Source organism: Panthera tigris, chromosome A2, assembly GCF_018350195.1.
Source record: "Panthera tigris isolate Pti1 chromosome A2, P.tigris_Pti1_mat1.1, whole genome shotgun sequence".
NCBI lineage: Eukaryota > Metazoa > Chordata > Mammalia > Carnivora > Felidae > Panthera > Panthera tigris.
The window spans coordinates 104,839,739-104,983,917 of NC_056661.1; the positions used below are offsets into that span (position 1 = coordinate 104,839,739).

The 144,179-nt window shown below is 37.1% G+C and overlaps 1 pseudogene; it reads right to left on the reverse strand.

Annotated features, from left to right (window-relative positions):
• Window positions 1-37,708: 37,708 nt before the first annotated feature.
• LOC102954764 lies at window positions 37,709-38,651 on the reverse strand (annotated as a pseudogene).
• Between the last annotated feature and the right edge of the window lie 105,528 nt (window positions 38,652-144,179).

Here is a 144,179-nt window from a genome sequence, read left to right on the forward strand (position 1 = left end):
AGCAGAATCCTTTCCATTGACAAGGAGACTTAATCATTTCCCACCGATGCTTGCTGAGCTATGGTGCTTGTACCCCAGTCTTGGATGGGTACGTTTTAAAAATAATTTTATGTTTATGTTAATTTGTTTTACAATACAGCTAAATTTTAAACCCATGATTTCACATCTATTATTGCTTAAATGTAGTAAAGGAGGGGCGCCTGGTTGGCTCAGTCGGTTAAGCATCTGACTTCGGCTCAAGTCATGATCTCGCGGTCTGTGAGTTCGAGCCCTGTATTGGGCTGACAGCTCAGAGCCTGGAGCCTGTTTCAGATTCTGTGTCTCCCTCTCTCTCTGACCCTTCCCTGTTCATGTTCTGTCTCCTCTGTCTCAAAAATAAATAAACTTTAAAAAAAAATTAAAAAAAGGGAGTAAAGGAAAACGTGTATTTATTTAAAGAAAATATTGTGTGAAAAAAAATATATAATCTTATGTTATTATGTGAAGGTGCCGAAAATTTTGAAGTCTTTTTATTTTGAGTGAATACATTTTGTGAAGCGGTGTTTAAGGTGTGAACAGTGTTAGTATTAGAACACAAGAAGGGGGCAGAGAAAACAGGAAATGTACTAACTTTTATTATTACAGGCAGATGTTTACTAATTGTTATCCCACTTAAACTTCTTCAAAAGTTTAGGTAGGAATGGTTATCCATAATTTGCAGGTGACCGAACCTCAACTAAGTGGCAGATATGAATTCAAACACAGGTCTCCCTGCTTCTCCTGCCTTTCTCCCCAAGGTAAGAGAAAATAATGCATAAGGCCACATAGACATTTTGGCAGCTGCATTTGATTTCTGGGTCTGCCCCTGACTGAATGGGCTCCTAATAAATTATTGCCTGTTATTTTTCCATTTTTAAAGAACACGAAGATTGACCAGTTGGGGTTTGTTTTGCGAGTGCCACAGCTAATACCTTTAATTTGAGTAGAGCTTTTCAAGTGAGAGTTAAAGGCAGACTATGATCTTATTATTATTATTATTATTATCATTACTTTTAAAATTAATTTAACTCATTGGTTCAGCAGATCAAATTATCTACAAAAAAAATAAAATACATGTGTATGGGCAATGTCATCCTAACTTTATTTAAAGTATGTAGTTTTTTTTGAAAAACAATATTGTTCTTTGAACTTAATTATGAGACTTGTATTGGGGAAGGCTCAACTTAATGACAACTAATCGCAGGAACCTGGTAATGAGTAGAAACCTAGATGAGGAGGCAAAGAGATAGCAATTGAAAAGACAATTCTTTTAAGAAGGGCTAGTTCAAAGCTTTTCTTCATTACCTTCCTCAGAAACGAGTCTTAGGTTTCTAGTACGAATGAGAGTCTTGATTTTCAGGGTACTCATTCTAGGCAGTTGTGGCAGTGAATGTGGTCTGTTCTTTCTCCTCTCAGGCCTCCAACACCCACTTCACACACCCACACACTCCCACATGCACCACACACACATACGCACACAGAGTCATGCCTTATAAACCTGGAAATGAGGGAATAACATTGACTATTGAGATTTAAAATATTTAACCCATGCTTAACGGTTCAAAGTTGAGATATGCTGCCTTGCCTTAAAATCCTGTCTCCAAAATGCACCAGAGCATAATCTTCAAATGGGGCACTTACCAAAAATACAGTCTGAACAGAATTAGTGGGGAGTGGCCTGAAATCTCCGTGTTGAATCGGCCTCCCTTTTGAAAGGATGGTTCCCTCCGATTTGTCTAACTCGAGCGAGGCAGGGTTTGATTTACCGGCCGCTGGTGAGGCTTAAGGTTCAGGATCCACGTCCTTCAGGCCCTTCTGAAGGCCCCCAGTGTTCTCCTGCGAGGCACAAGGAGGCACTAGCCTCTGGCTCAAGGGGTGAGGGCGCCCTTCTAAGCTGGGCGAGTCGGGTCCTGAGGCCGAGGGCTGGGTCTATGCTGCCATCACTACTTTTGCTTCAGCAACTGGCCCGTGTAGATCAGGGAACATCCTAACACCGAGTGAGACCCAAGGAAAACATCTGGACCAGAAGCTGAATCGTCGCTTGGACGCCACTATGACCCAAGTTCATGGCCGTCTTGTCCACTTCCTCCTTGCAGGCTGAGGGGCAGGAGCGGGGAAAGGAAGAGGGACAGAGCAGCTGCCGCAGCAGGGCGCCCTGTGAGCCTGCTAGATCAAAGGGCTGGGGTTTCCAAAGGACCGCTCCCCCCATTCATTCCTTACTGTCTTGAGCAAGAAACCAGGCAGAAGATACAGATGTGGCATTACAATTACAACTTGAGAAACTACAATAAACTTCTAAACCTCTATAATAAAAAACAAATTTTGATATGCTAGACTAGAGGAAAGACAGAATATCTTTCTATTCTCTCTATACAAAATGATATTACAGAATTGTTGTCGTATGAAGAAGGGCTCAAAATGCAGGGAATATGTGGAATGGTGAATTAGGCAGTATATACAAATATACTTTTAGTAGATTTTGTGTTGCTTTGGATATTTGCCAGCTTCCTAAATTTGTGAGTGTTTGTGATTTCTTTTGTCATTCTAAATAAATCATCAGTTTCAAAGCTAAAATATCCCCCCCAACCCCCACCCAGGGAACACCAAATTATATAAACTCCAGCACCAACCAAACCTGGCTCTATCCATGAATTATAGAAAAAGAATAATCACACAATCTTTGCCAGATCCCATCAAAGAGCTCTCTATCCGGGAAAGATGAAGCCTTGCCCAGCTTATGTGAGTTTCCCTGTTCTTTCTCAGAAATACCAACTATGTAGAATGAAGTCTGGGTCTGTCCATCACAATGAGATTCTGCTCAATAACCAAATCATATTCCACATTCATCCAGCCGCTGCCTGGTGATTGGCTTTCCTGGTAGTTTTCTAAGAAGAGGGAATCTCCTGGTCAGTTCAGTGAAGAACCTAGTCTTATTGGTTGACACTTGCTGTTTATTAATTACCTGGTTTATTTATCAGTCCATTGTCACTTTGTTAGTGTGACTATGTGTTCTTGAGAGTAAGCCATCCTGGGATATAAAATCAAATTTCTAAGGTGGAAAGACTATTGAGGGGCAGATCTTGAACTGTAGTGTCTGCACCAGGGGAAACACTACCTTACAAAGGAGCTGCACCTAGAAGGAGGTGCAAATTTCCTGCCATTCCAGGAAAAACTGTTCCTACATACAGTTTCAACTTTCTTTGTAGTGTGCACTCATTTTTCTCTAAATTCTTATATTTCATGAAAGTAAAGAGCTCTTTTTGTCAAGAAAATTATTTCATAATTCAGTTTGTAACTTTAAAATGAAAGGCAGTTATTATTATTTTTTCTTGTGTTCTTTCCCAGAAGTTTGAAAGGTAGCATTCTTTACAGTTTTTTTGTATCATGTGCGAGAACTATCAAATTGAAATATGTTGCTTTAGCACATATCACAGCCAAATAATACTTTATCCCCCTTCAGATCAGGAAAATGTTTTAAGAAAATTTAAATGTAGGCTTAAAAATATGCACATTTCTTTTCAAATACAGTTCCCAAACTCCTACTGTGGTTTTTAGAAAATGGCCTGTACTTGTTCTTTTCTTAAAGTTCATTTGTTGAGTTCAGTTGTTCTGGGGCCCAGAAGATGAAAGACATCTCTGGATATTTTCTAATTGGAGCCACATACGTTAGGAGAGAATGAACTCATAGGACCTTGCAGTCTAACACAAGTGTTACTCCATTTCACATATGGGAAAAAAATTAGAAAATCAGTGTCCAGGATCTTGAGAATCTTGGTATTCTCTGTCAAATTCCACTGTTGTGCAAAAGATTCTTCCCCACCCTCACCTTTCATGCCATCCATCAAGAACCAAACCACACTCCAAAATCAGGAAATTGGGATAACAGGTTAAAATGAAAAGCTGCTGGGAAGCAAGGATTATTTTTTTTAGCGGTCTTCTCCTAAGGAAATTCAGAGAGACGTCCTAAGAACAGTTTGGAGTTCTGAATTCCAGAGATTTGGCTACGTGGGTTTTATCAAGGCACCAAAAGTGATTAGTTTCTCAGTAATTATTTTTTAAGGTAATGATTTATTGTCTCTCTGACTTTTATTTCATGTCAGTTTATGAGAGAGATTGATGATAGTTATTCTGGAGATGTTATAGTTTAACGTTTAAACCTTTCAGTATGTCAAAGTAAATATAATTACTCCTTCACTTGGTATAACATTGTGAAAATCCTATAGGCTTTGCCCAAATGTAATCACTGTAGTAGATGTTGTGGTTTGCTACCCAGATGCCTCCTTTATGGTCAAAGTACTCATTGTACCAACTGCTGAAGGCTTGCATCTAAGTACTTCACAAGATATTGCCCTCTGCTGAAAGGAAACACTTCACCTATGGTTACAAACTCTCGCTAGAGGTAGACCATGTCCAGTGACTGGTGGAGGCAGGGGAGTGGGATAGTGGAGGCTCAGGCATACTTTCTCATCCAGCACAACTCTGGCTGTTCCACTTTTGTAGCACCATGTGGGATCTGGTGAAGCTTCTGTTGTACTGAAGTTCAACTCCTGCCTAATCCTGCTTCTGTCACTCCCTTAAAAGGAATTTATCCCCAGGGCATTCCCCAGTAAGATTACTGCTCACAAATTTCTGTTCCTAGTCTTTTCCTTGGGGGCTCTTACCTAAAACAGTCATATCCCCTATCTTTTTTTTTTTTTTTACTTTGAAATATGAGTTGTCAATTTAATTAATAGATTCGAGCTTCTGATTTTCATTTTGTGTTTAGTAGCCATGCCAGCAAAATAATATGATCCATTCACAATCAATAGTAATAAAACTGCTAATCTGAAATCTATTTACATAATCTGTTAGACTCAAAATATATACTTGAAGGTACAAATGCATGCATGACTACTAGAATCAATGACTATTAAATGTGCTACAGGGGCACCTGGGTGGCTCAGAGTGTCCGAATTTGGATCAGGTCATGCTCTCATGGTTCGTGAGTTCGAGCCCTAAAGCCGGCTTTCTGCTGTCAGCACAGAGCCCACTTCAGATCTTCTGTACCACCCCCCTTTCTCTCCTCTCTCCCCCTCAAAATAAATAAACATAAAAAAATAAAAGCAGGATTCTCAACACTGACTTGACATTGGCTGTACCTAGTGTACTTCTAAAAAAACGATGATGTTTTAAAAAAAAAAATTAAAATGCTACAAGTGACCAACTTTCTTGATGGCCTGTTTAGTTTCTTTTATAGTCCATTTAGAAATTCTAGTTTCAGCCTCAGGATACTAGGAGAAATTTAGGTCAAGGGACATTATATTGTAGTGCTCCCATCCTCTAAAACAAAATAACAGTACCTTCTGTGAAAACACAGTGGTGACCTAGATGGTGATGATTTTGGGGGATGTCAGATGTCCAATATCTTTGTGAAGAGTTACATGATTAAAATACGATCTATGATTTCTCCCTATGTTTAAATGAAGGAAATCATGAGAGAAGTAGCATTTCTACGGTTGTATAGATAAATATCCAGGTTGCTTCTGCTTCATAGGCTGAGAAAACATGTGCGAACAGAACATTAAGCTGTCTCCATGTTTTCATGACATAGATCACTCAGTTACTAGCCAATTTCCTGTTACCTCTCTTAACATCAAAATAATATATGGCTCCCTGCCCCCCCGCCCCGCCAAACACCGTGTTGTTAATAAAAGTGAGAATAATGACATTTCCCTTTAGGCAAATCGTGTGTATTGTCAAGACCTGCTATTGCTTATTTTAATTTGTGGAAATCATAACTGGTCCTTCCTAATGTGACGGTAGAGAAATATGGTAAATCTGACCTTCTTTTCACTTATCAGACTATTTAGAGGCTCAAATAAAGGCTTATAAAACCCAATTCTGAGGGCAAAATTCCCCTCAACTGCTTTTTGAGAAAGGGCAGAAGCTCATGTTTATTTAAACTTAAGGGACAGTCACACATTTTGACTAAAACCAATTTTTTTCTCATTTCAAAAGTACATTTTTAAGGAAGCAGTAGTACATTTTTTTAGTTATGGCTTTGTTTTGTGAAAAACTGTAGTTATTTTATCATCAACAACATATTGATAGGATTTTTGTGGAATATTTAAATATACAAGAAAAAGTTCAAAGTATACAAAATATATTTAGATTAAATATAATGTATGTTGATGGGAGATGGAATTATAATTGGACAAAGAGCCTATAAGGTACTTTAAAAATTCAATTTTCTTTGTTTTTGTATGACATGAAGCCATGTCTTATTATCCAAAGAAATGTCATAAAATTATTAAGTACACAGTCATTTTTTTAAATCCAAAGCAGTAACATGCCAAAGTAATTGAAATCATATAGTGCTCCCCCACTCACCTGTTTTTCTCACACGCAAACAAGATTATATATCTTCCATGAGGTATGGTGCACTTTAAGAATAAAGTGATTGGGGCACCTGGGTGGCTCAGTTGGTTAACCATCGGACTCTTGGCTCAGGGGTCATGATCTCATGGTCATGGGATCAGCCGGCGTCATGGGTTCTGCGAGGAGTATGGAGTCTGCTTGGGGTTCTTTCTCCCTCTCTCTCTGCCCCTGTTCTGTTTGTGCTGTCTCTCTCTCTCTCTCTCTCTCAAAATAAATAAAGTTAAAAAAAAAAGGATAAAGTGATAAGGATAGGTTCATCAAAAGTATGGCAAGCCCTGAAAATTATATGACATGAGATGAGCCTTGTGTAGAAAATTTATTTTCTAACAGCCTTCACCTCTCTTTTGCTGTGATTCTAACACCACTCTGTGCCTAGTGTCTGTACCTTCAGTTGACTCATTGCAATGTGAGGATTGGCCCCCTGGGTTCTTTGGGATTTGGGGCCTTCTGATTGCAGCAGTTCTCCCTGTATGAGAGCATAAACATGCCTGCTTTGGGCTCTTCCCCAGGGAGTTAGCCTTTTCTTCCCTCTTCTGGCTCCACCCCCACACACCTGCACACACATAACTGTGTGCGGGCCACCAAAGCAACTTTAACTGAACCAGGTCCAGACCACTCCCATTTTTGTTCCAAACTGAGAGAAATGAACCAGAAAAATCACACCCCTTTCCCGATCCTGGCTGCACTTCCAGCATCCTGCTTTGTTTTTCTTGATCACTGATGGAATTGAGTTGTCTAAATGCAGACATGTTTCTAAGGAGACAGTGTGTGTGTGTGTGTGTGTGTGTGTGTGTGTGTGTGTGTGTTTTGAAGGACCAATTACATAATGCATCCATTTCAAAGACAGATGTCCTTCTGCCCATTACTACTTAATTCCTACCCAATTTTGAAAATCCATTTAGGTCCTTTCAAACTATTTACATATAAATAGTAAAGCATTGCCATAAGAAAACATTGTAGAAATTTATTTAAGCAGAGGAGTTTGCCCAACTTCGGAGGAATAGAATAAGGTTATCATGGTCCTACATGTATATTATGGGGCAACACTGATTTTTTTATGCTTGTTTAATACATCAGAAGAAATTATATTTACTTTGCAAATAAGCACACCTATATGTCGATGGAAATAAAAATCCAGAGTTAGAGATAGAATGTGATCAAACAGATACTATAGTCAAAGCTTTTCAACATTTTTAAAGTGGCCTTCAGCTAAAATTTTACACAAAAACAAAATGTGGATCTGTTCTGATGGTGGGTAAGGAAGGAAGTGGGGTTGGAAGGAGGCCCAACTGTCCCCTCCAACAATGGCACTGTCACCCCTTTAGGTGGTTGAATACTCTTCAGATCATGATTTGAAAACTGTATTAGTCCAACCTTTCACTTTACAGAGGGCTCCTAGACACGGAGCTGTAAGTGACATCACCAGAATATCCCAGGTGATTTTCGGCAGACACGTGTCTCAAATCATGGTATTTTGCACTTATAGATTAGGGCCTCTTTCATCAACACACATGTCTACCTCTGCATCATAATATAAATATCATATAGTCTGTGAATTTTATCCAGGGATGGTATTTTCACACTGTCCCTTAATTTCCAAACAATTCACCAACTCACAGTTTTTGAACCATTTGAGTAAAGAGGCCAAGCCCATCAGCTATTTGATCACAAACTATTCCATGAGTTAAATAGAGTCTCTTTTATTTAAATTAGTTCCGAACTACATTATTCCATGGATGGCCAAGAAAATATAAATAGCTCAAAAGCATTTCTGCATTTATCCAAAGACCAAGTTGGCTGCTAGCTGGCAATTTTAAGCTGATAAAGAATAAAGGCCACCCTATTTTAAGCTCTTTATCCAGTTAGCTGTCTAAAATGATTTCACAGCTCAGGCAGGAAGGGCTAGCTGGGTAAACAGAATATTCACAAATAAGTTCTGTAGAATCCAGTGTGGAAATTGAAGAAGCTAGGAGAATATTTGGCCTTAGGACAACTGAGGAATTTGAGTCAAAAATAAAAGTACTCCTGATGATTCCCTATTGACTCAGGGAGTGGCTGACCAGCCCTGGAAGTCATTTCTTTGCATTCTGCTTTTAGAGGTTTGAGCTCTATTCTAAAAAAGAAAACATTGAGTGCTTATAGCAGGGCATTGAGTTTTTTGTTGAAAAATTTTTTCAAAAGAGCATGACTCCATCATCTTTCTTTTTTTAATGTCTATTTATTTATTTTTAGGTAGAGAGAGTGAGCTAGGGAGTGGCAGAGAGAGAGGGAGAGAGAGTCCCAAGAGCCCAGCTTGGGGCTTGACCTCATGAACCAAACCGTGAGATCATTACCTGAGCTGAGATCAGGAGTCCAGTGCTTAACTGGCTGAACCACCCAGGCCACACCATCATCTTTCTTACTCTTCACTTCTGGTTGGCCATTTTTGACTCTGGGGTAAAGCACAGATACATGGATTTTCTTATTTGCGGTCGGAGTGCATGCTTGCAGCCTCCTTAAAGCAAAAGGACTCCATCTTGTTTGTTCTCTAAGCAAAGTAATCCCCAGAGTCTGACAGCACATTCCCTTCATGATTTCACATGAAATCATTATGTCTGTCTGGAGCCCCTGACTCATTTAGTGATATCAAGATGTAAACTCATTGGGAACGACATCCTCCTCCCTGAGTAGGCGTGCTCTTTGTTTTACTCGGACAGCACACGTGTCCAAAGGCAGGTGCGACTGAGGGAGTCATTGGCCCTCAGGGTAATTGCAGTGAGCTTATAATCAATTGATCATTGCACACTGCTGCCTTCCAGCAGGTAGGAGCAGGGGAAGATGGAATGCTGGTGAAATTATTATTAGGGGTGGGGCATTGCACCGTCGCAGACATAATAAAATGCTTCCTTTGTGGAAGGGTGTAGACCTCAGATGCAAAGTCCACAGGCCCTGAAAAGTGGCAGGGCTGGCTCAGCAAGATAGGGAAGTAGGAAGAACTCAAAGATTGTATTTAATCTTTCTAGTTCCCTGTCTCCCTAGATATCCAGCCTCTTCTAACTGCCCCACTCTCTTTAGTAACAGGACTCTCCCCCACTTTAATATTCTAACAGATAGACACAGACCCTGTACAATGAATGTCCTCCTTGCTATCTTTACATGACTCTTGCTCTCCCTACATTCTGCTAGGAAGATGTTAAACTATTTTGGGTTAAAGTATTCAAATGCAGTGGGTTAACAATCAGCAATGTGTTGAGGGATAAGTTGAATGGATTTTACACCTAAACAGGCCTGGGTTCAGTGATTCCCCTTATAGTTTTGGTGTGTCTTTGGACCGATTCTTTAAATTATTTGAGTCTCAACTTATCTGTAAAGATTGGATAATAATTTATAACTCATTGGGTCATTCTGGAAGACTAGGTGAGATATGATACATATAGGGTTGCTATTCAAAAATGTTGGTTTCCTTTTTTCCCATTTCTAGTTTGCTACCAAGGCCACCCAGCATTTATAGATTATCAGTGGTATTAAGTCTCTGAAGTATCTGACTGTAGATATTTTGAGCATGCAAGACATCAAAAGTGTAGGCTTCCAGGGAAATTTCTTTTCTGAGAAGTTTTCAAATTGTGTGTGTGAGTATATTTGTATGTTCAGGAGCATGTGTAGATGCAGAGATTTAATCATGTGTGTTGGGTTTCCATTTTTTTCCATCTCAATCTTTACCCAGGGAAGTTGACTCATTTATACTTTATCAACTGGCTCCTATGCCTTGTGGATTTTGGTTCAGTTTGGTTGTTGGGCAACCCCTGTAGAAAATCCAATTTTTCATTCTTTTTGATATCTTTTGGAGAGGCTGTGTAGAGTGGCATTGTTGATTGAGGCCATTAAAGCTCCTATTCCCTCAAAGCTTCCTGTTGGGTTGTACATCAGGGGAGGTAAAGAGAGTGACCTCTCTACCAGATGCTCTAGGGTTAGTTGTTCTCACCTTGAAAGGTCACTCAGCCTTTCAAGGTGGACATCTCTGTATAACTTTCTCTTCTGGTTCCAATGATTGCTCCTTTTGCCTCGACCTTATGGACCTAAGGGTGTTAATTCATTGTAACCAGTTCAGCATTCTTGCCCTGTTCTTTGTGATTCTGCTACACCCACACTTCTGTAAATAGTCCCTTTTTAAATAAACCCTCCTCAAATTATCCTAATTTGAGTACACCACCTGTTTCCTGTTGGAATCCTGATTTGTACACCAGTAAATACCATAGAATTGAGAAGAGGACTAATTCCTGTAATCTAAGTTAACAAGGTTTGTAGATCATAGGTCCAAAATTTATAGTGTGCTCTCTATGACATGTTTTAACTTGAAGTGTCTGTGAATAGTGATCATTACTGTTTAAACCTCCACTGTGATCTTTCTTAATGATTAATTGATGTTACTTGGGAAGCAGAATCCAAAACCAGAAGAGAGAAATAAAGAAGACCACTCATGTGTGGAGTATACTTTCATGCAGATATTCAAAGAAACTTATTGAAATAAATTTGAATTTTCCTATAGAATTGTGCTCTTAATTTTGATGAATTTCCCTTCAATCTCTTTGAACTCAGCACTCTATCTGGGGTACAGGGTTTCCTGAAATCCTTTGGAAGAGCCCCGCTTCAGACTATTATTGAAAACTAAACAAACACTATTAAGACATCATTTGCCAATTCTGTAAATCTTCTCTTCCTGTTGTATCTTGTGCCTTTAGGTTTAGTTTTGGAGAGATTTGGAAAGGCAGCATTAGCTAGAAGGAGAAATTGCCTGAGTGTTCAGGAGCCTGGGATGATGGCATTGATTCACGCCTGGCCCACACATGGGTTTGTTTGGTCAGTGATGGCCAGGGGTGGAGCGGAGTCTCTTATAAAACCTAAACTTAAAAACCCAGACTCCAGATAGAACTTATGTTTTATATGAAAATACAATCTAAGAAAGAAATGTGTATTGGGCCCAGAAGAATTCTTCTTTTTTAAACTCTCTGGGTACTTTTTCCTTTACCAAAAGACTGATGATTATGGCAAGGCAATCTTGAAAATAACAATTTATGATCTCAGGGCTTGGAAATTTTATTTTATATTTTTTTCTTTATATTATTCATTTTACAGCAATTGTTTCAAGGGATGGATTGCACTCCCTTGGCAATCTTTTCATCTATTAATGTAACAATAAACTTAAATCAGTGCATATTTCACAGAGAACTAGCAATATTTTAGATTTTTGCCTTTTCATCAGCATTGCGTCAAGCTAGAGTGTAAGAAGGCTGTTGATGGATGTACGAGTTTTTCCACTCACTACACCCTTTATTTGCAGAGCAAATAATTGTGTAGTTATAGCATGTGTGAACACAGAAGGGTAAGATTAGCAATCTTACTGTATGACAAGTAAGACAAAATCCAAAGAGAAGAGATTAGTTTCTATGTGGCTCTTCAGACATGTTCATTTTAAATTTTTTTAAGGTTTATTTATTTTTGAGAAAAAGAGAGAAAGAGAGAGAGTGCTAGCAGGGGAGGGTCAGAGAGAGAAGGAGACACCGGATCCGAAGCAGGCTCCAGGCCCTGAGATGTCAGACAGCCTGACGTGGGGCTCGAACTGGCAAACTGTGAGATGATGACCTGAGCCAAGGTTAGAGGTTTAACTGACTGAGCCACCCAGGCGCCCCCAGACATATTCATTTTATAAGACAGCATGATATTGTCAAAACAGGATGGTTTCAGTTACTGTTTCTTTTACTAAGTATTTCCTACAGCTATTTGCTTACCTTCTCACTAACAAACAAAAAACACTTTATTTTGCATTTGTGGGGAAGAGCTAATTATTTCCAGTATTAATTCCTTTGTAAAAAAAATCAATCTTCTTCTATGTAGATATATTTGTGGTTGAGATATACTCTATCAGAATGTTTAAAAATCCTTTAACAAGATCTTTAACAGGAACTTACATAATTTGACTGGAGATGAACATTTTATGATACACAGAGATTTGGTTTAAACAGATGGTCTTAATCTGAGTTTTACTGAGACCAAAGTGACCCATGGGAACACTTGATACACCCTATGAATGCCCTGATATACACAGAATTGTATGTAAATACATTTATATGTTCCCCCTATTCCCCAAGAGTGGGTTTAAAAAAATACTAATATCACCTCACTTACAAATTATAGCAAGTAAAAAATGAAGCTTTTTGTCTTTTTTTAATAATGACAATGGTAGAGGTAGTAAGTTTTTTGGATAGTAGTTCTTTTATTGATAAGTGCTGACTGTGGGATTCCTCAGGGATCAATATTAGCATGACTCAATCATTAATTTACTTGGATTTATTTATTAAATTAATTTATAAATCATTAATTTATAACATATCATGAAAACTTAGTATATGGGGGCAGTGAGGGATAGGACAATAAATCATATGTTGTGTGCTATGTGAGTAGGTATAAAACAAGATGGGCTAGAAGCATTTCTGACTTAACCCTCCTGGGAAATTGCCCCAGAGCTCACAACTAAATAATACAGGGATGGAATCATCAAGAAATGAAGAGGCATGTAAAAGAAACAAGCATAAAGATCAGTATGATACTATTTAAAAAAAAATGTTTATTTATTTTTGAGAGAGTAGACAGGGGCAGAGAGAGAGGAAGAGAGAGAGAATCCCAAGCAGGCTCCACTCTGTCAGTGCAAAGACTGATATGGGTCTCCATCCCATGAACCATGAGATCATGATCCGAACCGAAATCAAGAGTCCGTCACTTGACTGACTGAGCCACCCAGGCAGCCCCAGTATGGTACTTTTTGACATAATTTACCACAACAGTTAATTGTCCTAATGTTTGAAAAGCCCATTATTATTATTATTGTTTCTGAAAATTTTTATATATAAATATGTATGTCAAACCACTTAAAAAAAGTGGAAAGATATACCATGCAAATAAATGCTCCTGCTACCCAACTCTGGTGTTCCAGTTTACTTTCTGAAAGGTAAATATTGTGACTGTTTTGTTTTTCTTTTTATGATAAACATGATGTTTTAATCAGGATACCTTCCTCTGGGGCTTTCTTGGTGTTATACTCAGCAGGGGTCTAATATTAGGAGGCTTTCCAGCAGTCACCTGATAATTCTCAAAACTCTAATGAGGTAACGTCAGATACTTTGTGCCAGTGTCTAGAAGCCGGGCCTCTAATGGTTCCACTCTCATAACATGGCTCTGGGAAAATCACTAAAAATCTTTTTCTCCCTGGACAGAGACGTGGAGTTTGAATTTGGATTTGGGCCCAGGACTATCCCGTCACTAACGTTTGAACCTGAAGATTCCCCAGGCTTTACTTGCATAGTACCAAATGCAGCTTAACTCTCACAGCATAAGTGGTTGCAGAGAAGTACAGCAGAAAGACTTGACATTTTTGTGTGTCGTTATTTCCCAGCTAAACATGAGTGACAACAGCAAGTGCAAGTCTTGAATAGTTCCATATTAGTTATTTTGCAGAATGGGCTCTTCTTGGGCAATCACGTTTTAAAGTCGGATAGTTTGGTCTACGTCCTCCGTTTAGCTTACTGCTTGGCATGGGCAGTTGCATCACCTTTTAGTGCGACCTTTGAGGTGATAGAAACTGGCAGTAAAGATTAGATCTGTTTCCTGCTCATAAACACCCTTAAGTCACATTAGATGAAAGCAGGTCAATGGTCAGAAATTATAGCAGACGGCAGGTTTGGTAACTGTCTCTTTCTAAGTTACGATTATGGCAGTAAGGAAGCAATTAAGATAGGTTTGGGTCAAATATTTTACATAAATGATACATTTTCAAATAGTTATTTAGCTCGAAATAGTTATTTTAATTAAACACACACACACTTGATAAAAACATTCAAATTGTACACATTGTGTAGGATGAAATGAAAGGCAGGTCTCCAACAAATCCTATGCCACTACCTTCCAAAATGACCCCGCTGAAGAAGCAGACACCAATATTAGTGATTTCTTATGCATTTCCACAGAATTTTCCATACATGTAAATATATATGACATTCTTGTAAAAATATATAAAACTAACTTTACCTAAAAAAATCTATTATACACAATCTATATGTATATATAAAAATGAGTGTGTGTGTGTGTGTGTGTGTGTGTGTGTGTGTATAGCTATTTTTACTTAACATTTAATTTTGGAGATTTTTTCCCATATCATTCTTGGCTCCATTTCACCATATTTAACAGTGGTATGATATACAATTGTTTTCTTAATTTATTTTTTATCAATGGATATCCATATTTTACCTAATATTTGGCTCAATTTCTTAAATGAATACTCTGTACCTCCATTTTTTTGCCTATATACAGTTTTGCCTACATGTATGTGTTTCTCTGTAGAGTTGTTCAATGAAATGTTTGCCTTTACAATTAAAACATTTTTTTTTAAATATTTATTTATTTTTGAGAGAGAGTGTGTGAGTGGGGAGGGGCAGAAAAAGAAGAGGGGGAGGCACAGAATCTGAAGCAGGCTCCAGGCTCTGAGCTGTCAGCACAGACCCTGACGCGGGGCTCGAACTCCTGAACCATGAGATCATGACCTGAGCCAGAGTGGGATGCCTAACCGACTGAGCCACCCAGGTGCCCCTGCCTTTAGAGTTTTGATGAATAATGTAGATATTGCCAGATTACCCCTAAGGAGACTGGACCATTTTTACCGAAGCCAGAAATCATCATGGTTCCTATTGTTCTACACTTTGCCAACACTATGTGTTATCAATATTTTTCATTATTTCATATTAAAAGGTAAAAAAAATGTACTTCACTTCCATTTCACAGTCCAGTGTATATGATCTATCTTTTTTCTCTTTTTGAGTTAATGTTGCTGTTTGCCTATCTGTCTGGTGGTTTGACAATTGTATATTAAGGCAATTAAAACATATTTACATGTGTTGTAAATAAACTCTCCCAGTGTTTTATTCCTCTTTTGACTTTGCTAATTAAATTTCTTGCCATGTGGGGCTTGCAATGTTTATGACATCAAGTCTATTAATCATTTCTTTTATAGGGTTCTGGATTTTATTTTATTTTTTTAATGTTTTTGTTTATTTTTGCAGACAGAGACAGAGCATGAGTGGGGGAGGGAGAGAGAGAGAGGGAGACAGCATCTGAAGCAGGCTCCAGGCTCTGAGCTGTGAGCACAAAGCCAGATGCGGGGTTCGAACTCATGAACCACGAGGTCATAACCTGAACCAAAGTCGGACGCTTAACCAAGCGACTTAGCCACCCAGGTGCCCCTAGGGTTCTGGATTTTATGCCTTGTTAGAAAGGCTTTTTCCATTCTAAGTTTTGTTGTTGTTTCCCTAAGCGTTCATTGTTTTCACAGCATAGTTCTGGTTTCCTATTTTGAAATATTTCATATATTTGAAATGTATTTTTATATAAAGGATCTCAATTTCCCCCCACAAATGACTAGCTAATTTTCTCATTATCACTCTTGATTTAACTGGCCTTTACCAGCTAATTTGTAAAGCCACCTTTCTCATATACTCAGTTATCACATACATTTGACGCTATTTTGAGATTCTTCCCTCATGATGTGTTTGTTCCTGAAGCACTGTCATATTTTATATGTTTTAACTAAATAAAGGGCTAGTTCTCCAAGACCACTCTTTCGTGTCTACTCATAGCTATCCTAGCATTCTTATGCTTCCATACCTTTGTTTTCCCTTTTCCCTATAGAATTCTTATCAAATTCCAAAATAGACAATGTCATTCATACTTTTGTTGGTAATCACACTGAATTTATGAATTAATTCAGGGATTAATTAATTAATTGTGTCTTTATATCAAAGAGGAAGATATATTTCTATTTACCCACTCCTTATTAGAATATTCAAGTTTTCTTTGCCTACATCTTTTGCATTAAATTTGTATATTTGTTTAATATAGGAAAGTTAACAGTTTTTGTGAACTAAGTTTTTAAGTGGCCGTATTAGTAAATTCTCTTGTGGCTTTTAATAATTTTTCAGTTGATTGTTTTGTGTTTTTCAGGAATATAGAGTTGTCCCAATGAAGGTATACACACACATACGTAAACATACACACACGTATATAAATTACATATAATTATATATAATTATATGCACACATATAATTTATGTATATAAATTATACATATATTTATGTATATAAATTGTATATATAAATTATGTATATAAACATATGTGTTTATATATATTTATGTATGTATGTGTATATATATTCCCTATACCTATGTATATGGCACTTTTAAATTTTATTTTTGAACAGATAACATATCTATAGGGTTCAAAAAATTGTAAAGAAGAGAAGAGATACAAAAGAAAATACTGAAATCCTCCCTCCCGTACCTATCTCCGGACTCCAAAGTCTCCTCATGAGTTAACGTATGTTTTTAGTTCTTGTTAGTCCTTTCAGAATCATTCTGTGTATATACCGGTGAATACAAAACACATACATTTGCTTTGACACTAATGATGGTGTGCTGTACACATTGTTTTATACTTCATTTGGGGGTAGAAGTGCAAGAGTGAGGGAGTAAAGAAATAAGCCCAGATGTTTATGATTTCCTTCAATATCCATTTTCTTCAGTTCTTACTCATAGTCTACTCTGTGTCTTAGATGTCGGACATAAATCCCTGGGAAGTGGGACTGGAAGGCAAATGAAAGAGAGGCCACAGAGTCCTTTGCTACACCTTCCTGACCTACCATGGTTATTGGGCTAACCTGGTGTGCCTACTGCCCTATTCCATTTGGATTTCTTCCACAGAGCTCCTCATTTCCCTGTTAGGCCAGAGCAATGAGCTATCAACCATACCCAGACAAATCTGGATCCAGTTGTGGGCTCAGCCATGTCAGTATGCCAACCAGCGCAATGAGAGTATGAATTACTGCCTTGGAACATTCCAAGACTGTTCACATTCTCAGCCCCAAGTCTCTGCCAGATGCAACCGCAGAGATTCAAAAGACCCCCACACTACCCTAAGCCATAAGATCCCTGTCACATAGCATCATTGATCTTCTTTTACTCCCCCTACATCATTATTCTTGGCCAATAATTGGGGGAATATGTGGCTTTAATTTTTTTTCCATAACAAGCGAGTTAAGTTTTGCTTAGTAGCTGAATAGTAGAATGTTCCATATATAATGGAGTAAAAAGTTTTAGGAACACCAGATATATAATGGAATGGAATCCCATGCGTGCAACATTGTGTGATTAAGAATGCAGTATCAGAATAGAAGCTTAAGGAGCAAAGCATGATGGTGTAACTTTTTCGGCATAGTTTTTTTTTTTTTTTTTTTAATGCATGGTTTTAAAAAAAACAGCTTTATTGAGATATAATTTATATGCATGTACTTTACAATTTAAATGCATACAACCCAATGGTTTTTAGTATATTTACATAGTTGTGCAACCATTCACCAAATCAAATTTTAGAACATTTTTATCATCTTCCTAAAAAGACTTACACACTTTGGCAGTCATTTCCCACCAGCGTCCCCTCATTTCCCCTCTCCCCTTCTGCTGCCCAGCCCTAGACAACCACTAATCTACTTTCTTTAGAGGTATGCCTACGTCTGCCAGTTCTGGGCATTTCACACACATAGAATCCTACAATATATGGCCATTTGTGACTGGCTTCTTTTGTTTGCATAATCTTTTCAAAGTCAATCCATGTTTAACATACATTAATGCTTCATTGCTTTCTGTTGACACATATTTGATTGAATGGATAGGAATATATCATATTTTGTTTATTCATTTACCAGTTTTTGTACATTTGGATTGTTTCAAGTTTTTGGCTATTATGAATAATGCTATGATGAACATTCATGTACAAGTCTTTGTGTGAACATGTTTTCGATTTTCTTTAGTTTATTATGTAGGAGTTGAATTGTTGGGTTACTCTGTGTTTAACATTTGGAGGAACAATTGTACTATTTTCCAAAGTAGGCATACCATTCTAAGTTCTCACCAGCTATGTATGAGAATTCCAATTTCTCTATAGCCTCAGGAAAATGTTATTGTCTGTCTTTTTTATTATAACCATTTCCTAGTGGTTGTAAAATAGTATCTCATTGTGGTTTTGATTTACATTTCCCCAGTGACAAATGATTTTGAATCTTTTTTTCATGTTCTTAGCCATTTGTATATATTTTGGGGGAGAAATGTCTATTAAAATTAATCCCTATATTTAATTGGGATGTTGCCTTTTTTTTATTATTAAGTTGTCAGAGTTCTTTATATTTTGTGGATTCTAGACGTTTATCAGATTGATTTACAAATATTTCTCCTGGCGTATGTTTTCTTTCTTCATAATATCTTATGCAGCAAAAAAGTTTTTAAGTTTGATGAAGTCAAACTTATCTATTTTGCCTTTTGTCACATGTGTTTTGATGCCATTTATAGTTTTAGTTTTTAGAGTGAAACCTATGATTCAGTTTTAGTTAATTTCTGAATGTGTGTAGGGTGGTGTGAGGTAGGCGTTTAATTTCTTTCTTTGGCATGTGGGTGTCTGTTGTGATTTTAACATATGTAAATGGTGCTCAACGTGGAAGTGATCATCTTTTTTTTTTTTTTTTGAGAGAGAGAGAGAGAGACAGAGAGGGAGACAGAGAGACAGAGAGAGAAAGCGCATGAACATGCAGAGAGCAGGGGAGGGAGACAGAGAGAGAATACCAAGCAGGCTTCGCACTGTCAGCATGGAGCCTGACACAGGGCTTGAACCCATGAGACATAAGATAATGACATGAGCGGAAACCAATTGCTGGATGCTTAACTAAGAGAATCATCCAGGTGCTCTGTGATTGCCTTTTTTTGAGATCACCTGAGGTCTTTAATTCTCTCAATAGAACTCAATAGTCATACGATGACTTAAGGTGTACACACCATTGTATATTCTGTATCAAATTCATAATTGAAAAAAAAGTTTTTAGGACAGGTTGCGGCTTGCTTATTTTGTCACGTTATAGAAAATCTAATGCCACAGAAGGACTTGGAGCATAGCAGGAATAGAAACCTCTACTTTCTAAGTCACTTCTTTGTTTTAATGCTTAGAAAAACTCATTTGGCTATTCCTATATTGAGCCCAGAATTCAGAAATTTTTTCTGCTCAAATGGCAATAAGAAACTTTATAGCAATCAAGGATAAAAGTGAAAATAAGTGTCATTTGACCTGCTTTGGAAAGGTATGTTTATTTAGTAGTTCTTGTTTTTCTTCCACGTTTATGATGTAGACTCTTAATTTTTTAAAATTTTATTTAATTATATTTTTATTTTAGAAAGAGAGAGAACATGAGTGGCAGAGAGGGGCAGAGGGAGGGAGGGAGAGAGAGAGAGAGAGAGAGAAAGAGAATCTTAAGCAGGCTCCATGCTCAGTATGGACACAACATGGGGCTCCATCCCATGACCCTGGGATCATGACCTGAGCCAAAATCAAGAGTTGGAGGTTCAACTGACTGAACCACTCAGTCACTTGTTAAATTTTTGAATATTTATCTATTTATTTATTTATTTATTTATTTATTTATGCAGACTCTTAAATTCAAATCAAAGGAATTAAGCTTCCTTACATGAAGATTTAAAAAGGTCCGACTTTGTGCTCATAAAAAGGACAATGAATCTTTTTAAAGGAAATATATGTCTATCAAGTCAGTTTTAATATTTTTTCCTTTCTATTCAGAACAGCATCAATACTGGGGATTGAAGGTGCTAAATTTTCAGGAAAGAAGCTAATAACATTTGGATGATGCAAAATTAACTATTAAAAAAAGCACATTATTATTATTATTTTTGAAAAGCATATTAAATGAGGTTTCATATATAGAAGGTAAAGGTGATCAGTACAAATCATCAATGTCCAGGCCATTTAAAATGACTTCAACAGATAATATTTGGTGAAACAATTCCACACAAATGACTTAATGTTTGAATACATCAAATATTTTACCCCCAGAGTCAATAGAATTCATTGAGTGTTATATAAATCATTCAAGTCCAATGTCTGCATGGATTCCAAATGACTACCCAGGGAACACAAAGATACTGGACCAGAGGCAGCAATCCATCATGAATCAATTTAGCCTTCACTTGCCTAACGTTCAGTCTTAAATAGATATTCTTCCATCCTCTCTGTTATTGACAGTGATTAACCCAAGAAGTTTTAGTCTGGTATTTCAATAAGCTTGGATAAACATATACATCTCTCTCTTCTCTCTCTCTCTCATCTATCTAATTATCTATGTTTTTTTTTCTTTTTTTGTAGTTTTGTCATGAAGTTTCCATCCTGCTTTTATATCCATTGTAACCACTGAGAGTGATTTTGCTCTAATTTATTTCCCTCTGGCTGTCAGAGAGGCAGGGTGAGGTGGAACTGGTGATTATCCTTAAGATACTAGGGGATAACATGCAATTATGCCAGTTAGCATGGACTTCAGCCAGCTTGTGCCACTTTCTTTCAGCGGGGGTTTATTTTTAGGTAGTAAGCCTTTGCGCACAATGTTAACTTGTTCACTCGGGAGAAAAGAAATCAGAGAAGTCCTGGAGTGGAATTAAATTTGATGAATCAGCACCACTTATGAGAAGTAGTGAAGCAAAAAAACAAAAATAATTTAGCAAAATGGCTTTTGAAATGATTAAAATTAATTATAGCCTCTGGCCAAAGTTTCACCCTAAGCCAAGGCGCCTTACGTCTCCCCTCCTTCATCCAAATCAGCTTGCCAAGCATTTACTCTTGAACACTCCATTCTACCCTACCCAACCTTCCCTAGTAATGCCCATGTCCCCTAGGCTGGCTGCCTGTTGTTCCTGGAGGGACCCTTCACTTCCCGTACAGCACTCCCTGTGGTTCTATGACAGCTTAAGATTTATTTCAACTCTGCTCTAGGTGTTTCGTTTCCTATTGTTCACATTCTGATTTTCTCTATCATGAACTGAATCTGGAAAGGCAAATTGGATCAGAAAATAGTGGAGATGGTGCCATAACAAGTCCTTAGAAGAATTACTTTAGGACAGGTAAGTTCTTGTCCTCCATGAAGCCAAACCCCTCTTTGCCAATGAATAAGGCTGGCTATACTTAGAATTAAGTAACACACTCTTGTTCAAAAATCCTTTCTGAGAAATCCAGTAAAGGCCTTTTTAACAAAATTGCTGTGAAACTTTTGCTTTCATACACATAAATTTTATAAGAAATTGAATTGTTTGTGTAAATATAATACCCATGCTGCTTCTGGTTGAGTATTTATGACAAATAATGACTGTGCTATCTATCCCTTATGTCCATGTTACTTCCTAACTCCAGGTGACTTTGCAGTAATAGAGTTTTCTTTGACAACACACCTACATTTTGTTATTATGTTGGTGATTAATGTCTCAAAGGATACAGTTTTGGAGGGCAGACCCAGACATTATCGTTACTGATGTTGGCCCAAGACCTTTCAAGAGATAATGGTGTTTTGGGATGCATGCTGAGCAGTTAAAATATAGTCATCAAATTATAGAATTAGAAAGAAGCTGATAGATCTAGGTTCCTTATGTTCCACGTGAGAAAAATAAAGTTTAAGGCTTGACCAAGTAACAGAGCAAAGCAGGGATCAAAACCCAGGCCTCCTGGTTTGCAGCTCAAGCAGTGGTAGAGTTCTGGCTCTTCCGTGTTCGTCCATAGACCCCCAGTGCTAGCCATGCATCCACACTATATTTGAGAACCCTACTCCTTCCTTGGGGCCGGGGCCAAGGACAAGATGTGTGGTTATTGAGAGGTCTCTAAAAGTTCTATAACAAATGAGAATTGTGATTTTTCCACAGGAAGATTTGGGGAATCTATAGTAGCTACACAGGAGAGTAGGATTGGTTAGTACAAAAGACTCTAGAATTCATAGTTTCCGTTATATAGGATCAAAAAATACTGTTAAAGGAAAAACCTGGGACACAATAGATTTCCTGAGTCTTTTTTGTAGTTGTTGTGTGGTTTGTTCTGGTTTGTTTTAAGGCTAATTCTGGTCTCATCTACTATCTAGTACCTCTCTCAATAATTAACTTTCTGTCATAAGGTCGATTCTGGTCTCCTCACAAGTCTAGTATCTTTGTTAGAAATTTGGGATTACTCAGGCACCTGCGTGAATCAGTCAATTAAATGTCTGACTTTTAATTTCAGCTCAGGTCATGATTTCAAGGTCCGTGGGACCGAGCCCTGCATTGGGCTCTGCGCTGACAGTATGGAGCCTGCTTGGGATTTTCTCTCTCCCCCTCTTTCTCTGCCTCTCCCCTGCTTGTGCTCTCTGTCTTTCTGTCTCTCTCTCAAAATAAATAAATAAATATTTACAAAAATTAAGTAAGCAAATTTAGTGTTTTATTAATTTGGGAAAGTATCATTTATTGGCCTCTAATAATTAAAAATGTATTTATGTATAATTACGTATGTGCTATATCAATATAGGTTCATTCATTCATTGCAGATGAAGCTAAAGTCTATTGTTAACACATCCATATTCACTTCTCAGACATGGCAACTATTATCAGTTTGGTGAGGGTTCTTTCAGAATTTTTTGTATGCATATACAAATTCTTCTTTTAGAATTTACATTACAGCTTAGTGTACATTTTTTTTTTTTTGCTATTTCTTTTCCTTTTGTCCCCCAACCACATCTTAGATATTTCTCTATGTTAGTGATATAGGAGATACAGCATGGTTTATTTAACAATCCTCTACTTATGGACATTTAGGTGATTTCTGACTGTTTTTTGTTTGTTTGTTTTAAAATTGAAATATAATTGGCATAAAATATCCTAACAGTTTCAGGTGTATATCATAGTGATTTTATATTTTTGGACATAATGAAATGATTCCTCAGAAGTCTAGTTACCATCTGTTATCATATGAAGTTTTACAATATTATTGACTCTATTCCCTGTGACTTATTTATTTTATAACTGGAAGTTTGTACCTCTTAATCCCCTTCACCTATTTCACCTGTCCCCTCAACCTTTCCCCTCCTGCTCACCAACAATTTCTTGTATTTATGAGTCTGTTTCTATTTTTTTTTTTTAGATTCCACATATATAGTATTTGTCTTTCTCTGTCTGAGTTATTTCACCTAGCATAATACCTTCTAGGTTCATCCATGTTGTAGCAGATGGCTTCATTTTATGGCTGAGTAATATTCCATTGTGTGTGTGTGTGTGTGTGTGTGTGCGCATCACCGCTTCTTCATCCATTCATTTATCAATGGACACTTAGTTTACTATCGTATGTCAGCTATTGTAAATAATACAATATCAATGAGCTGACTGCTACTGTTTTCTTCTGGAAGTTTTATGGTTTCACATCTTACATTCAAGTCTTTATCCATATTAAATGTATTTCCATATATGGTGTAGGATAGTGGTCCAGTTTCATTGTTTTGCGTGTGGCTCTCGTGTTTCCCTAACAGCATTTACTGAAGAGGCTTTTTCCCATTGTATGTTCTTGCATTCTTTACTGTAAATTAATTGACTGCATATGCGTAGGTTTATTTCTGGGCTCTCTATTCTATTCTATTGATTTATGTGCCTTATGCTGTTTTGATTACTCTAGCTTTGCAGTATAGATTCTTTCTAATTCTTAGCAATTGTACACAGTGCTGTAGTTTACATCCCATATGGGCCTTTTTGTTCTTTTTTTTTATAATTGCATTTTTTAAATTTTAATTTCAGTTAACATAGAGCGTTATATTAGTTTCAGGTGTACAATATGGTGATTCAACAGTTCTATGTATTACTCAGTGCTCAACAAGATAAGCGTACTCTTAATGCCCTTCACCTATTTCCGGTCCTTTTTGTTCTTATGTGACTTTGTTGGTACGTGTACACGTACACATACAAAGAGTTGTTCATCATACAGTGAGCACAAGTTCTTATTTTAACAGACACTGCAGATGCCCCTCCAGGTGGCTGTGTTACAGAGAATGTATATGAGGGTGTTGGGTCCCCTTCACTTTTAGCTATTCTTAGTGTTTTAAAAATTTGTGAGTGGTGACAAATTTGTGTTGCTCTTGAGATTAAGCAAAATTTTTTGCTATCCCACTGTTGTCTATAGTATTTGCTAAACACTATAGTGTTTTTAATACAGTATGATATTCCTCTTTTCATTTTGTTGATTGTGTCCTTTGCAGTGCAGAAGCTTTTTATCTTGATGAAGTCCCAATAGTTCATTTTTGCTTTTAATTCCCTTGCCTTTGGAGATGTGTCGAGTAAGAAGTTGCTGCAGCTGAGGTCAGAGAGGTTTTTTCCTGCTTTCTCCTCTAGGGTTTTGATGGTTTCTTGTCTCCATTCAGGTCCTTCATCCACTTTGAGTTTATTTTTGTGAATGGTGTGAGAAAGGGGTCTAGTTTCATTCTTCTGCATGTTGCTGTTCAGTTCTCCCAGCACCCTTTGTTAAAGAGACGGTCTTTTTCCATTGGATAGTCTTTCCTGCTTTGTCAAAGATTAGTTGGCCATACGTTTGTGGGTCCAATTCTAGAGTCCCTATTCTATTCTATCCCAAGGGATACAGGAGTGCTGATACATAGGGGCAATTGTACCCCAATGTTTATAGCAGCACTTTCAACAATAGCCAAATTATGGAAAGAGCCTAAATGTCCATCAACTAATGAATGAATAATGAAATTGTGGTTTATATACACAATGGAATACTACTTGGCAATGAGAAAGAATGAAATATGGCCACTTGTAGCAACATGGATGGAACTGGAGAGTATTATGCTAAGTGAAATAAGTCAAGCAGGGAAAGGCAGATCCCATATGTTTTCACTCATATGTGGATCCTGAGAAACTTAACAGAAGACCAGTGGGGAGGGGAAGGGGAAAAAAAAGTTACAGAGAGGGAAGGAGGCAAACCATAAGAGACTCTTAAATACCGAGAACAAACTGAGGGTTGATGGGGGGTGGGGGAGAGGGGAAAGTGGGTGATGGGCATTGAGGAGGGCACCTGTTGGGATGAGCACTGGGTGTTGTAGGGAAACCAATCTGACAATAAATTATATATATATATATATATATAAAAGTATGTGTATATATATGTATGTGTATGTATATATGTATATATAAAAGTATATTTCTCTTTATTCCTGGTTTGCTAAGATATTTTCTTGTTTTGTATGAAGGGACATCGAAGTATATTGAATTCTTTTATTCTGCCCCAACTTCTATGATAAAAACAATTTATTCTCTAAATTTTAATGTAGATATTACAGTAACACATTTTCTCATACTAAATAAACCATTTTTTCTTTTTTTTTTTTTAGAATAGACTCTAAACAGTGATGATATAGTAATTTGTATGTTACTGTATTCAGTTTGCTAATATTTTATTCAGGATTTTTGAATCTGTTGTTCAAAACATTCTTCTCTTATGCAGTCCTTATGTGATTTTGGGTCCAGTGTAGGAAAGCCTCATAAATGAAGTTTTGGGTGACTTTTTCTGTTTTTCTATAATTTGGAAAATTGTATCAGGTAAGGATTAATTTTTCTCTTGTCAGTTTAATAAAACTAGTGACAATATCAGATTTTATTTTTGTTTATCCTTTCCACTGTTTTTCTTTTTAAGATTTAGTAACTATTTCAAAATTAAAAACTCTTATTTTTCGGTATTCTATTACTGATGTTTTATTAGACCAAATTTCCCCACTCTTAGTTTATTGCTTCTCTTTCTTTCATAGTATTGGCTTTCCCTGAATGATTGGAAATTCTTGGCTGGAGAGTTATCTTCTTCCTTGAGGTTTCCTATTGGACTATCTATTAGTTCTAACACTATTTTTGTAGAGCAGGTACAATGATCAAGTAGTGGTTGGGAGATTTAAAACCTTTAATATATGCATTTTAATTTTAATTTTTGCAATGCGGTGCATGATTCTGTTCACCTAGATTAAGTTAGGCAGGTGTGGCTTCATGTGTGGCTTTCCTGCTGTGAAATAAAAACTAAATTTACGAAACAGGCCACCAGTGGTGGTGATGAGAGATGAGACAGGCCAAGAGGGATGGCAGTTTGTGAAACTCCACAGATTAAGTTTTTCTTCTACTCTATCTATATCCTCAGGTTGATGTGGTTTATTGTGTAAGAGATTACCAAATGCCATTTAGAAGTAAGACTTTTGACTAAGGTGGATAGTCAATCAGGGCAGGAAAAAATAAAAGTTATTGTAAAGAATGATAATAACAGGTATTGGTTAAATTTTGGGAAAATAGCCTCAGAAAGTGCTGTATGTAATTTGATATATTTTTGTGTGCAATTTGGTGATATGTATCAAATCGTTAAATCTGGGAATAAGCCAGGCAATCCTATATCTAAACGCTTATTTGAAGGAAATAATCAGAAAAATGCTCAAAGATGAATTCTGAAAATGTTTACCAAAGCATTATTAAGAATGGTTAATAAACTTAAAACAGCCTAAAAGACCAAAGATAGGGGATGATTAAATCAGAATATTAATAAGATTTTATCAAATAAAAACTCCAGTGGCTTATTTTGTTTTGTAAATGCATAATAAGATGTTCCACATTTGAAAGTTCATGATTCGAATTAGCATACTGAACACTCTGAGAAGTCCTGCAATTAAAACTTTTACAACTGTTTCCACTTTGTTTGATCCACATGACTCTCTTCTCCCTTCTTGTAATTTAGAACATCTTGGAACACTTTCAGAAAGTAGTTTGGAAAAAAGTGTTAAAAAGTTTGTGTTAGATCCATTTAATAAAACATTACTCACTAATAAAGAATTTAATGAGGCATGTTTACTGACTTAGAAAGTTTAAAAAATAAATAAATAAATAAATAAGTTTTAGTAATATATATAACCATATTACTGACTGTATATATGTATGTATTGTATAGGATATATACATTACATATATGTTATATATCATATATAACATGTACTATATATTAAGGAAAATGAAGCATATATAGAATGATACTATTATGTCAAATATCTCCGTCTAACAAGTTCATAGGAGCGTTCTGGAAGAATATACATTATAAGGTTAATGTGGCAAAGAAATCATGAATAATTTTATTTTTATATTTCTTTTTAAAATTTCTTCAAAAAATTTTACACGAGGGATATATTATTTTGTGGCCAGAAGAAAACATTAAACATCCTATGGAAGTTTAGAGGTAATTTTCCTCAAGGGCTTAACATTTTATTGTAAGAGAGTTTAGAAAACATATTTGAATGATAATAGCATTACTAGAGTAGTAAGTACATGATATCTTTGAGTAGATATACAATGCAGTTAGGGTAGACTACCCTTATTTATATGTAAAATGTTGATTTTTAGAAATTCAAGTAAGTACTATAGTGATTTTTTTTTACTCCAAGCGTACTTGAATAATTAATTAATCTCCACATTCAGAATTAATGGTAAATAAAAACTTGCAGTATTCAATAATATATGTCAGTTTACTTTGGCTTTGGATAAAAAGAAAAAAAAATTCTTCAAGCTTAAGTAAGTTATATTATTCAATTATAACAATTAAAATGCCATCATTAGCATCACTCACTTCTTCACTAAGTTCACTACTCTGTGTGAACTTGGTTTTGTTCAAAGTGCACGGCCAATGGCTCCAACCATAGTAAAATGTTTTTCGGGCTCTTTCTCACAACTTTGTACTTTGATTTGATCCTTCTGTTCTTTGAGCCAAATCTTCTCTTTTCATATTCCTCAAAGTTTATCCCATATAGGAGTCCTTTGAAGTCAAAGGCAAACAAGATTTGGATAACCTTATTTTTCCACATCTGAGTTTTGTTTTTAAGACATGTTTTTTTTTGTTTTTTTTTTTTCTTCTGTCCAGATGAGGTTTGCTAAGGACCAGATGTATTCTCAAGGCTCAGGTAGGTATGCACCCAACCAAACAGCCCCCGGTGGTTCCCAGTGATTTTCTGGAATGAAAGAATAGGAGAGATGGACATATATATGTTTATATGTTTCCTGTAAGGTCAACAGAAGAAAAGTCATAAATGTGTTTCCTGAAGAAAACCTAGAGGTCAAGATAGGGAAAGACCTCTTCCCAGAGCTACACATTCTTTCCTAAGATTTCTTATCCTGGTAAAATTGGTGGAATAAAAATTTTAGCAGGTGACCAGGTTTATTAAACTATTTTCCCATTGTTGATCATTTATCATTTTGTCTTTATTCTCAGGTGATTCCATTTCCATCTATAGAAAGTTAATAAATACCTACTAACAACTATTTTATTAGTTGTGCATTTGTGGGGCTTACTTATTAGTAACTGAGAAATCCTTAGTTTCAGTATGAGGAACTGTTTGAAATTAACATGCATTGCAAACGAAGATAAATTGGATATAACTAAGTGAATTGGAATCCTGCCCATGTTGTTCTCATAATTCTTTCTTACTGTACATTCCCTTCTCTTCCCTCATTAGGATAAAAAATATTTTCTTTTGAATTTTTCATTCGTGTCACTGAAGAAATTTCCTAATGTCTGTGCCACTTGTTTTGCTCTCCAGAAATCTTTGGCCTATTTGGAGACTGTGTTTTGGAATTAATAATGACATTTGTTACCAGGTTTTTAAAATGGTGCTGCAGATGGCTGGAGTGGGCAAACATGTAACCACAAAACACACAAGATTTCCACAAATTGCATTAAAAACAGCCAAGGTGTTTTTCCAATCCCCAAACAATTGTTAATTGCTTTTCCCACCTTAGTAGAGTGTAGAATGAAAATTTTTATGTAAAACATTCAAAACTTGATATTTAAAATGATTTTTTAAAATTTTTCCAATTTAGGAGATTTTCTATGTGATAAATAGTAATATTCTGGTAACTTGTAAGTTTTCCTTTTGAGTAAGTTTAGACCATTTGTGATAGTTACATCATTACTATATGATTGCACACATAGCCTGTATCCATGCACAAAAAAGTCAAAAGCTTCTACCTGAGAAAGTTCTCAATTGATGCATTAATTTCATCATATTCATTACTTATTTCTTTTTATTTTTGTCCAAATTGAGATAATTCTACCCTTGGAGAAGACTTAAAAATTAATGCAAATTATAAGAATTTTGCAAAGATGCACAGGAAACTGTAAACAGTGCTTACCTCTGTGGGATAAAACTGCAGGGTTGTTTTGGGTAAAAGGGACTTTTTTTTTTTTTTTTTGCTTTTTACCCTCTGAACAGTTTGAGATTTTTACTGTGAGGATTTTACTATTATAATGAAATAAATTAAAAAGTTTTCCTGGTGTGCTATTGAATTATTTCAGAGAAGAGAAAACATAGTACGTGCTAACCCTTTATTGGACTTCAAGAAACCAAGCATAATTATATTTTAATTTAAGTAGTTGCCATTTGGGGCAGGTTTGCGGAAATCTACTTGTAAATAGGGGAAAGTTCTTTCATGAAGACATATGTGGGGGCGCCTGGGTGGCTCAGTCGGTTAAGCGGCTGACTTTGGCTCAGGTCATGATCTCACGGTCCGTGAGTTCGAGCCCCGCCTCGGGCTCTGTGCTGACAGCTCAGAGCCTGGAGCCTGCTTCAGATTCTGTGTCTCCCTGTCTCTCTGCCCCTCCCCTGTTCATGCTCTGTCTCTCTCTGTCTCAAAAATAAAATAAACATTAAAAAAAAAAAAAAAGACATATGTGGATTTCATATCAAAGGACTTCTCTCCCATTCCATTTCCACACAGTACCGGAAATGAAATTTGTAGAGGCTGTGTCATATAGAGCCTACACCTCAGTCAATATAAGTGATATTATTGCTTAATATTTATAACTTTTCTGGTATCCTGCTGTAGGGGAGAAAAAATAATTCCCCCCACCCCCCACCTTTCTGAGTTCTTAGCTGAGGTCCCTATGGTAAAAGCCAGACCAACAAGGGAAAAATAAATGTATTAACACATACAAGTCACATATACATGAGAGATGCCCAGGAAAAAGTGAGTAACTCATGGGATTCAGGCTTAAATACTATCTTAGTAAGGAAATGGGAGGAGTATAGGCCTTTTAAGGGAGAATAAATGATTTTTGGAAAGATGAATGTGCCCTCAGTAAAATACACGGGGGGTATGAGAGTTTGTGAAAATTTTCTGGGTGTCGAATGGACTTCCAGGCTTCTCTCTTGTGGTAAGAGTCAATTCTTTCTGTTTGATGAAATTTCTGGGTAGATTTGGGGACCACTGAGTACCTTTTGAGAATGTGTCTTTAGACAGATAAATGGAGTTCAGAGAAAGCCTCTCCTGCCTTTGCTGTTTTTCAAGTGCCTACAGCTCAAAATAATCAATATGGCAAAGTGGCATCTTTCAGGGTGGTACATTGAGCTGCCTTTCGCTGTCCCAGAGAATAATCGTGACTACTTCACAATTACATAATTTAATATCCTTTACTAGAGGCTACCTTCAAACATCAACAAAATGTTGAAGAGAGCTAACTGTGGCTCTCTAGTAAACAAAACCTTATATCCTAAGGATTTTTTTACCCCTATACCTAATGTTAGTTTTCTCCCAGATCCAGAGATCCAATTTTAACCAAAATATAACTTATGGAATATTTTTAGTGCTATTTGAAAGAGTTTGTAAGTGTCTTTAGATTAATTGATGTAATAAATATAAGAAGTAATAGATGCCAAAAATTTTTTTTTAAATAAACCTAGTTTAAAAATCCTTCTAATAGGAAAGGGCTAATTCCAAAAGAATTTGCTATTGAATTGGATTTCTTAAAATGCACATAAATTTTTAATTACCATTACAGAAGGATTCTGTATCCAGTCTCCAAATTTAGAAAGCCATCGGTGTTGGATCTAAGTTCACATTTATTAATAAAAGCTTCTGAGCAGAAGATGGATAGCTTTAACAGAGGACACTCTCACTACACAGTCAGTGCAGTTACTGGGTAGACTTCAGGACCCAAAGAATCATCTGCAGATGTCATATTAGTGTTTAGTCATCATCAAAGCCTGCATCACTGTATCACATGACTATACCAGTAGTGCAATGTGTTCTCCATTGAACTTTTTTTGTTTTTTGTTTTTTTTTTTCAGCTACATTTATGGTGAAGGAGAGTACTATGTCTTTGAGTTTGTCTTTCAGATATTGTTACAGTATTAAATGCAATGGCACCTCATTTCATGACACCATGCAATCTGTTAAAAAACCTTAAAGAAAGTGAGCATCTCTCAATCAAGGGATATAACCAATTCTATGAAAGTTTTATATTATGCTTTTTAAAAAACTGATGTTACATTTCAAATGTCTTTCAATTACTTCCTTAATTGTCTCTTTTCTCACTTGGAAAGTACATGAGAAATAGGTCACATTTTTAGATATGGAAGGAATGCAAAGCCTATATTTCACATTAGAATGAAAGTGCTAAAAATTGTCTACACTTATTTTGGTGCTGATATTAAAAATATAGTTATTCGTATGCATGATCATTATCTGTTCTCACATGGGCTTTGTATCTGAATGATTTCCAAAAATACTAGGGGCACAGCATAAATGAAGTTATGAGTTATCTAATTAATGAAGGCAAAAACCTTGTAGTCATTGAATTAATATAGGCCTTGAATTAATATAAATGAAATTTCTCCATTACAGGTGAAGTTTAACCAGCACATCTGAACTTACTCACTTTTCTGCCTGTTTCTTAAGCTAGGTATTTTCTTGAACTTGCTGTGTCTCCTTCCAGATCATTTTATTCTCTAGTCAGAGCTGTTATTTGGTCCCAAATTCCTTAGAAGAGGTTAGTTCGTAATAATTTTTTACTAAGGTTGTCACCTGTATCTGGATTTTACCTGGAAATTATTTTCTCTGAAACAAATAAAATCTTTTTTCAGGATGCTGGGCCTTTGCCATTAAAAAATATGTTCTTCAGAAGAAATAGAAGCTTTAAAGTTATAATTGCAATAATTTCCTTCTTCCTTAAACAAAACCAAAAGAATAATTACTTGCTGAATTATAGACTCAGTTTCTAGTGTAAGACTTACATAAATCTTTTTTTAAAAATAGATTTTATCTTCTCTTTTGACAAAAGATAATACATAGATTCTTTTTCTCACTGTTATTTTCTTATGTAATATTCAGTAATTATAATTTTCATAAGGTAATTCAGGAAAGAGGTTTCAAGATCATAGTTTTTCCAAGCACACACACACACACACACACACCCCTCTGATACCCAATAAAAAATGGCTAGGGAAAAATGATTTAAACCCTTTTGTTACAAACATTCCTCTCATTCTGTATCTTCTCTTTACCAGTATCCATATTTTTCATATTTCCCAGAAAAAGATTTCACTAGGTATCATCAATATGGTCAAGATACTAAGGAGAGATATGAAAGGGAGAAGCCAAATATCCACATACAGTATTTTGGAAAGCAGAATACAAACAAACATTTTTTAAAGAATATATATATATATATATATATATATATATATATATATACAGGCATATTTAAAAGGTATTGCTTTGCATGTAAATACTAATAAAATATGGCCTACCCCATAGAAAAGATGTTTTGACCCAGTAGTACATAGTCAGAATGGTGGCCAGTCGGATCATGTGCATAACCACCAAGGATAATCAACTCTGGTTGTTTAGCTCTAATGATAATATCTCGTCTTTAAGAAGTGCTTTTACAATTTACATAGTTAAATCTCTTATAACATAATAAAATAGTTTTAGTCTCATTTTTGCAAATGAGAAAACAGAGACCTGGGAGATTAAATGTGTTCTTTGGTGTCACTCACCAAGCAAATGGCAGGGCCACACCCAAACTCGAAGCTTGTCTTAAATCTAAAATGTTTGCTTTTTCTTCTATCCATGCTGTCTCAATCTTGCAATAAAAAGTGCAAAGTCCCTATTAATGATGTGGCAGGTAAATTATTGGCAAGGTCTCTGATTCCTGGGATGTGTATTTTGAGCCCTGTTACCTTTCTCTTCGCAGCCATGGTTAGTTACTGATTAGTTTTATCTGATCTTGCACTGCCCCGTCTGTAGCAGCAGGGAACTTAGTCCTGGCTTTACTTCCTGAGTGGAAGGTGGGACATGAGGTCCAGGTGTCAGTTCCTGGACTTATATGGAAGGGAAAGAAAATGATTAATGTGATTAGGGCTTTTCAAATCTGTACTGTATGGACTGTAGTGACTCAGAATTCTCACCTAGTCCCAACCCTTTTTTTATGGTTTAGGAGAATTCCACCACTCTTGCTTTTTATTATTACCTAAGAAAGAATAGAACTTGTTCTAGGAGTGGAAGGCTGAGGGTTGAAAGATGGAGATCCTTTAGATCGGAGGCAATGTAGTGTTAGGAGCTGATTCTGGAGTCTGGTTCTACTTCTGGCTCTGCTGCTTTCTAATCCTGTGACCTCGATGTTACCTAATGTCTCAGTTTCTCCACCCGTAAGATGGAGATAATAATCATAATCAAAATCTCATAAGGCCATCATCAAGAATAGATGCGCAGCATCTATGAAGTGTATATAAGGGTACTTGACACATAAGCGCTACATAAATATTGGGTATCATTTGGCATTGAAGAGCTTTTTCTGCAATTAAAAAAAAAAGTGGCACAGCATATCTTTATGATGCCTGAAGATAATGTTCAAAAGTATAGTGAGAGCACCTTTATGTTAAATGTGATCCAGATCACATTCCAGATCATGATCTGTGTTCCAGATCATTTCTGGAACAGGATAATCAGGTGTAAATCAGAACCAAGTACCTGTACCCAATCAGTGAATATACATAATGGATGTCATTTTGCAGTGGCTGAAATGGTGCGAAGGAAGTGTTTGGTTAATGATTTATAAGTAGTTCATTAAGAAAAAACCTCTCTACTTCAATAAATTTCTCAATCAGTAAGTATGTGTTGGTTTATGACTTTCAAAAGATTGTTAATTTATCGTGCTAAACTCACATGGCAGAGAAATAGAACAGAGGAACTATCTTTGGCGATTGGCAGAGAAATCCAATAGAGAAACTATCTTTGGTGAACTACAGACTCATGACAGTCTAAATGAAGGTGTGGTGTTGTAAAAACTTACATTTTTTTAAAGCTCTATATCTTTCTGTTGGCTTGCTCATCCGAGAACCACGTGAGAGGCAGCACGCTGTGGTCACCATGCTGCAGGGAAAGGACATGGGTTGGCTTCTGCCCTGTCTGAGTTTGAATTCAGCTCTGCCACATGCAAGATGTGTCAGTTTAGACATTCAAACTTCCCCATTCTCAGTTTCCTTATCTGCAGAAGAAGCAGGAGATAATAATACCTACTCCATAGGATTACTTTACTAATTGAATAATCTATGTGAAGCACCTAGATCTGTGGACCGTATAGGTTAGCTCTTTGAAATGAATTGCTTAATGTTCCTGTGAATGTGATTTCTGCGCTATTCCCAAGAGAGACACCTGGGGATCATCTTTGATTTATTTTTCACTCTTAAATCACCCCTACCCTACATTCATTTGTTTTGCTAGGGTCTTGTTAGTGATATCTCTCTAATCTATGTTATAACAAGTCTGTCATTTCTTATTTTTTGAAGTTTATCTATTTTGAGAGAGAGAGAGAGAGAGGGAGAGAGAGAGAGAGACAGAGAGCATGCATGTGTGGAGGAGGGGTAGAGGGAGAGGGAGAGAGAGAACCCTAAGCAGGCTTTACGTTCAGCACAGGGATTGACACAGGGCTCCATCTAATGACTGTGAGATCATGACCTCAGCCGTAATCAAGGGTCAGATGCTCAACTGACTGAGCCACCCAGGCTCCCCAAGCCTGTCATTTCTGTTCCAATTATATCTTGATGGGGTTTTTCAATAATCTCTTACTTGATCTCCCTTCTAACAAATGTATGTTGTACGTATTTTAACTCACTATGGGGACAAGGTTTGTGTTTACTTTTTTTTTTTATGTTTGTAATCTTAATGCCATCCTAGTGCCTAATACATAGTAGGTACGGAATGCACACACACACACACACACACACACACACTTTTTGAAAAATTAACAAAAGAATGAAATTCATATCACTGAAATTACTCTCCACTCTATAAAACTGATCACATTATTTCTGGTTGTAACCTTTCTGTGGTTTCCCATTTGTATTAGTTGAGGTTCCCTAGAGAAATAGTGACACATAAAATTCAGTATCAAATCATTGCTCAGAGGATAATATCAAACCCCTGGCAGGGAATCTATGGCCTTCCATGATTTGGTCTCCAACTCTTCAAACTCATCGCCTGCCATTCTGAATCACTCAGAGTGCCAATCATGAGCCATACATCCTTATCCTCCGAGCCAGGACACCTCATGTTTCCTCCACACCAAAAGTCCCCGTGCCATATATCTTTACTTTCTAAAACTCATTTTTAACATTTCCCTCTTTTCTGAAGGCTTTCACGATGGTTTTCATTCTGCTGTCTGTTGGAAGATTATGGCTTCTATGAGTTTGTGCGTCTACTGTTCACATGCCTACTCCTGATATGGAACTCAGCACCATGGTAGTACTTGCTGTATGGTTTCTTCTAGACTTCTCTGAGAGAAAGACTGCATTTTAGTCATCTTTTTATTTACATCTCTAGGAGACAAGTTCTTTTATTTATTTATTTTTTTGGAAGACATGTTCTTAAAAAGTGCTTGGTTCATACTGTTGAATGTATTCATGGCAAAATGAATTAGTGAGTTGATAATTTTTTAAAATGACACAGAAAATCTTTATTTTCATTTTTATGCTTTTTGGATTTTTTTTCTCTTTATAGAACCCAGAACACAATTTGAGTTGCAGCTATTATAAGGAACCATACATTCCAAACTTCATGGAGTTTGAAAATATCAGCAATAGAGTCTGTCCTTTAAGTATTCAGAGACTTCTATCATATGACAATGTCACCTCTGAGGATAAACCTACTGGTATAGACTGGTTCATTAAAGAGAATAAAACTTCACAGGAGTGAGGAGAGCCTTAGGAAAATGATAGGGGAGACTTATTATCATGAATAATGAGAAAATTGCCATTCTCACAAGTTTTCTTGGTCCATGTGCTGGCAGCTTGATTTTTAAAACTTTCCATATACACATAAATGAAAACATTAAGTTATGAAAGAACTACAGTCTCAAATACCCATGTTAAATGATAAATAACCTATGTAGAGCAGGCAAGCACAAGAGAAAATTTCCAAGTCTAGCAATATGGAAGTTATACAAATATGCCGTTGAGCATTTATATACCAAAATATATGTATGGGGAATTGAAGCCATCAAGCCAAACATATTTAGAACAAACCCAGGACATTGAATAAATTGGTTAATCATTTCATGCTTTATTCTTATCATTTCTGTGCTTTATCAATTCTTATATTTTTGTACTTTAGCTAATGTATAATTGGTGCTGGCTTTCTATTTTCTCCAAAAATTGTGCAAGTATAAAAATAATGTTTAAAGTCCCATTCCACTTTAGAGATTAAAAACTTATGTGAGTTGTCCAGAGTGAAGTCTTAGGTGAATGTTGGAAATATTTCTGTGAAGATTCCCTACATTCCGGGTACCATACAGTAGGCTGAAAAGGCATGATAACAAATAAGGTTTTTTGGCCACTGCAAGTATGAGCTTGAGTTATGTTGTGCGCTTCTGAGACACAAGTTCAGACATTTCTCAGATATTCACACTGCAGGTGGGCTGATGTTAAAAGGAAGAGATGACCCTTATTTCTCTTGCCAAGGGTAAGCTTCCTGAGGTATAAGGGAATTAAAGAGGATTTTCCTCTCTTCAAGTATCAACTCCTTCTAAAGGAGTATCTTCTCAGGTCATGTAGTTTCCTAGATGGTGCTTTGTTACTCTGAAAGCTTCTCATTCCTCATACTTTGGGGGGCAGCACTGACATGAGTGGGGCAGCATGTGTGTTCATTAATACGGGACTTGGAGTAAGATGACCACGTTCAAAATTCGGGGCAACTTATCTCACCTTTAAGTTTTCATTTCGTCACCTTGATTTAATATCCGATATCACCAGTCTCATTGCATTGTTGTGAACTTTAATGAAATTTCTATGTAAGCTGGCACTGAGTAAGTAGAAAACAAGCATGGCTTTTAATAGTTATGATTAATTTATTCCCTGTTTGGTTTTCTATTCTTTTATTTCTGTTAACAAGCACTTTGGGGGAAAAGTTAGAGCCTATTTTTTTTTTTTTTTTAATTTTGGTGATTTGGGCAGTTTTTTTGAAACTGTTTATTTTCTGTCAACCTCATTTCTATTTTGTTTGCCTTTGTAGAAGAGCAGCTTAAGATCATCCAGTGGTTGTTCCTGCCCATTCAGTGGCCGGGCAGAGGGAGCTGCACACCAGTCTTCAGTGGTAGGCTGAGCGCTCCAGTCTTCAGTAGGGAGCTGCTGAGTAGGCACAGAGGGTACCTGCATGCCTTCAGACCGGTCCTCGACTTCAGGTCAAGCCCGGTGAACTCAGGAGCTGAAGTCGTCCCTTTACCCTGAAATCCCTCCTTGGTCCCAACTTTTTCAGCAGCAGCCTGCTCTTCCTTTTCAATGTATTCAGGATCTCTGTAGAAGTAGAGATCAGGCATGCGCAGGCATGGTGACCTGCACGGGCATAACTTCCCGGGGCCAGCATCCACCACAACAGACCCACCACGTGAGCTCCACCGTTGTTGCAAGGGGTGACAGTGTCCACATAGTGCAGAGGAGAGTGTGTATTACACTGAGCGATGGTGGGCAGGTTAACATAAGACACCTCTCTGAGAGGCTGGTGGTCAACCCTGGGAGCAGTAACCACCAGAAGTCTCGGCTCCACGAAGGTGCCCGGATGTGGTTAGGGAAAGTTCCAGGAGTGAAGCAGCCAGCAATAGAAGTGGCTCCACGAGCAGCAGCAAACTTCAGCACTGCTCGCTCGCTGGATGATATGACACTGACATCAGCCGGATTTTCAACGGCAACGGTGGCTCTAGCTACCAGCACAAGCTTCTCCCAAGTTCTCTTCAGTGTTATGTAGATACCATCACTTTTTCTTTTGTAGACGTACTGTTCCATTTGAAAGTTGAGGTTGGTGCCACCAAGGTGGGTTCCTGCTGCAAAGAATTTGAGGACATCCTCCTCTTTCATTTGCAGGCCATCAGGGGCTCCCAACATCGTGAAAGTTTCTCTCTGAGTTAGGACGGGAATGCAAAACGCCCTATGGACCCCTCCCTGGGCAGCGCATAAAGCGATTTCAGCAGTTTGATGAGCTATGACTTTCATTCCAAAGGTAAAAATCCAGACAAAGTTTGTTGTATGTATCACTTACTTTTAGTTTACTTGTATAATGCCACTTGCCCATCCCCCTCCTCTCTTGTCTCCTGCCAACGGCGCGGCATTTGACATGTTTGGCTAGGAGAGATACAAAGGGAGAAGCCGGGAGTGATTCTTTGCAGGATTTCTCTCCTAATCCCCAAAGTCTATCTTTTCTATCAGTTCTGCTTTGCTCCAGATTCACGTATATACAGGAAATTGATGACAAGGCAGTGCTATCCCACGCCGTGCTTCAGAGTAGTGTGTTTATCAGCAGTCTGGCAGCCGGAGCTGGGGAAGCACATACTAGCTCTGCATGGCAGCAAACAGCCTCTGACTTGGGCAGTGGCATCCAGGAGCCGTCCCCCTGGGGCAGTGGCATCCAGGCATTCTACGAGGTGCTCAGGCTGCCAGCATGAAGTCCAAATGTACTGCTTCTCCTCTTTTTTGCTCCCCGTGGAAGTTACATATCTCATAGCCTTTGTTCTGGTCCTGATACCACTTTTACCAGTCATTCTATTTCATTGTGTTCTCCTTCCAGAAAGGGAGCCGGTCAATTAATGAATCCTTTGATTATCCTAAATAACTTACCAATCTATATAATTCAAATAAACCGGATTTGTGAAAGGATAAAGCCAAGAGAATTATTCAGAATTATTTATTTTCCAAAGTATACAACATGGAATACTTTGATTTTTTTTTTAGATGTTCTGAGGTATTAAAATATAATGCTGAGTTAGGGCAACATTACACGCAGAAATGATGATAAATTAATTTATAAAAACACTTGAAATGATCTAGATAAGGACAGCTGATCTTAAGTTCAGAGATAGTTTATAAGGGCAATAGAAAAATGGAAGTCCTGGGGCACCTGGGTGGCTCAGTCGGTTGGGCGTCCGACTTCGGCTCAGGTCACGATCTCACGGTATGTGAGTTCGAGCCCCGCGTCGGGCTCTGTGCTGACTGCTCAGAGCCTGGAGCCTGTTTCAGATTCTGTGTCTCCCTCTCTCTCTGACCCTCCCCCGTTCATGCTCTGTCTCTCTCTGTCTCAAAAATAAATAAACGTTTAAAAAAAAAAAATGGAAGTCCTATTAGAATATTAGCTAACAGTCAAATGTTTGCTTCTCTGTCCATATTCATATATGAACTGGTGATATGAGGTTAATGGCATCTGTTGGATTGAGGAACCTCAGAAATCTTTACGATGGGACACACAATCATATTATAATATATAAATGTATCAAATCAACATGTTGGATACCTGAAATTTTACACAGTTACATGTCTAATATATTTCAATATAAAAAAAAGATCAGACGCATAAATGTTATTTGTTAACTGAGGTAAGATGAATTTTTTTTCTGGTAATTAAGGCTTATAGATATATTTATTTATATACATATGTTTAATTTAGTAGTAATAAGGGGGTAAAGTATTCTTTGAATTTTCAGATATTTATTTACTTATCTTTCAACTTACAGATTACCTAAATTCTAACTTGTTCTCTGAGCTTTCATTGTGGCCAATTTGACTACTTCAGTCAGCACTTAGAAAGAAATTCCACTGAATTAAAACTGAGGAACAAAAGTAGACAGTGATATTTTTTTCCTGCTTGCTCCACTCTTTACCTTCTTTTGGAAAATGAAAAGCACATTGTGTGTATTTGTGTATTAATTTGTTCCTCCTGTAATCCATTCCCATGTGATTCTGCATGGAGTTTCCTTCTCAGCACCTTCCCGCTATGCCACAGGAGGGGGCATACAACCAAACAAAATAATCAAAGGCCTTCTTGTGAACTTTTTAGGCTACAGTTATAGGAAAAGATTCCTTTAATCTTGGGTTGTGAACTTAAGAGAGGAGACAGAGCCTGGACTCTGTTGGGGGCAATGAGTCTAGCTTTTATCCTTGCAAATATTTACATGGTGATTCGTATGTGAGCCATTTTTCTAAACACTGTGCATATTTCCAATATATACAATATGAACTCAAAATGAATTAAATGTAAATTTAATTTATAAAACTTCTAAGTAAAACCGTCTATAAAAAACCTTGTGAGGGGTGCCTGGGTGGCTCAGTTGGTTAAGCGTCTGACTTTGGCTCAGTTCATGATCTCGCGGTCTGTGGGTTTGAGCCCTGCGTTGGGCTCTGTGCTGACAGCTCAGAGCCTGGAGCCTGTTTCAGATTCTATGTCTCCCTCTTCCTCTGACCCTCCCCTGTTCATGCTTTCTCTCTCTCTGTGTCAAAAATAAATAAATGTTAAAAAACAAAACAAACAAACAAAAAACCTTGTGAATTTCAGTTAGGCAACGATATCTCAGATACATTGCCCAAAATACTCTCTCTATCTCTCTATCATCTATCTATCATCTATTTATCTACCTTATCTATCTAAACTAACAAATTGGATTGTCAAAATTAAAAATTTCTGCTGTAAGTATTCTAAATAAATAAAGATACTTAAGAAATTGAAAATTAAAGCCATAAGAATTGGCTGATAAGATGCTTGTATACAAATAACATCTAAACAACTATTAACTCATAAAAAAACAAATAATAACAAAAAAGTTTTTTTAATGGTAATAGATTAGCACAAACACTTCACCAAAGAAGACATATAGATGGCAGAGCAGCATGTGAAAAGATGCCCAACATCCTTATTCATCTGATAAACCACATGAATATATCTCTATATATTTACTAGAATTTTTTTTAAATAAAGTAACAACTCCAGGTAGTGGCAAGGATGCAGAATAACTGAAATTTTCATATATTAATGAAATAATCTCTAAATGACGCAGCTAGTTTGGAGAACCATTTGGCAATTTCTCTTAAAAGAAAATATTTACTTACCTTCTGACCCAGCAATCCAACTCGGCATTACTCGTAGGAAAACCTATGTCTACACAAAAGCCAGTAAGCACATGTGCATAATAGCTTTATTTGGAACTACTAGGACTGGAAAAAAATCCAATGTCCTTCCAGTGATAAAGACATAAGTAAAATGAGGTACACCCATAAAATGGAATATTGCTCAGCGATAAAAAGAGTGAAGAACTGATTCATGCAACAAGATAGATAAACCAAAATGCATTATATTATGTGGAAGAAGTCATGTTCAAAGTCTACATACTGTTGGATTCTATTTATATGACATTCTTGGAGTAGCCATCATATTGGAACAGGAAGAGAAGTGTGGAGTGGGGATTGAGTGACATTAAAGGGAAAGCGGTTACTTTGGGGAAGAGGTGACAGAACTGTTCTGTTTTGATTGTGGTGGTGAGTTTATGAAGGTGGACTTTTGTCAGTGTTCACAGAACTGAATACTTAAAGGGTAAATTGTACTGTATATAAATTATATGTTAAATTCTAAACTAAAGAAAAAAGAAGAGGACATTGGCCTCACTTGGGATTCATATCCATGCAATAAAATCTCATGCGGTCATGTGCCTTGGCCTTGCAAGGCATGGCAGGGAGGTGTGGCTTTTTGGAGGTGCTGTTCTTTTTGTTGGAGACAGTGTTGTGAGACAGGGAATCACTTTGTACTTATATGTCACTATATACTAATTGTTTATTTACTTTTGTATATGCATGTTACAATTGACATTAGAAGTGTATAAAAGAAAAAATCTGAAAAGCTTCCAAACCTGGAAGCAATCAAAATTGTCTCAAACTATGAAACATATACCCCAAACCTAGTGAAATATCGATGAAATCAAGGGAGGAGTGCAAGAGAAAACACATATGTCTATAGATTTTGAGTGGCACAGAGTATTCTGTAAAAACAGTAGCAAGTGATAGAAACTTGTTGTTTCTCACCTGAAAATACAGAATTGAGAGATGAATTCCAAATGACTTCACAAAATGACCGAAGGATATGTGTTTGTCACTACGGTTCATTGGGTCCCCATCCCATCTGCTGCAGAAAGTTTCTAGAGTCACAAATAAGGCTGGAAGAAGCATACTTATTAGAAAATCCAGCCCTACCTCGCTTCTCTTCGGATTCTTGTGGAGTCTGGGTGGGGTATATACATATGTTTAGGTTTGTGTATGGTTACAGATGGAGGCCCTGCCATTAGTTTCTGTCACCTGCAACCAAGAGAATCCTGATTGATACAAATCCTACTTTCATCGACCTTTTTTGCCAAGGCATTTTCTTCACTCTCCAAGTCCTTACTCTCCTTTAGGGCTTGTGATTTTCCAAATAAAAAGCAAAAATGTTCTGCATATTTTTGGTTTATCTTCCCATCATATTCCTTTCATAAGGAATTTTCTGTGCACACAATTGAAGGAAAAAAATGAGGAAGATACAGGATGAGGAAACCGAAGGTTAATATCTCAAAATATCATAAACTCATAATTATAAGAAGTTAAAGTGACTACAAACAAACCTAAAAATAAGTATGCAAAACATGGATGGCAAAACTGTAATGTATGAATAACAGCTGAAGTTAATGCGAAATTATGCTTTTTCTTGGGGTGGCTGGTGGCTCAGTAGGTTAAGTTCAACTTTAGCTCAGGTCATGATCTCAGAGTTAGTGATTTTGAGCTCCGTGTCAGGCTGTGCTGACCGCTCAGAGCCTGGAACCTCCTTCGGATTCTGTGTCTCCCTCACTCTCTGTCCTGCCCCCACTTGTGCTCTGTCTGTCTCTCTCTCTCCCTCAAAAATAAATAAACAGGGGCGCCTGGGTGGCTCAGTCGGTTAAGCAGCTGACTTCGGCTCAGGTCATGATCTCGCGGTTCGTGAGTTCAAGCCCCGCGTGGGGCTCTGTGCTGACGGCTCAGAGCCTGGAGCCTGTTTCAGATTCTGCGTCTCCCTCTCTCTGACCCTCCCCCGTTCATGCCCTGTCTCTCTATGTCTCAAAAATAAATAAACGTTAAAAAAAAATTAAAAAAAAAATAAACATTTAAACAAAACCTAAAGTATGCTTTATATTAAATATGAAGACATTAAGGAAAGGGCAATCCTCCTAAATTAATCTATAATTTTCTTTGTTCTTGGGCGCGGAGGAGAACTTGATGAGATGCTACTAGATTCACCTAAAAGATTAACTGTCTAGGAAAAAAAAAAAGTAAAGTTTCACTATCCCATTGGTTTTTAAAATCCTTACAATCACTGTTATAAAGCAGTGGAAATACAGCTGAATACATATGGGGATTTAGTAACTGATAAAAGTGACATTTTAAATAATTATGAGAAATTATCTTATAAATTATATTTGAAAACTGGCAGGTGATGTAGGGAAAATGATGCTGGATTTCTAATATTTACTTATGTAAGACTTTAAACTTCTAACTTTTAAATGTACAAATTTGAAACCATAAAAATACCAAAGAGAAAAATTATAGAAAATTATTAGGAGAGATTGTTTCCAAGTAAAAAACAACAAAAAACTACAGCTTTATAAGGAAACTTTGTTTTGACTGCATACAATTTAGTAATGTTTAAAGAATAGTGAGTATTATAAACCACATAACAGAGAAAAAAAAGAAATAAATACTTATCAATGTCAACTCCCCTAAAGTAACCTATGAATTTCGGGCTAAACAAATAAGAAAATCAATAAGTTAGCAAGGGATATTATAGTCATTTTCGTGTTTTTTTTGTGTGTGTTGTTTTGTTTTTTAAAACACTCAACATTTATTGAAATAAATGTGAGGTTACTTGTACAGATTTTTTGTCACATCTCATAGCATTTAAAAATGTTTTTCATGTTTCAATTGTCCCTACCAGCTCATGCCAAATTCTAATTACTTTTTAAGTAATAGTGAACTAATTAATTCAAATATAATACTCATAAGATCTAATTCTAGAGGATGCAATGAACTGGGAATGATATATTATTAAGAATTTTATTAAAGCCATTTATATTCTGGAAACACAATCCTAACATAATTATAGAAAAGTTCAATGAGAGCGAATGTAACCTCAATTAAATAACAAACTGAGCTAAAAGGACACAACTTGGAATGAATTTAAGGAGAAAACACATCCAATATCTCGTTGTGCCTGTGGATGTTGGGGGTGTGGTGCCTGTTGTAAACATGACTCAAGTCTGCACATCAGCCTCCACCTAGGGGTCCTCATAGCCCACCCCTCTGGCTCCCCTGGGGACCTGAAGATGGAGAGATGCCTTTACCCTGGTGGGTCTCTGCCTTGGGCCTCATGTGGATAGCAGGTGCTAGCTACATGGTCCCCTTGAAGACGCTAGATTTAGGAGCACCTGGGTGGCCCAGTCAGTTAAATGTCTGACTCTTGATTTTGGCTCAGGTCATGATCTCAGGGTCGTGAAACTGAACCCTGCGTTAGGCTCTGTGATGACACTGGCTCTGTGCTGACAGGGTGGGGCCTGCTTAAGATTTCTCTCTCCTTTCCCCTCTGCCCCTCCCCTGCCCTGCTCCTACTCTTTCTTTCTCTCTCAAAAGAAAAGGAAAAGAAGAAAAAAAAGAAAAGAAAAGAAAAGGAAAAGGCCAGATTTAAAATTCCAATCAGCCCTTTTTTTGCCCGTTGTGAAAATTTTCTTTCCCTGGATCCCTTGAGCTTTTCCTTGGTCAACAGAACTGCCAACCAACTTTCTTGAGCTATTTGCTCACAGAGCTAATCCACTTTACACAGAAAGAATGGTGCTTTCCATATTCTTTTTTTCTCCCGGTATTTGACCATCTTCCTGTAGGAGTCAAGGGTTTGATGCTTATGGCTGATGTTTTTATATACTTTGGAAAATTTCTCCTCTATTTCTAAGCATTAAATTCTCTCCCCCATTGATTTTCTGTGAAGTTGCATTTCACAGGTGTTCAGGATATAGTTCAGGGATCTCTGGGGTTTCAGCTGAAAACTTTGAACCTTGCTTTAACTGTGAATTTTCACACTGCTCTGGTTGGAGACTTTTGATTTGAACTATAGGTAATTTATGTATTTGATTTTCCTCCTGTACTTTAAGAATGTTCCTTGTTTTCCTCTTAACAGTTTTTTAAAGGTAACATTTAAGTTAATATCATCAGTGAATTTCTTCAGCTAGACACCTGACTGATAATCTTGGCCTCCATTTTCTGATTTACTCTTTCTTTCCAATTTCCTGTTGCCATCAACATGTAAACTTTTATAAAGAGAGCAGATAAGTGTATCACTTTCAGCACAGAATCATTCCTGGAATTTAATAGGCTCTCTTTACCATTCCCAATCTGTTACCCTATGTGTTGAAGTTTTCAAACATTTTTTTCTGTTCCTTCAACTCTGCCACTCTTTCTGACCATTTAGCATCTTCCTGGGCACAAAGCTTCAGGCTTTCCTGACACTGAACATCTTTAAAACCATTAGCTATTTCCCTCTGACATTCTATATTCTTTTGAGATGACTTTAAGGTATTTTTGCTCTTAATCACTTGGAATTGGAGGTATTTTGATGTCTCTTTGAGTGACACTCACTCTTTAAGGCTCTTTGAGTGATGTCTCTTTGATCCTCCAAGATCAGCCATCTTTACTCCATGAAGTGAGATTTTAGGGGACTTACTTTCTGTTCTTATTTGAGGAAGTCTCCACCAGGGAAAAGGGAGACCTGTTCACTTGTTTACTAAGTGCAGGCACACACAGTGTTTGTACTTCCAGAGGGCTGGGCTCTGTTACAGGTGACTCGAAGGCTCTAGAGGCTTCTGTAATGGGTTTAATTTTCTCACTGATTTTATGATACTTTTTAACTTGGGCAGAAAATCTTTGGCTGGCTTATTCTACCTCAAAGTACACTGGCATTTTACTGTACAAACAATCAAAACAGTACATATCAAATTTTTCAAGGAAAATTGAAATGCCGTGGAGCCTTGTGTCCATAATTCAGACAAGAGCAGCAGTTCACAATTGCCCCAGATCTAGCTGGAAGGGTGTTTCTGTGGCCTTCAGGAGGCCCTCCCTGGCCCCAGTGGGTACTTTGGCTCTGCTTCTGATCGTTAGCTTATGGGTTACAACTGCCTTCCCAGAACTCTGTGAGCTCTTCGTCAAACCATCAAGTCCTGACAATCAGGAGAGACCATTAGTGAGGCTGCAGGAGGGGTCCCTATTAAAAAGGTATTGCTCTCTAACTTTGTTCTGGGACTGCACAAGTGGGAAGCAGTTTTATTTGTACAGTACACTGGGGGAAAGGCCAGTTACAGGCAAAACAGACTAGCCCATAAGCCATGAGCGTTCAAGGCTCATCTGGCCCCACATGAATCCTGGAGGATCCAAGCACTGCACACCTTAACCAAACCCATAGCACTGACGGTGAATAAGCTCATCTTTCCAGTCCTGGTGTTGCCCCTTCAAGAGCTTCCTGACCTGCGGCTTCTAGCTTATAAACAATATTTGAGGAAAGCAATGCAGATTATAAATCATCTTCCAGGAGAGCATCTTTTTTAAGATGACTATCCTCTGAAACTGACCATCCTATGAGGTTGTTATGTATCTTTTGACCTATAACCTGAAGCCTACACAGGTTAAATGGCTTTTTCAAGGACAAAAATCTTTGCAGTTGCAGGGTTGGATTCTGAACCAAAATCATCTGATTCCATGTAAAGTTAAAATATTGTTTTTGTTTGTTTCCTTAATGTGAATGCCTCCCACTCCCTTCTCTTTATTTTTTTTTAATTTTTTTTTCCACGTTTTTTTATTTATTTTTGGGACAGAGAGAGACAGAGCATGAACGGGGGAGGGGCAGAGAGAGAGGGAGACACAGAATCGGAAGCAGGCTCCAGGCTCTGAGCCATCAGCCCAGAGCCTGACGCGGGGCTCAAACTCACGGACCGCGAGATCGTGACCTGGCTGAAGTCGGACGCTTAACCGACTGCGCCACCCAGGCGCCCCTCCCTTCTCTTTTTAAAACAAGGATTTATTAAATATTTTCTAAGGTCCAGTCCAGAAACAATTCTATAAATCCTTCATTATTCCTTTTTTCTCTTAATATAATAGCAAATTGACCATTTTTTGTAATACGTATTATTTACCCATTTACCTAGCTAGCTTAATGGAGTGTAGAAAATTGTTATGTCTATTACCCATTTCTTCATTACTCTTAGCTACTAGATCTCAGGAGGAGCATGGAGCAACATTTCATTAAATACTAACTAATAACCTGCTTCTCCTTCTTTTCAAAATTTAGGTCAGAGGATTATGTACAAGAGAATCTTTTTTAGAAAGAATTGGAATAATTGTTATAAATAATTTACTATCTTAAAATAAATTAGTTGTATTTTTCTTGAGTGTAAATTTCTATGTATTTTGGTTATAAATAATAAAATATTTTGAAGGAGAGATTTTTATTTTCATGTTTTTATTTCTCTCATTTGCATTTGTAAGTCTGATAGAAGTTATTAAGTCAAATAAATTATTACTGTTGAGCGTTTTGTTACTATGGTTTCAGACCTCCATTTTTTATTAATAGAACTCCAATGGGGGGATGAGCCTATCTTACTTTAATAATTTACTTCGTTTAAATTACCAGACACATCAAAAGCCAAAACATGTAAAGACTGTAACAGAAAGTAAAGTCTAAATTTTTAACCAAATAATCCTTGATCCCTTTTTTTCTCTTCATTGCTCTTAAAATCAGTGAAAATAACAAATCCCAAGGAATAAAATTTGGGGTTTGCTTTATTACTACGGAAATCCCTCATACAGAAAAAAAAATCTTTATTTCCAATGGAAAAACAAAGTTGAATTGTTCTAGATTTGATGCATTTAGGATATCCTTTCTCTCTTTTACTTCCTTAATTGTATTCATGTTTTTATCTGTTGGTTTCAAACATCCCCACAGCTCCCAGCTCCCATTTCCTCTGCAGGATTTTAAGCAATTTGAAGTCAGCCTTTCAGTGACTATGTCTTCTTTCCCTCTTGTAGTCTTTCTTCCCCCTGGACCTATCATAGTGCTTCGAAAATAGTAGAAGTTTATTCAATGTCTACTGAATAAACGGAAGGGTTGAACTACTCCCCTGAAACTAGAGCATTTTCCTTACATCTTAGAGAATATCTTCTACTTTTGCAAAATGAAAACAGGACTAACTGAAGCATAGCATGGGGATGTGGTGAGTAGGGGTTTAAGCGGAGGGTAGGTATCAGTGGGGATCCCTAAAACTTGCTCTAGGGTGGAGCTTAGGCCTCCCTAAAAGATAGGACTTAAGTTTCCGGCTCTCCCAATGAACAGGGTTTCTGTGTCTTGCTCAGAAACTGTCCCCTTTTTCTTTCATGCCCCACTCAGGTAAAATGTCATTATGACATAATAAAAGGTATAAGCATTTGGCGTTCAATTCTGTAAGGGATCCTTCATCCTTCCTTTGTCTGATTAATTTCTCTTTCCACTCAACTGGAAAACAACTCTCCCAGGAGAGATTAGTTTTTTCTGTCTCTTTCCCCTCCAGTATATGTGTGTGTGTGTGTGCATGTGTGTGTGTGCATGTGTGTGTGTGCGTGTGTGTGTGTGACTTTTTTTTTTTTTTAAGTATTAGATGTTTTAGGTGGTTGGTCTTCTCTAGTTTGCTTTAATTTTTATCTTATTAACAATAGAAAAGTAAGATCACTTTCATTTTTATACTCCTCTCTAAGCGAGGTAGATGTTATTAGAATAATATTGAATAATATTGAATAACTGAAAAGGATTGAGTACACTTGGTACCTGGGCCACTCTACAGATAAGGGAGGTCATGGGCAGGAGGAACCACTCCTATCTCCAACCTCCCAAGTGTTTGCCATAGGGAATTAGTGACTCAAAACCTTAGGTCCTTGAGTTCATAGTACTTAGGTATATATTAATGGAATGTTTTTTCTAAGTGACTGCTTTCTTTGTCAAATTTCATTTTTCAAGAGAGTTATATGGTATAAATCATTTTAATTTAAATTTTCTATAGAATTCCAAAAATCACAAGGCACCTCTTCTCAGTTGAATCCACTTGTTGACCCAGGTCATGCCTAATTTGCCTTTGTAGAGAATGCAGTAACTGCTACTAAAGGTAACACTTATTTTTCAAGAATGCTTTCGTCAATGAGAAATTCTGCCGCTCACTTTAATAAAGCTTTTATGTTAAGTAAACAGAAAGATATTCAGAAGTGCTAAATATACTTTCTTACTGTCAACATATACAATTATAGAGGAGCTTTTCTTCTCCAAACACAATAATTAATTCAAATTAAACTCTTGGCAACTCTTTTGAAATGGACTGTATTACATGCAGTGTTGTTTTGTTATATTCTAAGGAGACTGAGATGGAAAAAGAAAGATGAATTATATTTTAGAATATAATCTTGTAAAGCTATAAGCCTCTACTGGTAGCATTTTTTCTGTGCATGATTCTTTTTTTTTAAATTTTTTTGTTTACATTCATTTATTTTTTAGAGAGAGAGAGAGAGAGAGAGAGAGAGACAGAGCGTGAGCAGGGGAGGGGCAGACAGAGAGAAGAAGACACAGAATCTGAAAGAGGCTCTGGGCTCTGAGCTGCCAGCACAGAGCCCAACGTGGGGCTAGAACCTATGAACAGGGAGATCATGACTTGAGCCAAAGTCGGATGCTCAACTGACTGAGCCACCCAGGTGCCCCATTCTTTTTTTTTTTAATTTATTTATTTTGAGGGAGAGAGAGAGAGTGCGTGAGAACGAGTGAGGGAGGGGCAGTGAGAGAGGGAAAGAGAATCTCAAGTAGCCTTCATGCTGTCATTTTGCAGAGCCCAACGTGGGGCTCCATTTCACCAACTGTGAGATCATGACCTGAGCCAAAATAAGGAGTCGGTCGCTTAACCGACTGAGCCACCCAGGCACCCTGTGCACAATTCTTAAATATACAAATCAATTAAAATTTTATAAATGTAGATGCCTGTAACCACCACATAGATCAAGATACAGAATATCTTTAGCACCTCAGGACCCTCCCTCATGTCCCTCCTTATGTCAATTCACAAAGGTAACCATAATTATAACCCTCATCATCATGAGTTAATTTTTCCTGTTCATGAATTTTATATAAATGGAATCATATGCTATTTTCTCTTTTGAATTTGTCTTATCTTGTTGAACATTATGTCTATTTTATTCATTTAAATTGTGTGTAGCAATGATTCATTGTTGTTTTTATTACTGAGCAGCATGAATACTGCACAATTTATTTATCCATTCTACTGTAGATGGAGATTTGCGTTGAACTCAGTTTTGGACAATTATGAGTAAAAGTCCTTGTACAGGCTTTTGGTGGGTATAAGAACTCATTATTGTTGGAGCACATTCCCAGGTCCAGACTTGTTGGGTCATAGATATTTTTAGTTCCACTATATAGCCACATAATATATCTTTTTTTTTTTTTAAGTTTGTTTAGTTTGGGGGGGGGCAGAGAGAGATGGAGATAGAGAGATAGAGGATTCCAAGCAGGCTCTGCATTGCCAGCGCAGAGCCCAACTCAGGGCTCGAGCTGATTAACCATGAGATCATGACCTGAGTGGAAACTAAGAGCCAGTGGCTTAACCCACTGAGCTACCAAGGTGCCCTTAGCCACATAATATTTCAAAGTGGTTGTACCAACACACATACCCACCAGCAGTGTGGAAGAGTTCCAGGCACTCCACGTTTTCACTATCACTTTGTATTGTTATTTTCTTGTTAAACAATCTGTTGTGTGTATTGATACATTATTGTAGTTTTAATTGGCCCTTCCCTGATAATTAATGTGTTGGGCACATTTTCGTATGCCATTGACCAAACTAGTTCTCACTGATAGCCATAGTTAGTCAAAAATTCCACTGGCCTTTACTTTTCTTAGTAACTCTTAATATTCTTGTCCCTGTTTCCTTTTTGTTACCTTTTGTCAATCTAAGCCTAGATTTGCTAAACTTAAAAATCACTGTGAGATGGACCCTGTCATATTTCAGAGTGCAGGAATCAAAGTTTTTTAGAACATAAAATGACTATCTTTGTGCTTGTGGTCTGACTGTTGTTAATTTTTTTTTTTTTAATGGGAGGCTTGGGCCTAAATATAAATTGTCTATCTTTTGGCAATAATGACAAAAAAACAAAAAGAAACAAAGAAACTAATTGCTTTGTTTGCTTTCCTAATAGCATAAGGAAAATTTTGCAATTTATGTCTTATTAGAGATGGTGCTTTTTTTTTTTTATAATGGCTAAATATACATTATTAAGATTGGAATGAGTTGCTTTTAGACATAAAGAGTTCCCATCACTAAATATATTCCAGCAGAAACTGATGACCATCTGCCAGAGAAGAAGAATACCTCTTTGCACGTAGACTAGTAGTATTTTAAGTTTCCTTCAGACTATAAGTTTTTTTTTTAATTCTAAAATATGGAAATCCTTCATGGCACAAAAATTTGTCATGTGTTTGTTTGTTTGTTTTTTAAGATGCTCACTTTTCATTAGCTTACTTGATCATGACAGATACTCCTAATGGTACATTGTAAAAATTTTATTTTTATTTTATAGATGAAGAAAACAGGGTCCTGAAATTGTTCCAGCTGGTTAGTCTACAAAGTGGCAGAACCTGGAAGAGGTTCCAGTCTCCCTGGCACTGGTCCTGGTTTTCAATTACTGCATCTCTGGGGCTGGAGTTTATAACCTCAGAGAACAGGAGGAGCAAGCAGACGTACAGTGCAGGTGCAAGAGTTTACTCATATGCTGTTCATTATATACACATTCCTGTGGAGGATTCATAGGAGAGGGAATATACAGTGTTGGATGAGATTGTACAGGGAACGTAATGTAGGGTGAAGTTGAAAAGTGGTAGCTGCAATGAGGTTTTGGGTTAACACGAGTATCTCAGGAGCCCTGGGAAGGATCAGACTGATAGGAAATACAATGAATGCACTATTAAGAAAAGATGAGTGCACAGATCTCTATGGTCAGGTGAATGACATCATGTGAGTGTCCCATTGACTGTGTATTGTGGCCAAGAGTGAGACACAAGGTGGAGGCTGACTGGACTTGGGAAATTCTCAGAACACATGTTCTGTGTGCCTTTTCTCCAAGGTTACAGAGAATGTAAATAACAATGATGAATCCTTAAAAACATAAGAAATTGGGGAAAAAAGCAAAAGCTACTTATGATTCAGCCAAAATACTGTCTTTACACAGACTTTTAAATCAGGTACCTTGAATCAAAAAGTCTCAAATTTTAAGTATGGGCTTGATAACATAGCAAAATATACTGGGCGTTGTGTTTAATTGTAAAATTCACTTTTCCCCGAGAAACTCTCATGTGCTGTGTATACATATTGAAAACCAGATGGAAAATCCTGTCCATTTTTTATTGTCTTCGGTGTGGCTTGTGTTTTATCACTTGCCAAGTCATGGCCACCTGTGGCTCTGTTTTGGCCGCTCTGCGTTTAACAGGCCAGACATTCTGTTCACAGGAAGGGCCTCCTGAAGCCTAACTAAAAAGCAAGTAATTCACATGACCAAGGTTCTGATAATAAGGATTTGCTGAATACATAATTTGACGTGTTTTGCTTTGAGCCGACGCTCTATCCAGTGCTTTTGTTGGCATCACTGCCAAAGACTTTTGCACACAAACAATTAGTAGCAGGTCGTTTGATTTTCCACACAGGAAACCCAGCACAGAACAGCCAGTCCTCTAAAGATATATCTTCTCTTTTCCTATTGTTTTCATTCTGTTAAACTGTAGCCATTAACACATTAATGGACCAATTATTGGTCACAGGACCTTAGGGGTGTAGCACTCATAGTCCCAAGAATCTCCCTAAACTTAGATCAAGGGCCCTTCAGAATCTCCTAAAGTACAAGATTGGCCAAGATGACTCAGTAAATAATCTGACCAGATAGTGTAGAAGCAACACCTTGGTAAGATGCTTAACTGGTTAGTTCTTGTAGAAGATCCTAAATGGTGCCATATTTTCATATATTTTTGGTAGTTTGACAAATGTCCTTACATCGTAAAATGGTTTCTTCTGTACTTTGAATGCCTATGGTAAATGTGGCCTGACTTCCAACACAAAATTTAATCAGCCATTTAACTTTGAGAGAAGACTATTGAATGTGCACATCTCAATTATCTTTACCTGTAAAATGAATGCACTGCAGAATTGATCCAGAAGATTCTTTCAGAGGTTCTCAGTTTGGTCTGCCCGTGGTATTCACCTGAGAGGCTTTAGGAAATGCTCTTGCACATGCCTGACCTCTGGAGATTCTAATTTAATGGTGTGGTCTGGTACAAAGCTGGACTGGTAGATTATAAAAAGTTGACTGCACAGCAGAATCACCCAGGGAGCTTTTAAAAATCAATGCATAGTCTGCAGTATTTCTTAATACTTCCCAGGTAATTACAATGTGCTGCCAGGGTTGAGAGTTATTACTCCAAGACAATATCATCTGTCATTTGACAAAAAATATTAAGAAGCTATGTGGATATGTTGGTGATACACAGTGTATGCATGTAAGATTGCTCACGCCATCTAGGCTGATTAAATTTTGTAGCCCTACATAACTCTAAGCAAACATGCTCATTCACCCATTTACTCAGAAAACATTTACTAACTACTCACTATATACTGTGTTCTTTACTAAGTACTTATAATCATGTTTATAATGTTACCACTTGCATTAAAAAATTTCTTGAAAACACAAAATTTAAAACAAATGCAATACTTTACATTATGGGCCACAATTAAACTTTATTTCCAGATGAAGAAGTTCATGAATATATGTCCTTTAAAAACTAATGCACAGTGTGCATAAACAACAACTAGAAAATGAGCATAATCTTTGAGTTAGCAATTCTACTTAGAGCAATTTATCTTAAAGTACACAGAGGTATTTATGCAGGGATATTAATCACATCTTTTGAAAGCAGCTCCAAACACAGAACATGCACTATAAATTATAGTACAGCTACATAAGGAAATATTTAGTCATCATAATTATAAATGTGTAATTATTGACATAGAAATATTTTCATGATAATAAAGTCTGGATGAATGTATATTAAAAAGGTAACTGCTTTCCATTGTAGTGGGGTTAGGTATATTTCAATCTGATAATTTTCCTTTTACTTATTTGTAATTATAATTATTCTACTATGTATTACTTATATTAAGTTTCAGGGGGTGCCTGGGTGGCTCAGTTGGTTGAGCGTCCAACTCTTGATTTCAGCTCAGGTCATGATCTCACAGTTGTGAGATCGAGCCCTGTGTAGGGCTCCATGCTGGATGTGGAGCCTGCTTAAGCTTCTTTCTCTTCCTCTCTCCCTGTCTCCCACCTTCTCTCAAAAAACACCAAGTTTCAGAAATGATTTTGAGAAGAAAACTAAGTTAAATGCTAAAGCCAGTCTGGTTCTAGTAAGTCTTTATTTGGCATTCATTTTTTTGTTTGTTTTACAAATTTATAAAAAGCCCATTAATTATTTCCTGAAGTGTTTTATAATTTTTGTTCTGACACACAGAGACAGGTGTTAGGAGTTTTCTGGGATAGCCCACTAGTCCAGTGAGCTAGCTGGGAATTTAAGAGATACTGAGAGAAAGAAAAGATTTATCGTTCTAACCATTGTCTAATGTATACGAGGTAAAAGTGACCCAAAAACACCCCAAAACAAAAAGCATTATAACAAACAGTTATAGGCAGAACAATACTTGCCCCCAAAGATGGCCACATCCTAATTCTCAGAAGCTGTGATATGTTGTGTTGCCAGGTTAAGGTTACAGGTGGAATTGATGTTGCTAATCAGCCGACCTTGCGGATGTGACATGTTTGGATGATCCAGGTGGGCCTAATGTAATCAGGAGAGTCTTTATAAACAAAAGAGGGCGGAGTTAGAGTTGGAATGGGGCAGTGGCAGGGTTGGGAAAGATTTCCTCTGCAGCTACCAGCTCTCAAAATGGAGGAAGGGGCCCCAGGCCACAGAATGCAGGCAGCCTCTTGGTGCTGGAAAAGTAAGAAGATGGATTCTCTCCTAGAGCCTCCAGAGAGGAACTGACAACACCTTGAATTTCCCCTCAGTGAGACCCATGTTGAACTTCTGACCACCAGAGCTGTAAGTTAACAAATCTGTGTTGTTGTTGCTCATTAAGTTGGTGATAATTGGTCATAGCAGCCATAGGAAAGGGATGCCAATCTTATCGAATGCGTAATGTGAAGAAAAAAAACAACAACCTTGAAATCCTCATAGTTTGCCTTGGAAGTTTTTCCCATAACTTTTTCTGCATTTGCTCCTCTCCCTCTGGTTAGAGGAAAGTTCTTCCTACTGTCTGTCCTATTTGTGGCTAATAATAGTGATGCTGAGGCAGTGGTGAAGCAGAATTTGATTTTCGTATAAAGCTGGGAGAGGTATGAAAGAATAGAAGGCACACTATAAAGTGCAGAATTAAGAAAGGATAGACAGTAATGACGTGGATTTAATTTAAAAAGAACTCAAAAGAATGTTAGTAGTGCCTAAAAAGGAGTTATTCTATTTCTTAAAATGGAAGCAAAGAAAGGGGAAGCCCACAAATGTTAATATGAGAGTGAAAATTCAAAGTCATCTAGGCTAAGGAAATTAGCTTCATTATGGCTTACAGACAGGAAAAAAAAATGTATATAATTGTATGAGGACCTGGGGATTTTGCTTGGTTGGTTTTTCAGTTGTTGGATGATCAGGAGGTTTAGCAGTGGCTATAAGGCCATGATGGGGGAATGCCAAAATGAGACACTTGAGCTCAATTCAGTAGCTGTCACCTGTACAATGGGACTGGGGGTGCAACCTGTAAGGAATGTCTGCATGGGTAGGTCCATGTCTGCAAAGGTGGCAGTGACTTGTCTGAATCAGAAAATAAGAGCTGAATGTGAGGTAACATATTGTCATCTCGTGGCTGTGGCTGAGGCAGAAGCCTGGGAAACTGACAAACCATTCACCTAATGATACAGGTAAGTGAGATTTCAGCGGCCTTCATTGCTCTGTTTATTACTGAACTAAGTAATTCCCAGAACTGTGAGACCAAAATGATTTAGTAATTTTTTTTTTCCCTCTCTGAATGGTTGAAGTTGGGGTGGGTGACCAACTCTCCTCCCCTTTGCTAGGAGCTAGGAGAGGGAGAGGATAAGGTAAGTGGAGGTTAAAAATAAGGAGGGACAAGTAGCTAGCAATACATTTAGTGAACATCCTTGTTAACAATTTTGAGGATAGTGCACTGACAACAATGGGCTATATCCCACAGTTTATTAAGACGTTGGATTATTTAGTAAATATTCTCAAGTGCATCCAAAACCAGTGTAATTTTTAAAGAACAAAATACTCAAGTTCAGAATAAAGTCTGAATTACTTTGAGGAAAAAGCACAGCTTCATAAGCAGGGTAGTAATTTGATGTGACAGAACCTCCAAGAGACATCTTAGCAACTCCTTGGCCTTTAAGTCTCGAATGCGTGACTTCATGATTAGAACTGATCCTGGAGTCAGATGGATGCATGGCCCAACCTACACTTTGCTACTGTCTACAATTAGAAACTTGTCTTGCTAAACTTAACTGATTCTTACATTTCTAATCACTGAAATGACTATGATGCAATCGTAATTTTAAGACTGATAAAATAAAAGCAAACACCTGTAAAGTGCTAGTTGTACCCTGCACACTTAAATTAACTCATTTTATCCTTAGAACAGCTTTATAAAATTGCTACTGTCTTACTGTTGTATTACAGATGAGGGTCAGAAGTACACAGAGGTTGAGTTGCCAGATATTATACATTTAGAATGTGTGAGAGCTGGAACGTGAACCCACAGTGTTGCCTACAAACTTCATAACATTCTCACATTCTCACTGGACTGTCATGAAGTGTTAATTAGAGAAGCGTGTGTATATAATCATGTCTTCTCCCTTTCATCTTCCTTTGGATCTTTCCCTACTTCAAATGATTTTAAAGACCAAAGGGGAAATTTTACCACCATCTTGTGTGGAACTATTCCTGGGTATACGTGTTTCTCTTTACATGTTCTAATATTAAAATATAATTAAACATAGACTAAAAACTTGCTTCCATAGGCTTTCTCAACTTTGTGGGTGGGCGATTGTGCTGTGCATTGTAAGATGATTAGCAGCTTGCCTGGCCTCTTGTCCTCTACCTACTAGGGGCCCTCCAGTTGGGACAAACAAAAATGTCTGAGGACATTGCCAAATGTCCTTTGGGGAACAAAATCAACCACCATTAAGAATCGCTGCTCTAAAGCAAGAAAAATACAGTGTATCTGTTGGGCAGAACATTGACTGTTAGAAGGTTAGTTGTTGAATGCAAGTTGGTGAGAAACTACTTTATGGTAAATTTACTTTGCAAAATCTTACCTTGTACTCTTCTTTATTTTTAAAAAAAATTTTAGAAATTTTTAAAGTTTATTTGACAGAGAGAGCCAGAGAGAGAGACAGACAGACAGACAGAGACAGAGAACAAGCAGGGAAGGGGCAGAGGGAAGCAGACACAGAATCCAAAGCAGGCTCCAGGCTCTGAGTTGTCAGCACAGAGCCATATGCGGGGTTCGAACTCATGGACTGTGAGATCATGACCTGAGCTGAAGTGGGACACTCACCCAAATGAGCCACCCAGGTGCTCCCTTGTAATCTTTAAATAGCACTTTTTACTTTTCCATACTTGGTGGGTGGAAATGTAACTTTCACCCTTAAATATAAGAGAATTATATAAGGGAAATTAGAGTAATGAAAAAATATTTCTTTAAATTACTAGGGTAGCAGCTCATTGACCAACAAAGTGATTTGGGCATTGAGAGTTAGTAACTCAGCTACCTCCTTCTCATGTTTTGGAGTTAAATATGAAGGGATGTATCAGTGATAACTTTGGCAAGGCATATAACCATTGAGTTAAAGTCAGGCTTTGTTTGTATACAGCAGAGAGTAGATTATATTAGAGATGCTGTTTTCATTATTACTAGAAAAAAAATGGGTGTGTCCCTATTCCCCTCCCCCGGTTGTTAGAGTTCTGTCTTTAAGCACAGTGCCTGAGTCCTAAGAATGGAAAGACCTCTAGACACAGGGTCCTAGATAAGAGCACTTTCTGACTCAGAATGTGGAATTGAGGGATGTATTTTTATCTACACATGGTAGGTTAGAGTATCCATTTTTTTCCCCTTTAAAAAAAAAATGCTTGGCAAAAAGCCTTTCTTATTGGAATGAATCAAGACGGATGTTTAAACAAGAGGTCATATTGCATATCATAAGTATAAGAATTGGAACACAAGTTGCATGATGGGAAAATTAGCACAAGGTTATGGAATAACAGTGAGAAACAAATGTTGGTGAGGATTGATTAAAGAACATGAATAGAAGAAATACAGAAAATTCTATCCATATATGTGGTACCTATATCAGTAATTTATCTGGAAATTTATCTCTCATAATAAAAATGAATTCACAGCACTTATGAGAGATCTTAACACACCTTAGGAATGCAGTATATGTTAGCATTATTTTTATTATCTCTTACTTTCTGACTGATGATGATAAGGATATTGAGATGGGTAAAATGAATATGATGGGTTAGCAGAATCTAAGTGTGAATACTGGACTCTAAAAATTGCAGACAGATCTAAAAGGGAGTGAGATTACAAAAATAGTTTAGGGATATATAGGAAACAAAATGCATGTGGGGAGAAAAGAGGAAAAGGTAGAAGTGAATGCACTAAGTGGGGACGCACCTGAGATCATTTGGGATAGAGCTAGGGAAAGAGTCAAGTACAAAAACTTTGAAGAAAGGGGAGTTTAGAATAATAGGATCATCCTTAATGTCAATTATTCACAAGGCAAAAAACTTAAAAGTAGGAAACTTTTGCAAGAGGGGAGAAGGAACTTTGTTTTAGACAGCTTTAATTAGAAAATAGTTCTTTGAACAGTCTCGTTGAAAATGATTCTGGATGATCTCCCATAAACCTACATCATTAGGAACAGAAGGTTTCTAGGAAGCAAAATATTTTAAGGGATTACCAATATAGTTGATTAGATTTAGTTGGATTTAATATGTTCACACTCTTTTGGTGGTATTAGTTGGGTCACTGGATTTCATTCCTGAGGAAAATCTGTGGTAAGGCAACAGTAATGACAGTCAGGACTAAAATGCCACAGGAGCTTGCAGCAACTTTAAATGTCAACCAATACAATGTGTTGAAACTTGATAACTGGAGGACTCCAAAGGCTAAAGCTTTACATAAAACCTTTAATGTCAGGAAGTAATATATTATGAAATGTCATTCTTTGATTTTTATGGATGAGACAACTACAAAGTTATTTTTAATAAGATAGTCCTCAAAATAACAAATATTTCAGTGTTGCTCAGGTTCATTAAAATTATGTTGAATTTTACTTAATCCCAAATGGGACTTTAAAAAGGATACATACTAACTTCATTATGTAAATATATATAACAGTAGAGGGTCTTGTTAATGGTAAAAGAGTGTTTTCATAGGTGGTACGAGAAGTATGTGTGTGATCTACATACCCACCTCATTACATACTTTGGGGGGGACGCCTTTGTGGCTCAGTTGGTTAAGAGTCCGACTTCAGCTCAGGTCATGATCTCAGGGTTTGTGAGTTCAAGCCCCATGTCAGACTCTGTGCTGATAGCTGAGAGCCTGGAGCCCATTTCAGATTCTGTGTCTCTCCCTCTCTCTGCCCCTCCCTCCCCTGCTCGTGTTCTGTGTCTGTCTGTCTCTCTCTCTTTATAAACTTGGAATATTAACAAGTTAATAGAGAACAAACACTTAATATTAAACTTCATATAATGTACTTCTGTATAGGTACATTCAGAGGATGTACCTTTCTAATCTCTAGAGGGCTGTTTTTATTGCATGAAAATACATAAAAATGCCTGGTGAGAAATTCAACAGTTGTAGTGACACTAGGGCTTCTTGAAGAATGCCAACTTCTCAATCTAGAAGAATCTTCTAGAGTTGAATGTTATAAACCATTTCATAAAATTTTTCCAAATTGATTTAATTAGTTATGCCACGAGGGCCCCTTGGCCTTGTGGACCTTTATTAACACAGATCTTACAACAGAAATTAGATGTGGACAACAGAAATGAGCTCATTAAGTCCAGCATCATTGCAGAAACTTGGCATAAAAATGAGTGAAAACTTGGAAGTAGAAGGAACATGAATGAGAACCTGTTGGGTGATTGGTTTTATTTTTTTAATTTAAAATGTTGACTCAAAACTTACAAAGTAGTTGACGCGTGGGGCAATCTAATCTAAAAAGTGGTATAATAAGGTCATCTAGCAGGTCTTGCTGGTTGGTTAGTTCCAACATACTCATTTCCTTGATTTGATAGTGACATCCTGAACAACACAGCTTTCTATACATGAACTTACTGGAGATAAATGTCAACCCTCATCTGAACTATAAATGCTGGGAATTTGAATGTGGAAATATCTATCAGACAATTTTGTTAAAAAGTAGAAGTCTGAGGTGAAACAAAGTTCATGGAAACTGTTATGAGATGGACTTACTGTGATAGAGAAATTATGTGCTTTGAGTTGTACAAAACCTATAGGGTTTTTGACAATCTGGCAAAAGGCCTAATGGTTGCTATGCTCCATTATAACAATTTTACTGCAATCAGTAATGAATCATAATACATAATTTCTTATCTTTTTGTAAGGACTTGTCTAATATACTGATAAATATGGCCAGGATAACAGTAAGAATAGTGTAATGAAAAAACGTTGCATAAATACCATCCAGTTTTGGACATGTCAGTAATACCTTGTTTGGTCAGAACTCTCTGTTGCCTACTCATTCTACAAATATTTTAGGACTCAGATTTATGTAAATCAGACATTTTTACTTGGAATACCATTAGCTGAAATCAGTAGTTGAAGAACTGGCTGAACAGTATTTCTGCTGTAATGGCACAGGAAAATTTGTATGGTTAGTGGCTCAAGGCTAAAGAGAATCAAACACACAGCTGTGGGAAAAATGATACCACAGTTCCTAGAAGGACAGTGGTAGGGAGTGTGGAAAGACTTGCTGATTCCACATCCTCCTTGGGTGGAAGGTGAATGGTGGGGGTGGTTACATGATGCATAATGTGAAGGTCAGTAAGGAATGAGGCTTTGTCTCCTCAAACAACAATCAATGTGGAAAAGTAAGTCTAAATAAGGAATATTTAAAATTGCAGAACCTTGTGCCATTTAATTACAGCAAGAAGGTTGGCAGTTAATTTATCTTCTTAGATTTTGTTACTAAGTGTACTGGTGGGAAAACTTGAGATGCATAGAAACCCATTAAATCCATTCATTTAACTGGAGAATTTGTGGAAAAGTATACAGACAGAGAGGTTATGTAAGATAGCCCCCAAAGTATATATTTTTTAAAGCAGATAGTGGAGCAAAACAGAAAAGGCTCACTAGACTGTGATTCCATTTAAAAATTTAACCAGTGGATAGTGACCAAAGGTCTTGGTGCTGAGTAAGTAGTTTTGTAACCGGTCCATCTACATTGTTTTCAACTGGGATTTGACACTGACTATATAGGAGATAGAATGCAAAAGATCGATCTTCCAGCAAGTTGTGGCAGTAAATATCACACTGACCCATTGGGGTTTTCAAAAATGTAAAAGGCAAAATACACAACTGGTTATGTTTTTCTTCTATGTACAATGAATTCTATTAAGATGATCTTCTGTTCTTTACCTCTTGAATAGCCATCTGCTTTAAAACAGATTTTTAGTCCATTTGTCTAGTCTATATCCGTTCTGGAATGGAGCCTGTAGTCTGTTGCTTCCCAGGTCTGGTACTTGGGGGCGGGGATGGGAAGGGGGAGGAGGAAACCTTTATGTCCTTTCATCCAAATGCTGTTAGGTACCTTTTAATCAAGATTCCATGCAAGTTACTAGGTAATGCTATGTTGATGGCTACGGATTCTATAAGACGCTAGCAGTTACACACTGAGCAAACAAATGTTCAATAGAAAGTAGACTGGGGCCGTCCTACTTTGATATCCTGGCCTCTTTGACATTTTGAGACTACCAGCAATGCCAAAACAGGGTTATAAAAATAGTGGATAACGTAAAATATAACAGTAGGAATTTCCAAATGATAACTTGGGTGTAGAAAAAAAAACCCCAGTAACCATTTATCTAACTCTGTCCCTAATTGAATGCTTGTTTATTTGTGATGACAAAACATCGTCACTTAGTTGTTTTAGTCCTTCTATGAACTTGGATGTACAAAAACAACTCTTATTCTCTGACTTCTTCCTTACCTTTCCTCAACTCTTGAATTCTTCAGTTAATGGTAGGAAACCTTGCTCTTCATATCCCCATTCATTTTTCTCAAATACATTATTTGGGCAGATAATGGCTTCCTTTCAGCTCACTACCTCTTCCAGGACTTTGACAAGTATTATTTTGAAGTAGAAAGGTCAAAGCCTGCTTCTCCACCCTGCCTGAGGAGCTATGACTTCACTTTTGTGAGATGAGAAGCCAGTGCTACCCTAGCTGTTGCCTAGAAAAGGGATACACTCATAGATCAAAAAGGAATTATGGAGGATACTATTTGGGGATAATACCAAAATCAATATATAAACCGCTTCTTAAATATAAGGCTCAGGCAAAATAGTTCTGCTGGCCCTCTCTGTGACAGGTCTTGCCTCGACCCACACAAATGTGAGTAACATGAAAACAGAAGTATCGAAAGGAAAAATCTAAATCACACCAAAATCTATTCTCCATGTTTTGTACCTAATACAAGTCAAACCCCAAACCAATACAATTTGGTGGCAAATCTTCGAAGAGATAATTTGTGAGTCTTTAAGGTATGCAGAGGCCATCAAATTTCATTAAGAGATAAGAAAGGCAAAGTTGGTATACTTCTGTGAAGGGGCATTTGATACATAAAGCAATAAAATGTGTTATTTGAGGCTAACTGGTAAGCCGTTTGACAAAGCCAGTGAAGAAGAAAACTCAAACTTTTGTCTTCATCTTCTTTTAGATTTTTTTTCTCTAATTTTTTTCATATTTCTACTCATCACGAAAATTTGTAAGGCATTTAGTTTCCCACTAAGATGATAATATGCAGAACAATAAACAACTAGGTTAGAATATATCTTTAGTATTGTTTTTTACCTTGAAATTAAAATAATAACGGCATTCTGCCCACTGAGAAAGATAACAAAGATGTCTAGGGCTCTCAACTATCTTTACGTGGTCTCATAACTACTTCTTTTTTAAGTTTATTTGATTTTGAGAGATTGAGCATCAAAGGGTGAGAGGGGCAGAAAAACTCGGGGAGAGAAAATCCCAAGCAGGCTCCAGGCCCAGCACAGAGCCTGACATTGGACCCTATCTCAAGACCTTGAGCTCATGACCTGAGCTGAAACCAAGAGTCAGGCATTAAACCAACTGAGCTGCCCAGGTGTGCTCCAAATCATAACTACTTGTAAAACACAGTCTTGCCCCTTACTTAGGACAAATCTTGGAGGGTCCATCTTCCCAAGCCAAAAAGTCCATTAATATCCTAAATTTACAAACTTACTAAGAGACTTATCCTTGGGTATACTCAAACTACTTCCTTTTAGAAATGTAAATGGAAGTTCTTCACACAGCCTAGGCAAAAATTAAAAATCATGTAATCAAATAGTCCAAAGATAATTTTATACTTTGAGTATTATAGAAGTAGTTTTATTGACATGTGTCTGATCTTTGCTTCTTGTCCTTTTTGTTTCCTTTTCTCCTTGTTAATAACTGGATTTATAAACTCAGATTTGGATCCATCTGTGTTAGGAATGCTTAGGTCATTAAGTACTGTTTAAAAGTAATTTTTTTATGGATGTATGATACTTGTTGGTAAGAATATATCATGTTAGTTTTAAACCATTTTTGAATGTGCAATGTTTAGATTTGTTTCTAATCTTACTGTAAACAGCTTTGTCAGAGTTATGAGCATTTTTATGTACTTACATACATGTTAGGTTGCTCTTCAGAAACATTATACTGATTGAAACTTGATGGGATAGAGTTAAGAGTTGGAGTTCAGTGACCCTACAGGCAGACATTCTGTCCTGTGAGAAAGAGATGGTTTTATTAGGATGTGGCATAATAATTGGTAATAATTCCTGTGACTTTTATTGATGATTATTGTTCCATCAACCTTGACCTAGAATGTTTGGGTGAGGGCCTATTATACAAGGAGAGAACAGTTAGTTTTTGTTTCCATATTTCCTTAGAAAAGGCAAAATTTCTGTTTAAATGAAACCATTCACTTGGACATAGAAACATAAACCTATATAACCCTAATCCATACTCTCAGCCTCCTGACATTCTAGAAACTCTCATCTCTAGCCACATAGAATATCTGACCAAGGGAACATAACTTTTTTTCTGTGCTTTTGCTCAGGTTGTTCATAACTCTTGAAATCCTTTTATCTAATTGGAGTCCTTCTTGATGATGCAATGCTTGATTCAAACTCCTATCCTTGGCAAAGCCTCCCAAAAGATCTTCTTTCAATTTAGAATCAGCCACTCAGGGCTGTGTTTTACTTCTGAAATAAACTTGCTCATACTCCTCTGGGTTTCACAATTTTTTACAACTAGATTATAATTTACCAAGTGTTAATGGTTGTACTCACTATACTGTCTCCCGGAGCTCTGCATGTAGTAAATGTTCAATAAACTTTGATTGAATTGAACTGAAATGACCTATAATGATTCCATCCCTCGAGGTATCCATCAGTCATGTCTCAGGACTTGGGTAATAACTGCACATGATAATGTAGTGTAGGCTAAGAAGTAAGGTTTACTGGGGAAGGAGGAATTTCATACAGAGAAGGCAACGCTTCTGTTATCCTGATCAACCTGTTGTGCTGTTGAGAGCCATTCAGAGCATAGGGCATAGCTGTGTGGGTATATATTTTAGTTAACACACCTCACCCCACTGTAGTTACTGTCCTTATGTAGGGTGCAGTCCCAGAACCAACCTGTCTAGGAGATAATGCACCAGGACTTGTATATTTGGGTTACCTGATATTTAATAAGTCCTCTGGGAATGCCACATGACAGAGCACAAGGAGGTTTTGCATCAATGGTGTGTTATGGCTCCTCATGCTGGGGGAATGGAGGCAGTGATTCCTTCAGAAGCTGACTTCGGGTGCAGCCTTCCACCTGGGGTATGGAGAGAAGCACCTTCTCCTCTTTTCCTGCATCCCAAAGGGATTTACACACAGGCTCCCTGGTCACTTTCAGACAATTGTGATTACTGCTGTCTCAACTATTCTCCTTCATGTGGGACACCTTTTGAGACCTAGACCAAATTGCATTACTGTTTGCCTTCTATTTCTATGAATTTTTTGCAGCAAACATTTAAATGTTGTCACCTGTTAGGCACTATGATAAGTGAAGGAGAAATAAAAATAACATAGTTTATGCCCATAAAATACTTGATGTCCAGTGGGACTTTGTTCTGATCTAGTTAATTCAGGAAGCCAGTTTTAACATAATCTGTTTTAGGTAAAAATATTTAATTTTTAAAAATTAGTAGCTTATTAGCTACCTTATGGTGGAAAGTAAAGCCAGTCAGGGTATATAGGATGGCAAGATGACAAGTACCGTGCTAACCAGCAACCTCTAGGAATACCCTCCATCTTTCTGAAGACTTTTGTTATTAAATGAAAAGTCCTCCATTTAAAAATACTTTGAGAGAGACAGAGACTATGTGAGTGGGGGAAGGGAAGAGAGATGAAGAGAGAGAATTCCAAGCATGAAGCCTGCTCAGGTCTTCAACTCACAAAACCATGAGATGGTAACCTGAGCCAAAACTAAGAATTGGACACTTAACTGACTGAGCATCCCAAAAAGTCCTCTGTTTTAACTTGGAACTCAGGCCGTGTACTTGGGGAGACTCGATGTAAATTCCTGAGAATACATGACTAGATAGTTGTTTTTGAAATGAAAATTCAATCTTACGGGGATATATTATGAGTAAAATTATGTTTTAAGTTTCTCTGCATTTTTGAATAATTGAAATCAATGAGATACATAAGGGAAATGGTTGACCATCATAAAAATTTAATGGACTAACAAATTCCAATGATACTCTTTGACCCTGTGATGAAATACATGCCTAGTCCTGATATTCTGGGGTTCCAGCTGCTCAGCTTTTCTGCGAAGCTGTGGCAGATGGAGGGGTGAGGCTTCCATATCTGCGATCCCTAGACTTGACTTAGTGGCTAACCTGAGTCCCACTGCATTCAGTTAGCAAAAGTTAACCCTTTTTCCTGGGGTACAACAAACCCATTATACCTGGGGGGAGGGGGATGTACAAAAGTAAATGATAAATCATTAAGATAAACTTGGACACAAACAATGCAATAAACACATGTATATTCTTAAAGTCAGATATAAAGGGTCTGTTTACAGTCACACTCCATGAATTTAGTACTTTTTATGTAAAACATTCCACTTCTGGGACTCTGTATTTTATATCTCCTCTCCTGGGAGTAAATGGATGCCCTATTTGGAGACTGTCCCTAAGACTAGTCCCCAACTTAGCAGTATTTTTTAATGACCTTGAAATCTGTAATCTGTTCCCATAACTTTCCATGGTGTATGTGAAAAAAACTTGGCAAAATCATAACAGTGGCAGAGGTGGTATCTTTATGTCTTAATTTCTTTCACCCAGCAGGGTTTCTGTAAATACTAGAAGATGAGAATAATATTATTCTTATACTGGGAAAACTTGTACTTGTAGCTTTTATCCAGGGTATTGAAATTCTTCATAAAACACAACTTCATTAATCTTGAGGGAAATATTGAATAGGGCAAACTTTTCAGGTTTTCTTTCCTTTTTTTTTTTTCTTCCTAGACTCACTGTTTTTATGCTTGGATAAATCAGTATAGCAAATTATGCCGAAAAGTATCCTGGTAGTACAATTGAATCTGTTTTGACAAAGTGAAAGGTATGATTTGGATACAGGAGGAAGGGTTGGTTCATTTGTATCCAGCATGTGTATCCACTGGGCAGTGTCTGCCAGGCCCATCGGGTTGTAGAGGCTAGTGAAAATCCTGCATTCTCTGGTGGGCACCTGAACCCACTGCTACTTGGACAGCCACAGTGCTTCTATCAACTCTTGGAAATCCGGGGATCTATTTACCAATGCATTACAGAGATGGGGGTGCCTGGGTGGCTCAGTTGGTTAAGCATCTGACTTTTGATTTTTGGTTCAGGTCATGATCTCACAGTGCATGGGATTTAGCCCTATATCGGTCTCTGTACTGTGCAGAGTCTGCTTAGAGTTCTCTAGCTCTCTCGTTCTCTCTCAAAATAAATAAACATTAAAAAGAAAAAAAAAAACCCAAGTGCATTACAAAGAGCACAGAATTTGGAGATGGACAAACTTGGTTAGCCCCCTAGTAAACTTAGACAAATTGTTAATCTATAGGTTTAAGTTATTGCAAGTAAAAAACGAGAGTGATGGCAATAGTTACATCATAGAATCTTTACTAGGTTAATGGCAATTTAGCACTTGGAGCTCTTCCTTGGAACATTCAATAAGTAGAATTAGTTACAGGTACAGGGTTTAAATGTGGGAATGATAATCTACCTGGAAAATGGGCCAAAATTGCATGGAGCCGTACTGAGTAAATTCACTCTTGAAAGTTAGACCCAGAATTCTCACAAGGACAAATTTGATGGGTTGACAAAAACATGAATATAAAAAAGTAGAAATAAAAAACTGTAATAAGATAGTGTTATTACCTGAATTATTATATGTAAATCACTGAGCTCAGCATTCAAATAATTCTTACTTGACAAGTATTAGTTCCATTCTTGCCTACCCCCACCTCGTGCAGGGGTAGGAGGGAATCGTAGAGAATAGCCCTTGCAGGAGGAATAGGATTTCCACATGCAACGATGGGGGAAGAACAGCCTGGATGGTGTCCTACTTAAAGCATAGAGATAGGAAGCATGTTGATGAAATCATTGCAGTTTGACTAGATGATAAAGGACCCGTAAGTAAAAGATGAGGATGTAAGGTTAAAATGATAGCATATACCCAGATAATGTTGGATTTGCAATGCTAACTTAGATAATGATTAATAAGAATGAAAAGATTGAGGAAATTCTAGGTCATATAAGGAGTACCACCTAATTATATGGAACCAGTGAAGATGTGGAGACTGGCGTCTATACAACTCAGGAAGACGAATTAGGTTAACATCAACTGCAGGAAAAGAATGGCTACAACATGAGAGCGCTAACCATCTGAGATTGGATTGCTTCCTTAGTAAACTTTTCTTTCCTTTTCATCACTTTTAAGTAACTCCTGTTCATTGTTGGGTAGAATATAGGAATAACATTAGAGACAAAATACACTGCTGTAAGTTACATAATGATGACTAACCTGAAAAATGAATTAATTATGTAAAAATACATAAGCGCTAATGTTAAAGAGGTTCTAATTTTTCAAGAAAACTCTACAAGGTAAACATTAGGGGGAAAAATGGAAATGGATTGTACTTCAAATAATTGTAGTATAAAAATTGTCACTTTAGTTAAACATAAAAGGCGTTTCAAAAATATTTCCCATGTTGGAAGGCTTCTATTAAAATGTTTTTTTAAAACTCCACATAGAACTATTACAGAAATTCGTGTGTTTTAAGGATAGAGACTAGATCTGAAAATCCTTGGGTCTTTGTTGTTTGCCAATATCCATGCTTTTAAGGTTGACTAGTCTGTACCTTAAAGTTAAAGTAATTGTTAGGGTTGTTAATAGCATGCATTGCTTATCGGGAGACGAAGAACTTCTACAAAACGTACTTGAAATTGGGGTGAGGTCGTGGTAACTTTGTGAGCAGTGTCCTGCAGTAGAAATGGCATTGGAACAGAGTGAGAAAATGACAGGGTTCTAGACTCTTAACACCACTTGGCATCTAATATTCTCGTTTAGGCAAATCTCCCAGCCTCCCTTTTCTCTTTATATAATACTAACAATTAAATGGTATTTTTTGTGAGGACTAAACTATAAAAGTTATTTCTGGCCTTCTGTGAAAATGCTTTTGAGTGTAAACAGAGCTAACAAATGTAAGTCCAGTTTGCATACAAATGGATAGGCTGTTTCCAGAATTAACTTCCACAATAAACATATATGGTGAACTCCTTTGCAGAAAAACCTTTTCATTCATTCCTCAACATCACTGGATAGTTATTGTGAGTCTATTATAAAAGGCCTTGATAAAAATAAAGTATATGATTATGTGTCGTCCTCAGATACAGGAAGTAGAGGGGAAAAATGTCTCTTGCAAAATGACATTTTGTGCAAGACTGTACATCCAGATTTCAACGGACATGACAGTAATGAGCTAATGTTACATACTTTCACCGTTTAAAAAAATGTTAAAAAAAAATTCCTATCACATATCAGTAGAAACCTTGAAGCACTCTTGTGGAATACCTGGAATTTGGACAACACAATTTTAAGTTTTTAGAATTGGAAATTTCTTTCGCCTCATATGAGGCTATGTTTGCTAAATCTTTACTGCACAGTTTTATTGTGAATGAGTGAAAGGGGGAGATGCTTTGCTTAAAATTTGGGGTATTTTTTTTCCTTGAGGTAGAAGTATAAACATGGAAAAGATAGTATTTAACAACCTGCATCAATAAACTTAAAAACAATAAATCCAATTTAATAGTTCTGATATCCTTGGTATACTTATGTCTTCAAGAATAAGATACTTAACATTATTTAATATCTTCATTATTACTTCATGAACAGTTTAACTTTTCCTGTTTTAATGATCACTGAGGAAACAGACCGGTCATATCCATAAATACCACAACTTTCGTGAATTGCATTCCATTTATGATGAGTCTTTAATGTTTCTATTTAGTAGACAAATGTTATTTTTACGTACATAGGCCAACAAAGAACTTGTCTAAAGGAATAAAAAAAACACAAATTTTAACTAAAAAAACCCAAAACATTTCTAAAGCCACCATTCTATGAGGCAAACACCCATACTATAGTCAAACTCATTTTCTACTGTGATCTATTTTCTATACTTGACATATGAAAGTGGATGATGACTGCCACTTAAAATTATGCTCTGGGGCAAATGTGCTTGAGGGTGAACTGTGAACTTTGTGATCTAGGTGGCTAAATTTCTCATGGTTAATAGAAGATTCCATGCAGTAAGGAGTTCTTACTTAATTAAACAGTGTTGAGAGGATAACTGTGAAGAGAATATTATAAATTAATATCTGAGCATTTCTTCAGTGGTATTCCTTACACAGAACGTATGTGCAATCTTTGCATATATCCTCTTCATCTAGTATACTTGTAGAATGGGGGTGTCTTTGTTTTTGAAGATCTTCTAGAAGCAGGTGGTGTTCTGGCTCTCTGCCCCTCTACAGCTACCTGCTTACTTCAGCCCTACCTGGAGCCTTCACTCCCGCCAACACCTGGAACGTAGTCTTAGAAAATATCATTGCTGACATTCAGTTTCCCATAATCTCTCTGTAACCATTCATTTCGTATAACCTAACAACTGGTTCCTCTCAATGTTCTGTGTAACATGGTTCCCCTCTCCCGGCTCAGATCAAATATTTTCTATCATCCCATCTTTCACAAGAAGATGCAAAATGAATATGAACTGCCACTCTTAAGGGATATTATGACTGGTCAGCAGGAGAGGAGGGGCAATTTTGGATTCTTGGGAATCCTGGGATATTTTTAGGACCTAGAAATGACAAGGAATTCTCAAAAACAACAAAAAACCATTTACTGATGACTCAGACACAAGTGATGAATTAGAATCAGGCTAGCAGTTCTCAATATGACAATTCCTTTATTGTAAAGTTGTTGCAAAACAGCCAGTTCTGCCTTTTGAGCTTCTAGTAGATCTGGGGCAGATAGAAAGTGTAAGCAAAAGCATGTTAAGAATAACAAGTGGGTAGGGGATGCCTGGGTGGTTCAGCTGGTTAAGCATCCGACTTCGGCTCAGGTCATAATCTCATGGTTGGTGAGTTCGAGGCCCTCATTGGACTCTGTGCTGACAGCTGAGAGCCTGGGGACTGTTTCAGACTCTGTGTCTGCCTTTCTCTGCCCCTGCCCTGCTTGTGTTCTGTCTCTGTCTCTCTCTCTCTCTCTCAAAAATAAACATTAAAAAAAATTAAAAAAAAAAAAAGTGGGTAGTTGAAGAGAAAAAGGAAAGGGGACCTTGGAGGGGGAAACTGTGCAGCAAGCACCATTGAACAAAAACCACTTCTTGATTTCCCTTCCTGGTTTGAAACAGTATCAGTGTCTCTGGTTTATGATGAAAAAATTTTTTTATAAGGTTTTTTTTTTTTTTTTTTGAGAGCGAGGGAGACAGAGTGCAAGTGGGCGGAGGGGCAGAGAGAGACTGAGACACAGAATCGGAAGCAGGCTCCAAGGCTCTGAACTGTCAGCACAGATCCTGACGTGCAGCTTGAACTCCTGGACTGTGAGATGATGACCTGAGCTGAAGTCAGATGCTCAACAGACAGAGCCATCCAGGCGCCCCTATGATTTTTTGTTTTTATTTCAACCTCGACTTCTGGTCTTAAACTTAGTGTGTAAAGTTCTTTAAAAAATGCTAATATTTGGTTTCATCTTAATAATTTAGCATGTAGTATTTATTTTTTTTTCTGGATTCTCACCCTGACATGTCCTAAAAGGTGATGAGGCGTTACTGATACTGACATTAAGTTCTTCCAGAGTAAAATAAGGTACAGCCTTTGAAAAGAAAATTAGTTGTGACCTTAACTCGAGGAGCCATTAATTCAGATAACAAATCTGCCAAGAAATAAGCAGAATGAAGGAAAATCATTAGGAAAAAATTGGCTTTACCTCTTTTTAAACTTTTTTTTTTTTTACATTTATTTTTGAGAGATAGAGCACAAGTGGGGAGGGGCAGAGAGGGAAGGAGACAGAATCCAAAGCAGGCTCTAGACTCTGAGCTGTCAGCACAGAGCCTGACACGGGGTTTGAACTCACAAACTGTGAGATCATGACCTGAGCAGTAGTAGGACACTTAACCGTCTGAGCCATCCAGGCACCCCTGCTTTACCTCTTTTTAGAATCACCAATTTGTGGGAGACTAATTTTACTAAATAAAAGATGTAATGCCAAAGCACCCTTTATACTAAGTAATAGGTTTACCAACACATAGTTATTATATGGCAAATACTGTGCATCATGAATAAGGAATTGAAGACGGGAGTGCAGTTGTTAATATGAGTGGGCTAGGATCTTAAGTCATGCTAGGATATGTCCTGGAGCAAGGTTAAGATGTACAGCAATGGAAAAGTATGGGATGACAAAGTAGAATTTCACAGTGAGTTGTATCTTTGATATTTTTGAGTTGCTTCATTTCTTTTTATTCGGATCTGATAATCAAATTAATACAGGTAATGGTTATCAAATCACAACTTTGTTTTTAACTGAAGCAAAATTGAATAACATTTTATATGTTTAAGGCATACAACATCTGATAAATTTTTATATTACAATATATTTACAATTAGCAGTAGTTCACGCCTCTATCCTGTCACATAATTATCATTCCTTTTTTGTGGTGGGAATAATGAAGATCTAGTCTTGTAGCAACGTTGCAGTTTATAATACATTATTACTGTCTATAATCACTGTGCCTCGCATTATATCTCCACAACTTCTGTATCTACTGGTTGCAACTTGGTAGGCTTAAACCTCTCTGGTTTCCCCACTCCCTAGGCCCTTAAAATTATTGTTGTGTTCTGATTTACAAGTTTGGCTTTTCAGATTCCACATAAAAGTGATAACATAGACGATTTGTCTTTGTCTGATCTCTCATTTTGCATAATGCACTCAAGGTTCATCTGTGTTGTTGGAAATGGCAGGATTTCCTTTTTCTTCATGGCTGAATAATATTCCATTGTATCTGTGTACAATAAATTCTTTATCCATATACAAAACTTCTTTTATCCATTCATCAAAGAATACTTAGTGTTGTAAAAAATGCTGCCATAAACATGGAAGTCCATACATTCATTCTGAAGAATCATTTCATTTCCTTTGGATATATACCCAGAACTGGGATTGTTGGATCATCTAGCAATTGTGCTTTTGATTTGTAGGAACTTTGATACTGTTGACCATAGTGGCTGAACCTATTTGTATTTCCACTAACAAAGTGTGCGGGTTCCCTTAAATTCACATCCTCACCACACTTATTAAATCATATGTTCTTGATACTAGCCATTAAAACCTCATTGGGGTTTTGATTTCCATTTCCCTGTTGGGTTCTGTTTAATATCTTTTCATGTACCTGTTGGTCATTAGTGTATCTTCTTCAGAGAATTATATATTCAGTTCTTCTGCCCATCCCCCCCCCACATTACATTATTGTTAATGAGTTGTAGGAGTTCATTAAATTGAATATCAGATGCATAATTTGCAATTAGTTTCTACTGCTTGGTAGGTTGCTTTTTAATTTTGTTGGTTTCCTCTCCTTTGCAGAAGCTTTGTATTTTGTCATCCCACTTGTTGATTTTTTGCTTTGATTGAACTTTTGTTGTCCTAATCAAAAGAGTAAAAACTCATTGTCCATTCCAATGTTCAATGTCAAGGAGTTTTCTTTCTTTCTTTCTTTCTTTCTTTCTTTCTTTCTTTCTTTTTTCTTTCTTTCTTTCTTTCTTTCTTTCTTTCTTTCTTTCTTTCTTTCTTTCTTTCTTTCGCGTTTTAAGGTATCTGGTCTTAAATTTAAGTCTTTAATGTGCTTAAAGTTTCTTTTTGTCAGTGGTGTAAGATAGGGGTTCAATTTTAATTTTCTGCATGTGATCCTCCAGTTTTAACAACACCATTGGTTGAAGAGATTACGCTTTTCTCATTGAATTTTCTTGGCTCCTCTGTCAAGTACTAGTTGAATATGTATGTGGGGGTCTGTTTCTGGGCTCTCAATTCTGTTCCATGGTCAATGTATCTTTTTATGCGAGAACCATATTTCTTTCGTTATTAGAGCTTTGTAGAATAGCTTGAAATCATGAAGTGGGATACCTCTGACTTTGTTAAAATAGCTTTGGCTGTTCAGAGTCTTTTCTGGTTCCATACATATTCTAGGATTATTCTATTTCAGTGAAAATGTCTTAAGAATTCAGATAGGGATTGCCTTGAACCTATGGATGGTTTTGGATAGTATGGACATTTTAAGAAAATTAACTCTTATCTATGAACAAAGGATATTTTTGCATTTGTATCTTCAGTTTGTTTCATAAAGGTCTTATATATTTTATTGTATAGATTTTATACTTCCTTAGCTGTATTCTTAAATATGTTGCTGTTTTTTGATGGTACTGTTTGTTTCAATTGTTTTACAGATGTTTTATTGTTACTCTGTGGAAAAACACCTGATGGCTGTATGTTGATTTCATATTCTGTAATGCTACTTATTTTGTTAGTAACTTCCAACAGTTTTTTGGTGAAGTCTAGAACACTCACTATGGCTGAGTTTAGATGAAGCCCCAAATTCTTCACATACTTCTCTGGGCAACAAGGACCTATAAGGTAGAGTAGGCAAGTGATGGTTTGCCTGTATGCCATCCTGAATGTTAGATGAGAATGATTTTTGGAGTAGCACCCATTTGCTGCTGGCTTTCCCCGACTTGAATGACAGGGATGAGCTAGTCTGCTTGGCTTCAGGAGCTAGGTAACTACTTTACTTTCTTAATAATAGACCAAAGGACCCACTCCCTTCCTACTGACCTTGAGAAATCTGTGAATACTGCATTACTGCACTAATTATTAAGGGAGAAGTAATATTATAATACAAATATTGGGACTAGAAGCTTCAGATGAAAACAACCACGTCCTGACCTCTTTGGAACTTAAGCTTCTCTGCGGAACCACCTTCTCAGGCCATTACTATGAACAGAAGAATGTGGTTGACAGAGTCTCTGTTCTTTGGAACACAGTGGACAACCACACATAAGGAAAGGAATTCTCACTTGAGATTTCTCTGATAACTAAAATATTACCTGTCTGTTCTAGGTGATGGGGTACTTTTGTGATACTACATGAATGCATGCACGATTATACCCCCCTCCCCCACTCTGTGCCAACATTTGAATGCCATGTGGACCACTAACAACTTTGCCAAGTTGTATTTTTATAGTTGTATTTTTTTTCAATACAAAACTCAGCTTCTATTCCACTTAGTTGCTACTTTATTTTGTTTCCTCTGCAGTATGTTATTTAATCTCTGGGAATGGAGAAGAGAATTTTGTGCTGTCTGAATGCAGATGGACTTTGTTGGACTGTTTCAAGAACAGAGAAATGGGCAGTGAGATATAATTAATGAACATTACAGAGGAAATAGTTAATTTGCTTTCAGGACAGTATCTCAGTCTTAAAACTAAGTTTACTCACTGGGAATCTTTTGATCATGATTAAATTAGGAAACCCAATATAGATCTCTAAAGGATAAACATGCTGTAATTTGTCAAAAGCTAGAATTTTACATGTTTACTCAAGTGGCTTTTTAACAGACAGTAGTTCCATTTGTAGAATTTGTGAAGGAAATTACAGGGATTTCTAAATGATATTGTTTATAGGAATGAAATGTCATGCAGGGCCATTTCCTAGTACATTAAATTGAACCAAAGGACAGTTCAAATTTTCCAAATGATACTCCTTAGTCATTTACTAACTCTAGTCTTTGAATTGAATGTGAATTTCCTGTGGCAAATTGCTGACTGCTAGTCTTTTTGATAGGACACTTAATTACATGGTTCACATCTTTTCAGATTCAGTCTCTATAATCAAGTCAATGAATATTTCTCTCAATATGTAAAAAGTGTATAAGAATTCTGGTTTGTATTTGTTTTTTGTATCGGGAAACATACATTGTTTCCTATATGACTATTTATTGGGGACATAGGAAGGAATAGAATGAGTGTCTTTGGGTAAGATGAGATATGCTAATGCTATATTTCTAAGGAAAGACCAATGTTGTGTGTCTGATTAATAAGACATGTTTGAGAGTGAATATTTTCACACAAAATACTGTCCAGCAACCTTACCTTGATATGACTTACAGGTTTCAATTTCAGCTTGTTTCACTCCTCCTTCTCAAAGACAAAGCCAGAGTAATTGACATCACCAAATTAGTGTATATGTGACTTCATACTGATCCAACAATAATCCTCTGAGTTCAGTTTTCAACCCTGAGTATTTATATGTCTATTAGGGGGATAGAATTGAAAAATATGGTGATTAATACAAGTAGTAATCTCAGGAACTTGAACTGAAAAATGCTATTTTCATTTTTCATAGTGTTCATCTACGTGTGAGTTAAAATATGGTCCTAAGTGAAATTGAAGTATTAATACTTAATTAAAAATGGAAAGACCTAAACAAGTTTTTTCCATGTTCTTAGGACTCTTGACATTTGTAGCTACTGATAGTTCACTTCTGGGAGTGAAGGGTACATGGGTAAGAGGAAAGAGGAATAAGGTGAACTAGAAGATACTATACACTGAAGTCCAAGATTCCTTATTTCTTATCTTCTTAAAGAGAGCCTAACCCAATGTTGTGACTACAGCAAGTTGTTACAACATTTCTTCTAAACACTAAAGACTAGATGATAGTAATCTGAGGCTTGGTTCTAACGAGCTGGTACTTCATTATCTTCACTTACTGTATGTCTCGAATGGGCATCATAATACCCTGTGTTAGCTCACTATGTTTTTTTGAACTCAGAGTGAGACCATATGTAGTAATCTTTCGTAACATAACAAGCTAATTGTGCTAGACAAATGGAAGTCTGGTGTCTCTTTCATTTCATGTCTTTTTAGATAAGAGTCCTAATAGATCTGACCAAAAGAACACAACCCAAAGCCTTTAATTATTCATCCTACCTTTTTATCTCTTGTAAAAGATTCAAAGAGAAAGGTATTTTTAAGAACATTGGGACAGTTACTGAACTAGTGTGTGTGTGTGTGTGTGTGTGTGTGTGTGTGTGTGTGTGTGTGTGTTTCCCTGCAAAAAATCACATAAGATTTATTTGGTTAATAAACTGCTTTTGAGTTGTCATTTCTCATTTTCTAATTTGAAATAGTCAAAGCATTAATTTTGATGATAGAGTCCCTCATTAAGCCCATTCTTACTTTTTCCTTTTAATCACAAGAAAATGTACCTCAGTCAGTCTTTGTAAACTGAATCACATACTGTCTTAAATTATTAAGGCCATGGAAGGACGGAACAAAGTTCTAGTAAATGACTTGCCTTAAAACAGACTTGACAACCCTCTCATGATCCTGATCCCAGTCAGATTGTATACTCCTTTATATCCTTGAAGCAGATCCAAACTGAAATTCATATTTTATTACCTAAAACTATTTTTTATTTTCTGTATGGGGAACAAGAAAGAGGAATCAAGAGCTATGGATAGAAAGCTTTCTACCTGTTGCCTTATACCCCATTACTACAGTATGTTTGTTTTCTTTCTTGGATCTACTCTGGGAAAGTGCTGAGAATTAATTCTTTTCCCAGGTATGCTCTGAGGAGTGGGCGGGGGGGTATGGGTGGTAGAGAGGAGAGAATACTCTGGAGCTGCTAATTTTTAAGATAGTAGCCCTTGCCAACTGCCACTTTTCCCAACTATTGAAAAGGACATTGAAGAACTTTATTCAGTCCTATGTTACGAATCAAAACAGGGCAACTGTTTTATCCTTGACAAATTTTAGGGAGGAGAATAAGTTTAGGACAGCAGACCAGTTAAGTAGAGGTGTTATATTATTTTCATAGAGCCTGAAAAGCACTGTATAAAAATGTCTGATACTCCATATTACAATTCTGAAATAACTTTTAAAAGGGAAGAATTCTGGTAATTTGCTTTTCTTAGTTATTTTTAAATTTTACTTCCTAAATCTTGAGGGTTTTGGTTGTTTTTTCTTTTAATATGATGACACATGTTTACATGTGTTAAGTTTCTAAAGCATTTAATAAATGACACAGTTGATTTTATTTCATCAAGCCTTACAAGTGGTTACAGCTGTTTTGCATAGACTCCTAAAAATAAACTTCTGTGGAATAGAAAAAGATACTAGAAACTTCCCCAAGAAGGTTAACTACAAAAGTTACTGCTGTCACATTCTTGTTTTAGTATAAGAACCATTTAAAAATACACCTGAAGTGTGGTATTTGAAAAGTGAATGGAGGAAAAGATACGGCATTAGTGAAAATTGGATTTATATGTACAGTCTAAAAAATAAGGTTTTATAATCATAAAGACTATTTATAATGAAATCTAGTATAAATAAAATTCCGATTTTTTTTCAAGGCTTGAGATCAGGAGATAAATCCCCATGATCACTAATACCTTACCTCACTCTACACTCAAACCAGTATCTTTTGATGATGTATGCAACTTAGTCATAAGCTTTTTTGATTTTTTTTTTTTTAATCAGGTACATTGTGTTAGAGATCACATGGTGATGATGGCTTCTCATTTGTTTGGGAGAATGGTTTGACCCAACAAATGTTACTCACTACTTACCTGTCAGGCTCAATGTTACATGCTGGGGATAGGGTGGTGAACAAGATGGACAGGATGACTGCTTTTGGGTGCTTTTTGGGGCCCCAGTTGTCAGCTAAACTCCTTGATGAGATATTTGGGGCCCTTTGTCTAGAGAAGGCAGCATCTTCCCCATTGCCCAGCTGCCATCAGGTCTGGCCAAATATACCCGCATGTACTGTGGATATACAGCTTAGGTTTTTATTCCGGTCTCCTATTAGGCAATTTGAGCTAATAAACTATATATATTCAGCAAAACATGTTTTCAAACTGGTTTCTGATCTAGCACAGTAATAGGAGATCCAAGTTTTGCCAATGGGAAATCTATCCTTAAAAATCTTTTCCTGGTAGAGCAGATGGTAATGTAATTCTATGGTAAACTTATGTACAGTTGAATTTTGTTTTTAATTGTGTAGTTGAATTGTGCATTGAATTTTTTCTTGAATAGTTTCTAATAGGGAATTAGGATGCTAAATATTGGCTTGTGTTGCTTAATTGACATCCATCCACCTAAATAAAACAAATGTGTAATTAACTGGAGATCACGACTCACTAAGAAACAACTGTGATAAATGAAAATTGACTTTCCATACTTAATTACCTGAAAGTCTTACAGGAGAGTGATCATTGTATGTAGGTAAAAGATAATTAGACTATTATATTCTTTGCCTATGAATTTTAAATGTCAACAGTTACTTAAGGCCTAAAATAAATCAGGGTGAAACTGCTATAAATCAGATAAATTGTCTAACAAAAAATTAGTAAGTATGTTAATTGTAATAAATGTTTACAAGGACCCCATGGGGACAGGACACTGTTTTCCAGTATCTTCTGAGGGTCACTTACATCAGAATCACTAATAAGGCCTCATATTAAAAATGAACAATCCTTGGGGCACTTGGGTGTCTTAGTTAAGTGTCTGACTCTGGATTTCCGCCAGGTTATGACCTCACTGTTAATGGGATTGAGCTCCATGTTGGGCTTTGTGCTGATAGCACATAACCTGCCTGGGATTCTCTCTTCATCTCTCTGTGCCCCTCCACTGTTCTTGCTCGCTTGCTCTCTCTCTCTCAAAATGAATAAATAAACATTACAAAAAAAAAAAAAAAAAAGAGGCAGAATCATTGGCCTTACCAAGCCTGATTGAATCAGGAACTCTAGAAGTGAGGAATCTGGTACATTACTTTTATTTTATCTTTTTAATCTTTCATTTGAGAGAGTGCGTGCACGTGCGCACGCGCATGCACACACACACACACACACACACACACCCCACAAATGTGAGTGGGGGAGGGACAGAAGGAGAGAGAATCCCAAGCAGGTTCCAGGCTCAGTGTAGCACCTTTCTTTTAAAACACATCTTGGGCTGCCTGGGTTCTAAGTCTCTTGAGACTTTGAGTTCAGCTCAGGTCATGATCTGGTGGTTCCTGATTTAAAGCCCCGCATTGGGCTCACTGCTGTCAGCACAGAACCTGCTTCAGGTCTTTATCTCTGATCTTTCCCTGCCTGAGCGTGCACGCTCTCTCTCTCTCTCTCTCTCTTAAAAACAAACATTAAAAAAAAACAAAAAGAAAAAAAATACATTTTCTGGGTGATTGTTATGTATCGCAATTTTAAAATTAGTTATAATCCTCGCTGAAGCCTTGTCCCTATAGCTAGGAATGATACAGGAACGCATTTTCCGCAATCATTGGGAACTGTGCTATTTCCTGGATTCCTTTAGCCAATCCACACAAGTCACGGCAGCTCTAGACTGGTGCCTCCCCCTTGAAGCTACATTTTCTCAGTGTGTCCTGCCATTATCTGGCATGAAATTGACCCTGTAAGCTGGCTGAATGCGATTCCCAGACTCCACCTCTGATCTTTTGGGTTAAGATGTCTAAGTTACTCTGAAATTAACGTTAAAGCACACATTTCACTAAAAATGTTTTACTTGAAGTCTGTATTTTTTAAAAATATTTTAATTAACTTCATCCTCATGCGTTTCAAATATTTAATGAGATCCACAACCCTGGTGTGTATCTTCAGGGCTATGAAGACACACCAAAGACTAGGCCTGGGATTTAGATAATGACTTCACAGGAATGAACTGTCTCCGCTTTGCCCATCACTTTCATCCCCTACTCCTCTCCTCAGGCCACTGAATCTGTTAATGCCTGATGACATCTGGGCCTTGTAACTTGGTACCTTCACCTTTGAGATCTTTTTCTTTTCTTCTTGGTATAGTGTAACCTTGTGGAACACGTTGGATTGTGAAGACTTTTGAATACCCGTAGGCCACTTTGCTTTTTACTATTACACCTTCCCGATACTGTTAAAAGTTCACAATGACACCAATTTCACTGTAATTATGATGATAGTTCAAAATTTTTCTCCATAAAAGGTTTCCGCCAAACATAAGCCCCATCTTAATCCTTTTTGTATGCCCTATGGTGTCCACCGTGCTGCCTGACATAAATGATTCTCCTTCTACGTGTGTATCTAAATTCAATGAATGATTACTCACGGAAATGATGTGTCATTTTGAAACGTTTTCTGTAGTCTTTCATGAATGGTTTAGTTAATTATTTTCTCTGTGGAATGTTTTTCTCTGGGGAATTTTTGGGCGCCATCACTGAGCTCCTAGGAGTCTATTTAGAGCATATGAGAAGGGAAACTCGCTTCTTGGACACGTTCTGTTACTCATGCTTTTATTTCAAGTCTCTGCTTGTAGAATATGGAATCTTGTGTTTAAAATATGTTGTCCTCGGTTTAGGGAGAGCTAGGTGAGGCAAAGCACATTGGCCGTTCTTTAAAATACCATAAAAGACACCAAGAAATCTCCAAACTTACCAGTGAATACTTGTTACTCTTCATAGATACAAAACTTAAAATAGCAGGTTGATTGCTATGTATACCTGTGATCAGTCCATTTAATATGTAAGAATCAAAGAAGAAAATGGAAGTGAAACGTTGCTATTTATTTGAAAGCATGTTGGGCTCTATGACACACAAAATGACTCAATAGTGTGTAATTTTTCTTATTTTTCTGCCTGTATTGAATGAATTCTTGCAGCTTCTTGCTAATGAGTAATCTCCTAGACTGCCTCCCCGAAGTCACACCAGTTTTGGATTATTTCTAGGTCAGGGGCTGTAGGGCACTGAGGTAGATTCTATAGTGGAAAGTGCACAGAATTTTCAGTTGGAGACCACTTGGTTATCTGTTGTTTTCAGGCTTCATGCTTTGTGAACTTTAATTATCTGAGGCTCCCTTCCTCAGCTCTAAACCTGTAGCAAATTCTAAAGACCTCCTTAGAGGCATGTGTATGCTTTAAATAATATGATACATGTGAACGTGTTAGGATTCTTGACCTGCCGAAACTTCATGAAGCCGACTAGAGGCTAGGTGATGGGTGGATTCCCGTGGAAAGAAGTCCTCCTTTTGGACTCATAACTGGGGGAATGGCTGGAATCCAATGGCCTTGAGCATTACCTGAGGAGTTGGTTTGCTCTGAATTACATTAAAAGTTTGGCCATTTAGCAAGGCTTTGGTTCACAAATGGAACAAATTGTTCAAAATCTCAAAAATGTTGAATAACTTTTAGCTGACCGTTAGCTGAAAATCATGTGCAAGAAAGATCTAATGTTGAACCAATGTGGATTTACCAGAACTGTGAAATTGGCAATTGGAAGAAATCCAGAATCTGACTCTAATTAAGGGTTTCTTTGTTTCACAACTGGCTTTCAGTCACAGGAGACTCAAATGTGTCCCTTTAAAAACAGTTCAATTAAAAAAGCTAGATTCAAATGTCAGCTATGTCCTTCTAATAGCTGGTAAATAGTTGTACTTCCTAACCATATTAATCCTTCCTTTCCTATTGCTTAATAAAACTTAGTCCTTGGGGCTTATATATTTAGTATGATACCTAAAATAATGCTGAATTAGTATTTATGTGTCCGTCTGTTTCTTAGTCCTTCAATTTAATCTTGACGGATTTCACCTATTGAAAACAAAATCATTTCATGGAGTCCCTGTGTTTGTAGATTTCTTGAACATTTTATAAGTTCCAAAAGATTGCTCTACCATAGTAACAATTCCTTATTGCTGTTTCTCACCTCCCTTTCCCCTGCTAGCACACTGTTGGATGGGTTTAAATGCTTTTTTTTTAAATCAACATTTCCTTCGAATATTGCCATTTACATGTTTTCTTGTCTTACTCCTTTCTGATTTTTGCAACTCTTCTCCATTTTTTGAGATGTGCAGTCAATTATATTTTAAATGTTACAGCAATCTTTACATGAGGTTAGTTAATAATAAGATGCCAGGGGATTAGGAATAAGAAAGTTGTAACTGTTATTTCTGCCACTGATGCTCCTGTCAGAAATACTTTTCTAATCTAAATGACCTCTGGGTATTACATGAAACTCAACACTGATAGCATCAGAAGAACCTATAATTTCCTTCCCCTTCCCGTTAGCAAAGTCTGCATTTATAAAACTCTTGTGACCTCTCCCAGAGAGACTTTAAAGAGAGCTATTTTGCATATTTTAAAAACCATAATACCAGCATGTTCAAAATTGACATGACGTGTTCAGTAATGAGTAAGAGCTGGTTATGTTAAATCTATAGAAGCACTCTATTCATCCTGTGAACAATAAATCCGAATACTGAGCAATTATAAATAAGCTAGTTTTATCTATGGTATGAACAGTCATTTCATTTTGACCTGGGTGAAAATGTAGACCATGGAATGCAGAGGAGGCTTAGCAGGAGACAGCTGTGTGGTTAACCTACGGAGGAAGAGCCTTTGAGGACCAGAACCAAGACAGTGTTTAGCCACATTGTTATCTCAGTGAAGGAGGGACTGGGAGCTAGGAGCAGACCACGTATACTGCAATGGGGATTAACTTCACATTGATAACGATGATGCTAGTGGGATTAAATTTGTATATATGTTGCAATACGGTTTTCAATACAGACTGATGAAAATGGAGTTCTGGTTGAAGAACGGGCCAGTGGAACAAAATGATAACAATTATGGTAAGAAGGACCAGTTTTCCTCAGCCAAGTCCCGGAAATAGAGCCTACTCGAGTCCATTCTATATTAGCAAAGATGACCCAGGAAGTCTTTATTGGATCAGAGGACAGTGGGTATAGGGGTTCAGAAACAGATACTCCAAATGCATGTAGGTTATAGAGGGAGCCCCAGATGGCAGCTTTCCATGATCCTGTGTGGTCACATGGCAGGAAGGGGTGTGTGTGTGTGTGTGTGTGTGTGTGCACGCACGCAGGTGACACAAAAGCAGGAGGGATAGAATACTGGGGAAACTGGATGGGAAAGTTTACTTTCTCAGGAAAACTAATATTGGGTGAAGGCAGGCTAGTTTTTCTTTCCCTTTATCCTTTTTCCCTTTCCCTATATCTTCCTACGCATCTCCTTTGTAATTTGTTCAATAAAGACAAAGCAGAAGGAAAAGTAGGCCCCATGAGGAGGGTGAAGGGGATTGAATAAGCTCAATAGAAGCATAAGCAGTTCAGTATATTGCAGACCACCCACAGTGAGTTCTGTCTCAGCCTTGCCTACCACCAATCATTAAGGCAACAGATTCGTGTAAAGAAAAAATACCACAACCGGGAAGTAGGGACTACTGCCCTATAGTGTATATTAAACTAGTTCTCAGTCCAGAGGGTATCATAGGTACTATCTAGTTAGCTATAAAATTATAAATAGGACAAGCAAACTCCTCAGATAGTGTTACTAAAGCACAGCTGTATGAAGGTACTCAACTAACATTTGTAGCCTAAATTCAGGGTAGATGACAGCCTGCATGGAAGGTGGTGTATACCGGGTCAGAGGTGATGTCCTCTGTACATACAACATTGCCTACTCAGTAGTAAGCTGTTAATTAATGCTGAATTCGCTCAACGAAAATTAAGTACATGACACAAGTGAATGAAATACTTTCGAAACCTTCCTAGAACTGTTGTTGAGAATTTGGGATCATTAACAGTTAAGTCTAATAGCTTCATGTGGTTAGATGAAAAATTCACAGTGCACTATAATAGCTTCCTGACTAAGACTAGATTTAGGAAGCACATTATGCTTTTGTATCATTGGTGTGAAGTAAATTCTTCTTGGAAAAGCACATCCATGTAGAATAGTTGTTAAGATACTCTGGAGGTAGATTAAAAATGAATTAAGTTTTATATTTGACTAGTTAACAATGTCAAAACATTATAATGAAAAAAAGATTCCCATTAAAAAGTTCTCCCTTAAGTAAAATAGATGTGTTACCATGACCTAACAGTAACATTGAGGTTTCAGACAAAATTTTTCATCTATGGAAGACTATTAAAGAAAAGTGTCATCAACACTACTCCAGTTGCTTTTTAAGCTAGTTACCCCGTCAGGTTGTTCTGTATCATTTAGGGTTTCATGTTCAGGATTTAGAGTTGTAAATTATCAGTGTAAAGATGATAGGATCTATTGATACTTATATATTAGCTACTTGCAAAATAAACAGGAGTTAATTTACAGTAAAGAATATTTATATTTAGAATTTTTGAGTTTATGTTTTGAGACAGGGAAAGAGAGAGCAAGCAGGGGAGTGGCAGAGAGAGAGAGAGAGAGGGAGGGAGGGAGGGAGGGAGGGAGGGAGAAAGAGAATCCCAAGCATGGTCTGCGCTGTCAGCACAGAGCCCAATGCGGGCCTCGAACTCATGAACGGTCAGATCATGACCTGAACTGAAACCAAGAGTCGGATGCTTAACTGACTGAGCCACCCAGGTGCCTCAAGAGCATTTATATTTTAAAAGGTGATAAAATATATAAGAAAAGGAAGCTGTACCCGTGCTTTGAGGATGAAATGAGTACTTGAGACTACTAGAGAATGGAAAATGGATGTGAACTGTGTAACAAAGCAAAATTAGGTTTTATAATTAAATTTTCAAATGAGAAACTCAACCTTCAAAAAAATTATGATTTTAAATCCTTGATAATGTTTTATATGACATGGGATCTTAGAAGATACATGTAGCATATTAACCAAGTCTCTAAAACCAATTCAATAGCAAATAAATATTTTTTTGTCATTATAGTCTGTTATAATCCTGCTGTTTTGGGGATGATTGAAAGGAGACTGTCCATCTCTCTCCCTCCTTCAGGATCACACCAGTGCCCCTGACGGACCTCCAGAGGCTCATTCTTTGCTTTTCAAAACCATTTTATTTTTTTAAATATTATTTTTTTCAAAGAGGGGACCAGGGGAGGGGCAGAGAGAGAGGAGGAGACAGAGGATCCAAACAAAGCAGACTCTTTGCTGTCAGCACAGCATGTGGGGCTGGAACTCACAACCTGGGAGATCATGACCTAAGTCAAAGTTGGACGCTTAAAGAACTGAGGCCACCCAGGCGCCCCTCGAATCCATTTTCCACAGATTATAAGCACTTCAAATTGGACAAATTCTCCTCTTCAGGACCACCTCTTACTAGTGTTTCCTCCCCCATTTGCTGGAAGTTGAGGCTCCAGCTACAATGCAGCACTTTGTACTTCTTAGAGAGATGTGTGCCATTGCTTGCGTCTGTGCAGAAGTTTCTTCTATCTGGACTTACCTCCTGGATTTCCCTGGCAGATCCCTTCTCTTTAATTCCTTCAAAGACACACAGTGTTCAGAAAGGTATCTCAGAGTGTCTCAACTCCTCCCTTATACAATCCCCAATACTTGGTGTCTACTTACGTCATAGTGCTGTTTGTACCGTTGCTTTAATTACCAATGTCCCAAGCTAGAATATAAACTCCCAGAGGAAGGATTCTTCCTCTTTCCTCTGTAGAGGCTGTGTACCACCTGCATCTGGCATACCATGTGCTCTGTGTGTGTTAGAAAACTGACCTCTTCATTGTCGTGGACATTTCAATAGTACCAGGAGACTGTCACATAATGCATGCTGCAAAAATGAAACACAAGCTGAAGGAATGGAGAATTGTTCACTGGCTAAGTGGAAGGATGTTACACATGCAGGTCTGATATTTTGAAATGAAAATGGAAAATCTGAAATTCTCTTCCTGGCAAAACAGAGAGCTAACTTAGGAGGAGGCAGTGCCATGGAGTGTTAGGTTGAGACTCTAGAAGTCCAGAATGTGGAAAATGAAAAGATTAATAATAAGGTCCCCAAGCAGAAGGGATTCTCAGCTTTACTCCTCCAGAATGGCTAGTTTTTGTTTGTTTGTTTGTTTGTTTTGTTTGTTTTAGCAGCACTGATGTATGTGATATGAGTAAATAGGTATCTGAGCCCAATTTTGGAGAGTGAAAAATGCCCATTTTTAGTACTGACCTCAGGCTTCTTAAAATGTTCGTTTGCTGCATTTCACGACTGTTGAGGAATGAAAGACTGAAATGTATTTGACTCTAAGAAAAAAGTAACCTGTTATGAAGATGAGGGCTTTGGGAAGAAAGGAAGAGGTGTTTTTGAGATGAGTTCACAACACTGGAATATTATTTCCACATTACTTACACACATGGAATTTTTTTGGGAGAAGCTAGAACAATTAGGAACTTGTTCTGTACCATTATTTAAACTCTACTTGTTAAATTTCACATTGACTCTACTTCTCAGATATTATAAATGAGGTGTGCAAAAAGAAGAAACAAAAAGCAGAGAATAAACTGGGTGCCACCAGGGTAGGTGGTGGAAAGTTGGGAAGAATGGGTGGAGAGTGGGAGATAGACTTCCAGTGATGGAATGAATTAGGCCTGGGAGTAAAATCACAACATAAGGAAGCTAGTCAGTGATCCTGTGTCATAGCAGTCTATCTGGACAGGTGACAGCTACACTTGTGAACACAACATAATGTATTCACTTGTGGACTCAGTGCAGCACAGTGGAAACTAAGGTAACATTGTCAGCTATACTCTAATAATAAAACTGCTTAAAAATACCAGGTTTGCGGGGCGCCTGGGTGGCTCAGTCGGTTAAGCCTCCGACTTCAGCTCAGGTCACGATCTCACGGTCCGTGAGTTCAAGCCCCGCGTCAGGCTCTGGGCTGATGGCCGGGAGCCTGGAGCCTGCTTCCGATTCTGTGTCTCCCTCTCTCTCTGCCCCTCCCCCGTTCATGCTCTGTCTCTCTCTGTCCCAAAAATAAATAAACGTTAAAAAAAAATAAAAAAAAAAATACCAGGTTTGCAAAAATGATGAACAATACATTCAGATTATATAATAAAGGGAATCTTAGAAAGAAAAGGCTCTATGGCTCAATATCTGGTACTCGAAGAATTTAGAAATTAGTGGTTACATGGACGGAAAATAGAAAACATAGATACTTACCCTAATGTTTTTTTGTTTTATAAATAAATAGAAACTTACTTAGGACTAAGTTTTACTTGAAATTGTGTTAGTAACCTTCTGTATATTGATATTACAGTGGTAACAAGTTCCTGAAATTAAAAAAAAAAGTAATCTTCAAGCTGGTTAAAAGGACTGTATGAGAATGTGTTTTCAGAGATAGGTCACCCGTGCCTCAAAGAAAATACTAACTGATGACAGGAGGGGAAAGGAGGAAATGTTAAAAGTAATAGTACATAGGAGCACCTGGGTGGCTCAGTAGGTTAAGCGTCGGACTTAAGCTCAGGTAAAGTTCTCACAGTTCATGGGTTCCAGCGGCTTGTCAGGCTCTGTGGAGCCTGCTTCGAATTCTGTTTCCCTCTCTGTTTGCCCCTCCCTGACTCAGTCTCCTTCAAAAATAAATAAACGTTAAAAAAAAAAGGCAATAGTACACGGAAAAAGAAATACAGCAGTCAATTGACCAGAAGAAAAACGTGGTGTGAAATTTAAACTCAAAAAGATTTTCATGGGACAGTTTCATCTGAAAAGTTTCTTAGCTTTTTGGGTTGTCATACAAAATACACAAAGTTAAATAATTCATAATGTTTGATTTGTGCTCAAAAAATTAAAGCAACTTCATTCTGGAGCCCAGATTGAATACATCTCTTTGTTACTAATACCATCATTAACATGAAAATTTTATGAAATTTAATCCTCGATTTAGCCAGTTAGGACAGGAAGAAAACGTAACTGAGAAAAATATATATTTGAACACATGCATGTGTTAAAATAGTGTCAAGCGGTATGACTTTTAACCTGCAAGTTTAGATTGCACGTAAAGCACCTTAGTGATGCATTATGGGGCAGGTAGCAGTTCCGAGCACACCAGAAGTAAGACTGCCTTGGGTGGATGCCCATATGCTAAGTTACTAACTCTAAAACCCTAGACAGTACAGTTGGTTTTCCTGAGTCTTCACTTTGTAAGATGGGCATGGTATTACTGCTTCCCAATTCATAGGGATGTTAGGTGACGCATAAATAGGTATCTATGTGACTATTACATATAATATATACATATGATGTGTATATACATATAATGTGTACGGGTGACGATCGTATACAATATATGGAAAGCAGCCGGAATACTCTGTTACTCACAGTAAATGCTATACTGACTATGTTCATGGATGAATCTTAGGACTGACCTCAGGTGTGCTAAGAGCGTTCTGATAACTTGAGACAAGTGTGAGTGGGAAGCACACCATACCAGCTGGTGTTTATACTGAAGGATCTCCAGTGAACAGTTCTGTTCTGGACTGTCGCAAAGGGGTGAAATAAAGAAATAGAATTGATGTATATTGAATACCAGGGTATGAGAAGAGGTCTATTTCATAAATGGGAAAAGATCTAGAGAACAGGAGGAGAAAATAAAGAGAAAGAGTACAACAGGAGAATATGGAGGAGAAGATTCACGGGACTCTTGGTAAAAATTTAGACTCATGAACTGAGTTTGAAGGAGTGATAGAGAATTTAAAAAGTAGGAAATAGTCAGAGCTGAGATTAAAAACTGCCCATCTTTCATGAGAAGACTTGTGCACAGACATGGTGTCTATAAACATGGTGTGCATCTCCTTTTCTGATACTGAAATCAAAGGATCACTTCTGAAAAGGCAGGGGCATGTGAAAAAGTGCCTGATGGAATTGGAAGGAATAACGAAGTCCTCTGACTGCTTGCTGAACAATGTCCACAGATGGATGAGAGGGATGGGACTAGAGGAAGCATCAAAGGACCTTTTCCCTCACAATCCTTGATTCTGCCCTAACTTGCCTTGTAGGAAACCAAGCCCAAGTATGACCCCCTCTAGGTAATTGAAAATTGGCTACATTTTAGAAGAAAATTTTGACTTTTTAAATATAGGAAAGCCGATAATTTGTTGTTTTACAAACTGAATGAATAATATAAAGTAGTTGGCCTGTTGGGTTGAAGCTCTGTTGAGAATGATCATCTTTATTTCTCTTGGCTACCCGAAAGTGTGGACAGATTTATCACACTAATTTTCTTGTACCTTGTGCATAATTACATATAATCGTCTTCAGCAGGCTCAGCCCCAACAGCTTTTAACCATGATGGAGTATAATAGGTAATATTTCACTAGGAGCACATTAGGAAAGTAGCTTTCTAAACAAAGGAATGGCCTTCCAAGTCAGCCATTGGTGATTAAATTCAGTTTAAGAGATGAGAAAACAAAATGATTTGTAAATCCACGTGGCAGTCATCGGTTTTCTAAAAGGAAATTAATTTCTATTCCAATTCGCTTGACATTTTTGAGGAAAGGCACTGTCAAATGATTAGTATATTAAAGTAAAATACTGTAGAGGTGATGTTAGGTTCCAGAGTTACATCTAAAAAATACGGTAGTTCTGACATTAAGTTGGACTCATGCCTTTTTTTCCCCTGCCCCTCCAATTCATCATGCTTTGTTGAAGAAAGTAAGGTTTCCTTCTGTGGCTAGCCAGCAAGGTGCCTCGGCGAAAAGACCTTTACTTCCCTCAAGTAAATATCCATACTTCATGACGTTTGAACTGTTAACTTTATGAGTCTATTTTCATACAAATACTTGGTGTTGAAGTAAATAACCAGTACCAGTGGAATAAGTCTGGCGGTGATTATACTGTATGCTATTGCTAATACAGGTTATGTGGAGATAACAATGTCTAACCCAAACAAAGACTTCTAATGGTGTGTTTTTCATTCTGTAGTAAGTTGGTAGAAGAAAAAGACTGAGGCAGGCACACACTTAGAATATGTTCAGTTAAAGTTCTAAGTAGTTTTCAAGTAGTTAGTAAGTTATCTAGGAGAGAGGTAGTGGCCTTGATAAGAATTGCCAGTTAGGATAGAAATGACAATTACTTTGCTATATGAAATGGGACATTTTTTAAATCTTAATTTTTCATCATGATGAATATGCTCCTTCATTTCCATCCTCTGTTCTCCCTATTTCCCCACCTACATCCTCTGTGATAACCATTAGGTTGTTGTCTATAATTAATAATCTGCTTGGTTTGTCTCTCTCTCTCTCTTTCTTCCTTATATCATTTATTTTATTAAGTTTCATGTATGGGTGAAAGTATATGGTGTTTTCTTTCTCTGGCTGGCATATTTAACTTACATTATACTCTCTAGCTCTATCCATGTTATTGCAAATGGCAAAATTGTTTTTTTTTTCCTCTATGGCTGATTAATATTCCAGTGTGTGTGTATGTGTGTGTGTGTGAATTTTTCCATTTCTTCTTTATCCATTCATCTACAGATGTATACATGGGCCATTTCCATAGCTTGGCTATTATAAATAATGCTACAATAAACATCAGGGTGCATGTATGTCTCTGAATTAGTGTTAGTGTATTTTTCAGATGGATACCCAGTAGTGTGATTCCTGGATTGTATGGTAGTTATATTTTTACTTTTTTGAGGAACCAATAATGTTTTCCACAGTGACGGCACCAGTTTGCATTCCCACCAACAGTTGCTTCAGTTGTTGATTTTAAGCATTCCGACAGGTGTGAGGGAATTACCTCATTGTGGGTTTGATTTGCATTTCCCTAAGGATGAGTGGTATTGAATATTTCTTTATGTGTCTGTTGGTCATCTGTATTTCCTGTTTGGAGAAATGTCAGGTCAAGTCTTATGCCCATTTTTAAATTGGATTGTTTGTTTTTTTGGCTACTGACTGACTTGTATTGGTTCTTCATATATTTTGGTTGCTAATCTTTCACTGGATGCATCATGTACAATTATCTTCTCCCATTCTGTAGGTGGTCTTTAAGTTTTGTTTCTTTAACTGTGCACAAAGTACTTATTTTGATGCAATCTCAATAGTTGATGTTTGCTTTTATTTACCTTGCCTCAGGAGACATAACTAGAAAATTTTACTAGATTAAAAAAATTTTCAAGTTCAAATATAACTTCAGTTTGTTGGGGCCACTATTAAAAGGCATACCACAAGATAGCTTGTTTAAAGACCTACAAACCATGTTCTCCAACATGCTAAAAATTATAATGAAGGTAAAGCAGTATTTTCAAGAAAAATCTTACATGCTTCACAGAGGGCCCTGGCGTTGGCCGTGTGTAAAAATTCATTTCCAACATGGCAGAACTGAAACTAATAGAGCTGGCTTTGGAAAACGTAACATCCTCATGACATCATCAAAACCACCCCTTGCATTATAAATAGACATTGATTTCCCTTAAAGTGACAAAAAGTAGGGTAGAGGACAACTGACAGGATTTTTGTACATGCCCAGCCTCTATTGATGCATGAACAGTCTTGGGGTGCTCTCATGGGACAATCTGATGGATGTAGAGGATAAAATCTTTTTATGGACTAGACAGGGACAGTTAGGAAGCGAACTCCTATGCACATGAATACTCAAAGGTGGAAAACACGTGATAGAATATGACAAAGTATAAACTCTTTTTGTCTACCTTTGCAAAAACTCAACTAATACATGAAATTATGTTGATTCTTTCACTGCATCTGAATGGAGAATTAGAGTAATACATGTAATTGATTTATAGGATTTTCAGGAGAGAATAGATAATGTTCTATAAAAGAGCATCCTCTATGCTAGGCTTAGGGTGTCCTAGTGATGAAAGAGAGGATTTAGCACATGCAGTATACTGATCCTCAAACTTGAGCATGTGACAGAATTACCAGTAGGGTTTGTTGAAACACAGATGGTGCAGCAATGTTTCTGAGTCAACTGGATATTCTGAAGAGAAAGAAAGAAGTTGAATCCTTAGTCAACTCATACACAAAAATGAATCAAAGATCTAAATATAGGAGCTAAACTATAAAAACAGAATAAATCATAGCAACAAAGTAAAAAAATACATGAACTGAGTAACACCAAAATTAAAAACACTTACATCTTGAACACTAAAATTGTGAAAGACAACCCACAGAATGGGGGAAAATTTTATAAATAGTTATATCTAATAAATTATCAATAATAAAATATATAATAATGTAATATATATTATATAATATCAATGTATCTAATACATTATCAAATAATATATGTAATAATATCAATATATCTGATAAATTAAAAATTGTAATTTGGGACTTGTAGCTAGGACTTTTAAAAAATACTACCAACACTCAAGACAACCAAAATTAAAAACAAGGCGGGGGGGAGAACTTGCATAGACATTTCTACAAAGAAGAGACAGAAATTAATAAACATAAGAAATAATCAATATAATTGTCCATCAGGTAATGAATATATAATGTAATATCTAATATATAGTAAATAGATGTCCACACAAAAACTTGCACATGAACATTTGTAGCAGCATTACTCATAATAGCTAAGAAGTGGAAACAGTCCAATTGTCCCTCAATTGATGAATCAACAAATTAATTGTGGTGTATCTATACATCGGAGTATTATCTGGCACCAAAACGAAATGAAGCACTGAATGCTGCAACATGGATAAAACTTAAAAACACTTAATGAAAGAAATCAGTCACAGAAGACCATGTGTCATCTGATTTCATTTATAATAAATGTCAAGAAGTAAATGTCTGCAGATTTGCAGGTGAGAAGATGAAGGGATTGGTGATAATGAACTAAATCCTGCAGGGTTTATTTTTCAGATCATGGAGATGTTCTAAAATTTGTTGTGATAACTGTACAATTTTGTAAATATACTAGGAGTCATTGGACATTTGAGATGGGTGAATTATAAGGCAGATGAATTACATCTGAAGCCTAGTTTAAAAAAATTTTTTAAAAATTGCTTGACTTCACGACCATAGTCTTTGAATTGGTATATGTGAGAAGTCTGAGAATTTAAATTTGTGGTGAATTCCCACTTGTTGCAAGGCTACTGGCCCAGGGACCATATTTGGACTGCCACTGCAGTAGAGATAGATAACCTTGGCTGCTTTGTATGATCACTGGTGGGGGGGGGGGCTTGAAAAAATGTGCATGCCCAGGATCAGATCAGTATCTCTCGGCTGCGGCTCAGGTAATTTCTAAAGCTCCCCAGTGATGCAAACCAATATGCAATAAAGTTTGGAGTTCCTGACACTTGTAGCTATGGGAGATAGTGGGCTAAATATATAGGGAAGAGAAGTGCAGAGGCCTGGCTCTCAAGTAGGCGCCTTATACCTCGTAATATTCTAAATAGGAAAAATAGCTATAAGTGGAAGCTAAAAAAACAATTAATTCAAACACTATGTTGACAAAAGAAGTTGAATTGACCTTCCAATTCTCAAAGCATTAAAATATCTAAAAAGCAAATAAAATTCACATGCTTAAAGTACATACTTAAAGGTGCTCCAGACTGTGTTGTAGGCATCTTAAAATCCCACAGAGACTGTTTTTTCATATGTTAGTGCTTCTGCATCAGAACAGGGTCTGATTCTGCTGTTTTCCTTGTCATCTTAGAAATAATCCTCCTCCACTTGAAAAACTTAGCAAAAATTTTGAAGCAGTTACAAGAGCTAGTTACCATCGTGCGTATGATCCTAATTTTCCAGATAATCAACTCAGGTATATAGCACAAACAAAGGTGTAGTCATGTTGTACAGGCCAGTTGATAATTTGATGGAAAGAACAAGAAGAAATGAACCTTGGAGTCAGGAGATACCTGATGTTCACCTACAAAATTTGAGCATTAAGTGTTGGTAAGTACTAAAATTCTTGTGATTCCTGAAACAATTAGGCGAATGACCAATGTCAATTGCATTATAGTGTCAAGGTTCAGTTACATCAATTGTTGCCTGGAACCAGGTCTTAAATATCAACTGGAAATGGAAACTACCACCTAAATATTTTCCTCTCTCCTCCCCTTCCAGGTAAAATTCAACCATCTGTTTACTTTCCCCAATGTCCTCTGCTCCCTGCTGTCTGAATTGCCATACAGCTCTATATGGTGATGCAAATTCTTTACTATTCTTGATCAGGCTTAATGCATGCATTTCTGTCATTGAATATACTGTACACACTTGTTTGCACCAAGGTTATTTTTTCGGACTCTAAATGCCTAAAGACAGTTACACTCTTAGGTTATGCCAGTAAAACCTTCATAGTAGACTCTTAGGAGGACAAAATAATTATATGAATTATTTGATTTTTTGATCCCTAATGAATTATTTTAAAAAATGGATTTATTTTAAGAATTCTGTCTAAACATGTAAATGAAAAAGCTAGGCAAAATCAGTTTAGTCTGAATAATTTATAAATTTTTTTTCTCTTTGGCATAGTTGTAAGTCACAGTTACTGAGAGGAAACATTTTTTCCAACCATGCAGCTTCAAACAAACAGAAAAAAAAAATCGAGGTGATACAATAAAGGAAGGACTCCATGATTACTTGAGGCCTCCAGCTCAGGAAGCATTTCTCAAGGTGTACAAAGTTTCCCCTTCCCTTAATATAAATTTTTGGTTTCCTCTCCCCCTTTTTCTTTTTTCTTCTTCTCCTTCCCGTCCTTAATTTATTATAATGACTTAATTGGGCAAAATTGGGAAAGATTTTTATATGCCTATGTGTTACTGCAAAATTCCAGTGAACTGTGTGTTGATAATCAGGTTCATGATTATTCCTAGAAATGACACACAGGTAGGTCAAATGGATTTCACTGTACTTTCTTACAACCATTCTTGTGGAGGTAGCCTTAGAGCTATACATAATAGAAGAAAACATGTTCTTTGTCTTCTCATATTTTGCAATCTGGTCTAGATTTGTATGATTACTGCCCATGTGTAATACTCCTTTTAAACATTTAAAAAAATATACGTTGTTCCATTTGAAATAAAGTTGCAAAGGGCATATAAATTTTTAAAAACAATTTTACCTTTTTCCATCCTGGAAAGGATACATATTTGAAGGACTTAACCACTTTTTCTTGATTCACATTTTGTTTATAAATACATAGTACTGGTAACTTTGTAACCTGATAATCTCTTGCTGACCATTGGTTTTGCGAGGGACTTGTGGACATTTGCTGACTTGGGACTTGGAGTTAAAATATCTGGACGGTCTCAGGCAAACTGGAACTAGATGATCTCCCTAGAACTGGAATAGATCAGCATCATCCCTTCTAGTTCTTTCATTTCATAGGTAAAATAACTGACTTGTCCAATTTCTCAAGGCTATTGAGGAGAAAAGCCTGGGCTGGTCCCAAGGTTCTTCATTTGTTGTTAACTGCTTCATGAGTTCACTACGTTGAAGAGGTTAGCTAAAGACCTCTTGGTATCTACTCTTCACAGCTTTTTCCCCTATCAAATGCTTGCATAACAAAGTTTATCCCATAGTGTTGTGGAATGAATAAAAAGTAAAATAAAAAAAAATCTTTATATGACTAAATGTAATAGAATTGGTATATAGTCAAAACTTTCCTTGTAAACCATGAATAAAATTTGCATGTAAATCTTACGTGTCCATTGGAAGGTTAAAAAGTACATACATATAACCAATGCAAAATCCAGGTCTCCTGAGACTGGAAATTAAGTGTGTGGAAGAAATTTGGGCAAAAATGGGGGATTAGATCACCAAGTCAGATTCTAGAGGATGAGGAAAATACATGTTAGAGTTGTAAGAATCCCATGGGGTAAAACATACAACATCCTTTTCAATATATACGTTCAATATATATGCTTACTTTTCAATATATACGTTGTTAGACACATCATAAACCGCTAATGGAAAAATTGCATTTTCAGTTAATACATGGGGACCTTTCTTTGCTAAGCTGAATTTATGTATCTCCCTATACATTTCATCCACTGGCCCTTGAAATAAATGCTATTCTTTCATCTGTCTTCAGTCTGAGCTTTTGAATAACCTAAACCACTATATTGTAAACTTTTTCTCAATTTTTAGGTTTATTAATCTTAGATCCTAGTTCATAAAACACTTTAATTTTTTTCTCCCTTATCATATTCTTTCTTTTAATTCTCCATTAACACATTCTAACTGTGTAGAATACTTCTAAAATGTGGTACACATACCTTGTTTCAGATGTACTCTTGTCTTTATGGATATGATATTTTTTTGTAAAAACAAAAATCTAATAGAGTTTGTTTGTTTGTTTTTTTGGAACCACCCACATCGTGATCTACTGAACTTATTTTGTATATCATTCTTTCAGTTCTCTAAAAAAGACCTCATCTTTACTCTGCCTTCATTTTCTAAGGAATGTCTTGTTACATTAGAGAGGCTCTTCTAGTCTTGTGATGATGAATCAGAGGGCAGGCAGAAATAAATGTCAAAAAGTGGTGATAGGAGGTGCCCAAGAGTACAGAGGAAGAGAAGAACAAGTATAATAGTGTTGGGGGTGTGTGGCTGTGTGTTTTGGGCAGTGAAGTTTTGCTGTGAAAGTTATGGTGGGTGAGGACAAGTGAGTGGGGGAGGCAAAACAATATTAAATATATCTGAGGAGTATTGTCTATAGAATTCAGGAAATACTATAAGTGTTATAGTGAAATGAACATAGATGCTGTTTTTGTGACTGAAGCCGCACTTGGACTGAAACAAGTTCATCAACTTAGGAGAATTACATATGTACTCAAGAGATGCATGTTTACCAAAGCTGTAAAGAGGTATCTGTGTTACACAGAATGATGGGTTTACTTGCCCAAAGTTAGATTGCCTCATCACACTCTCATAGCAACTCCATGTATGAGAGTAGGAGGCTTTGATAATTGAGAAACCATTTCCTATGAGTGGTACCTGAGGTGTAAGTCTGACCCCATGCCTGAAAACTGGAGTCAGCCAGGAGAAAGCTAGGAGAACGTCTAATGGGGCCCTTTTCCCTTGTTTATGGGCTAGACTTCTAGTCTAGACTCAAAGGGAAGAGATATTTTCAGATTCTCCTGCAGGATTTTGAGAATCTTAAACCTAGGTCTTAAAAGGTGAATAATGGAAGAGAAAATATCCCTAACAAATGAGACTATTTTAAGAAATAACTGAGGTTTGGAATCTTTTATCTCTGAAGACCATCACCTCTCTTTGTCCTTTGTTGTGTTTTCCAAAGCCACTGAAGTTGATAAGAATTCTAAGTTGTGGTTTATAAATAGAATAAACATCAAACATGTTACATATGAAATAGAGATAAAAGCTTAAAATATACCAGATTATGCATAAATTAGCATAATGGGAAATGTTGTGGCCTTTATTAATCACTAGAGGGCATTTCTCTGAAAGGAGGAAGAACACTGGTTTTGCATCTTTATAAAGCTTTCTAAGAAGTAGGTTTAACTGTAAAGTACAGATTAAAGAAACAGAAGCTATGTCCGACCTCACCTTCCATTGCTGCTTAAGGCACTGATCCTTGGTTGACAGAGGTCACAATAGGAGGGAAAATCACTGATGAAAAGATCAGGGGGTTTTGTTCTGAGTTGATGTTTGATTACTGCATGCCAAACTAATATTTAAGCTGAATATATCCAAGGAATATAGTGGGGCAGCTGGACTCTGTTCCTCAATTCCTATTTTACATCCATTGTTTTTGCAAAAGTCTTATGGAATAGAATTTTTGTTTTCTGTACCCTGTATTTGTTACACTGGTTGTTGACACAGTGAAAGATGACACTATTTGATCTAGTCTAAGTTACTTTTACATGGATATTGGAAAATAATGACAAATGAAGTAATGGTGTGTGTATGGAGTTGGCTTTTTAAATGGAGAGAAATGGAAAATACTACTGAGAGGGACTGCGTTTACACTTTTCTGTTTTTTTTTTTTAAGTTTATTTATTTTTAAGAGAGGGAGAGAGTGTGAACAGGGGAGGGGCAGAAAGAGAGGGGGACACAGAATCCGAAGGAGGCTCCAGCCTCTGAGCTGTCAGCACAGAGCCCGATGCAGGGCTCGAACTCACCACGAGATCATGACCTGAGCTGAAGTCAGACGCTTAACTGACTGAGCCACCCAGGTGCCCCTGTCTGTTGTTTTATAAAGCAAGAGCTCATTCTCAGATCAGAAATGTGAGATTTTAATTTTCTGTTTTTGAGCTTGAATAAATTAAAGTGAAAATGAATTTTCTTCACTGGATTGAAGGAATTGAGTAACAAAGGCCTCAATGGTAAAGTTTCAAAAGGACTCAAAAAGTAGTAGCATAGTTTTTTTGACAAAGGAACATAAAATTACACAATATTTGTCTGCATTCACTCATGTGCTTAGACACTTACTCAGTGTCTACTAGGCTCCTTTTAAAAGCCATACTTACTCAAACCTTTATTTTATAGAAGAGGAAACCAAATTACCAAGAAATCAAATATTAGCATGCCAGAGTTATTAATCATTGATGGCTAAAACTGTGTCCATTATTAAATGCTCAATTAACAGTTACACAATTTTGAGTCAGGGTATTACCTTGGTTTCAGAGATGGAGAAACCAAAGTTCACAAGGTTATCGAATGGCCTAAAATGATACAGCTGCTAAAAAGTAAGGCTGTGATTAAATTTAGTATTTGACTCCATTAACTCATTATTTATTGTGAATTTACTACATGTCAAGACCCACCACACACAGAGATGAAGAAAATACACTACTTACTTTCAAGAAGCTAGTAGGAGATGGGGAGTAGTAAAAAAGTATTATCATCTAGTCTGACAAATCCTAAAACAGAGATACAAAATGCTATAGAGAATAAGGATGAACAACTACACCCAATCAGGAGGACAAAGGATTCCAGGGATGTAAGTCACCTCTATACCAAGAGCTGAACACAGGACAGGAGTTGTCTAGCCGGCATTTCAGTAGACATACAGGACGTGGACTATATGTGGGTAGCTGTGAGGCACTGTCCAAACAGAGGGAACAGCGAGTGAGAAGAAAGTTCAATTTAGAAGACAAGTACTAGACAATACAGGATAGCTGGAACAGAGTCGGAAGTGAGAAGTTTTAAAAGATGCACCTTGATTAGAATCGTTGAATCTTATGAAGGCCTTTAAGTCATGTTATGAAGTTTGTACTCTTGCCTAGTTTCAGTTGGTTAAAAATAAAACATTCTAAGTGTGTGGGGGTGTGATAAGATCAAAATATACTACTGAGATCTCTTGTGATACAGCTCTGAAAGTTGGAAAGTTGATCAAGCTAGACTAGGATTAAGCTATAGGAATCAGAAAAGTGATCCAAAAGAAAATTAGATTTTCAAAGGATTATCAGTGTAAGTATGATTTGACAAGAAAAGCCTAGGAGAAGGATCAAGGATAATAGTTGTACGGTTAGGAGAACAAAATACTTTCTCAAATGGTCCACCTCTCAATTCCATCCACATCCCCTCCTATTTGAAGCCACATCCACCTATCTAGAGACGACTGTAGAAGTAGCTTCCTATCGGGTTTCCTCATACCCTTGTTTTCCCAATTGCTCACTTTGTCCAGAGTGACCTTTCAAAACATCTGAACATACTAGTCCTTATTCATAATTCAATGTTTGCTTTTATCTAATCACCAAAATCTTTGGAAGGCTTGCAAGGTTAAGAATGGTCTTTTTCAGATGAAATATTAATTATCTCCACTTTCCCTCCCTCCCACTCAATGTTCTTTAATATGCTGGAACCTTCCTCAAGTTTCCAAAATAAGCCACTGTACATCCAACCTTAATCATGTACATTTGCACATTCCTCTGTGTGATGTTCTTCCTCCTCTTTTTTTTTTTATGTCTCTAGATAGTTCTTTACTGCCTTGTCAGTATTTAAATTTCTCTTCTACAGGGAAATTCTCCCTGGCTTTCCTGCTGCTGGTTTTTCCCTGTCACTAGGCACAAACTCTCAGGCTACACAGGACTTTTCTTCTTTTACCTCTACTAAACTATCACCTTCGTGAGGATAGAGACTGTCCTTACTAATGCATAATAAGCACTGAATAAATGAAACACTTATTCAATAAATGAATTAATGGAGCTATTTCTTAAAACAGGAAAAACAGGAATAGAAAAGGCTTTGAGGGGGAAAGAGGATGATTATGGGTTTTCTACTGGTTGGGTTTGAGTTGTCTGGACAGGCCAATGGCTGGGATCCAGAGCAATGGTTCTCAAACTTCCATGCTTATTGAAATTACCTGTAGGATTTATTAAAGTATAGATCACTTGGCATCACCCCAAAGTTTCTGATGCAGTGTATCTGGGGTGGGAGCTGATGATTTATATTTTTACTGAACTCTGAGGTGAGGCTGATGCTGTACCAAACTTGGAAAGCCTATCTAGAAAACATAAGAGGTTGCATTTGAAGATGGAGAGATGGGGGTTATCTGTTCAAAGAGAATAACACAATCCATTTTAAAAGATGAGGTCTCTTAGTTTCTTGATGGCAATGAGAAGGAGAGAAAGTTGGGAAATAACATGTGAAGGACAGAGGATCCTGTGTAAAAGAATTTGGCTGGCTTCAGGTTGCTGGAGGTACCTTAAATCCTTCGAATTTCCTGAGAGATGAGAGTTTCTTTGTTAGTCATGGTGGCCCTGATCATTGATGCTAATGATGTGACAATACAGTGGTGTTTGCTAACCAGATAACTCAGAATGGGGCCTGGCTTGGAGAGAAGACCAACCAAGTGATTAGAGGGTTGGGGCTTTGAGCTTCAAGATACTAGCCTGGCCTCTGGAAATTCAACCTATCAACCAAAGATTTAATTATACCTATGTACAAAAGCCCCAGTAAGAATTCTGGATACCAAAGTACAGGTGAATTAATTTGGTTGGCAATACTCTGCATTGTGTACACATTGATCTGCCAGGAGGGTGACCTGTCCCGACTCCACAGAATTATAGGAGTTGTTCCAGGGAATTTTAAATCGTGATTGGGTAATGGAAATGCCCCCAACTTTTGAGCCACTGGTCAAAAGTATGGGTAGCCTAGAGACCTGGAACTGGTGACTGGTGTCTGAACCAAAGGCAATATGGACGACTGTGCAATTAACTTGGGAAGTTTGGCCAAACTTTGGGGAACTGGTGTCAGAAATCATTGCACAGGAATCAAGGTCAGTTCATGGTGTTATTTGGTAGTTGTGAAATTTTATGCTTTTAAACACATCTGGCTTTCTGGTAAGAAGTGAGATGTTAGGACCTCAAGTGGTGTCACGCATTTCCACAACAGAAAAATTAATGGATGATACACATTGAAAGATCTAGGCCCTTTAATTTGCTCAACATCTTTGATTAGAAGTTTTAAGATTTTTCCTAATATGGGGAAAGTGTTTATAATAATCTGAATGATTAAGCTATGAAATCTGAGGGAAAAATTATTTGGATTATCCTCAAAATAGTTCCTGAAACAATAAAAAAGGCAAATTTTTATGTGTTATTCTCTAACCAGTCATCTCTTTCCTATATTTAGTCGTCTTACTCAAAAATTGAGTCTTTTTAGTAACAATCTGAAACATTGGGTATCACTGACGAAGAATATATTCATCAGGACCCATAGTTTAGCAATTGCAAGGCAGTATGGCCTTGCTCAAGTTTCTTAATACTTCATAAGACAATACTGACAATACACGATAATTTTTTAATGATACATAACTTCATTATCAACTTAATTCTCTTAGAAGTAGAATTAACTACAAAATAGATGTACACATTTAGTCATTTAGTAATATTGTCTGATTGCCTCTGGTAAATTTGTGACAATTTACACTATTCTCTTTTTTTGAATAAATGGTATCCTTACCAGTGCTAAGATTTTCATTTGTGTACATACATATACATATATGTCAACTAATTTAACATTGAAAATGACACCTTCACACTCTTGAATTATTTGGGTTAAAATGTATTTCCCTGGTGTTTTATAGTTGCCTTTTCATGTTCCTTGACTAGCTTACCTGTTGGATCAGAGTAACATAGGAAAATTGACATTAAAATAAAAACAAGCTTTGGGGTGGCTGGGTGGCTCAGTCAGTTGAGCGTCCAACTTCAGCTCAGGTCATGAACTTGCAGTTCGTGAGTTTGAGCCCTGCATCGGGTTCTGTGCTGACAGCTCAGAGCCTGGAGCCTGCTTTGGATTCTGTGTCTCCCTCTGTCTGCCCTTTCCCTGTTCATGCTCTGTCTCTGTCTCTCAAAAATGAATAAATGTTAAAAAAAAAACAACAACAACAACAACACCAAGCTTCCCATTAAACCTGTGTGGAGCACAGTTTAACTTTTAAGTAACAGCTTGTTGGCTTGTAGAATGATTGAGAATTCTTTTTCAAAGTTTGTCTAGGGGCACCTACCTGGCTGCTTGGTCAGTAGAGCATGCAACTCTTGATCTCTGGGTTGTGAATTACAGCCCTAATTTGGGTATAGAGATTAATTTAAAAAAAAAAAAATATTTTCATTAAAAAAAAAGTTTAGTAGAATTACATGGTAGTGCATGTTACAAAGCTTTAATGGTTAATAGAAGAATAGCTAAGTAAATATTACTAACACTTTTGAACTAGGGAAATAGGAAAACTCTGATGAAATAACACCAGCACACATATTCATTAAATTAATCTCATTCATTTTTGGCTTCTCAAATAATCCCATTTTGACTACATTGTCATACTTGGACAAATTGCAGCCATGGAGTAATAACTTGACTATTGTTGAAAACTTAGAATAATAATAATAAATAAAAACCCTGCTAAATCAACATGGTAAAGGACAAAATAAGCACCATTTGTATCAGAAGAAAAAGTGCCTTAAAATGATAAACTGAAAATCCTATATTTAGAATAAAAAAGTCCTTGGGGCGCCGGGGTGGCTCAGTCACTTGAGCAACCGACATCAGCTCAGGTCATGAGCTCACGGTTTGTAAATTTGAGCCCCGCATTGGGCTCTGTGCTGACAGCTCAGATCCTGGAGCCTGCTTCGGATTCTGTGTCTCCCTCTCTCTCTGCCCTTCCCCCACTTGTGCTCTGTCTCTGTCTCAGAAATAAACATTAAAAAAATTTTTTTAAAAAGTCCTTGAAAGAGGAAAAAAATTACACCTAGCATCTAACTTGCCACTATTGCCTGAAATAGTGATTTGATACTCTGAATGAGTAATAGTATGCAGGAGTATTTCGTTTTCCATTAAATCAAGTTTTCCTCCTGATGATGTACAGTATTTTGCTACATATTTTGCTACATATTCAGCCTGCTGATTTAAGAACCAGAATATTTTTAAAAATAACTTTCTTTGGCATTTTCTTTCTGTGGTTTATTACTCTCTCCTCCATTTCCTCCTTGTAACATATTTTTGTCCTTGGCCTGGCTTCCTGGCAGTCTCCTCCTTGCTTTTGCCTCCTTTTGCCTCATTCCTGGGGTGAGATCATGGTCCTCATGGGGCAAATTGTTAATGGTATTTAGATGTGGGATTTGGATAGAAACTTACTGAAAAAGTCTACCACGTGATGATAATGAAGAGATCTAACAACACATTTTATTTTCCATGATAGGTGCTTTGTTGTTCTATTCTTGCCATTTCAGTAATCTATGTTGACAAATGGGGCATTTGTGCTAAAATTACCACTCTCTGCAAGTACCCTCTGTTCAATTTTCTATCCACCTCTCTCATCAATGGTTTTTATTCCATGACTCATGATAGGGTTCAGAGCACTAAGAAACACATTAGTTAGCTGTAAGAATAGAGACCATGTATTTGAGTCCCTAACTACCTTCAAATTAAAAAAAAAATCCCACCCTCAGTACCTGAAGTGGTCTGGTTTAGACTCCTGTTTCCTGTTAGGAAAAACAAATAAGAAAATGCAGTGTGAGACTCAATGTGCAAACTACTTGTGGTGTAATAGGATCTCTGTTTCACGAGGTCAGCCTCCAAGGACCCCACGGTGTAGACAGCACTGAAATACATCAAGATTTTCATTGTGTGTGAAATACATGCTACACAGTGCCTAAAACTTGATAAAGTGTTTATTCTTGATTTCTCGGTCTTAATTCCTTCATTAAAAAACTGTTTAAAAACAAAGCAGGCATTTATTCTCCCTGAACTCTTGTGTAGGTTTTCCTTCCTTCTGAAATGCCCATCCCCTTGCCTTCTGATCACTGAGTCCCACATGGCCTCACTCTGGGTTTTCACTTGCTTAATTTCTTATTATTCTCCAATAGCTATATGAAAGACATCTCCTCAAAGATGTCTCCCTTGACACCTTCTTTCAATCTGAGTTAGGTACCCCTACCAGGTGTATCTGGTGGTTACTTTCTGACCACCTTTTGCATACCTCGTTGCTGTTCTCAGTGCTTTTGTGATTGCCTCCCATGAGTTACTTGAGGATAGAGATCATGCTCTTTAATTTATATGTCTCCATGTACCCCAAACCAAATTTGTGTTTTAAAAAAAATGTTGACTAAATGGGTGCTGGAGTGGGTCCTAAGTGGAGGGCACGAAGAAGAGACACCACACTCCAGAGCTGTTTCTGAAATAGAATACATAGTATTACTTGGCTTAAAGCTAGCCACATGCATGTTCCTGGTATGCATATATTTGCTCTTTCAGAGTTTTGAAAATTGAAAGGTTAAATAGATTGGATTTTCTTTCTTGGGGAGAGCATGGACAAAGATAAGCATAAGGAAACTTAATAAAAACAAAGGATAAAGATTAGCAATACCCTTCAATTCAGCATTACTAACATGTGTTTGGCCTTTGAAATGGTCTTTCTAGCTGATTGATTCTGGAATACTTTAAATCCATGATCTCATGATACTGCTTAGCAGGATTCTTTTTTCAAAAGTGCTTTATAAACTAATTTGACATCAACTCTCAAAGTGCAGAAAAACTGCAACGGGGATGAATAGTGGGCCCAGTTCCAATGACGTGGGTTCTAATTTGGTCTGTAGTGCCCGGTCCTGGTGCCTTGTTAGTGGCTCTGTGTATTGTGTGTAACTGCTTTATGAGAAAAACAAGACTGGGACATCGTTGAGTTAATTAGACAAGAGTAAAATTAGAAATGAAAGCTCTTCAGTTTCCTAACTGCTAATGGTAGAAAATCAAGTACCATAAATAGACTCCTAGCTTTGATGAGCCTTACTTCCAATTAATTAACAGATTTTAATGGCCTTCCAAAATGTGACAGCTATTCTATTGATCCACCTAATTAAAGATCATGAAAGGAAAAGGGGTTCTTCTTCACTTTGACTGAATTCCCCTCTGAATCATCCAAATAGCTCATATGGCTGCCCAGACTGATGTTGGCAATTTCCTATGCCATGTTCATTACGTGTATACATATTCATGTGGGGCATGTCTGCTGCATGTATCTATCTGTTTCTCTTTGGTTTGGGCACTAGATAGAGGTGAATAAGATGGAAGACTAAGGGCCAATGACTTCAAACTGTCAGTATTTCATCAAATGACCTCTAAAGGGTAGCATTGAATTATTTACAGCCACTGATATAAAACCTGTTTGACTAATCAAATTCTTTCATTGGGTGTGATTCCAGCCTGAGGCACTGGGAAAAAGATTGATATTATTTTCTTAAAATTGGCAATAGCTGGGAGGCCATGCATTAGGAGCGCATAAAATTTCTGAACTAATTCTGTGCCGCAATAAGAATTCAGATAATTGTATGGGCTGAGACCTCTTTAACCTCAATAGAATGATGTAGAGAAATGTGAAACCTGTGAAAATAGTTTATTTGTGGTTCTCCTCTCTATCTGTGATAGGGTCTTTTTTGCAGAGGGAACTAGGATGCGATGCTGCCTAGGCTGGAGGAAAGGGATCAGAAGCTGGGCATGAAAATACCTCTGGAGCTGCCACCTGCTATGTGATGCTGATCATGGTTGGGCAGGGACACCAGAAGTTCTGTTAGTTCCACTTTGAGAAGATGGGACTCATAACATAGGGGATAATCAGAAGGTCGGAGGGCTGTTCAAAGTCGATGGACAGCTGTGAATGTCAGTGTCCACACCACAGACCTTGAGATAACCTTTCATCTTTCCATCTGTCTTTTATAGGTCGTTTTTCTCTTCATTTCTTTCATTTCCTGTCTTGTGCTTAGTCGTAATACTTGGTGCCATTGTGAAACTGAATGAAAATGCAGTACTTCTACAGGAAGTGATAAGATATCAGAAGAGACCATAATATTCAAGCAATTTAGAAACTGACACCTATGGATGAGTTTAAATTTTACAAAGAAAATATCTAATGGAGCCATTAAAGTCTGAATATTCCTTTAGTGGTTTAAAGCATTTCATAACTAAGTATTAATGAGGTGAAAGCAAGTTAACTAATTCATGGTGATTGTTTCAGTTCTTCAGAAAACGGCATAGAGAACTGGAGTTTTGTAGAATTGCAAACACATTTGTTAATGTAAAGACCGGAGAAAGGGTTAGCCTAGCAATTCCAATATAATACAGAGTAGTAATTCAACTTCTGCCTACACCCTTCGAAAGGACTTCAGTAATTATTATTCTCCATATTAAAGAAAAAAGAAATGCCAGGGTACTTGGAATCAGTGGCAGAGAGTTTTTGATACAAGATTTTTTTTTTTTTAAGTTGTAACATCTGGTAGATCAGTTAAAGTAAAACATAAGCACCCTCCCCCATTAAGACAGAATTTTTCCAGTCGATCAATCTGGGGACATGACCCATCTTAATTATGAATTTCTATTCTGCTGTGGTCAAGCTGCACAATTACACAAAAACTACATCCCAGGAATAAAACGTTGTACGATGTTCAGTATAGAACTAGACATACAATGCTTTCAGTGTACGAGGTTACAAATATCTCAGGATTCTACATAGCAACATGTGGTACTATCTAAATTAGGAAAAATGAGGAAAGAGTTAACAGTTGCACTTTAAAAATTATTTCTTGCATTGATTTAAGAAATCTTCCCTTTCTTAATCTAACAATTATCTCTATGCCCATTGTTGTGAACATGGTTCTCTTGACTATTTAAAGCTATGTAATCCTAAATAATTACAAACAAAAACAAACAAACAAAACCCTCCATTTTCAAGTTGACTGAGCAACTAAGTAGTACAACATTATTTTGTGAGGCCAGCGGTCACTGGGATTCCCAGGTTGTGCCAGGCTTTTGGATGCTCTAGGATGTCCTTTTGTGTTGTGACCACACCCTTCAGACCATCATCGAGGGAGCTGGGATGTGTCTGAGCTCAGAGCTCAGTCCCTACCCTGACTCTCTTCCTCTCCTTTCTCCCTGGTACAATTTCGAGAAGAATTATTTTCAAGCCCTGCTCTCCTTCCTGTCCCATGTGGGGTCCTCTGCTCCATCATGGTGAGCAGTCTGGGTCTTGGGGAACCGGGATACTAACTCTGCCCTTTTCTGTACTTCTGGGCTTAAGTTTCTGGCACCTGTCTCTCACACCAAACCCACATAAATTAGTCAGTTTTCATTTTTAAACTCGACTCTGGGTGGCAAGGAGAAGGTAACGCCTCTGACTGTCCTTGCTAGCAATTAACTGGCAGAGTAAATCTTCCTTTTATCTTTCTTGTTTTCATTCTTTTTGAGAAGGAGATTTGGTAGGGATAGGAATTTGGACACCATTTCGGATCACCACTGCCTTCTAGAGCACTTTGGTTAATAACATACATCCTCTGCTTTTACAGGGCCGGGAGTTAGAAATGTGGTTGACTCACATGGCTCTTCCTTTGATCTTCAGTCCATTAAAATTGATGACAGTCAGAATCATGCTTTTCTAGACTTCAAAGCAATGATAAAACAATCCCTTGGACTTACAAGTCCCCTTGTCTCATAGGAGATAAATGTTACTGTTTCCCTGTCTTGGGAGAACACATAGAAGATACTCCTCTTCAGTTGATCCCTAAGGAAAAGCTTGAGAAAGATCCATGCCCTGTCCTTGGAGGTGGAGTGCTAGGACCCAAAGCCTCAACCCAGGTTGTGCTTTCTCCTAATTTAGCTTGTTGATCAGTTTTACTTTAGTGAATGGATTCTTTGGTGCTAGCTAGTGATACACATACACACACACACACACACACACACACACACACACACTCAGGGAGTGGCTTGCATAGTATATACTTGGGTCTGTCCCTTAATACATATATTTTATGTAGCAAAATTCAGCTTGTTATAGAACTACGAATGTATGAAAGGTAACCATGAACTTGTCTGAGACTGACTTTCTGAAAGCTAGTTTCTTAGGAAAAGAATTGTCTTCTGAAAAACACCATTGAAACCAGTTATAGCTTCCTGTCGATAGTAGTAGTGAGTCACTAGACCCAGACCACTGTGTTCCCATCATGCCAGTGCATGGGCTAGCATTATCCCAAGCAGGATTGCTAAGGTGATGAATCTTAACGCAAGCTTCCTAAACCTTGCAGCTGAAATTTTAACACTCAGGTGCCTGATAAGATGAAAGCCTACTGCTTATCCCACATAAACCGAGCTGCCAATTAGGACTAGATGCAAAAGTCCAACATGGGATACATTTCTTAAAAATGTCCCAACCTAACAGATCTGAGAAGATTTGGTGTTGGAGAGTCCGATGTTGGCCTGTGGGAGATGGCTGTGAACTGAGTGTGATGGGGCAAGAGACACTGGTGTCTGTGCTACTTATCCTGAATGCATGGGCTTACCCCAGTGAACACTGCTCTAGCAGGTGAGAAATACGCCCTGCTCAGCTGATTACCTTGTTTGTACCGTGTTTATCAGTTCACATCGCTGGTGTACACACGTTGCTGAGACAAATATGAATGTTGAATAGTCGGTTCAAAATGGGGCAGTTTGTTCAATTCATGCACGCTACAAATGGTTGAGTATCTGCCCGCCTTGTGATACAGAATGTACTGGGCTTATTTTACGGTGATACTAGATCTTGCTTTCAGTCTTGCAGGGGAAGTAAGACCTATTCCCTAATAAAGATAATGGAAAAATAATGTGGTAAAAAATATAAAAGGTGTTCTGAGAGTTATAGAGGGAAAAGAAATTGTTTTTATTGGCAGTTTCTTGCAAGGGTTTTTGATGACTTTAAGGACTGGTATAACTTAAGTGTTTAAAGACCAGCTAAATGGCATTCTACCTGGGAGTGGGAAAGCACATGGGGAATCAAGTGGAAAATGAGTTTGGCTGGAGTAGAATGTTAATGGGAGGCATAGTGCTAAGTTGACTTTGAAAGACAAGTTGTATCAAGACCATAGAAGACCTTGGATGCCAGGCAAAATAATTTGAATTTTATTGGAGTTACTCCCCAGAAGGAAGAACCTGGCAGTGATAGGTAAAGGTTTTGGCATTAGGAGTGTTATGAGGCTGACAAAATCTAGGTGAAAGGTTCTAACTTGTTATGCCCCTTTGGTTTCAATAGAGGGAATTACAAATACGAATACAAAATCCACCCTACATGGAAAGGTAGAAGAAGCATGGTCTGACTTAATGAGTGAAACGTGATACAGCTAGGGCTGAAAGGAACATAATAGTGGCCATTATCAAAGCTAATGTATCATGGTGTATTAATACGTTAAACATAACGATGTACCTTGGGAATCTGTCTTGACTGTGCTTATACCACTTGAATTTGTGGTTTTTGAACATTTTTTTTTTAATGTGGGCCAAAAAACTTGCTTGAGATGTCTGACTAGCCCTAACACAAAGACATGTATCACAAAAGGACATTTGCCTTTGCCATTTTGTCGACCAATTGTCAGCCTAATTGCCTCTGGAAAGGATTTGATACACTAAGGACAAAATTATTATTAAAGTCAGTGTAAAGGGTCAGTGAAAGTGGCCATGATTCAGAACAGGGTCTCTTTGTATTTTCAGGTAGCCAAGACAAATATTAAGATAAACTATAAGCTTCAGACCAAAAATGGGCACTGTTGTCAATGTAAGTTTAGCAGAAGTTAAAATGATTCATCGTGTTGTCGCTTGACGTAATTTTTAACAAAATTCAGAAAAGTGAATGATCCTTCTGTTAAGCCACTTGTGCGGTCAGTTACTGTAATTAGTCCATATGTAATTCTCTGATAGTTTTTGGTAAATGAATGAAGCTTAATGGTACTAGTAATACTGCTCAAAGTGTTATCCTTACCGTTGCTTGTTATGCTTGCTGAAAACAAGGACTTTAGTTCTACTGAATGAGCATCTCTGGAACCTCAGAAACACACATTTTCAATATGATATGAAGGGGCACGTGTGTATGTATGTATGTGTGGGTGTTTGTGTGTGTGTGTGTTTGTGTGTGTGTGTGTGTGTGTGTGTGTGTTTTGCTTATCCAATTTGAGCACCACTGATCCTGAGAAACAATTGAATAGCTTGCCTCTTAATCTCTCCAGAATGTGCATTTTATTGAGATTTTGACAGAAGCCTGAATTGTAGTTTCATCAAAAGTTGACACATCTCTGAAATCCAGGAACTCTGTATTTTTTATTAAAGTTGGATGCTTAACCAGCTGAGCCACCCAGGTGCTCCTATTTTTTCCTGAGTTGATCTATATGTTTAGGGCGGCAAAATTCCCTTTGTGTTAGGAAGAACTTGCCTTGTATGGTGGGGGCAGTGTGGGAGAGGGACGCCATCTGTCTACAACTAGCTGGTGTTTCCTGGGGATTTCCTACTGGGGGTAACATCCTAGACTTACCAGCTAGGGATGACATAGACGGAAAGGAGTTTTGCCTTACCTCCTACAGTCCCAGATTTTAATTAATAAAGGTATCAAAGTGAAAACAGAGACTGTAACCTAAATTACAGGAAAGGAAAACAAAAGTTTACATCTGAAACACTTATTTGTAAAACAAGTAACAGCAGTTGATAAAGTGGGCAACCTCACACACATTAGGAATCCCTTGTAAAAAATGTGCAGATAACTAAAGGAGCAGTGAAATTTGCATACACAAAGTTTGCTTCTAATTGGAGACTCTCATTAGAGAATACTGACCTACTTTCCTGCCACGGGTAGCACTGTCCGGCCTGGCAGCATTTTTTTGTATGAAACCAAAGAGCATGCAGTCTTGGCCAGATTCTCTGCTGTCTGTATTGAAATGTTACCACTGTTCCAGAAGAGTTGAGGGCATTCAATGCCCCCCCCCCCCCCCCCCCCCCCCGCCCCCCTGCCTCTGGAAACCACATTATGGTATCCGAGATCATCTTTAACGTGTTCCTGGCTGTGAAAGAACAAGCAGATTTCATTGCACCATCCTGGAATTTATAGACAAGAGACATGACGGTGCACAAAGCCTGGTATGCTCTGTTACAATTGAGGGCAATATTTAGCAGACACCAACTTGACCCCAATAAAATTAGCAAAGCTTTGCTTAGACACTGCTCATGATCAGAATTTCTTTCGATAAAAATGTCCTAAAACTTCTGATAAATTTTAGCTCTGATTTGATCTGTTTAATGATATGGATACAAAGATACTTGGTGGTTTCTTAGCAAGGGAATATGACCAAATGGTCACACACCATAATTTAAATAGGCACAGGGGTCAAGCTCTTAATATACATAATAACTGATTTCGTCAAAAACTGGAATGCAATACAATTGTAAAGCTGCTGTGAACAATTAACCTGTTTGGTATGAGTAGTATCAAGCTCAATAACTAGGATGAAATAGCATTTTTATTTTCATAGATTACATTCTTGTTGGACATACCATCTCTTACCTTTTCATGTTACTGGCAATTGCATGCAAGTCATTTTTACATTCTTCCTGGAATGAGGCCCTAGTCCTTTTCTTTGCTGAGAATTATGGGAGATGTCATTTAATTTCTAAGGTATTAATTCTAATGCCTTCTCTGTTGCTCACATCTTTTTATGTTGAGGGCAGAGGTTTGAAATTGATGGACCCTGACTTAAAGCTGTACTGTATCTATTCTAAAATTTGAATTAATGTTGCGATCATTTATCATCTGTTAAGTTTTCATTGTCAAGTATAAAGAAATTAAGCCTTAGATGAAACAGACAAGCAAGATGTAAGTGGTCGTATCAGTTAACAATTGAACGAGCCTAATTTAAGGTAGAAGATAAAGAATTTCAAGACAACCTGCAGCACATGCTTGGACCAGTGTGAAAATGCTTTTGCTTATGGCATTTTTCAGTAGTCTAAGTGAGTTTCCTCACATGAGCTCATTTGATTCTCTTGAGAATAAAAGAGGACAATAAAACTGACCTTAAGAACAAAGCCTAGGATGGTAAAGGGTTCTGGTGGACAAACTTGGGAGTTAAGAGCTCAGCCTGCCACTTGCTGCCTGCATGACCTTGACAGAAGTTATTTATTATTGACCCTTTCTAAGTTGCCATTTCATCATTGATACATTGAAGGTTGTGAGGAGTAAATTAGATGTTCCATGTACATTTGTAAGTAAAGGACTTGGATTCACAGCAAGGGAAACCATGCAGTTACTGGTTCACATTACCAAGTATAAGAAGAAAGATGAGCTGGTCTCAGGAAGCATTGGAAGTAAGGACCACCTAGATGCCCACGTGATGTCAGACTCCCTCTCTCCATCTCTTGCCCCTGTTTCTCTCAAAAATGAATAAGCATGTGTATGTGTCTCCATGAGCTGAAGGTTACGTTTTTAGTTTTGCTAAAATCCCAAAGTCTCACATTTTTAGTTTTACTATTAAAGGGGATAAAACTTCCTTCAAGTTCCAAACTAGAAATGACTAGAATGTTCCAATTACTTGGACCCTTTGCCAATTTCTGACCCATTTTCTTCTTTTTGATTTTATATATTTTAGCAGAATGGTGACTAACATCTCTGTGTTACGCTATGCTTACCACAAGTAAAGCATCTGTCACCATTTACTGTATTCCCCATGAAATTACCTTTTATTCCTATAACTTAATTATGCCATAACTGGAAGCCTCTATCTCCCACTCCTTTAACCATTTTCCCCATCCCTCCACCCAAATTCCTTCTGGGAACCATCAGTTTGTTATGTTTTTGTAGGTCGGGTTCTGTTTTTAGTTTTTCATTTTTTTTTTTTTTGTTTTGTTTTTTTAGATTAGACATAAAAGTGAAATGATACAGTATTTGTCTTTGAGTCTGACTTAGTTCATTTAGCAGAATACCCTGTCCATCCATGTTGTTGTAAATGGCACAAACACATCCTTTTTTATGGCTACCTGATATTCTATCCTCGTTGTGTGTTTCTGTGTGTGTACACACACACACACACACACACACACACACACACACAGATGTCTTCTCTATCCATTTAACTGTTGATGGACACTTAGGTTGCTTCTATATCGTGGTTATTATAAATACTGCAGTAAATACAGGGATGCATGTATCTTTTCAAATCAGTGTTGTTGTTTTCTTTGGGTAAATGCCCAGTAGTGTAATTACTGGATCATATGGCACTTTTCTTTTTAATCTTCTGAAGAAAATACTCAAAAATACTGTTTTCCACAGTAGCTGCACCAATTGACATCCCCACCCACCGTGCACAAGGGTTCCTTTTTCTTCACATTCTCACCAGCACTTATTTCTTGCTTTTTTGCACACTGATTTTCTTTTTGTGTGTGGTAAGGTACAATATCAAGTTTGGTTCAACAGAGCTTGATAGCTGTGCCTCTCCCTAGGGTCTGAGTTCTAAGACTGGCACAGCAACTGCAGACACACAACTAAAAGAGAATTTTCCAAAAATGGTGGGGGGTGGGGGCTGAACCTAATGTTTGGTGGAAATTGAACAGGAATAAGTGGCACAGAAGGTGAAGAGCTAGTGCCTGGACTATGGGAAGCACCCTGTTTGTGATGGGCTTATTCTGTAACTTAGATGCTATAGTTGTTAGTGGTAGAATTGTTTCTCTGTCCTTCCTGAAAGGTATCTGGTGTTCTTTTCACCATAGCCTTCTGATGCAAGGAAAAGTGACCGCTAACAACAGGAAAACTGCTAATTAGGCCAACTGTCTTCAACCTCTCTTCTTTTTGCAAAGGGTCACTCACCTGGCTGGGCCTGCCCTCTTTCCAGTGTCACCCTACAGAATTACTTCTCCCACTGTCATAGTTGATAATAGTAGTCATATTTAAAAACGATTGATCCTGGGGTACCCGGGGGTCTGAGTCGGTTAAGCATCCGACTTCGGCTCAGGTGATGATCTCACGGTTCGTGAGTTTGAGCCCCATGTTGGGTTCTGTGCTAACAGCTGAGAGCCTGGCGCCTGCTTTGGATTCTGTGCTGCCCTCTCTCTCTGCCCCTCCCCAACTCATGCTCTGTTTCTCTCTCTGTGTCTCTCAAAAATGAATAAACATTGAAAAAAATTTCAAATATGATTGATCCCACTAGCCCTCAATAAAATAATTTTCTACTCAAAAGAGTAGTTGATAAATCTTGATGAGTCATTGGCTAAGAGTGTATTTCTGAACTTGAAAGGTCAACAGGAGTCATGTTGACTGTACATATCTTCTGCCTGCGTGACACATTGCCTCCTCCCCGCAAAACAGACCTTTTTCCACCCCACATTTTGGCCTGGTTTCTCCCAACACCCCTTCCACCACACCTCCAAAAGAGATCAGTAACTTAATTCATTTTCTGAAAGATGAGCATACAATGACACAGGAAATGTATCTTTGCAGGAGCCTTAAAGATAAGTTACACAGAAATAATGTATATCAAATCCAAACTGCCTAGGTATAGGGTGATAAAAAGGTTAATTTCCAAGCCTCCTACTAGGGGAAATGGAAACAAAAGCAAGTCAGGCTTTCACCATAGATGTTGGCATATTCTGTGGTAGGTAGCCTTGCACTTCAGGGCATACAAAGAGTTCATGACTATGGATTCATTCTCAAAAGGGCCATCTTAAGAGAGGAAGACCAAATACTGCATAGCTGAAGCCAGAGAACACTAGAAAAGAGGGAGAATTTAGTGAGGGAAGACTTTAAGACATAGGTAAGTTATGAACCATATGAACCTAGTCCTATGAAGACTAGGAAATATGTCAGAGCTAAGAAAAAGCTAAAACACGCTCCTCTTAGTATTGCAAACACAACCAATGAACATGAGATTTCTAAAGTAGGTAAAAATTTTTACCAATAAAATTGCCAGGTAGTGTCTTCCTTTCTCAAACTTTTCAGTATTTCTACACTACTTTAAAAAATTTTTCCCATGCTAGTAACTTGCTAATGGCAAGAAAGCTGAGTCACTGATCGCCTGCAATGGATTATCTATCAAAATCTAGGAAGGTTACCTGAAACAAGATACTCCTGTAAATGTACAATCTCATAGACTCCTAGAAGCTTCTGATAACACTATAAATATGTCTCAGAACTAGCAAAACCTGCTTATGGATCAAAAGCTATTCTAAATTTGTGTTACTTTCAATTGAAGATTAGATCATTGAACAACCTCTAACCTCTAGGAGTGGCTGTAGATAAAATTGAATCCACAAGAAAATCCGCAAGATAATGGATTCTCTCTCACTTGAACATGAGTATTTATCAAATGCTCTTTTTAATGAAGTCACCACTGTGTTAGGTGTGGAGAAGATAGGCCCTGACAAGGGAAGGTTTGAGGCCCCACACAACAAAGGACTCGTTTCCATGAGTTTTTCCATGTCTGATGTCCTTGGTCAGGTCCTCTGGATAGAAAATTTGGTACAACCATCCCTCATTTTCTTTGTTATTTTTGAGTTGTGCTCTTGTAGTGGTTTCTTTGATACATGTTAATTTCTAACTCTGCCTAAGCACACACTATAAGAAAATCATTGAGGAATATAGCAACGAAATACCATTCTTTATCTCAGAAACTTGTTCTTTGCAAAAGATTTAAATGGACTCAATTGTGCATTCATGATTCGGTACATAGTAGGGAGGTTGTCGGTGCTGAAGAATGAAGAAACAATCATTTTTCTTTGATCTTCCACATGATTATGGGCATCGAGTTTTTTTATCCTTGATGTTTATATGGAACTCTACATTTTCAAATCACTTTCAGAAATGTTTGATCCCATTCCTATTTGATGTCTTAGTCTTTTTTTTACGTGCTTTGTTGGGAAGGAAAGTGAGGAAGTAGTAGAACATAGATTAAATACTCCTAATAAAAAAAAAGCGCTTTGTAGTTCCTTTGACAGAAATTCTTCCGGACAGGAGGATGGTGGATTTGCCTCAGAAGACTCTGCTGCAGTCCAGCATCAAAGACTTTAATAACTCACCCCAGAAAAATAATTTGACTCAGCTGCTTGCTAGTGTCAAATGAATACATTAGAGGTTGATATGATGGATTCAATTTATTGAAGACTTCCTGAAAGCCTCCGTAAAAATTTCCTGAACAGAAACATGTTTATGGATAGTGTGTCCTAGTTCATGTTCTCCAAGCCAACATCATAACTCTTCATTTTATGTAGTTTTTACAGAGGGGCTTAGGAATGGAACACACAGCTTTTTTTCTCATGCTGTTGGTGATGATCATAATTTTGATGATGAATTGAGTAGGTAATGTGTTCTATACAGCGAGGAAATGGAGCACAGATCAATATTCCAATGTTGCTGATCAGAGTATTAGTTGATTTGCTTATACCTACATATGATTGTAGTAAAAGAAGGAAAACAAAGATTTCTAAGTATATTCACTTAATAGGCTTTTATTTAACTTGAGAATGGAGGTGGATTTGGACAGACATGCTATGTTGAAACATACGTAACAGGGCAATAGAACAAGGCTTGGATGCACAGAGAAGAAAAGTGAACTCCATCCGTGTCATTTTTATGAAGTCACTAAAATTTGGTACATCTTGATTTCCATGTGTTTAAAGGCATTTTAAAGCTAAAAATTCTTAGCAGCTCTTATTTTTATTACTGCTAAACCTCAAATACAGAAAAGCCTATCATAAAATAAGAGAAAAGGCTTCAGTGGCAATGGTCCTGGATTGAATTCAAAAGACAAAATGTAGGGTGGGGGTGGGGCAGGCTGAAGCAAAAACCTTTGCAGAAAGATTCCATATGTGTGTGTTTGAGAGTTCCTGGGTAATAACTTGCTTGACTATATGCCATGTTCAATCTGTAGAGTGAAATGAAATAAAGATGGGTTTATCTATGTCTGCATTATACTAATTCCAACAGTTTGTCCTGGTTTAATATCATGAAGAAGTGACAGACGTCTAATATATAGGAATATGTATAATGAAATGAAATGATTTTGATAATGATATGTATATTACTGTATTGTCAAAATGAACCAAATTACACTAGGTAGCAAGGCATGATTTCCTAGTTGTCATTTTGGATTTTAATTGGAAAACAAAACAAAACCCCAAGGCAAACAAAAAACCAAAAAACAAAATCTTCAGTTACAAAAAAAAAAAAAAATTAGAACATAATATATGAAAATTCATGAAAAGCACACGGCATGCTAGTTTCTGTAACAAATACAGTTTTAAAACATATGACAACAAACGAAGGGTTTTTAAAAAAATATTTCACATAGTGGACAATATGAAATAATATTCTAATTTTTTTTTTCCCAAAACAAACTCTGTCCAGAGTTTTCTCAAACAGACATGATTCATTCTTATCTGTTTTCTTAATTATTGTGTATGTAAGACTATGGTACCGTGTTTATCTCCATCAATAGAACTTAAATTTGAAGACCGGCTGTGCAAAATGACCAGGGGGCTAATTGCACATGTGAATGGTATAGGGCTGCAAATAAAAACATTGTTCCTGTTTGTGTCAGGAATTACATGATCTGAACATTATAAAGGAAATAAAAATGCTTGTGCACATAATTTTAAATGAAGGTGTATTTAACACAAAGGTAAAATGTAAAATACCATAAGTTACACATACTTACACATGGAGTTAGCTTGGAAAATCAGTCAAAATGCTTTCCTCAAAGTTTGAGTTTGTAGCAGGTTTACTTGCTTTCAAATTTTCTCAACAAATAATCCTCATATATAGAATATGGGAGTATTGATGAATGGTAGAATATAGAAAAGGGAGATGTGTGTGTGTGTGTGTGTGTGTATGTATATATGTATTTGAAGACAAATACATATATATATGTATGTATTCAATTGTACAGTATTTAGTATATAAAGATATGGAGAATATTGTAAAGTAGCTATTCATTATGTGAATGTAGAATACCAGAGGGAAATTCTTAATTAAGGGGGGGAAAAAAAGCATCAAGCTCTGAGTGAAAAGCTAAGGCAGCCATTTGGTGTACTTGAAACTGAGTGTCGGTATTGAGAATCATGGTTAAGTCTATCAAGTTGCCTCATACACCCTGAGGAGCTTGGATTAATAGTGGCACTGTATCTGCACACAAATGAAAAAAATGTTAATTTTCAGGATGAATATTTTGCTATTCTCTTTGTGAAAGAGAAAAAAATAGCTTTAAATGTAGGTCATGAAACTCCCTTCTTTCTCCACCAAAGTTATGTCCAGACACAGAAAAGTCAGGATACGACTTGCAAAACTAATCTAAATGATTCAAAGACATAAAAAAAGTCAAAACTCTGTGAATAGTGATTTCTAAAATTTAACGTCACGTAGATTTCTCTTCCTTTGGCTAACTCTGTCCAGAATTCAATCCATATAACATAAGTGTGCAGGTAAGTAATAATACATTTTAGGTTTCTAAAAAATTTTTGGTAAAATTTTGGACCACAAACACTTAATCCATGAAATGGAGGCAACAAACTCCAAGGCTGATATTGGTCATATAAAATATAATTCTTAGTCTCGGGCACCATATATCTAAATTTTCTCTTAAGCAAAATGGAATCATACATATTTTTAAAACAGGATTTTTAAATCCTATTTAATGTATCATCTCTTCTGCTTTTATGCAAAAGATATTAAAGGGGCGCCTGGGTGGCTCAGTCAGTTAAGCGGCCGACTTCGGCTCAGGTCATGATCTCACGGTCCGTGAGTTCGAGCTCCGGGTCGGGCTCTGTGCTGACAGCTCAGAGCCTGGAGCCTGTTTCAGATTCTGTGTCTCCCTCTCTCTGACCCTCCCCCATTCATGCTCTGTCTCTTTCTGTCTCAAAAATAAATAAACGTTAAAAAAATTTTTTAAAGAGATTACTAGCTAAGTGCCCCTTACAGATTTTTATATGAAAATTTGACTTTGAAACATCCTATTTTACCAAAATAATCAGAAAAATGTATATTACAACCATTACTTCTCACATAGAAGATTAGTGGGGAATTTAAAAAATCTCACAACGATTTTTGAGTGGGTGGAGCCAGGGGAACTCTCATACACTTCAGGTTGAAAGCTAAACTGCTAACCTTTTGAATAAAATTCGACCTCATTCATCAAAGTGGAAGACAAATACATTCAGTGGTCTAACCTATTCCACTTACGGGCTCTAGAGAAACATAGACACAAAAAGTCAGAAGATGAATAGGAGCTTTTATGGCACCATTTATTTCAGTGGTAAATATTGGAACCAACCTAGATGTAGGTATATATGTGTATGCGTACACACAAAGGAATACCATTTGGTAGTGAAGATAAATGAACCATAGCTATATAGAATAATATGAATGACTCTCACAAGCATAATTTTGAAAAGAAATATTTAAAAAGATAAAAAAGAAGACAGGTGATAGGCCATTCATGTAAGTAAAACATGCAAAAGAATGGAGTTTTTTTTTAATGTTACATAATTGTGATAAATGCATGGGAATGATAAATCGTAATTTCATAACAGCAGTTAGCCCTACGATGAGGAAGTTCAAAGAGTCAGCCATGTGGAAATGTATCCACAAGCTTTGAAGCATTTCGGTACTATTTCGTTGCTTAAGCAAAGGTGTGGGTACACGAGTACTTGTTTTTTAATATATATTTTCATATATTCTAAAAACTATTTTATGAAATAGAAATGAAAATGATGTATAAAAGATGGCAGCCATCTTATGTATATTTTTTAGGAGGTGAACGACTATATTAAATTTCTAATGCTAGTTAAAAAAATGGGGGTGGGGGTGTAAAGAGACAAGGGGGCACAAGACCAAATAGTGGGACCCCCTATATTTCTGATAGTGGTTTCTTCCAGGAAACAGAGTCCGGGTTCATAGTAATGTAAAATGATTCTCATATATTGTTTGATATAACTCTCAATTAAGTGATGATTTTACAATACATTCATGTGGCATAAAAATAAAAGACAACAGGATAAAGAGACAATATAATCTTTACTAACCAGAATACATTCCTTTTTCTCAGTTATATCTGACCTTTTCAATAAATAGATAAAAAAATAATTCTAGAAATGAATTTTCTTTTAAGGAGATGTACATTTCATATGATTTTTTTAAATTAAATTTTCATTTTTGGGTGTGATGAATAAAACATTTTGAAATAAAGGATGAATTACAAGCCTTCACTACATTGTAGAGAATTTTAGTCTTTGAATTGACTTAAATAATCATAAAGGAAACATTTCCTTGATCTCTGTGTTGAGGAGATTTGATTCACAAAGTGCATCTATATTTTCTTTAAAAAAGGGAAATAGTTATTGACATACTTTATACTGATTTGTTACATTTAGTTTTGAACTACCCATACTTCTGTCCAAATCATGTAAATAGAATCAAGACTATAAATATAGCAGTGTTAATTATTGTTAAAGCTTAAGGTGCATTTTAAAAGAATCTTTTAACCTAAGTAATGTTTTAAGTAAAAAACACTCCCAAACAGAACATTGTCAAGATTTTACAAATCACTTTCTCATATAATCAGGTTTTGGATACAATTAGTATTTTGCAGTAGTTAAGGTAGTAAGACTTGGAATGTTTTGTTGACATTTTTAGAAACAAAAATTAGGAAAAACATCAAAACAAAATGGACTTTGAGCTGCAGACCCATATAGAGGTACCTAAGTCACTGTTGCCTAATGGGCAGTAACACATGTAAGCCTAAAAGGTCAATATAGTTTTTAGAGGTCCATGGACTGCACAGATATATACAAAATTGGGAAACCAGGCAAAGCCAGGGAAAACCAATTCATGACTCTGCTTTCTTTAGCTTCTGCTGGGGTTGATTAAGGACTCTGGGGAAGGGTGGCTAGGGTTCCTCAAACCATTCTTGACTGTTCTTCAATTCTCTTTCCAGTCCAGATGCCCACTGCAGGGAACATCCCTCCCATCCATGTGTTTTAAGCCCATTAAGAGTACTGGATACACCCCATTCCAAAGTATTTGAATCCCCTGCTCTTAGAAAATGAACAATAGTCAAAACTTGTAACCTTAGGCAATAATCTGCTTTTCTGTGACAGAGGAGAAAGGGAGGACAGGTCTCTTTTTCAGAAATGAAATAGAATTCGGTATTAGTTTTGCCCATATTACACCTATTTTTAGTTATTATAGTATAACACTGGATAGCTTTACTGCAATATCTGAAACAACTTGATGATAACATGCACCAGATTAAACTACCCTTCTTCCTCCCCAAACAAGTATTTCAGTTTTGTTTGCTCTTCTGGAGTCTATTGGCTCAAACCATTGTCTTTGATTAGAGTTAGCATTACTGGTAAGTTTTCTTCTTTCTCTGTCCATTATGTTGTCAATTATGTGCTCTCTCCGAATCCATATACTGTCTTCGAAATACCTCTTCAATCTGTCCAGTCCATTGCACAGCCCTGGTTCATGGTACTCACATTCTTGACTGGCACCAGTGTGACCACCTCATCATTTGTTTCCCTGCTCACAGTCTTATTTCTCTCACCCAATCTCTACCTCACAGATTTTGCCCAAATAAAAATTTGAAGATGGAATACCTTTACTTAAAACCCTAAAACTCTTAAGAAAACTCCACTCTTGAACATGATTTGGAAGGCTTTGGATGTCTTTGTCTGACTCCTCATTGCTTACTTCCCAATTACCTGTCCAAATCTGATTTACCATGTAAGGCTTAAAATTTGCCAGTTTTTCAGTGATCCTCTGATCACTCCTGAGCATCCACTTTGCTCTCCTATGATCATACTCACCACATTTCTGATCCCCAAAAGTCTATAATGTTGGGAACCATGCTGGTGCTTTGTTGATGAATGCATTCCAGGTGTATAAGTTATAGATGTCCAATAAATGTTGGCTAAAATAATCAAGGAATTACTTGGCATAGTTACTTGTCTAGTCCTCTGTGGCTGAAGTCTCCACAGTGAACCTTAGTATAATCTAGTCATGTTGAATTTATTTTTCAAAAAACATGTCCTCTTTGGTCTCTGGCTCTTCAGACTTGTTTTCCTCTTACCAGAGAGACTTGAATTCTGCCTATTCCTAGAATGTCTACTAGTTTTCGTATTTTGGCATTTAGCAAGCTGTATGGTAAGTTCAAATGCGTAAGTCTTCACCTTGCACAAGCTTGTTGGCTATGTGTGATGGAACTGTGTTTTTCCTTGTTAAGTATCCAGCATCAAGCAGAGTACCGGCCTATATTGGGAGCCTAATAGAAATTATTCACTGCAGTAAATGAAAGAATGAGGCATGAGGAAATGAATTCATGGAATGTGGAAAATATTGAGGGGAATGACTGAGATATGAAAAAGATATCTACAAGAGGGTGAAAATAATAAAAGATCTGCCTAGGAGATGTCTGGAAGGTAAAGTTATAAAATGTCTGCATGATTGGATACAGGGATAGCACTGGGCTTGTTTTTTTTTTCTTTTCCTACCTTTATTTTTAAAGTTTATTTAATGTACGTAATTAACATTATAATATTTCATAATATTTTGAAAACTTTAAAAAACATCACACAAATATGACTGGGAATGCACCTCAATTTTTTAAATGTGTTGATCGTTTCTACGAATATACACATACTTATAATCAACATTATACTCTTGTTAAATAAGAGGACATCCTAGAGTGACATGAAAACGCATGATGGGAAATCACATTCTACATTTGGATCCTGAAATTTGAATTTCTTACTCTGCTGGGTGCATGAGTGTAAGAAGATTAGATCTGTGCTTCACTTGTGTGAACAGGCAGAGTGAGACAACAAACAACCCCTTTGTCAAACAGTAAGGTATAAACACGAAATTGCACAAGCAGAACTGACTCCCCTCCAGGCTGATCCATATACTTAATGAAGGACACGTGCAGACTCAGGCAGGCGCTCGACAAGTCTGTACAGTTCATCCTATCTGAAACTGACTTCAACTATCTTCACATAACTCTGATAGTTACTGGCCTGTGGGTTCTTTTAAGAACAATCCGAAAACAAGACTTATCTGCTCATGTACAATTCACCCAAACCTTGACATCAGAAGAGCTACTGGGGCGTCCTCTTTTATCTTTGCATGGGTATGCCAGAAGTCAGAGTGACCTTATCTGCTCGGGAAAAGAGAGAATGTCAGAGAGCTACAAAAGATCCAGATAAGTTTTCCAGGCTGTTATTTCACCGTGTCTGCTTCCCAGGGCAGTTAAATATTTTAGAAATATGGTTATATAAGTATGTTAACTAGTATATAAGTTCTTACACACTTGGGATTCAAGATAGACAACTTTAAATGCAGTGTTTGGTACATTGTTCTCTTGAGTTTTTATAATGCAGTACAAATGATTGGCCAAGATCCAAATCTCTCCCTTTCTCTGTACTGTAGCTTGGATTGGATTGAGTTGGTTAAGCACCAGGTAAATAAAACATTCTTCTCTTTTAAAAGTTAACATTTAGAATGACACGTGGTAATCATTGTTTGTGTATAAACATGAAGTGTCCCTTGCCAAAAAGGGCAATTTTTAACCATTTGAAATATTTTAAAACAAATTCCTTATCCAAAAAAGGAATGCAGAAATTTAAGTGAGCTTATGAAGAAACGCAGCATTTTAAGCAGGTACATGGCTTTTTTTTTCTGATGGAGTCTTTAGATTGAATGTTTGTCATAATAGAAAAAAACAAAAAAACAAAAAACAAAACCCTAGGATTTAATTAGAAAAAACAACTGAGTTCCAGTCCTCACTACAGTTTGACCTTGGGCAAGTAACTTGACACGGATTTTGTCGTTTTCACCTTTACAATGGAAATAAAACCCGTTCTCCCTCCCTGCCTGAAAGGATGGGATGTATGGGTAAGTGAATTAATGTAGGAGAAAGTTTTTGGCAAATGGTTGAACACTATAAAAATGTCAAGGCAGACATAATGTTAAATCAACAACAGCTTGTTTTGACTTCTTCATCTGGATTTGTTTGCTTTGTCAGGTTGGTCTGGTCCAAGCAACAATTAACCCAGATCTTGTAAAGAAAATGGTACTTGGAATAAGCATCATAAACCCTAAGTGCAGATGTATTGCAAGTCTTTAGTAGTCAGAAATAGTTGACATCTGGGTAGTTCCAAGACCTTTATGCCTTCTTCTTGGACATTGCCAGAAATGGGTTCCCTTAGATCCTCCCTCCCCCTTCACCCTCTGTCTCTGTGGGGAATAGAATGAAAGGCATATTAACATACTTAGTTTTTGAATTCTATTTGTATCTATATCTAGGTATCAAGCAGCCTTACAAGAATAGTTTGCATCTTTATAGTGTTTTCCATGTTTTGGAGGTAGGATATTCTCAAGGTTCAAGATCAATGTATGTGTATGCAGCTGTTACATCCTTCTTACCAATAAGAAATCCCACATACATGTTAGGATAATATATAATATTACAGTACCATAATTTTTCTTTAATGCACTTTCACTGTAGCTGTGCCATCTACCTGCCTTGGGTAAGACCTACCTACCAGTAGCTCCAACATTCCCTCCTGAGAGAAACATTCTCTCCTGCAGTTAGGTGCCCTCCTACATACACTCCTAACAAAGCACTGATAATGTTCTATTGTTGGTTGAATTTCCTCTGCCTCGACACCTGGTCTGTTGGAAGTCTTGATCAGTCACAGAACAAAGTGCATAGTGGATAAATGAACTTTTTATTTTATGAGAAACACTGCAGATCTAACTGATTATCAAGACCCGCTCTAGTGCTTACTAAATCATACCTTGTCTTTTCTTGGAGCTCAGATTCTGCCTCCTTGTCCCTACATCAGGAGATACTTATTCCCAAATTTCTACACACTCCTTATTGTCTCCAGTAGTAATCTTAACATGACCAGGAATTATTTTGAAAGCATTTTAACCTGAGTATCCGTATTTCACCTTTACTCTTGTTGTTTGGACTGTTCCTCGATTTATGACTCAGTAGGATTTTTTTGTTTGTTTGTTTCCTGAAGCTCAACCCCCAGATTCGTATTACACCCATATTCACACCTATGTATCCATGTGCCAGAAAATTGGTCTTGGTATGCCTGTGTTTTCTTATTGTACTCTCTCTGATAAAGTTACTTGTAGTTTTGTAAACTTTTTTCTTGTATTCTACAATCCTTCAAGGCATGTCTCTTCTCACTTACTCAAGCCTGGTGGTCAGGGGATTTGCCTTCTATGAAAAGATTTTTCTTAATGATGATTGCTTCCCTTCCTATATGTATTTGAAAGTCGAATCTATACATAGATTTTCTGTCACCCAATTTCGCTGGTTTATTCACATACCCTTTCTAATGTGTATTGAACTAGCATCTTTCCTGTCACATTCCTCATGCTAACTTCTGGCCTGGACTAACTGTGATCATTGTTTACAAATAAATAGACGGATCTTCAGTTTCAAAACTCAAGCTTCACTTTGCCAGGAATATTCCACAACTGACCCACTGTCTCTTCACTTTATCCTTTATTCTCAAGAACCTCATTATTCCCACTAGATGCTTCAGCCTACTTGCTCTATGTTCCCAGCCCTCATGCACGACCACAGTGTGGTCCTATGCAGCTGTGTGTCCCCTTACAGAGCACACACAATACCAGTAACATATCAGTATGACAACAAGAAACGATATAAAAATGAAGGGTGAGTTTTTCCTCATAGTCTTTGTTTATAGGTAACGGTGAGATCCCCAGATGAGTCTCCCCAAACAGCAAAATTGATAATACTTCTCAGGAAGATTTAGGTTAATTGCATGTGAATGTATCATTTCCAATCACTAAGGGTACATTTTAGATGAAAGTATGATCAGAAAATAATTTAATAGCTTGGCTTGTGGGATTCAAAGAAATAATGCCGTTTTTTTTAAATGTTTATTTTTGAGAGAGAGAGAGAGAGAGAGAGAGAGAGAGAAGGCACGAGGGGGGGAGGGGCAGAGGAAGAGGAGGACAGAGGATCTGAAGCAAGCATAGTGCTGACCGCACACAGTCCAATGTGGGGCTGGAACCCATGAACCGTGAGATCATAATTTGAACTGAAGATGAACACTTAACCAACTGAAACACCCAGGTGCCCCAGAAATAATGTTGTTGACATGGCATTAAAATTAACCTATAAAATAAATATTTAGTATTCAAATAAGTTCTGTACTTACATTGATGAAACAGATGATTTAATGTATAATTTATCAGTCACAAAAATGTCTATATATAAATACTCGTACTGAGTATTTACTGACCTTAGAGAAAGAAAATGTGTTTATTAGTGAATAATTTTAATTTACAGTTCAATTTTTTTTAATTTAGTAAGAATTCTATCATTTTTTTCTTGTTACCTAAAGCTAAATTTTTCCTGGGGAGTTCAGAGTTCTGATGTATAAATTGCAGATTCATGCTGCAGAATTATCATAATTTAATTTTGCCTCCCAAGGGCAAAGGGATTGTTTTTTGCTGGGGTAACTCATGAGATAATGTAGAAAAACACCATGGTGATTTTTTGGGGGTGGTGACACAATTTAATGACACAACAATGGGAAGAGTTTTTGTTCTAGATCACGGACTTTAACTGGCCTTTGTTGTCATCCTCATTCACGAGAATATTTTTCCTTACTAAGAGAAATGGAATGGAAGTAAACATATGATTATGCAAAATGATAGGTCTGCTTGGTGTCCGGCTTAGTGGCAAGAACCAGTTAGTATTTACTGACTTGTCTCCTTTAGTGGGTGGATGAAATCAGAAGCTACATGAACAAGGTAATGCAAAAATTATAAGTCTGTTTACCCCCAGTGTGGTTCTTTTGTTTAGCTTTGAAACTCTACTAGAAGACCAGTAGCTTCAGGAAAGTTAAAACTCAGAGGTAGTGAACTCTAAAACGATACATTGCATGTGTTTCTATATGATGCTCCACTCATTTTAAAACGGTTAAAGTTATTTCAAATTTATGATCTCTTAATATACCTTAACTTTGATATTTATTGAAATATTTTCTTTGGCTTTTTAGTTCCTTATAGAGTACAGGTGTGTAAAATATTAACACATTAACCTATTTTAATCTGTTAGTGAAGTCTTACATGCAATTTCTTGTTGACAAAATAATTAGTTCTTGGATACTATAAACATATTGTAAACTTCTATAAATTCCCCCTTCTTAACCCTCTTGAAGTTTTTTGGCCAACTTTTTACTTTAGCTAAAGTTTATTGATTTCTAAATTTTCTTAATGGTCATTTAGATACTCCATGTTCCTACTTAGGTTTTATTAAAACAATTCTTACTAACCCCTTGTTTTGCAAACATAAAAGATCTCATTAGGATTTGCATTAAAAAAAAAAAAGGAAACCGGACACAAATGTAAAACAACAAATGATGTATATGTGAGCATGTAGATTTCATACTAACCCAAAAACCTGTTTAAGGGAACTTGGAAGCCTCCAGTGTGTCATTTATCTTTCTACCTACTCTAACACCATCCTACTGGAGTTAATCATTCTCTTATTTTCTTGATAACTTATGTCAGAATTTTTCAGTTTTGCAGTTATTGAAAGTTACATAGAGTAGGAACATGTTCTTTTGCCAGTTTTTAAAAACATGACAGAGATTCTTCTGTGTGATAGGAAAAGCTATCATTCACTCATTTTCCCTAACCCAGAAAATTCTCTTGTGTGGATGTTACCAATATATACTTACCCATGCTTCTATCTATATGCACATTTGCTTTGGTTTTAGGATTTGTATTTATATAATGTTGTATGAACACTGGCTCTTGAATAAAATTTTTCGGTGTGTATGGAGCTAGATCTTTTTGTTTGTTCAAATATCTACATTACTGTTGCATTCCTATTGAACATCAATAGGCATTTTGAAAATAATGACAATAGTTTAATACTGAATATGTTACTATAAGTAATCATTCTTGTAAATTGTATACAAAATGCTAGTGCAGATGCATTGCAGCTTTCTGCATTGCAGAAATATCGACGGACTTTAGTCACTGAGAAAAAAATCTGTAGATAGAATCTGAAACTCTATAAAATATTGAAAGAAAAATGTGAAGCAATTTTATGTATTTTTTTAAGGGAGTGGTGGTGTGGGACCTGGGAAGGGGCAGAAAGACAGGAAGCAAGAATCTTAAGCAGGCTCCACCCTTAAGTAAGGCCACAACCCTCAGAGCATAATCTGAGCCAAAATCAAGAGTTGGATGCTCAACCAACTGAGCCACCCAGATGCTCCAAATTTAAGTATTTTTAAATGATTTTATTTTTTCTGAATTTATTCAAGAAACTTGGAGTGCTTATTAAAATTAAGGTCTGATCACCATCTTTTTTTTTTTTTTTTTTTTGAGAACCTATTTCTATTCCTTTTTGTTCTTGCTATTCTCAGAGTCTATAAGTAGGTTTCGACATCGGCCTTCTCTAAATTAAGTCATCAATAATGAGAAATAAGTTTTTAAAAGCTTTTTCCTATTTGGAATGCAATAGTACTTTTAATGGTATCTTCTATTAGGAAGACAAGTGCTTCCCTCCATATTTATGTTAACACTAGGCCAGTGTCATTTTTGCAAATTTAAACAGTAAATCGATGGTATATTTGGGAATAATGCCTTTTTTCTTTGGGGTAAATTTTAAATAGTAGACCACTGTTGCAATGGGAAGGAAAAAGCAGGTTGATATATGAGTTGCATACCCAACAAAAATGAAGTGTAGATTAACAACAAAATATATCTGATGAATAAATCTTCAAACAGTTTGTGCTGCATGTATATTTCTTACCCATAACCTATAGGTTAGGCACATGAATTTTATCCAGTCACACCCAAGATGAGCCTTGACTCTGTTTGAAGAATATGTAATATTGAACAAATTATTAAATCTCTCTGGATTGAATTGTTTGATCTATGAAATGGGGGTAAAAATAACACGTAGTTCATATAGTTGGGGGAATTAAGTGAGATTATATATCAAAATACTCGGCATTGTCTGACATAAGCACTAAATACATGTTAGCTCTTACCAAAAAGCACTTCTGGGAAAATGTCATTCCCCAGTGAAGTGTAGTGAAGATAGAACACTGTTCCATAAATATGCCAGTGAGAATCCACTCCATTTCAAAAAATTCTGACAATAACTTTTAGGAGCCAGAAAACTAGGTAGTCTTCCTGAAGAAGAGTGTATCTACATTTACTTATTTTAAAGGGAGAAGCTTACAAGTGGGGAAAAAATACTTGCAAGGAGATGTTATTTGTAGGAGTGCACCAGAAATAACTGGAAAGAGCCCAAAGTAAATCCATTTAACTGGATAGTCTATTTTGCTACTATTAACAGTAATGATTATGAAGATTATGGTGAGACATAAACATGCTTACCGAAAAAATGAAAAAAAATCTGATAAGAAACTTGGGTGTATATACATATATTATGGAAAAAACTCTGTAAAGATGGACCAGAAGGCACACAGTGTTCTGTTGACACAGTGGCTATGAATAAGAACTGATAAGGATTTATGGGGTGCAGGCTACTAAATTAATACCAAGTATTCTTGGCATCTAAAGTAATTCATTTAGGAGTAACATGTGAACATTTCCCAAGGGCTTGCTTTAGTCCACATTAACTCGATTCTGTCACCTCCCATAGCTGGCAATCTTGGTCAACTCTTACTCTCTACGTATTCATCTACATGTCTCATCTAGAACGTGGTGGTAACAAGTTGACCGAATATAAAATACTCAGGAAAAAAATGTTAAGCAAGAGATGTCAATGTGCAAGTGTTCTTTCTGAGCAGCACAGCTTTGTAATTGTGCACACACTACAAAGACATTCTGTCTCATCTTTAAATTGTTCAGCCGCCAGACAGACTTGTTTTTATATAACAGGATTAATGGTAGTACTACAGGTACAAACTTAGTTTGTTGGCCCAAACAAGTTAGGAGTTTGCAAAGGTGCAAGGACATGAGAATGATGTGTAGAGCCTGGCAGTTAAATGACAGATGGGATTACTCATGTTGTTAGTCTTCAGGCTCCCAAACTTTAATCTTCATCTTCTCCATATAAGATAAGGTGTTCATAAGGAATACCGTCTGTGAGAAGCATTTATCTTTGGTAAGCCTGCACAGACTTGTTTTATTTCACTTTCAGTTTTAGACTCTCCTACCCCTCTCCTATCAGAAAGGTATAGGTCACTGTTGTGAATTGTACACAGTAGATGACTACTGAGTTGACAAAGGCATTTTTTTTTTTTATTCACAAAATGAATCTGGGCATTTTATTTTTAATTTTTTTAAGTTTATTTTTTCATTGCTCAACTGCTCATCTTTTATTTATTTATTTGCTTATTGTTTGCTAAGTAGGGAGTACAGGTTTAAAATTGATAAGATATGGGAATGCAAGCTGGTGCAGCCACTCTGGAAAACAGCATGGAGGTTCCTCAAAAATAAAAACTAGAACTACCCTCTGAGCCTGCAATTGCACGAGTAGGCATTTATTCACAAGATACAGGTGTGCTGTTTCGAAGGGACACATGCACCCCCATGTTTATAGCAGCACTATCAACAATGCCAAAGTAATGGAAAGAGCCCAAATGTCCATCGAGGGATGAATGGACAAAGAAGATGTGGTGTATACATATACAATGGAGTATTACTTGGTAATTAAAAAGAATGAAATCTTACCACCTACAACTTTGTGGATGGAACCAATGTTTATATTTGAGGGAGAGAGAGACAGACAGAGAGAGAGAGAGAGAGAGGAGGAGGGGTAGAGAGAGAGGGAGACACAGAATCTGAAGCAGGCTGCAGGCTCTAAGCTGTCAGCATAGAGCTCGATGCGGAGCTTGAACTCACAGAAGGCAAGATCATGACCTGTTCAACCAGTTGAGGTACCGAGGCACCCCAGAAGCTGTGCATTTTAATAATGATACATTCTGTGATGTTACGAAGAGGAAAAGATGGAATTGTATGAAGGCAATAGTTTTGGCCATAATTCATAATTCCACTCGAGTAGGATATTAACAGACACACATTAAAGGTAGAAGTGTGATTGACAAGTCAACTTTATTTCATTTAAAAAAAAAGCGTTCATCATTATAGTCAAACGTTTAGTATTAGTATGAGATAGCTACTATAATTTCTAAGATGGTCCCTTGAATGGTATAAGATACTATAGAATTTTTAAGTATATTAGTTGAACAGTGAATAAGTGGATTTATGCAAGATGGTTTTAGGTTGTCTTATGTGTCAAACCAAGATTTCTCTTCTTTCAATAATGGCTGTATATTTAATTGTACAACTTAAGAACTAGAAGGGACTTTGAACACACACTCCAAATTTAAGAGTTGGAGTAGTCATTTTTAACTATATTCTTGTTAAAAGCAAGGACTTGGAGAGTTCTCATTCCTTACGTGGTTGTTCCTCGATACACCAGCCACCCTCCTTGCCACCTAATACAGCCTCATTTTTTTCCTATGCTGAAGAGCATCCAGGAGTCTGAAATAGGTGACAGAGTCAGATGCTGCTTTGCAAAAGCAGTGCCACCAAGTGTGCACAGAAAAATGCCTGGCAGAGCTTAGATGATACTTCGGAAGAAACCATTTAAAGATCTCCTCAAATCCGCCCGATCAAGCCCCAAAGGAACAGAAGATTTGTCATCCTCTGAAGCTCCACTATTTGTCTCTTGATTTTAAGAGATGGATGAAGCAGGAAATAAGTGAAAATAATTGACTAGATATTCTTTGATTTCATCCACTTAGCATTTGGACTTAAAAATAATTGGAAATCATCAAATCATTATTTTCATCTAGAAAATTTGTTAGGTGAAATCTGTTAAAATACACTGTCAAAAGATGTGAAAAGATTGTCAAATTTATTGACTTGTCTCACATGAATTAAAACCTACCTTGTGCTTGGCACTGGGCTGATCCCTGGGAGGGTACAGTAAAACTAAGAGCTGCTGTGTTTTTGGAAACTTACAAGCTACTGTGGCTTTATCAATTAGAATTCTACATTGAAGATGATCTCCTCTAAACAGTTTGGGAAGTATTATATTAAAAGGTTTTGTTTTTAGCTTCTTCGTATTTTTCTCTCCTCAAGCATACCTATTTCTCATAGCACTTATTCCTACAGTATTTATGAAAAGGTGGTCCGAATAAGAAAGTGAGTCATGTGAACAAACAAAGCTTCAATTTAAAGTCACAAGCATATAAATAGCACATGCAATTTGGCCTGAGATCCGGAGGATGAAAGGATGGTGGAGGATTCAGTTTTTCTGGTTTTCAAATTATTTGGAATGTGGCCTCACTTAAAAGGTCATGAAAATAAACCCTTGGTTGGCAAGGCAACAATTAAAAGCCCCCCTCCCCCTCCCTTTTGGTATGTGTAACATTGAGTCACGTGCAAAATAAGAATGTGTAAATAACAACTTAAATGGTCTGAGTTACCCTAGTTGGTATGTGGGGATGGCCATACACACGCACAGATGTGGCATTCTCTGAATATTATGAGGGCATGTACATTAAAAAAAATGTTACCCCATTACTAAAATCTGGCTGTTAGCCTCCAAATTAGAAGTGCCAGCTGCATATTCACCAATCACTCAGAAAGGCAGATTATACAAAGCATGCTACAGACGTGGCTAAAAGTACCCATCAGCCGCCTCGTATTTTTAGTGATGTCCTTCTGATAAAATCAGAGTAGTATGTACAAGTTACATGCCAGAATTTTTAAATTTATATCTAACCATATGTTTCCCCCCTCCAATATTTCTTCGCCATACCTCTCCCAAAATATCATCCTGAATCCCATGTTCGTCATTTCTTTGATGTTCTTTATACATTTTTATTGCATTTTTATGTATATTTAAGACGGACATATTTTTGTTTTAGTGGTTTAAAGCTTTATAAAAAGGGTTTATATTATATGTAATCTTCTGGGCCATCTTATCTTCATATCTTATTTCTCAGACACATTCAAATTTTTGTCTCACTATATAGTTCATCCTTTTTGACTGCTGTATGTATGTTCATACATTTGATTGGGTGAATTTACCATAGTTAATTCATCTTCTTCCCTACTGACGAGATGTTTCTTAAGAATAAGACAGCATCTACACATTGGTCTCCGTAAATATTCCCAGCATCTTCTTCCACACTTAACCTGTTATTTTTTTTCCATCTACAGACCCTGTAATGATTATTTCCAGGTATTTGATACTTTAAATAATGTTTCCATGAGCATTCTTATATGTGTGCTGGGTATGCAAGTGTAAGAGCCTCCCTTGGATACATATTTAAGCACAGAATAATTAGGTCATAGTACCTTTATTGTTTTCTAGAGAGATTACATCATTTTACATTCTCACCAGCAAAGTTTAAAAGCTATTGAAGATTCACATCGTTATTAAGACTTGATTGTATCAACCTTTTAAATTTTTGCTAAACACATATAAAATTATGTCCTTTTGTGGTCTTGATTTGCATTTACTGGATCACTTTTTAGTGTCTATTCATAGGTTTATTGATATATGTGGTTCTTTTAAAATGCCATTCACATCTTTTTTTCTTATCTTTAATTTCGAAAACACTGTTGGTGCCCAATTTTTTCCCTTTTTTCTTTATTACTATGAGAACCTAACTTTTCTTTGTTGTCTTTCTTTTCTTGGTGTGTGTGTGTGTGTGTGTGTGTGTGTGTGTGTGTGTGTGTGTGTGTGTGTTTTAATTCAGGGAGGGCAGGGGCAATATGACCAGCTAAAAAATGCTTTCTCCTGAGGTTCCTATCTAGCTAGGGATGGCCACATGACCCATCTAATTGTAGCTATTGAAGATTCTCACTTAATAAAACTACTCAGGGATGAAAATTTAATATAGGTGTGTTTATTTTCATCTTTGGCTCATGGAATTTGAAATGGGAAAAATTATTATTTAGAACTTACAGTATTTGAACAGTTACTGTACTTCCCAACTTGCAGATACATCCAAAAACAGAAGACACAATTTGGGGGAAGTGGTGGTATCCTGGCCACTGGACACATTGAATGTTGTAGCCCAGTACTCTCTGTCCCTCCCTTGACTTCACAGCTCCTGACTTACCATGGAGGACTCAGGTGGTTCTTGAAAAGTTGCTCCCAATCCTGGCTCTTGATGTGAAACACACGGCTAAGCTTCAGCCAAACAGCTGATTCAGTTGTAACTGGCTGTTGACTAAGCAGGTGACTTAAGTTGGCAGCCTGTTCTAGTGAGCCTAGGACTTGGATGGACAGAACAAATTTCCTCTTAGATGTGAAGAAGGTATCCTTATGCCCTGGGACCTGTTGGCACTTGACTAAGCATGAGAAGATTTACTTTTGGGAGGATATGGCATCAGGGAGTAGCGTGTAGAGACATGGATAGAAGATAAAACCATCATGGACATGTTTGCCACCGACTTAATAATTCTTTAAAATCCAGTTTATTTCTGAACTTCAGTTTTATGGACCAATAAAATATCTTCATTATTAAAGTTCATTAGTTGGGTTTCTATTACTTGAAATACAAAAGCATTCTAATGGGTAGATTTTAATATTTGCAGGGTAATACCATGGGAAAGATGTTAGAAAAGGGATTCAGATTATAAACTGGTAGTTGAACTGAATAGTCTTTTTAAAAAAATTTTTTTATTACTTTTACATTTATCTATTTTTGAGAGACAGAGCGCAGGTTGGGGAGGAGTAGAGAGAGAGGGAGGCACAGAATCAGAAGCAGGATCCAGGCTCCGAGCTGTCAGTACAGAGCCCGATGCCGGGCTTGAACCCACAAGAACGGCAAGATGATGACCCAAGCCGAAGTCGGACGCTTAACCGACTGACCCACCCAGGTGCCCCTGAACTGATTAGTCTTGAAGAAAGCTTTTAATTCTGGAATTCTAATAAGAGATGAACCTAGGTTTTTGTACTTAATTCCCTCCATGGGAGCTGAGAAATGTTAACCACATTTCCTTCAAGCTGTTGGCATGTTGTACAAAATGTAAATTAGGACTACCTATTCCTCACCTCAGTTTTATTGTCAAATGATCAGTAAAATGTTCCCCTTTATCTAAGATGGCTTTTACTTCTAATAAGGACATTTATTTCCAAATAATTCTACTTAGAATATTTAATTCTGGGTAGGATCTTGTTATAATGGGTTAGTATTCAGCATAAAAGAACAAGGTATGAAAGAGACCTGACAAAAGATTTAGGCAACATAGGGTCTAGGCAAGTCATCTTTGCCTTGGTTATGCTGTTCCTTTTTATCCATTAAAACAAACAAAAACCCCTTACATGTGTTGTCTTAGATCTCGTAAGCACTAAATATCTCTGCTAAACGTATCATACCTTTTCTTTCTGGGATAGAAATTTGGGTTGAAGCTTAATATAATTCAAATATCTTGGAAAAATAGTCCACATGGACACTGACATAAAATTTGGGAAGTCTAGATACATCTGGGAACCGTATAGAATCGAGTGATAATAGATGGTAAGACAACCTCCAGCACGGACAGGTGTTAGAGCTCTGTGGTATCAGTAACCGAGAGTGACTACTTTCTTAAAAAAAAAAAAAATCCTTGAAAACATGAAGATAGAACTGGGGTAAGCAAGACAATGGTGCTTTCTCACTCGGTTACCATCCAATAAAAGTTTGGATCATCCCTGGCATAGGAAAGGAAAAGGCTAATTCCAAGGAGGTCACCACCTGAGCTTGTTGGGATCCTTTCCAGAACAGGATGCCTGTGTCACAAAGAACTTCTGTTGTCTTCTTCCTGGAAGATGTGCTTTAGAGCTTCACAGTTTTGGCAAACATGCCTCGATTTCCTTTGTCATCTGTTCTTTTCTTCTCTGAAGAGTGTCACTTCTTTTCCCATTAATTGTAAAAGTGCTCCGTCTTTCAGAGCAGACAGAATCTGCTAAAAAACATCCCCACTCCTTTCATGTATTGCAGTAATCCAGCTAGTTCTTCATAAAGATGTTAAAACTCTGTAAACTGAGTCTAATAAAATGTGTTGTCTGCATTTGTGCTTGGAACAGTATGAGTTTTGAGCAGTGAGGGCTGAATATGAGGAGGTGAATTAATAAGCTTCATAGTGTCACAGATGTGAGGCCTTGATTCTCAGAGGTAGTTGCAGTGATCTTCAGAGTGCAAATTACTCTATTAGGACAGTAACTCAAGAAAATACTTCAGATAATTTCTCAACAGTTCTTTTTATTTTGCACTGTATTTGTATTCTGTAAACTATTTAAATACTTGAATAGGGTGTGTTTTTGTTGTTTTATACATACATTGGAAGAACAAAACGGGAGCAACGTTTAAGTTAAAATGTACTCGTTATGAACAGACTTGGCTCCTTCTGTATGAGACCTACTGGAAGATTTAATCTGAGGAGATGGCTTGTGTCAGCAGCTGTCACAGAACCTGTGGTCTGTTCGGGAATCTGGGGCAGCTGCTGTGCTGAAATCCTATTTCTTTTTCATGGGGAAATGAGAATATCATTGGAATTTATTTTCTTTGAAGTGCTTCAGCCTTTTTATTTCTAATTTCAGATGTCAGCAGCCTGTTTGGAATGACTAAAAGATGCAGAGAATATTCCATTGAGCTCTTAATATCTGGGGTATTCCCCAGTAGCAAGAATGTTTTAAGCACAGCTGGGTGGGGAGCAACCATTCATTATGCCAGGTGCCATAAAACTCAAAAGGAAAACACGCTCCAGGCTTATGTGAAGCTTCCATATGTTTTCCTGCAAAGTGATTTATGGAAGGTTTCCTACAAGGAACATGGACTCTGGACTCCATCCGTGACACCTTAGACCCTTTTCCCCAAGTTAGACCTTGATGAACACATGTTCAGCCTCTCTCAGGTCTCCAAATGTGCCATCTTTCCTCCCATTACTCCAATAGCTTGGGAATCTCCATTTCTAGAGAAAGGTTTTCCTACTTAAAAATGGCTGACTATGTAAGGGACATTTTCCCACATGAATGGAAGCCCAGATTTCCTAAATGTACTTGTTGCTTTGTTTTTACATCCTAGATTCACTTTAATATACAGTATATGTCTATTTAAAATGTTGACCATATATATTATATATATATCTGGACTTCCTATGTGTTTTCTGGGTTAAAAAATAACACAGTGCAGTAGGATACTCTGGGACAGAGATTACAGGATATCCTGGCTTCCATTTCACTTTGGTGTCCAAGCTCCGAGCAGAGAGTGGCTTACAGCGGGCTCTGCCTTAGCAGATTGAGAAGAGTCAGAGTGTAATTATTAGGAATACAAGTTGGCTGATGCCATTAAACCAGAATTGTAGTGAACTTGTGCATGTTCCTAATGCTTCTAACATTTTTACCACACCATAAAATGGGGACTGTAATGGTGTCTTCTGCAGAGGAATGTTGTGAGAGTAAAGGGAAACCATACATATTAGGTGGTTAACATAATGCTTACTATTAATAAAATTAGGCCTGGCACCTGACTTCACTGAAATATACTCTGCAAATCTTAAAATAGTCATCATTATAAGTAAGTGTCAAAAGTTTGCAGGAAAGATAAAAAGTGATGTCAACAAGTTCTCCCCCCTTTATAAATTTATTTATTTTTTATTTACATCCAATTTAGTTAGCATATAGTGCAACAATGAGTTCAGGAGTAAATTCTTTAATTCCCCTTACCCATTTAGCCCAATTCCTCTCCCACAATCCCTCCGGTAACCCTCTGTTTGTTCTCTATATTTAAGAGTCTCTTATGTTTTATCCCCCTCCATGTTTTTATATTATTTTTGCTTCCCTTCCCTTATGTTCATCTGTTTTGTATCTTAAGGTCCTCATATGAGTGAAGAAGTCATATGATATTTGTCTTTGTCTTACTAATTTCCCTTAACATAATACCCTCCCGTTCCATCCACATAGTTGCAAATGGCAAGATTTCATTCTTTTTGATTGCCGAGTAATCATCCATTGTGTGTGTGTGTGTGTGTGTGTGCGCGCGTGCATACACACATAAAGAATATATATATTCTTTATCCATTCATCCATCGATGGACATTTGGGCTCTTACCATACTTTGGCTATTGTTGGTAGTGCTTTTATAACCATTGGGGTTCATGTGTCCCTTCAAAACAGCACACCTGTATCCCTTGGATAAATACCTAGTAGTGTAATTGCTGGGTCATAGGGTAGTTCTATTTTGAACTTTTTGAGGAACCTCCATACTGTTTCCCAGAGTGGCTGCACCAGATTGCATTGCCACCAACAATGCAAAAGAGATCCTCTTTCTCCACATCCTCGCCAACATCTGTGTTGCTTGAGTTGTTAATGTTAGACATTATGACAGGTGTAAGGTGGTATCTCGTGGTGGTTTTGGTTTGTATTTACCTGAGGATGAGTGATGTTGAGCATTTTTTCATGTGTCTGTTAGCTATCTGGGTGTCTTCTTTGGAGAACAAGTCCGTTTTTTAAAAGAAAAACTTTGGGGGAAAATGTGCTGTAAAATCCAAATTGTATGTATGCATCCATATGGTACCTATAATTACTATTTGATAAGTGAGTATTTAAAAAGTAATAATCCATGCAAAAGATTCTGTGAAATATATAATGATATGTCAATATTAAGTGTTACATATTTTTAACTTTATTTTTGAGAGGGTGTGCATGTGCAGGGGAGGGGTGGAGAAGGACAGAATCCCAGCAGGCTTCACACTGTCAGCACAGATCTGGACACAGGGTTCAATCCCATGAACAGTGAGATCATGACCTGATTCTTCTGTATAATGAAATGGAAAGCGGCTGGTGCAAATTTTCTTATAAGCAGTCCCATATTCCACTGGTCTCTCAGAGTTCAAAATTAATTTTGCAGTGTAAGGGTCCCTAAATATATCATCCCATCTCTGTGCTGGGATCATCCCATCTGAGCGCTGGTTGTTTTCACATTTGAACTGAATGAGGTGCAATCTTTCACCCCATCAATTAATCTGCAGTTGTACATTTTAATGTAATATTGTTTCTTGTAGCCATTATGCACTAAACACTGTTCAGAAAAGGCGCACTTTGATAAAAAAATAAAACAGAAGATGGACACACCCGCTTAATCTCGAGGAGCCCAGATGCCTAGTAGGATGACAAAGAATGGAGATAACCCACTTCCAGGCTGGGCAGAGCGTGATAAGTGCTACCACAGCACTTACTCTCGGGAGTAGGAGGCACAGAGGAGGACAAGAGTAATTCTTTCTGTTCAAGGTTTTCAGTGAAGCTTGCTTTTCAGCGAAGTGCACCCCAACTCTTTTCTCTGCAGGCTGGAATTTCACACAATTTTTAAAACTTGGGTAAGAACACTTAACATGACATTTATTCTCTTAACAGATATTTTTAAGGTTTTACTTATTTTTTTAAAATAACCTCTACACCCAATGTGGGGCTTGAACTTAGAACCCTGACATCAAGAGTTGCATGCTCTACCAACTGAGCCAGCCAGGTGCTCCTAATCACACTTATGATAAGCATATTATATCCTAGATTGTCATGACTAAGCCAGTCAGGTGTCCCTTAACAGATTTTGAGTCTACAATGTCATATTGTTCTTTACAGGTAGAGAATCGTACAGCAAATCTCTAGGACTTATTCATCTTGCATAACTGAACTTTTGTACAAGTTGGTTAGCAACTCCCTATATCCTCTTCCACTCTGGCATCTGGCAACCACCAATCTCTTTACTTCTGTGAATACTCTGCTTTGGTAGAAAACTTTGAAAAAAATTGATAAAACTCATTTGCTTATTTGTTTCCATGATCTCTTTTACATATTTCATATAAGTTGAATCAGGCAGTATTTGTACTTCTGTGACTTACTTCATTTACTGTAATATTCCCGAGGTTCATGCATATTGTCTCACGTAGCAGAATCACCTTCTTTTTTTTTTTTATTATTTTTTTTAAGTTTGTTTATTCTTGAGAGATAGAGACAGAGCATGAGCAGGGGAGGGCGAGAAAAAGGGGGAGACACAGAATTCGAAGCAGGCTCCAGGCTCTGAGCTGTCAGTACAGAGCCCGATGCGGGGCCCGAACCCACCAACCACGAGATCATGACCTGAGCCGAAGCCAGATGCTCAAGCGACTGAGCCACCCAGGCGCCCCTGGATCGCCTTCTTTTTAAAGGCTGAATAATATTCCATTTATGTACGTACCACATTTGCTTTTACCACTCATCTGTCAATGGACACTTAGTTTGTGTCCACAACTTGGCTCTTGGAAATAGGGTTGCAATGAGCATGGGAGTCGTAATTCTTTCAAGGTCAGGATTTCATTTTTTATGGATAAATACCCAGAAATGGAATTGGTGTTCTACTCTTAATTTTTTGAGGAACTTTCATAGTGTTTTCTACAGCACCTGCACAATTTAGCATTCCAACTCAAGTGTTCAAGTCTTTCAGTTTATCCATATCCTCACCAACAGGTCCTATGTTTTTCTGATCCATGGGCATTTTAACAGCTGTGATGTGATAGCTCTTTGCGGTTTTGATTTGCATTTCCCTGATGATTAATGATGCTGAACATCTTCCCATGTACTTGTTATTTATATCTTGTCTTTGGAGAAATGTCTGTTAAAGTCTGTAGCCTGATTTTTTAATGATGTTATTTATGTTTTCTGCTATTGAATTGTAGGAGTTTATTATATACGTTGAATATCAGTCCTTTATCAGAAATAAGGTCTGCAAATATTTTCTCCCATTCTGCACTCCACTGTTTCACTCTCAATTGTTTTCTTTGCCATGCAGAAGCTTTCTAGTTTAATGTGATCCCACTTGGCTAATTATGCACTTGTTGCCTGTGACTGGAGTCCTGTCTTACATTTTGAAAATCTTTCACCCATTTGTAACCTAAGAACATACTTAAACAGAAAACAAAACAAAATCAATAAACACTGAACAGAAACACTTGTTATGCTATTAGTGAGGAAAAAAAGTGCTTTTCAAAAAAAAAACTTTCAGTATCATAAAAATGGCAAGGAATATTTTGTACATAAGAAAAATATGAAAAGTTTTACCATTCCCAAATTCTAGAGCATTTCTTTATCACCAACATCTTTTGAAGCTATTTGTTAAAGGGCAGATATTTGTTTTCCTTTTTTTTTTTAAAGTTTGTTTTTGAGAGAGAGAGAGGGAGGGAGGGAAGGAGGGAGGGACAGGGGCAGAGAGAGGGAGGTAGAGAGGGAATCCCAAGAAGCCTCTGTGCTGTCAGTGCAGAGCCCAATGCAGGGCTGGATCTCAGGAACATTGAGATCTTGACCTGAGACGAAACCAGGAGTTGGATGGTCAAGTGACTGAGCGCCCCCCCCAGGCGCCCCAAGGGCAGAGCTTTTCTCATTGAAAAAAGGTGTCTGGATTTTAAATCCCATATATTATGCTTTGCAGGATAATAAGGAATTAGACACTGTAATCAGGAAACAAAAGAATCATAGCTAAATGACAGTAAAGCAGGAGCTATTCCTGAAGGAAGTATTTTATACATTTTTACTTCAGGAAAAATATCAAGAGTCTATTGATAACATTTTGACATGTTGGTAATATCCATTGCCAACTCAAATAAAGATTTCATATAATTATGTAGTGTTAGACATTCATTTTTAGAGAAAACTTGACTTCATCACATATAAAATGAAGAAACTATGAAGACATTCCTTTCCATATCGCTTACTATATTACAACCCACAAAGCCACAATACAATAAGTAACTTAGAATTTTATTAAATAACTATAAACTATTTGAATGGCTAAATGTATCTAAAACCAGCATAGTTCTCAAGACTTTCTCAAATTACTTCTTTTGATAATAGCCTTTGGCCAAACTGAAAACCAGAGCCAAATTCAGTGGAAGAAAAAATAGTATGTACTACTGTCACAATAAGGTGTTGTATGTCCCAATTATATATTCATTCACTATTGGGCAACATAAACAAAAAATGCCAGGACATTTAAGCTAACAGTGGCATGTTTTAATTATGTAGTTCTGAGAGGGCATTTTCAATGCTTAGGTTTTCAAAATGTTTTGAAATTCTATCGGATTATGCTCCTTACTTGAGATTTTTGAAACAATTGTCTGAAAACAAAATATGGGCATTTTAGCTCTTCAAATCAGACTTGTAAAGCATACCTTTTACAAAATTTCCTGATAAATGGGCAACAGGCTGAGCAAAAATCGCAACTATGGTTTTAGGTGCAAGTAATAAAAGAAAAGCCCCTAAAGACTTACTTGAAATAAATCCCCATTATAGCCCAGGGATGGAAGAGGAATTTATCTTATTCTCACCTACACAGCTATGGCCCTGGGACCTGCCTGAGGTAGCGAATCATTTTCACCCTAGGTAAGCTGGTAGCAGGCTGGCTTAAGAGGACCATGTTTCTGGGCGCCTGGGTGGCTCAGTCGGTTGAATGTCTGACTTCGGCTCAGGTCATGATGTCGCGGACCGAGTTCGAGCCCCGCGTCGGGCTCTGTGCTGACGGCTCAGAGCCTGGAGCCTGCTTCGGATTCTGTGTCTCCCTCTCTCTCTGACCCTCCCCCACTCATGCTCTGTCTCTCTCTCTCTGTCAAAAATAAATAAAACATTAAAAAAAAAAAGGACCATGTTCC